The sequence below is a fragment of the Lepidochelys kempii genome, chromosome 24 (assembly GCF_965140285.1).
Source record: "Lepidochelys kempii isolate rLepKem1 chromosome 24, rLepKem1.hap1, whole genome shotgun sequence".
NCBI lineage: Eukaryota > Metazoa > Chordata > Testudines > Cheloniidae > Lepidochelys > Lepidochelys kempii.
Genome location: NC_136403.1, coordinates 7,010,463 through 7,153,426, shown reverse-complemented (window position 1 = coordinate 7,153,426; position 142,964 = coordinate 7,010,463). Strand labels below are relative to the sequence as shown.

The following is a 142,964-nucleotide window of genomic DNA, read 5'->3' as shown; positions in this document are numbered from 1 at the left end:
TGCCTTACTATCCCCGCCCTCCCCCTGGGGATCGCATGATGCTCTGCACTTAGACAGCGATTATCTCCCATTCCCTGAGCAAATATTACCTAACCCACCAGAAACAGTGAGTATCTTCCCGGTACATGGGTGGGGGAAACTGAAAGCTGGCACCTCACTAGAGCTGACTGGGGCTTTGGATGGATTCCTCCATGGCCATGCCCCTTCCCTAAGGGTGAAGTATCCTGCATGCACCCTGACTCCTGAGTCATCCCATTGAGCTCAGTGATGTAAGGAACCCGGTGAGATTCCTTGCATGAGTAAAGTTAAGCGTGGGCATAAGGGTTTGTACAATGACCTCCGTGTCAGCCGTGACTAGGGACTGAACCAGGCCCTGCCAGAGAGCTGCATGTTTTTAAATCCAAGATGGTGCAGAGATCAGAAAGCAATGAGAGCGTGTCAATATAGCAAACAGATACACTGATCCAAATCTAGACTTGCCTTTCTGCCAGATGCTTTAGTCAAATGCAAGTAACTGGGATCAATACAGGGGTAACTGGATGAAATTCTCTGGTGGGTGTTATCCAGGAGGTCATACTAGATGATCACAATGGTACCTTCTGGCCTTGGAATCTAGGAATTTTCTGAATTTAGGTCCAGTCTTGCAGGCTACACTGACACAAAACACTCACAGTCCAAGGGCACAGGACCAGAGCCTGAGATAACAGATACAAGAAAATCAGCAAGGCTGGCAGTTTTCAACCTTTTTTCATTTGCGGACCCCTAAAAAATGTCAAATGCAGGAGCAGCCCCCTTTGGAAAAGTTCAACATGGTCTGCAGGCCGCCAGGGGTCCTCGAAGGACAGACTGAAAACCACTGAACTAGGCAAAAAGAAAAGGAGGACTTGTGGCACCTGAGACTAACAAATTTATTTGAGCATAAGCTTTCGTGAGCTACAGTTCACTTCATCGGAAAGTACCCGATGAAGTGGGCTGTAGCTCACAAAAGCTCATGCTCAAATAAATTTGTTAGTCTCTAAGGTGCCACAAGTCCTCCTGTTCTTTTTGCGAATACAGACGAACACGGCTGCTACTCTGAAACCTGAACTAGGCAAAAGACCCTGCCAGGATTTTTCCAAAAGCAAAAATGCCAAAAGGCCTGTTGTGTAAGAAATCATTACTGAATACAAAGCTTTGGGGTGTGTCATCGTTAGGGCCCCAAAGCCAAACCACAATTAACAAGATGGAATCTCCTATTGACACAAGAAGATATGGCAACCACTAATGGCAGATAAACATTTTAGAGACCGTCTGAACCGGAGACTGCGAACAGAGCTGAGCTATGCTGCGTGGAGGGGGGAGATTGACATGGGGGAGTCGGGGATATTCACAGCAGGTAGTGATGGGAAAAGCTTTGTGGTGAGAGCACTGGATGGGGACTCAGGAGACCTGGATTCTTGGCTCTGCCACCAGCTGTCCATGTGGCCGTGAGCGAGTCATGTGATTGCTGTATGCCTCAGTTTCTCCTTATTAGGAAGGAAGTGTGGCATAGCGGATAGAGCATTGGGCTAGGATTCAAGAGACCTACAATCTATCCTGGCTCTGCTACTGACCTACTGGGTGACCCTGGGCAAGCCACTTCCCCTCCCCGTGCCTCAGTTTCTACCCTGTAAGCTGGGGTGATGACACTGACCTCCTTTGTAAAGCACTTTGAGATCTGCTGATGAGAAATGTCATGTAAGAGCAAAGCATTAATATTATCACCTGTAAAATCGACAGAATAACCCTGGCTTTCTCCCACCCTTTGTCTAGGTAGACTGTGAGCCCAGCAGGGCAGGGACTGTCTCTGTGTGTGTCTGTGAAGCACCCGACACAAGGGGCCCTGAGCTCAGCTACTGTAACCTTGTTAGCGTAGTGACACATGCAGGATTGATTCTCTGTTCTAGTCTCCGGGGCTCAGTCCCATCCATTCTAAAATGACCCAAGCACTGGGGCTCCCGCAGCCGGAGACCTCTCTACTCGGAAGGGTCTCCTGCTACTCAGACTGAATTTTATCCTATTGCTTCCATTTCTTACCCACACACATGCTGAGATGCCCCCCAGATGCCCTCCGGCCAAGGCCCTCATGCAGGTAACCCGTCCCTTTGGAACCGCTCATGACCACGAGGTATGAGACTTTCCTGGGGGGAGGGGAGGGGGGAGGAATTAAACCCCACTTGCTGATTCCAAAGTAATGATTCTACCGAGGTGAACAGATGCCGCAATGATGGGCACCAGACAAGAACCTAGAGAAATGGGTACGTATAGTGTACAGCTGCCTAAAGTATGCCTGGAAGCTATGGACTTAGTTACTAGTTGGTTTGGGGCAGAACACGGGCGACATGGGAACCACCATGCCAGTTCAGACCCATGGTGCATCCAGCCCTGGATCATGTCCCTGGCAGCGGCCAATAACAGCTACCACAATGCATAGGCCCAGCTGTGCCATGCTGCATACACAGAGCAGGGGGCTGCCTTCCTGACCCCAGCAGTGATCATTTTATACCCCGAAGCACAAGATTTTTTTTTTTAGTTACCCATAGTTTAGCACTTTGGGATCTGTTGGGATTGACAGGGCACTCAACTATGGACTAGCAATTACCTCTCTTCTAACTGTTACTGTAGCCAGAGTCAGGACTCCTTGGTTCTATTCCCAGGTCTGTCACTGACTCGCTGCGTGACCCTGGGAGAGTCACTTCCCTACTCCGTGCCTCAGTTTCCCCATCTGTAACATGGGGGACAATGATCCTGACTTATTTATTTGTAGCACCTAAGCACGCCAGTCATGGACCCGGGCTTCATTATTATGTTAGGAGCTGTACACAGAACCACCTGGGGAACATTCAATGCATGTTTCATAAGGCCCTGTCTCTTCCTGGGTACCTGTACAGCACCTAACGCATTGGGGCCTCCACACACCAATGATAGGAGAGCTAGCCAGGTTCCTTTGCCTTTGCCATGCCCTGCCTTTGGCTGTTGCTGGGCCGCCTTGATTTCCCTGTGCTCAGTTTGTCCAGCTGGGGGTTATTTGCACTTAGACTTTCGGGAGACTGCAACAAGCCAGCCCAGCCAGGAGAAATTTATTTAAGAAATTCCTGAGATGGGATCAGGAAGCACGGGAAGGTTGTGGAGCTGCTACCTGAGATAAGGAGCGGAGAGATACTTAGCAGGTGATAATGCAAACCGCAGAATGAGAGGGGGGAACCCAGGCCCTGGGCTGGGGCATTCAGGTCACAATTTCAATGACATGGGGGCCAGCCACGTGGGACTGTCCTTCAGTCAGGAGAGGGAGGGAGGGTGGGCTCAAGTCTTGGACTTAGGAAACCAGCATTCCATTCCCTGCTCTTACACAGACTCCCTGTCTGACCCTGGGCAAGTCACTTAGTTGCTCTGTGCCTCAGTTTCCCCACCTGTTCAATAGGGATAATAGCCCAGTGCTACCCCACAGGGGCACATGAGGATAAATCCATTAAAGACTGTGTTGTGCTCAGTGATGGGGCCAGATAAGTATCTAAGAGAGAGAGACCAGCGTGGCAAAAACAGGACTAGACGCCAAAGGCATGGAGTGGAATTTACAATAGCCCCTGAATGAGTTATGTGCCTAACTCCCCTTGACTATCAAAGGGAGTAGGGCACCAAAGCAGGGTACTTTCACAAATCTTACTAGGCTCCCACCTGCATCTTTAGGCACTTAAATAACTTTGTCAATCTCCAAGCGAGCCAAAGCACCTCAATAAACTGCTGTGTTTGCACAGGAGCTCGGCCAAACAGGGTCACAACAGGAGCAGCCAGGAAGCTGGCTGGCACGACCCGTCCCTGCCGGGGCGTTAAGCTTGTCAGCACCGGGGACTCTGGGTCACCAGCATAGCCCTTTTACCCCCCCTAAATGTCTCCTCGGGACACTTGCCTGTGAACCTCGGGTGAACCTGGCTCTTTTTCCTAGCTGCGTGCCAAGGGCTCGGCAGATCTCTTCAAACCCGCCAAAGGACGGGTTGGAAAAACCACTAAACTCTTATTTAGCCTGAGCAAACAGAGAACCCTTCTGCTTCTTACTCCGGGAGGGGATGCTGGCGGCGCGGCCCTTCCTGATCCCAGCCGGGGGGCGTTCCTTGGAGACGTACCCGCGCCAGCTCTGATCCAACTGGTCTGCTAACCACAGAGCGTTGCCGTGGTGCCGGGGGGCTCGTGCCCCATGCGCCACCCCCTCTGAGACGCCTGGCACCTGCTGCCACGGACATGCCCTCTTGTTAGCGTGGCGGCTCGCGGGTCTCCGGCTCAGCGCATTGCCTTAGCCTCTCCCACCCGCTCTGGGACCTGGACCCCTGCTCCAGATTCAAAACCTGCCCAGCTCCGGATACGGATTCCCAGGCCACTGGGATCACCAGAGAGCTGATAAAGCTTTGCTAGAAGATAGGAGTCGGTTAGCAGCGATGCGGGGCAGAATTTCCCTGGGCTTAACTTTTCAGGAGCAGCTCCTGGCGTCTGACTGGAGCTACCAAAAAGTGGGGAGCGGCCGTGCAGCGTGCGTCTCAGAAAACCTGACCCATGGGGGGCGGGGAGGGTTGTCTCGTTTTGGGGGCCCCCAAATCTTGTCACTTTTGTTGCCCCCTCTGCCTCCAGACTTGCTAAAAGGGCATCCCAGGCCGAGGGGGCCTCTGCTGACCCCTCCGCACATCCTGGTCTGGTTGGAGACAAGGCTGTCCGTCTGGTGTTGCTAGGAACATGGAAAGGGGACCAGCCTCACCAGGACCCCCATGCTCCTGCCTGGCGTGGGGCTCCCGGCCTCCCCGTGGGCCCGCAGGGTTGGCTGCCCTGGAATAACAAGCACAAGATTCCTCTGCCTTGCTCTGCACCTGAGTTTCCAGGAAGGGGACCGAGAGGCTGGTGACTAACCACAGAGCAAGTGTCCCAGCAGGGCAAACTTCCCGTCCTACATGTGCCTGGCTCTGTCCTGGAGGGACCCCGTCGCCATGGAGCAGGGGGACGCTCATCCTCCAGGGCCCAGTCAGAGCTGGCATTTCTGCTGAGGGTTGGTTTAAACTGTCTCAGGAACTGGGCTGAGACCCACCAAATGGCAACAGACATTCAATCCCTACCAGCCTGGGCTGGATTCAAACAGGAGACCTCAGCGTAGAGCCTCCCCCGCAGCCAGGCATTCGCCCCCCCATCAGACTATTATCTCTAAAGGCACGGCCAGGACTGGCTGTTCCCTAGTTTTCTGCGCTACAGTCCCTTTCGGGAAGAGTCTGTCCTAGCCAAACGCAGGCGAAAGATTGGTAACTGGGAGACACCCCCCTTCCCCGAGTCAGCAGCTCGGGAACTAAACAAGTGGACAGGAAATTGGAAGCATATGGCGTGGCTGTTAGGAACTGGGGAGTGCGGGGGATCTCTCCCTAAAGCAGAGGCGGTTACCTTAGAGATCCCACATGCCTCCTTTGCAATATGGTTATTATATCTGCCACCTTGAGCCCCATTGTGCCCAGGCCTGAGAGCTCACAGTCTGTCTAAAGAAGACAGAAAGGCTGGCAGAGGGAAACAGGGGCTCTGTGATTTACCTGAGACGAGGACCAGAATCCATGTCTCCCCACTGCCGTGCTCTAGCCCCCCAACCATGCTTGGAGAACGACTCCAGAGCGGTGTGATCTGGTTCTTCACCCAGCCAGCACCATGATCCCCACAAGAAACAAATGGAGCCGGGCAGGGTGTGAATAAAACGGCACCGAGCCGTTCCCACGTGAACCCAGGGCAAGTCTCCTGCTCCCAGCACTCACCTTGCGGAGCCGCTCTGGCCAGGCACAGCAAAGGGACGAGCAGGAACATGGGAGGCCTCATCGCGAAGAGCCTGCAAGATCAAGGTGGCTCGGGACACGTCCCTCTCAGCGCTGGTGATTTTTGTGCCTGAGGTTTCCCCGTGGAGCCTTTAATATACTGTCAGGCCAAGAGAGTTGAGTGAAGCTGAGTCATGGGCTTGACGTCAGCAGCCACGCCCTGCAGTGTACACAGCTTCCTAAATCACTAAGAAAATATCCCAAAACAGAATGAGTTTTCCGCCCGAGATAATCTTACAAGGCAACAAGCAGCCAATCTTCCCATATGGAAAGAGCAGAAGCCTAAATGACTGACGCGCTTCATCTCCCATCTCTGCGTGTGTCATGCTTAGCTCATATGTGATCCCCACTATCAAACGTGTTCCAGCACACCGGCATGCAAACTCCATGGGTGTTTGTACCACACAGCCTTGCATAACTTAGCTTGGAAGGAGTTGGGGGTTTTTTGTTTGTTTTTTACGGTAAATGTCGGTAAAGATCGATTTTGCCGCACACAGACACACCCACGTTTCCATGGATAACGATCGATAGGCAACATAAGAAAACTGCGGTTTGCGAATGTACCTGTCAAAGCTCAGCGGTTTCCATTTTTGCATTAGGCTCCTTACAAAGGGGCCAGCGGATGAACGGTAGAGACAGGTACGATGGGTGGATTTAAGGGTATTGACTTGAACCGTTTTGCCGGGGGCTGCTGGCAAGCTCTGTGAACAGTTTATAAAGCTTCCACTTTTTGAAGCGCAACACCGACTGTCGCCCCCATAAATGTCCTGCAACTGTGAAAATTTAAAGTGATCAAAACCTAAAAGAAAAGGGTTAAAAATGAATCTTGAGAGTAGCTGTTGAAATTATTAAAAAAAAACACATTTGAATTCTGCCAAGCCTCATGATCCTCATTCCTGAGACAGCGTCACCCTTTCTGTGCATTACGATACCACCTGCCAGCCCCAGTGACGGCCCCAGGACCCCATGGTGCGAGGTGCTGGACAGACACAGAACAAAACGACAGTCCCATGACCCCAAAGAGTTTACAATCTTCAACTGAGGCCTCTTCATAGAGTTCATGGCCATTAGATCATCTGGTCTGACTCCTGCACAGCAGAAGCCAGAGAGCTCCCCCAACCCACCCTGTACTGAGCCCAGTCACTCATGTTTTATCCAAACATCCCTTCCACAAAGGCACCCAAGGGTGGATTGGAATTTATAGGAAGAGGCAGGGCCTTAGGAAAGAGGAGTTAAATGAGCCCCTTGGGTTTCTGCGTTTGTTCAGTGCCTGGCACAGTAGTGGGTCCTGGGCCATGACCAAGGCTCTGACGGGGCTACCACAAGACAAATAAAGACCATCATTCCCCATTATACAGGTGGGGAAACTGAGGCACAGAGCAGTGGCAGAGCTGGGAACAGAGCCCAGGACTCCTGAATCTCAGTCCAGTGCTCTAGTCCCAAGACTTTTCCAATCACTAACTGTCTGGGACACCTGGTGGGTGGGGGGCCTTTGCTCCGCCCCCCCATTTGAGAGGGCCCCCAAACCAAGTGGAGTTGTGACCTGGTAATCTCTGTCATGGAGGGGCAGCCGAGCCAAACCTAAGTGTGGCTGTGACCCTCCCCGTGCCAGGTCATAACAGCCAGAGCAGGGAGCCAGGCCCAGTTCCCCAGGACAAGAGCTGCTGCTGCAGGGTGAGTGTGGAGCAGGTTTGCCCTGCAACCCCCCCCCCCCCCCGGCCTCCCTTCTTCTCTGTCTGCCTCCAGCTTCTCCGGTATCCTCTCTAAGTGCACAGCACGGGAATGCACGGCAGCAATCGGGTACTACAGTGCCTAGTGGATTTACAAAGTGCCCAACTCCCTTTTGATAGTCTAAGGGAGTTAGGCACCCAACTGAGGGGTGTTTGCAAATTCTGTGAGGTGTCTAAATACTTTAGTCCTCCTTTTGCCGTGATGACCGCTCTCTCTCTCAGATACTTATCTGGCCCCACTCACTGCAGTGTCAGAGCACTCAGTCTTTAATGGATTTAGCCTCACCACCCCCCGTGGGGCAGGGCTATTATCCCCATGGTTCGGGTGAGGAAACTGAGGCACGGAGCATCTAAAGGACTTGCTCAGGGTCACACATGGAGACTGTGGCAAAGCAGGGAATGACCTTCAGAGACCAGGGTTCCAAGGCTAGCACCCTAACCACTGCCCTCCCATCCCCATGCACCGGGTGCTGCGGTCCCAGCACCCTGACCAAAGTCAGTGGGAGCTAGCGGTGCTAAGCACCTCAGACAATCTGGCCCCTTTAACAGGTCTCAAACTAGCCTCTAATGTCATGGAAATCACGACCTGACTGCTCCAGGTCAGGGGCCAGATTCCCTCCTCTTCGTCTGCGGTTTGCATTATCACCTGCTAAATATCTCTGTATGCCTTATCTCAGGCAGCAGCCCCACAACCTTCCTGTGCTTCCTGCTCCCACCTCAGGAATTTCATAAATAAATTGATTCCGGCTGGGCTGGCTCCTCGCAGTCTCCCGAAAGTCTAAATGCAAATAACCCCCAGCTGGATGAAGTGAGCGCAGAGAAATCAAGGCGGCCCAGCAATAGACAAAGGCTCCAGCATTGCTGGCCTGCAGGGCATGGCGAAGGGAAAGGAATCCGGCTGCCCCTCCCATGATTCACGTTGGGAGGCCCCAATGTGCCAGGAGCTGTACATCCACCCACGAAGAGACAGGGCCTTACGAAACACACACTGAACGGTCCCCGGGTCGTTCTGTGTCTGTAACAGTGGCTAGCACAATAATAGAGCTCTGGTCCATGACTGCAGCTGTTAGACACAACGATCATCACCCTCCATGTTACAGGTGAGGAAGCTGAGGCACAGAACAGTGAAGAGACTCTTTCACAGTCACTCAGTAAGTTGGTGGCTGAGCCAGGAATAGAACCCAAGTCCCCAGTCCAAGCTCTAACCCCAAGCCTTTTCCCACCACTAACTCCTCAAAATATCCCAGACTCCTCTCTGTCAATTGCTTCTTCACACCAAGTACAGCTCAGCCTCGTTTATAATGGTTTCCCTGTTTAACAGTTGGGGGAAATTGAGACACAGAGCAGCTTGGTGACAGCAAGTAGGTGGCGGATCCAGAAGTTCAGACTTACGCTCTGTATTGCATTTTAAGGAAACCCCTGGAGTTGCCCCAGGTTCAAACCTCACCCCGCACCTATGCCCGGCTGAAGTTAGTCACAGCAGCTCTCTCACCTGAATCATGGCAGCATGATACAGTGGGCCCATTACCAGAATAGGAGCCAGGCATGCCCAGTTCTTCCTCTGCCTCCCTGCATGGGATCCAGGTGCCAGTCACTTCCCCAACTCCAGGCCTCAGTTTCCCCAGTTGCAAACCAGCGATGGTGAGGCTGACTCGCCAAACTAGACAGTTACTGTTGGGATTGTTTGCAATGCATGCAATTAAACTGATTGGCCAGCATTAATAGAATGATCATCCCTAGTTCTTACCTCAGGCTTTTCACCAGTAGATCTCAGAGCAGTTTACTCCTGTTTGCAATCAAACATAACCGGATTCTCCTTTACACTACTCTGGCAGTGCAAAGGGATCTGAAAGTGGGTATCACAGTCACACTTACTTTAATAATAATATCTAACTCTTACAACATCAGATCTCAAAGCACATTACAAAGGAGGTCAGTATCATTAGCCCCTGTGCACAGATGCGTAAACTGAGGCACACAGCAAGGAAGGGACTTGCCCAAGGTCACCGAGCAGGCCTTTGCCAGAGCTGAGAATAAAAACCAAATTGCTCTATCCTTTGGGCCGTGCTCCTGCTATAGGGATCTTTGAGATCCTTGGATGAAGGATGCTACAGGATTATTAACAGCATGTGGCGAGCGCTACAGAAAGGCCACTGTAATGCTATCCTCAGTGGTGGATAGCTCCTGTCTTTCCAAAGCAAACCTACAGCTGCCTGACAAAATGAAGTGCTCAGATGATGTGTGCTTGGTTCGAAGGTTTGTTCAGGCACGTCGGACCTGTCTGGGAGGAGAGCGAAATCTCACAGCTTGGAACTCAGCCAAGCACAGAGCAGCCACCGCAGGTTGGATTCTCGGTGCCTATCTCCTGCTGGAGTCGCGGATACCTGGGTAAAGAGGGCACAAAACGCGACCACAGGCAGAGGTGCTGGGATTTCACCCCCCACCCCTGTTCTCCGCACAGGCTGGTGGGAACGTTTGATGCGCACGCGGCACAGATGTGAATGACGCCTCCGGGAGCAGGGCAGCTGGAGTATCAGGACCTGGCAGAAGCAGCCGAAGTCTCTGGCTAGAAGATGACATAGGGGCTGATCCTGACAAACCTGAGAGCCCAGAGCGATCTTGCCTGCCTGCCCTAGCTTGTGGGACTGGGCCCGGAAAATCACGAGTGCAAGAGAGAGAAAACAAGAGACGAGGGGTGGCCCAGTGGTTACGGCACAGTTGGGACACAGAAGACTCTGCCACTCACCTGCTGGGTGACCTTAGACAAGTCACTTCCCCTCCTCCCACTTTGTCCGCCTGGCCTAATTAGATTGTGCCGGGTGCTGCACAGACAAGCCCTCACAATGGAGCCCTGAACTTAGCAAGCGCCTCTAGGTGCTCCTAAGAGCTTGTCTACACTTGACAGTTAATTCAGATTAAGGGAGGGTGTGAAATTAAAGCACAGTCATCAATCTGGATTAACCCACTGAGTGACCAAGCGCTAAAGCAGACAATCATAAAACGATGACCAATCACAACGAAATGCTTGCCTGGAAGGACCAAATGTTTCCAGTCATCACTATTCAGCTGCTTATTATCGGAGCCGATAAACCATACAGGATGTTTCCCTGTTACCATCACTGTGCACAGGGTAGAAAACCCAGACTCTGACATCAGTTACACCGGTGTAAATCCAGAGTCACTTGTGCCCCTGCACGCCGTGGCACACCCTTGGGCTGGGGGTTTACTCTGGCCCAGTGGAACCTGACTGATTTCAAAGGTTTTAAAATCTGAAGGGAGGAGTAAGGACACCCTCTGGGCTGGTCACTAACGTGCCCATGGGGGTTTATGCCGCCACATGTGATTTATTAGGTGTATTAGCATCGTGCCTCACAGCCGTGGTAGTTTGCCAATGGGAGGCCAATGGCCTAGAGGGCACAGACCATCCTCGCCCACCCCGGCACTGCAACCTTAACCCTGGCCCTGGGGGGTGGGGCAAGGCTGGCGAGTGACCCCACCCAGCACTCCCCTGGCAGCTCCCTGCTCCGGGAGTTGTGACCTGATGCCAGGGTCATGGCACCTCTCAGCTTTGGCCACTCCTCCACCACGACAGAGGGGGCAGCCGGGTCAAACCTGAGTGAACGGCCTCGAGGCCCGATGCACAGGGACGCGGCACCACCTGGCCCCGTGCACCAGGTTGCAACGTCTGGAGCAGGGAGCCAGGCCCAGCCCCGCTGGGTAGGTACCACCGCTGGCGGGAGAGCGTGGGGTTGGCTCACTCTGCAGCCCCATGCAAAAAGGTGCCGAACATACACCTATAGGCCACGAAGGGGGGCCCCACTGCCCCTCTACTCCCCTATTAGCTCCACCACTGCCTTGCATCTCAGACATGGGCCACACACGAGGCACTGTACAACCAGAACCAAAAGCCAGACAGCCCCTGCCCCACAGAGCAACACCCTGGCTCTGGCTTCCTCTCGCAAAGATCGGCTTGGAGTAGGTGGGGTTCTGTGGCTACACTTGGAGAAGGCTTCGCGGCTCCCGGGAGAGCAGCCCTATTCCATATGGCCCAGCCTTTCGCGCGGCTCAAACAGGGCCAGCCCCACTCATAGACTTTAAGGTCAGAAGGGACCATTATATTGTCTAGTCAGACCTCCTGCACAGCGCAGGCCACCGAATCTCACCCACCCACTCCTGTAACAAACCCCTGACCTATGTCTGAGCTACTGAAGTCCTCAACTCGTGGCTTAAAGACTTCAAGGTGCAGAGAATCCTCCAGCAAGTGACCCCTGCCCCACGCTGCAGAGGAAGGCGAAAACCCCCCAGGGCCTCTGCCAATCTACCCGGTGGAAAATTCCTGCCCGACCCCAAATATGGCAATCAGCTAAACCCTGCGCATGTGGGCAAGACTCACCAGCCAGACACCCAGGAAAGAATTCTCTGTAGTAACTCAGATCCCACCCCATCTAACATCTCATCACAGGCCATTGGGCATATTTACTGCTAATAGTCAAAGATCAATTAATTACCAAAATTAGGCTATCCCATCATACCACCCCCTCCATAAATTTATCAAGCTTAGTCTTGAAGCCAGGCCACTCCCCTCCTTAGATGAGCCAAACCTGAGCGGCGCAGCAACCCCAAGAGTGAATGCCACTCAGATTGGGGGCCCTTTCACACAGGGGGCTGAGGGCAAACTGCCTCCCCCAGGCAGCCCTGAATGCAGGAAATGTTGAGTGTCAACCAGAAGAGATTTTGGGGATCAAAGCAGGCCAGTCCTGCGGCCCCTGGAACCACTTGGAGGAATGCCCATAGCAGGACTTAACAGCTAGAGCCATTGGGCCTGGCTCTCAGGGCCCAGTTCTCCATCAGCCTGCACCTTGTGCAATCGGTACACCTGTGCAAAGCGCTCTCTTCCCCCCCCCCCCACTGGTGCGGGGGGATAGCAAGGTGCATGGCCCTCATGAGTCACCCATTATTTCTCCAACGGGGAGGGAAGTGGTTGACGACCATGGGAAAGTACCAGCTGGGTTTTATAATCCCATTTAACCTTCAGCCGTGAGCCAAACCGCCCCCTCAGCCTTCAAGGAGGCTACTACAGTAAAGGACAGCCCGCAGCTGGAAAAGCAGGGGGGGCGTCTCGGCTGAGTGCAGGGGGAAGGGCACAGGCTGCATTTCCAGCTCCGCCACTGGATTGGGGACCAATCACTTCCTCTTCTTTGTACCTCAGTTCCCCCCCTCACCCCAATTCTGGAGAGTGGGATATCCAACCACTCCTACCAAGCATTCCTGACCCAAGCAGGGCCCTGTAAAGAGGGTCGGGTGTTTTCAGAGGAGGTGGAGATGGGAAATGATTGGGGCAGAGCAGCAGAGAGATTTGGCTCAGACCCAGGTAGCTCAGGGGAAAAGTTATTTTCCAAATGCTCTAGAATTACAATGCAACTGCCGGGAAGGAGATGGCAGGGCTGCGGTGCCGCTCTGCCAGCTCTCCCAGCTCATGCCTTCAGGGCAAACCGTCCAGCTGGGAAACAGTGGGAATGGAGGTTTCGCCCAGCCAGCAGCCTTGGCTCCAGAAATGTTTTCCCCTCTTTCATTCCTGCAGACAGAGTCAGCCCAGCCTGGATATGCAGCAATTGCCAGAGAGGCGACCCCAGGCGAGGAAACCCGGTTCAGTTAGGGGCTGGATAGTTCCAGGGATTAGGAATAAGGGCCGGGGGCTTCCAAGCCGGGCAAGCCCAGTTACCCCTGCTGAAACTAGTTGCTCTGGGAGGACGGGAGTGGTGAAGGCACGGGGCTGGAACCCAGGAGAGCTGGGCTCAGTTCCCAGCTCTGCCCCTGACTCACCGGAGCCAGTCACTTCCTCTCTCTGGGGCTTCCTGTCCCCGCTGTACCCCAGTGACAACACTTACCTCCAGCTGGCTGCATTTGTCAGAGGCCCCGTTGGGGTGTCCATCCGTCAATGACCCCCATGGCTCTAAGCAATATAGTGTGTGGGGGGGTGCGGGGAAGTGGTCCACTAGCCTTTTTGCTGTTCCCAGCCAGGCAGGGGCCTGGTGGGCACTAAGGGGGTGCGGAGACACCCTGCTTGGAAGTGGGCTGAGGCAAAGATACCATGGGGTGGGGGTGGGGAACAGGCAGTGCCGTTACAACAAATTTTTGGCACTTGCTGCCACGTACCCAGTGACCGTGCACAGCCGGGATCAGCTTCTCCCAGGGCAGCAGAAGTGAGCAAACGCTCAGGTCCTTAAAGGAGACAAGCTTAAACGCCATATCCTCCAAAGGAGATGCAGGTCAGCTCCGGGTTCTCCATGTTTACCCTCAACTAAACCGGCTGGCACAAACCAAGAGTGATGGACTGTGCCAATCACGGACAGCAGAATAGAGTCCGGTCTGGGTAAAGCAGTTTGCAAACAGGACAGCAAAGTGGCACGGGGATTCAGTGGTCTACGGGGGAAATGGGGGCGGGCACCAGTCCAGTGTGTGGCATCCACCCCTGCTGTCTGTACAGCCACCTCCTTTCTCCACCAGCTGGGCAGTGCTGTGACTTTGGCTGGGCACTAGGCGCCGGGTGTTCCAAGCTCACTGCCCCAGCTCTGTGCCCATCTGTAAGATGGGGTGGGGGGAAATAACAGATTCATCTCACCAGATGGGCAAAGCGGGCATGTCCACACTCTGCGCTGTACCCACTCCACGGAGAGAGGCTTGCCCAGGGAACACTTTTCACCAGGGCTAAGCACTGGGATGGCATGAGCAGCACCCCTACAGCTGAGAGAGCAAGTGCAAGAGGCTGGCGGTGGGCAAGGCTTGCGTGATGACTCCGCCATACACTCCCGGGCCAGTCTCGAATGGCTTTAACACACAACCCCCCTACCTGCCCCGGACCCGGACCTGGTCGCCACCCTCCCTCCACGGGCCTCCTGCCAGAATGCGTGCAGGAGAGACTGCTCCACTGGCCTCTCGGCTCCCTGCCAGGAAGAAGCAGAGTGTGTCATGAGCAACAGCAAACAATGGGAGACGTGTGGGGCTCGAAACAGGATAGTGAGAACGTCTCAGGTGTACCCCGCACTTTTCCACCCTACAGAGCAGGGCCCAATTCAACTGTCGCTGCAAGCCAGCCCAACTCCACCGCCTTCCTTCAAAGCATCGGCAGCGATTCCCATCTTTCCATCCTCCACGGAAATGCGGCCAGCTCCGGGGAGGGACGGACAACTGTTTTTCAGCCCATTGCAGTGCTACAAGGTGGCACAGGCAGTAAAGTGAGGGGGGAGAAAGGATGGGCCAGTTCTTAGAGCACTAGCCTAAAATGTGGGAGACCCATGTTTAATTCTCTGTTCTGGAACCAATTCCTTCTCCTTGTGTGTCTTTGGACAAGTCGCTTAGTCTCTCTGTGCCTCAGTTTCCCACCTTCCCTACAAGGATAACCGCCCTGCCCTGCCTGCCAGGGGGGTTGTGAGGATAAACACATCAGTGATGGGAGCCACATGCGTGGGCACTAGAAGGCGGGTGTTCCAAGCTCCCTGCCCCAGGCCACCTTGCTCAGTTTAAGTGGCAGCATAGAATTTGGCCCGACTCTCACTGAGACTAAGGCCCCTGAACACTGCCAGAGTGGTATAAATGAAAACCAGGCCTAGAAACTAGTTGCTGACCACTCCAGGTTATTAAAAATCCCCTGGCACTCTTCATAAATCGCCCAATTCAAATGCCGCTCCTGACACTCGGCCTCCCTCCATTTTCAATCTGGGTCCTTCGCTGTCAAAGCGGGGCGCAACGTTGCTGCGTGCCGTTAGACAGCTACCCTGTTCCGCCCTAGAGGTGGTTGCATCTCAGTTTTGGAAAGCGTCCTGGCACGTCCCGGATCACAAGCTCACCAGCACCACCGTTCGTGCTACCTGTCAAGTTTCCGAGCGGTATCGAGGTGCCAACCGCAGCACGTCAGTGTCTTGTGAAAGACAATTCACCTTGAGAAACTCTGTCAAGATGCACTCCATGCAGGGGAAAGATAAGCTCAAGTTGCTCGGAGGGCTTTCAATAGAGGTTTTGATTGAGTCAGGGCAGGCCTGGCAAGTGACTCAGAAACTTATCCGATGTTCGAAGCTTTACAAAGAAGCAATTGTACACCCCCATCTAGAACATGGCACCTCAGGAGGTAGGGATAGGTTTACAGGAAACTGGCAGCAACAATGGCCAGTGTGTTGTGAAGGAGACTCACTGAGGATTTTAGCTCTGGATTTTGAAAGAGATCGAATGGGTTTTTTGTGTCCCCCCCCCCTTTTTTTCTTTTTTTTAAATCCAGTGTGTTGAAATATCTGTCAGGCCCTGTCGCAACAAACACATGCGGGGGGCCAACGCTACACTGCAGCCAGATGCCCTAGCTTGGTCTTTTAAAAAACAAAACCGCAGCTTCGCACTCTACAAGCAGGGTGGCCTGGTGGGGAGCATGGCCTTGCGGTGGGGAGCCTGGGACAAGAGGGGTTTCTCCAAGGCCAGGAGGGACCGTTGTGATTGTCTAGTCTGACCTCCTGCAGAACCCAGGCCAGAGACCTGCCCTAATTCCTGTTTGAACTAAGGCAGATCCTTTTCCAATCTCCATCGAGGCGCTGATGGAGAATCCACCACAACCCTTGGGAACTGGTTCCCAAGGTTAATTACCCTCATTTCCAGCCTGAACGTGCCTAGGATGCAGTTCCCCGTTCTGCCACGACCGCAGGCGTCCCTCTGGGCGCTTCACTTGCCCAATGGGGATAACAGAATGGCCGTGCCCCACGGCGTGGGGGCTGTGAGGATAAATCTCTTGCAGTTTGAGGTGCTCAGATACTGCATGGATGGGCACCAGAACAGACCCCAACACTGATTCTGAGCAACTGTCGATGGATCCATGAGCGGCTTGTTCCTTGCAGGCGTTCACCCGCAGCTGCTGCTAGAACGGATGCAAAACCTGCAGACACAGCTCCACGGCGACAATGATCAATCAATACCCCCCCCAAGACACCTATGCCACGGTCCCACCCATGCCCATCACAAACTGTGTCCAGTTTTGGGCCCCACGCTACAAGAAGGATGTGGATAAACTGGAGAGAGTCCAGCGAAGGGCAACAAAAATGATTAGGGGCCTGGAACACATGAGTTATGAGGAGAGGCTGAGGGAGCTGGGATTGTTTAGTCTGCAGAAGAGAAGAATGAGGGGGGATTTGATAGCTGCTTTCAACTACCTGAAAGGGGGTTCCAAAGAGGATGGCTCTGGACTGTTCTCAATGGCAGCAGATGACCGAACGAGGAGTAATGGTCTCAAGTTGCAGTGGGGGAGGTTTAGATTGGATATTAGGAAAAACTTTTTCACTAAGAGGGTGGTGAAACACTGGAATGCGTTACCTAGGGAGGTGGTAGAATCTCCTTCCTTAGAGGTTTTTAAGGTCAGGCTTGACAAAGCCCTGGCTGGGATGATTTAACTGGGAATTGGTCCTGCTTTGAGCAGGGGGTTGGACTAGATGACCTTCTGGGGTCCCTTCCAACCCTGATATTCTATGATTCTATGAACATGTGGTGTACCTCATCCAGTGCACGAAATGCCCCAACAGCAGCTATCGGGGTGAAACCAGACAATCACAGTGCTCTCAAATGAACTCACATGGAAAAATGATAAAGGACAAAAACACCCTATCACCGGTGGGTGAACAGTTGTCACAAAATGATCACCCTAAAATCCGACCTCTCAGTCCTCATCTTCAAAGGAAGCCCACACAACTCTTTCAAAAGACGAGCCTGGGAGCTTAAAAAGGTTATGCCTGAATAAATCTGTTAGTCTTTAAGGTGCCACCAGACTCCTCGTTGTCTTTGTGGATACAGACTAACACGGCTACCCCTCTGATACTTGACTCCAAAGGTTGTCTCTCCCACAAACAGGAGTTGGTCCAGTAAAGGATATTCCCCTCCTCCACCTTGTCTCCCCTGGCGCAGCAGGTTGGATATAACACCCCATGTTCCACCCCAGAACTAGCTGCATCAGTGGTTTGTGAAACGACTTAAAGATCCTGTTGGGATGGACGATGTGTTAGGATGATATTGATTTATATTATTGATATTGATTTATATATTATATCCCCAAGACCCTGGTGCCAGCTGCTGTACAAACACAACAAAGGGACAGTACCTGCCCCATGATTTCCTGAGAGGTTTCCCTTCCAAGTCCTGCCCCACCCTAACCCTGCTTAGTTCAAGAGGCCCATGTTGGCTTTTGGGAAGGCCCCATTGTTCACGAGCTCCCAGATCAGACATTATTTGGGGCGTGATTGAGCAAGGCACAGTCGCAATCGCTGAAGTGCACCATCAGCAGCCACAGACGGGGAAGGTCATCATCCTACCCCAGCAGCATTGTGCAACCATTGCTCACGCCCGTGAGCAGCTACTGAGGACAGTGGTGTAAGGAAGTATTCACCACCATGACTCAGAGTTGCACAATCCAGTTTTCCATGAGTGCAGGAGAGCTCGTTTCTCTCCCCACCCAGTAAATCCAAAGGCCCAGCTCGGCATGACCCCACATTCAAAAGGAGGGTGAGGCAGGGGGCACTGCCTACTGGTTAGCACAGAGACTGGGATTCTGTTCCCAACTTGCACAGGCTCCTGTGGTCTCATGAAATGGGCACTGTGGGCGCAAAACGCAGCCATTTAACTCTGTGCCTCGGTTTCCCCATCTGTTATTGCTCAAGCCCCCGCTGCACTAGGTGCTGCCGACGTATCTTGTGACAGAGCCCCAGCTCTGAAGGGCTTGCACGTGGCAGGGAAAGTCAGGCAAAGAGAAGAGAAGCAACTTGCCCAGCCACCCAGCAGCAAAGCTGGGAAGAGAACCCAGGTGTCCTGCCTCCCAGTTCCATAGAGCACACGAATCGCCAGGCTGGAAGAGAACTGAGGCCCCCCGACTACCAAGCGTCCTGTCTTGGGACAGGGGCCAGCGCCAGATGGGGCAGAGGCAGGGGACTCTGCTCCCCACAGCAATTCCATCCTGAGCCCATATAGTTCCAGCACCTCCCACTAGACAGCACAGCCTCCCAGGGTGAACAGGGATGCTGATACGGAGCTACCTCATGGGGACAATGGACTGTGCACGGGGCACTTGGAAATCCCCCGATGCAAAGCAGAGGCCTGCTGCACCTGCCCTCCCGGAACAGGGACCTCAGAGCTTCAGCTGCAGGGAGAGCCAGCCAGCAGCTGCTGCGCTCGCCCCCGTGGGGCACCGTTCACCAGCAGCTCAGCGGCGTGTCCAGGGTACAATCGGCGCCAGTAGCCACCACTAGAGACACACTGCCTTGACTTGATAACACATTTTAATCGGCCCAGGGGACCCGAGTCCGCGAGAGTGAGGCTGAGCGAGTGACTGGAGCCACCAGGCCGGGCCTGTACGTCCCAGGAACCATCTTCCTCCGGCCGGAGGCGGGCGGGCGGGGGGGGGTCCAGCCCCTGCTACGCTACAGCATCAGCGTGCATTTCTTCTCCCCGTCTCGCTGGCGGGGGGGGGAGGGAGGGGTGCCTCTCAGTAGCCGCCAGCCCCTAAAGCGGCTCCTGCCCTTGGTCTGTGGAGTGGATGCAGCTCTGGTAGATCGCAGGAGTGTGTAGGGTTTGCACCGATGCCATAGGGCGACGGACATCTGGAGAGCAGCTGGCGTAGCCTCCCTGTGGCACCGAACCCGTGGCAAGGGCTAGGGCTAGTCACAGACGCCTGACACCCATTGGCAAGCCCAGCCCAATCCTACGGACCAGGCCACTGGCACCTGGCTTGTCTGCTCCATCACCGACTCGGACAGGCAGCCGCTCATCGCCGCCTGCTTCCCCCGGAGAGGCGAGCCCACGACACGCCCGGTGGGGACTGGCTCAGAACAGCTCCTCGGCGTTTCTGAGCCGGGCATCCCGCAGCTCCCGCAGCCTGAGCAGCACCTCCTGCAGGTCACGCTGCCCATGCTGCCTGGAGTCACGGGTGCGGACGTTGACGGTGCGGCTGGACAGCTCCTTCCTGCCAACCACTGCAAGAGAGACATGGCGAGGCTGACTACCCCTTCCTCCCCAGCCCAGCGCACCCCGTGGGAAACTCCCCTGCATGCAAGGCTCCATGCCAGACCCTACAGTGGGTGGTGAGGGGCATCAAGGCACCCAGTAAGGCCCTCAGAAGCATCAATCTCCCCCACAGGCAGAGATCAGGGGAGGGTAGGGACCCAGTCCCCCTGTGCGTTGCTGAAGGGGGACAGGCCACCAGGTCTGCTCTGGCTCTGTTCCAGTGCCCACCAGGAAGTGAAGCAAGAGGGCTCCGGTCATCAGTCCAGGCTACGCGATAGAACGGTGCCCAGGGAGAGCCGTGCTGCAGCCTGCCCATGAGAATAAGGAATGGGGGCGGGTGCATTCAAAGGCCATCAATTGTCTCCTGTTGCCCTCACCCCGGGTCAGCAGCTGTAGCGGAGAGGCCAAGACTGACCCCCGCCCTAGGGGGGGTCCCTGCAGGGCAGGGCTGAGGTATGTGGACAGGACAGCGTGGGTGGTGGTGGGGAGACAATTGCTGCACCCCATTGGTGGCCAGAGGATCCCAAGCAGCAGGGCTGTCATGGTAGCACTTTCGGGAGCTGGGAGCCAATCCAGCCCCGGGGGAAGCAGCTGCAGTTCCCAGGCAGGGCAATAGGAGGCATCCCACTCTCCCCAGGGCTGCAGCCAGGCAGATGCACATAAAGCCACTTCTCACGGTAGGCTGAGTGAGATGCAGCGAGGTCCTTGTTGCTTTGGCCGCTGCTAATCAGCCCGTGGCAAATGGAGGAAGCGGTGAGCTGAGCCAGCGTTACCTGGAGCTCATCTCCAGACCCAGAGCAGCCGAAGTGACAAGGGAGCCCGGTGCGTTATCTCCTCCCGCCAGGTTCTGCGGAAGGCTGCAGCTGCCGAGTTCAGTGTTCCCAGGAGAAGCCTGGATTTCCTGAACTCAAGTGCAACCCGAGCCCAGGCCCTGGCAGGATGAGGTGGGACACAGAGCTGTTTTGGTTTGTTTAGACAGCAAGAGGGATGCTGAGTTCTGAGGAAGAGTCACCCCCTGTCTCCTGACACAAATCCAGGGCTGGGAAAAGTCACCCCCATCCAACTGCACAAAGGGCTTTGAAATCCTAACTGAGCCCAGACACTGAGCTCAGCCTAACTTCCCCAAAACATCTGGCTAATGGAAGGGCTGAATCACAAGCTTTTGGGACAAGAAGAGCCTGGCTGATCCTGGTCCACCACCAAGCCAGCACGGGGCCTTTTCCCACAGAGCATTTGCAAGGGCTTTTGTAACATGGCCCAGGCCACGCTGCTTTCGTCCCTGCCCTCGGGACCCTGTTCCACTGGCGACTAGCAGCATCCAAGAGCTTGCTAGGCCCTTTGCAAACCGGGGAGAGACCGCTCTGCCCTGGACAGCTTCCAGGCCAAGCCATTTTCCATCTCCTTCAGCCTCTTCTGTGGTCCCTCTCCTCTACCCCCGAGGCAGATCCTCGGTGCTAGGAGAGCCATGCACAGTCCAGAGGCAGAATTAAGCTCCCCTTTGCTCCCCTGACTCTGGGGCCGGTTGCAGGGCTTGCTCAGCCTCCCTCCAGTTGCTAACACCCTGGGGGGGTCAAAGGTGGATGAGACCCCAGCCAGAGATCCACACAGTGCATCCTAGCCATGCCCCCTCTCTTCTTGCTGCCTGGTGAATCCTCCTGAGGGCGACTCTCCACAGGCTGCACCCCCTGGCTGTGCCGTGGCAAAGCTGCCCCAACCAGACAGCTTGGGCCTGAGGAGTTTCTACCTTTCAAGCATGAGCGGAGCTGGACAGAGTTAGCCGAGTCACTACCATGGGGACAGGGGAGGCAGAGCGGTCTATTTTTAATGGGACTGCGACAGTCACAAGCAGCGCAACCGACTCTGACTAATCAAAAGGTTCCCCATTTTTCTTGGTCCTTCGGGGCTGGGACTGTGCATCTGGGTCCATGCAGAGCAAAGGCCTGGATCTTAAACACCTCCCCCGCCCCCCCGCAGATATCTGCAACCCAAGAACTACAGCCTTGATGGAGTGAAACTGACTGGAAACCAAAGGAAACCTGCCCTGTCAGCCTGTCTCGTCCCAGCTGAGTGAAGGGCAATGGGGAAACCAGCAGTATCGGGAGTGAACTAGATGGAGACGAAGATTTAAAAAGCCACCTGAGGGCTTTGGACACGCAGCTCCCATTGGTTGGGTGTTCAAACCCCTTAGACAGCTCAGACAACAACCACCTAAAGGTCCTTGGGGTTGGAGTCAAAGTGGCCTAGTGGAGAGAGCACAGGTCTTGGGGCAGCTCTACACTTAACACACTGCCCCAGCATAGCTGCGCGGCCGTAGCACTTCAGTGTAGACGCTCTAAGCAGACGGGACAGAGCTCTCCCGTCGGCGCAGCTCACCCATCTCCACGAGAGGCGGTGGCTGTGTTAACGGGAGAAGCTCCCCACTGACATAGGCTGTGTACATGGAGGGCTAAGTGGGATAACTATGTCGCTATGGAGGGTGGATTTTTCACACCCCTGAGCAATGTACTTATACCAATATAGGCCTGTAGTGCAGACCAGCCCTCAGGAGAACTGGGTTCCAGCCCAGCTCTGCCACTGGCCTGTTGGGTGAACTTGGGCAAATAACATCCCCACCCGTGCCTCAGTTTCCCCATCTGTAAAACAGGCTAATTATACGGACGCCCTTTGTAAAGCACGTTGCACGCTCTCCAGATTATAAAAGCTAGGGATTATCATTAACCGGACACCGGCTCTTAAAACTTCCCAACCTCAATCCCTCCAGACCCTCACTATCTGAATTCCCCTGCTATTCAGAGTTACAGCCCGGGATGGGGCAGTCAGGACTCCTGGGTTCTGTGTTCTATTCTCATCTCTGCCAAACTCACTATAGGAGACAAATAGGTTAGATGAGCAGGGTGCGGAGAGCTGGAACTGGGTTTCCTGCCAGTGGTTTGGCCAGCTACCGGCCACCCCAGCCTGTGCCAAGCAAAGCATGCCAGCATCCCATATTTCGCCACAACCACTTCCACACATGCTAGGAGAGAGCTCCGTGTGCCCGCAGAGAACTGGATGAGTTAACAGCAGCCGAGACTCTGACAGCCGATCACTCACAGCTGAGCAAGGAAACAGGCCCTGAGGTACTTTACAGTCACTGACCACTGAGGTCACAGTGGGTTTGGGGTTCCACTTCATCTCCCCTCCCCCATCTCTTACACTTTCCTCCCTCGGGATCTCACACTCGATGCAGGCGAGTAGCCAGAGCATAAGGCTGGAGGCCAGACACTGTTGCCTCATACCCCTGGTTCCCCTATCCTCCCTTCTGTGGTCTTGGGCAAGTCCTACCCACTCCCTGTAAGCGGCTATAGCCTCATCTTACAGGGCAGCAACGGTCTCATTCGTCTACGCAGCACATGAGTTAGAGCAGCCTCAGGGTCACGGCTTGTAGGCCCTACCGTAATACACCTAGTTCAAGGTCACTATTAGTCACTTCACCTGTGCCTGTTGGTGCCAGAGTAACAGACTGGGGCCGAAAGAGCGGAAAGGGGTCGGACGAGCAGGGAAGGGCTGGAGAATCCAGCCAGCAGGGGAAGGGCATAGACGTGTATTATAGATGTGAAGCATTCATTTAGAAATGGAAGTGATCGCACAGAGCTAACGAGGCGTGTTCCTGACACCCATGGGATGAGTGCTTCCCAAACCCGTCTCAGCACAGACTGGCCAAGAGGGTCCCGATATTTCCTCCGTATCCGGGTTCATTTTAACCTCAGCTTCTTAGGTTCCACACAATGGCAGGGAACAATAAGCCTTCAAGCGATTTACATGGGGAGAGTGGAAAGATCTGGGGTGGCAGCTGCCATGGCGACAGCAGATTTGGGAGGAAAGGCCTGTAACCAGGTGACACCGGAGAGCCAGGCACAATAACTGAGCCTAAACTATGCAGCGTGTTCACTGGCTGAAGGCAGAGCCATTCTGGCCAGCTTCCCTAAGCACCGTGTGCCATTCCACACACTGCGAGCCCCAGTTTAGCAGGAACAGCTGGAATGGAAGGGTGGCCAACACATTGGGTTGGAATTCAGGAGAGCTGGGTTCAAATCCTGGCTCTGCCATAGACACTCAAACTCTCCAGGCCTCAGTTCCCGCCTTTATAAAAATGTGAAGAATAATCCTTCCTTTATCTAGTAAGGCCATGAGCTCTTTGGGGCAGGGACTGTCTCTGGCCCTATGTGCAGCGCCCAGCATGGTGGGATCTTGATCTGAGTTCGAGCAGCCTAAGGGTTGCTCTGAGTTGGGGCCTCGCCTGCACTACCATAATACACCTAGGCCAAGGTCTGCGGTAGATCCTATAACTCACTCCCCCTGTGCTAGTTGTTGCCTCTGTGGGACTAGGGGGAAGTTGGCTTAGTAGCCTTTGCTTCTGTCCCCACTCCCCAAGGGATGTTGGGGGGGCAAGGAAAGGACCCTCAGGGGCAGAGTACAGCCTGCCCCTTTCCCCACAGCTCCCTAGGAGGGCAGGGCCGTGCACCTACAGCCCTTACAGCCTGTGCGCCAGGCCCTCCCTCTGCTCTCCAGCGAGGTCGACGTACCCAGCCGGGGGAGACGCCACGGACGAGAGAACCCAGCTAGGAGCAGTGACTCCTCTGATGGGTTCGCCACGGGGCTGATGGGAGGGGAAGGATGAGTGCGCCGCGGCCCCAGTCTCAATCTCCTCCAGCCCAGATCCTGGATGCACGAGAGTGCATTCTGGGGGAGTGCGAGTGACAGATGTTGCCATGGAGATGGCTGCACCCCCACTCCACTGCCCATGAGTGAGGGGGAACCTGCGCACGAGAGCTCCTCCACCCCACCTCAAACAGGCGGCAGTGGGAGGAGCACCCTCTGGCCCAATGGTCCCAGTTCTGCTGTTAGTAGCAGTGCATTAGCAAGAGGGCTGATGAGGGACAGAAATCATCTCCTGTAACGAGCACCTGTTGCATCAGAGAACGGGTGTTCAGGGGAAGCGTGGTCTCGTTTTCCTACGCCCCAAGCACGGCTGTCTGGTTGTGGCCGAGCGTGCCTCCAGGGACAGGTGGGACGTGGTTATTTTGGGAAGCCCTGGCTCACACCCTTGCTCTTACCCAGCTGGAAGTTGTACTGAGCCAGCTGAGCCTTCCGGATTTTCCGGTTCAGCGTGGCACTCCAGTCGGCATCGACATCCGCCGTGAACCCTGCCTGGTGGAACGTCTCGCGGACCTGAGACACAGACAGACACGCGTCAGAGATCCCAGCCACGGACAGCGCAGGCCGGGCCTATCTCTCGCCACTCACCTCACGGGCATAAACCTCTGTGTCGGGTCCGACCGGGATCACCATGACTTGGAACGGGGACAGCCACAGAGGCCTGCAAAGCGAGGGAGAGGCTGAGTTCCCTTCGCTTCGTTACACAAGAGCCCTCTCCTCCCCATCCCCTGGCATTTCAGTGCTGGGCAATCCCGCTCACCCGAGATTTGTCCGTCTTCCGGGCCAATGCAGGATGGGTCACTAATGCACCGGCAGCCCCGGCCAGCCTGTCTGCAGGGACTAAGCCCAACTCCAGTGCATCTAAGCGCACAGGCCACGAATGCTTAAGCAACTTGCCTGATGTCACATGGAGGTGGGAGCAGAACCTAGGACTCCAGCCCCCTGCTCTGTGTACAAGACCATGCTGCATCCCAGAGGGCGAGCCCTGGGCATCTGGCTACCTGGCTTCTCTTCCTGACTCCTCACTGCAGTCTCTTAACAGTAAATGCCCACCCAGAACCACGCTTCCGCCGACTGCCCCCCAGCGGGTCTTCACTGGACAGTCGTAGCAGAAGGGGACACCTGGGAAAGAACCATAGGGCGAGGGATTCCCGATGCAGGGTTACGAGCTAGCACAACTGTCCTCACCACTTCCGGCTGTAGTTCTCAGCCAGGACGGCCAGCATCCTCTCCACGGAGCCCAGCACCGCCCGGTGGATCATCACCGGCCTCTCGGACGTGCTGCCATCTTTGCTGTGGGTGAAAAGGATCATGGGAAGCGGTCAACGGGCACTGAAGGTACAGAGCGATGAGCACACCCCTTCCCCATGCTCCTGTCCAAGGGTCTGACGTGACACACAAAAGGAGAGAAGGAAGTAAGAGTTCTGGGGCTGCCCCTGCCTGCAATGTGTTTACATTTGATGGAGATACCACTCGAAGTTGCTATAGCAACAAAGTGGCTCCAGAAGCAGATGGGGAACAGTAACCTCATAAGCCACTCCTGGGGTTGTTACAGGCACGGTTCCCGTTGACGTGAGCAGGAGCTGTGCCTGTAAACACTCCAAAGGGCATGGAAATGTGAGATCACCCGCCTGCCCACCGCAGAAATGCAGCCACCTCTCGGGCGAGACCGTTGCACCACAATTTGCCAAATATCGTTTTGTCCCTCATTCGAAAGAGGAAGTGAATTAATTTCCAGCTAATGTGAAACGAAGTTCTCAGGCAGGTCTAATGCGTCAGCTTTTCTGGGACGTGGCCAGAAGACCAGGGTTAACGCTTCAGCTCTTGCAAAATGTATCAGGTGCAGTCAGATCTTCAGTTAAGGGCTCACGGTTCCTGGGGTGGGATTCTCCTAAATTCCCAATGCTGGCTGAGCTCTGCTCCTGGGGCCATCAGCAGGAATTTTGTCACTAACATCAACAGGAGTAGGGTGAGGCCAACACTGAGTGCTTATGAAAACGCCATGGCCTGATTTCCCCTCTCTGCTAACTACCCCTGACGTGTTCCCCTCATCAGCTTGGAAGGGCCTGGAATTGCAGGAAGAGAAAACCGATATTTATAGGGTGCTTTTCACGACAAGGATCCCACAGCACCGTATCCACTTGGCTTTATATACCTACGGTGCACCATACAGGGATCGCTTCATGCACCACCGAAATGTGGTCATCTCTGGGGCGGGACACGACAGCTGTTGAACAGCGCATGGCAACAGAACGTTAAGATGGGAAACAAAGACAGAATGGGGACAAAACTAGCCAGGAATAAAGTGAAGCTGGAAATGAGAGGAAGGTTTCTGACCTTCAGAGGTGGGAGGGACTGGACCAGTCTCCCACAAGAGGCAGGGACAGGGGGGACAAAGGACCTAACTAGTTGGAAGCTAGAGCTTGACCTGTTCGTGAATGGGGTGATAGGAGGGGGTTGCCTGCGACAGCAGGGGACTGGATTTAATGACCCAGAAGGTGCCTTCCAGTCCTAGGTTTCTAAGAAGAACAAAACCAGATGAAAATGCAGAGGGGATTCAGAATGTATCTTCTATGGGCAAGATTTGGCCAGGACTAGGGTTGTATCATCCACTGGTGGTTATTAAAACTCTCAGGCTGGATGTACTGAAGGGGGCTCAGGGAGACTGGGAACCCAACAAATATCTTCTCATCTCCTTTAGGCTCATGGGAAATCCAAAGCTCATTGCGTGTTTTGCTAACATTACGGCCGGTATCTTGGCTGACACACCAGGGATTGAACTGGGACCTCTGGATGTTCAGAAAGCCTTTGACAGAGTCCCTCACCAAAGGCTCTGATGCAAAGTAAGTACCCATGAGAGAAGGGGGAAGGGTTCTCTCGTGGATCAGTAAATGGTTAAAAATTAGGAAACAAAGGGCAGGAATAAAGGGCCAGTTTTTACAGTGGAGAGAAGTAAATAGTGGGGTCCCCCAGGGATCTGTACTGGGACCAATCCTATTCAACATATTCATAAATGATCTGGAAGAAGGGGTAAACAGTGAGGTGGCAACGTTTGCAGACTATACAAAAGAACTTAAAATAGGCAAGTCCAAAGCAGACTGAAGATTTACAAAGGATCTCACAAACCTGGGCGACAAAATAGCAGATGAAATTCAAATGTTGATAAATGCAAAGTAATGCACATTGGGAAACATAATCCCAACGCTACATACAAACTGATGGTGTCTAAATTAACTGTCACCACTCAAGAAAGATCTTGGAGTCATTGTGGTTAGTTTTCGGAAAATATCCACTCCATGTGCAGCAGCAGTCAAGAAAGACTGAGAATGTTCATCTTAGAAAAGAGACGACTAAGGGGGGATATGATAGAGGTCTATAAAATCATGACTGGTGTGGAGAAAGTGAATAAGGAAGTGTTATTTACTCCTTCTCCTAACACAGGAACTAGGGGTCATCAAATAAAATTAACAGGCAGCAGGTTTAAAACAAACAAAAGGAAGTATTCCTTCACACAATGCACAATCAACCTGGGGAAGTCATGGCCAGGGGATGCTGTGAAGGCCAGAAGTATATAAGAACTAGATAAGTTCCTGGAGGCTAGGTCCACCAATGGCTATTAGCCAAGATGGTCACAGATGCAACCCTAGGCTCTGGGTGTCCCTAAACCTCTGAGTGCAGGAAGCTAGGACAGGATAACAGCAGATGGATCACTCAATAATTGCCCTGTTCTTTTCATTCCTTCTGAAGCACCTGGCACTGGCTGCTGTCAGAAGACAGGACACTGGGCTGGATGGACCATTGGTCTGACCCAGTATGGCCGTTCTTATGTTCTTAAAAGCATGAGCTGCTTGAGCTGACAAACCAAGGCACCCTAGACTCGCATCCTCTAGGGATCAGGCACCGAGGGGGAGCCGTAACACACCTTCCCCACTGGGCTACATCAAGACCCCAACCCCTTCAAACGCTACCCCACCCCACGATCTTAACTGGCTAGGATGTTGGGTTTAAGCGCTTGTCTACACAACACTTAGCTTGTGGCAAACTGGGAGTATAAATCTACCTTGGGCTAGTCCGCTGTGCGCTAAGCGTCCATGCAGCCCCACTACTGTGCACGACAAGTTTCCTACTGTGCTTTGACATGCCCTGCTTGGAAAGGCGGGTAGGTCAAAGCGCACTAAAACTTTTTAGTGCACGGCGGCACCATATACACGGACGGCTAGCGAGCAGCAGGCTAGCACCGGGTAGGTTTACACACCAGCATGCTGCACACGAACTGTTTGTATAGACAAGCATCCCATAGATCTTGCTATACCTGATGTACGTCAGGTCGAACCGCATGGGCATTTGGAAGTCCAGCTGAATGGTGGCACATTGATGGTATCGGCCCAGGGCGTCCTTGATCTGAATGTCGATCTGAAACAGCACGTGGACGTGGGTGAGTCACCCATTTCCCAACAGATTCAGAGTTTTGGTTCCTCAAGGAACCTTGCATAGTGGGGACAGCACTTTAAACAGAACCCTGTCTCCATGGCGATACAACTCCGCTTATCAGTGCGGGACAAAGGTCATTACACTTTATCCCCTCCATGCTATTTATGGCTATAGCCGCAGCAATGATCGGGGAGGGGGGGGAACGGACAGACTTTCCTGACCAGCAGGGATAAGCCTAGACAAAAACCCCGGGCTACAGTCTCAGCTCCAGCTGCCGATTAAGTCCCAGGAAACACCGATCACATGGCTGACCATTTGTTAGCACACCTGTACCCTGCGACACTAGACATTCGAGAGCCATGTTTGCAAAGATTCATGGGGCCCAATCCTGCAGCTCCTTGCACATTCCATAGATAACTACTCCCGTGAGTAGACCCAGCCCAAGGGCCCAATAGATTCCTGCACAGGTGAGTTACCCGGACAGCTCACAAGTTAATCACACCAATCGCATGAGTAAAGTTACTCACATGTGTCAGTATTTTGCAGTACCAAGCCCTTAGTCATCCCTGATTAAATCCCACACAATTTGCTGATCCTTTAAAACTTTGGGTGGGAGGGGATACGCATAAACAAGATAGGGTCCAATTCCAGGCCCTCCATTAGCTTCTACTAATTTGAGCTGTTTTGTAAATTAATCAAAATTAGAGCCAGTCTGTTTTAAGACACTCGTGCAGCTTCATAAAACAATTGTGCCGAGCTAGTCCCAGTGCTTTCCATCCCCAGATCTCTGTGCCTCATAACGGAGGGCAAGGATCACCAATGCTTTCGCTCAACCACAAGCGTTGGGGTTGATGCAGGAATCACTGGGCGAGTTCTCTGGCCTGTGCTAGGCAGGAAGTCAGACTAGAGAATCAAAATGGCCCCTCCTGCTCTTCACATCCAAATCATTACTCTCGTGCTGTAAGTGGGGAAATTGAGGCAGAAAGGAGGGACATAACTCGCCCAAGAAGGCAAAGCAAGTTGGTGACAGGCTCGGGACCCAGGAGTCCTGGCTCCAACCACGGACGGTGGATCGAACAATCACTAACCTTTGGCCCATAAAATGCTCCGTCGCCTGGACTGAGCTCCCAAGGCTGCCCAAAATCATTGAGGCTTTTCTCCAGTTGCTGGAAGACAAAGGCGTCAGATCAGTAGATGCCTTTTGCCCCAGGTCACTCCTGGATACATGGTCAGTGCCAGCTAGTCACAGGGTTGATTCAATATTGAAAGTCACAGCAGGAGACAAGAAGCCACCAGCATCTACCCTGCCAACCAGCTGTGACCGCCACATGAGCAGCATCTTCTGCACGGTAAGTGGACCCTGCCTCGGTGGATGATGCTGTAGCAGACGGGTCTATTCAATGCTGCTGCACTACGAGAGGTGGCATGCGGACCCAACCACAAGGGTCTGTGCCAGGCAACTCCCCCAAGTGCTGCTCTGTGCCACAGAAAATCACTCAGACCCAACCACATCAGCCACCACGGTGCATCAGCAACCTGGGGAGGGGAAGCAAACACCACGGGCAAAGCCATTTATTACAGCAGCGCTTATGGATTCCAACTGAAATCAGGGCCCCTGCTGCGCCGGGCATAGCACAGGCCCTGGCTGAGATATGGGCCCCGTCATGCCAGATGCCTAGCCAAGCCCAGGGCCCCCACCGTGCCAGGTGCGATGCTGACCCAGAGCAAGAGAGTCTCTATTTAGAATGCAAATAGCCCAGGCAGGCAAAGGAAGTGCTGTTATCCCCATTTTACAGACAAAGGGGAAACTGAGGCACACAGAGATGACATAACTTGCCCAAGGTCACAAGGGAAAGTCAGTCGCAGAGCTGGGAATTGAGCCCAGGTCTCCTGAACCCCAGTCCAGAGTCTTAACCACAAGACTGTCCTCCTGCTTAGCACTTAGTTCAGAGCGCCAGAATGCAGGCTGGAATTTCACCAGGACACTTGGGCTCTAAAACCCCGAGCAAGGGGTGGACAGCGATTGACCCCGCTCAGCATGGGACACCCATGTCTCAGGGTGTGGGAGGTGCACAGGGCAGTGCTAAACACATGCTGCGTTCACTGGAAAGGGGGTCGTGTTTCCCACCTGCTCAGCCTGCTCCCACATGTGAGCGTCCCCCATGAACCCTTCCGGGCGCGTGGAAAGGTAGAAGCGGAAGGAGAAGCCGAAGACAGAGTACACGGCCTGCAGGAAATCCAGGCATCCGCCGATCTCGCCTTCCAGCTGGGAAAGGAACACACCACACAAGGAGCCTGGCAGGACGGGACGGGACGGAGGGCAGCGCCCATCCCCAAGGAGATGGGAGCGTGTAGGGAAGGATGGTTTGATAATTATCGCCCGCCGCCCCCCCCCCCCCCCCCTTGGGGTACCTGGCTCCACACACTCACCTGGCCCAGGGTGCAGAAGATGTGAGCGTCGTCCTGCTGGAAACGCCGCACCCGGGTCAGGCCGGTCAGGGTCCCCGAGGACTCGTTCCGGTGCAGCACCCCGAAGTCGGCCAGGCGGAGGGGCAGCTCCCGCCAGGAGCGGGGCCGGTGAGCGAACATAAGGCTGGTGGGGCAGAATGACGGAAGGAGGGAAATCAGAGCCCGCCCCAGCCCCGCTGAGAAGTGCACTGAGGACTCTAACAGGGAAGGGAGCTGCTGAACTGCCCTCGATCCAGCCCCTGCAGCTGCTTCTCTGGCAGGAGAGCCAGGACCTCAGTGGGAAGAGGGTCCCTCCCGCCCAGCAGCCAGTCAGGGGCCTCAGAGGGGAGAGAGCTGCCAGGGATACACGGGACACCACCACTGGACACCTCCGTGACAGTCTGGATGAAGAGGCCAAGGCCTACACGTGCTATGGAGACAGAGCTGCTTGAGGGGTCCCTCCTGGTGCTGCCCACACTGAACAGGGGCTCTTGGGCATCAGTGTGACTCCAAAGTGGATCTCTGGTCTAGACCCCAGGGCTAGCAGGCTGCAGATTTATTTGAAATACATGTTTTTAAGAAGTATCACCACCTCCCACTCCCATCCGAATTGCGTTATGATTTTGTGCCTGAGATTTTAACCATAGGCAACTATTTTACAGTGCTAAGCAAAAACCCAGGACAATCCCCAGTCAGCCCCGCTCTACCCAGTAGACCCTACTCCCCTCCCCGAGTTGGGAATAGAACCCAGGAGTCCTGACTCCCAGCACCCCCCCGCTCTACCCACTAGACTCCACTCCCCTTCCAGAGCTGGGAACAGTCGAACAGCCAGCCTGCAGCAGACCTTGGGTGCCTCGCTCACCAGTGACCAGGGCAGTTCATTGGCTTGAGGGCGAAGGTCTCGTTCTCGACCGGGAAGCAGAACATGTGGTCACTGTAGTGCTGCCAGTGGCCAGACAGCTCCCACAGTTTGGCATTATAGACGTTAGGGGTGACCACCTCCGAGAACCCACGTTTCCGATACTCGCTCTGCAGTGGGGGCAGAAAACACAGACCTGAGACACACTGGGCCCTTTACAGTGAGAATGCTCCTTAGCAACGACACAGGGCTTCACATCTTCCAAGCACAGCCCTCACTCACAGCCCCATCCTCCTTTCCCGGGGGAAACTAAGGTAGAGAAGTAGAAATGACTTGTCTAAGAGTCACAGAGAATGATGGTGGGAGAAGTGGGATTACAATAAATGATTACTTACTTTGGTTCTTTGGGGTGTGTGTATGTATATAGAGAAAGAGAGAGAGCGCGAGCGAGCGAGAGAGAGAGACACACAGATAGACAGACATATAAATAGACAGACACACATTCCACCCTTGGTACACATATACCCAGTCCACTCCAGTTCAGATTTGTTCAGCCAGCAGTGTCTTTTGGGGGCTGTGCCTGGAGCCCAAATGTCCTCATGGTTCCAACTGAGGACATGGGGGGAACCTCAACCACTGCTTAGGTATCCTTTGCTAATACAGAATCCATCTGAAAGCAGACTCCGTAGTAGTGGGGAAGGATCGTGGAGTACATATGGACAACACATCTCCAAGTACCACAGTTACAGTAAGGTAAGAACTGTTGCAGCTTCAATTGCTTGTGTGCACACCCCTCCCCCCCCATTTTTGTTGACTCACAGTCAGCGTCCTAGATCACAGTAGTCCACCTACGCAATGGCTGTACGGCAGCCCGAGGAAAAAGCATCGATCTTGATTCTTGCCCTATGTTGTAATGCCAGATCAGCACAAGCACAGAAGCCCAGGTAGCTGCCCTACATATCTCCAGTCCAGGAACATTTCCCAAAGAAGCACCAGACATTTTTTGTGCTCCCGGAGAGCGAGCTGTTGCACTCACTGGATAATTCATAGCACAGCGGGATACAAGCAAAGATCCAGCTAGAAAGTCTCCATGCGGAAATGGCCTGACTTTCCACCCCGTCCCCATAAGCTACGAACAACCTCGAGGATACCCTAAAAGACTCGGTTCTGTGTATGCAGGAGAAGAGCGTCCTGGGAACATCTAGGGTGTAGGAGCTTAGCCTTACCTACAACGAGTCCCCCAGGAACTTGTGGCTTCTGCTCACAGCCCCAGTCCAATGGGCTAGATTGCACAGCCTCTTGGGAACAACGTGTCGCTCACACCAGGAGCTGGTGTGTCCTGTGAGGGGATGTCTATGCACCTGTCTGTATCCCACGGGTTCCCCACTGGGGAGCAGAGTTTGCTCATAGTTTTATTGGGAGCCATGTCCCCTGCTTTTTCTTTGTGGCTAGGTAGGGGAGGAGAGGAAGGGTGGCCCAGGGGTTAGGGCACCAGCCTTGGAAATGGGAAAACTGGGGTTCAATTCCTGCTCTGCCACCAACCCCCGGTGTGACCACAGACAAGGCATTTAGCCTCTCTGTGCCTCAGTTTCCCCATCTGTACAATGGAATAATAGCACTGCCCTGCCCCACAGGGATGGATGACGATAAATACATTAACTGGTCTACAGTGCTCAGACACTACAGCGCTGGTGCTAGCCACGGACCTACGACAGACAGGCCCGATGTTTTTTTCCAGCATGTTTTTTCCAGATGGGAGCAGGGTGTGGACACCCCCTAGGAAGCCTGTGCGACTGGGACCCAGAGACAGACGCCTCCAAGATAACGTATGAACCTACCTCACTGCGAACTGGAGACCCAACCTCACCCAGCTAGGTAGGGGCAGCCATGCTCCTGGCCTAGCACAGTTCCCTGACCCGTGTGGCTCGGGCCATGCACTCCTCCCTCTCCCCAAGGAAATCCATAGCAGAGCCAGGTTAAAACACCTCTGGTCGTGCTGATCAGGGAGCCAGTGCTGGAGCGTCACATACGACGACTGTGTTGGGACCTGGTGGTGTGAGTCTGCTCCCAGAGCCTGGGCTAATGGTCACAGCTGCACTGAGGTGTTTGGGACAGGAAGATCTACAGGACATCACAAGGCGAAGGAATCACAGCACCACAGAAATGCAGGGCTGGAAGGGACCTCGCAAAGTCACCACGTCCAACCCCTGCGCCGAGGCGTGACCAAGCGAACCCCGACGCGACGGCTGCCCGTACCTTGATGAAGTCTATCAGGGTGTTGTAGATGTGAGTTCCTCTAGGCAGGAAAAAGCAGCTTCCAGGACTCAGCTCATGGAAGAAAAACAATTCCTGCTCCTGGGGAGGAAATAAGAGAATGTCCCCTGGACGCCGCTCCGAGGAGACAGTGTCTACGCACGATGACCCCCTACATGGGGGCTGGACCCAGGGTCCTAAGGGCTAAGCCCGGCAGCTGGAAACAGCAGCAGGTTCAGAAGCCTCTTCTGGGACCCATACGATGGAGACAGAGACGCGGACTTTGTTAAGGCAGGAGAGACGTGGCACGGCAACGGAAGACAACGGCTTGCCCGTGCCCAAGCTCCGAAGAGAGCTGCCTCTTGCAGGGCACCTCTCCTACCCAAGGGGCCTCCAATCAGCAGGGCAGGTACTGATGGCTCCAGACCTTCGTCTCCAACGCTTCCATGCCCTTTATCCCTTCCTTGTTCAGAACTGGGGACAGTTAAGCCAGCGGGTTGGGCTGTACAGACACAGACGTTGCTGCAACGACCCTGCCTGTGGGTGATCACGCCGGCTCCTACCTTGCCAATCCTCCGGTGGTCCCGGCTAGCTGCCTCCTCCTGGAGCTGCTCCCACTCCTCCAGCCGTACGGGGCTGGGGAAGGAGATCCCGTACACCCGCTGCAGAGACTCCAGAGTGGGGTCTCCTTTCCAGAAGGCGGAGGAGCTCTGTTGAGAAGTGGAAAAGAGAGCTAACACCACAGGAAGGCGTTGAAGGAAGAGAGGGCTGAGCTCCACACTGGCTGGGACAGGGTAATCTGGGATCAACACACCGTTCTACTGCCTACCCCTCCAACAGAAAAGCAAAAGCTTATGCTTCTCTTGGAACAGCATGGTCCAGTGGTTAGGGCTGGGAGTCAGGACTCCTGGGTTAGGCGCTATGGTGATGGGCTTGGTATAAAACACCAGGTGCCAGAATCAGGAAGAGAACCTGAAACGGACTCACTGGGCGACCTTGGATAGCTACGTCCCCGCTCTGTGCCTCGATTTCCCCACCTGTAGAACAGGGATGGTACTTACTCCTTTTCTAAAGCACTTGAAGATCCTCTGACAAAACACAGCTAGTGTTCAGTGCAAAGCAAGATCATATCAGGCATTTCATATCAAAGGGCTCCACCCTCCTGCTGGGATTTTTACAGCTGGGGGAAAACAGAGGCACTGACTACCCTAAATTCATGCAGCTTGCCCAGGGGCAGAGTGATACCCCCAGCACACCACGCTCTCTCCCACTGGTGCCAGCAGCTGAGCTTGGCTGGGGTTAGCACTGACCTTCAGGATCTTCAGCGCTCGGATCTTCCCCGTGTGCCTGATGTGGGGACCTCGGCAAAGGTCGATTAACCCCCCGCACCTGGGGAAAGGAAAGGAGATAGGGGTTCAGAGCACAGACAGAGGTCTAGGGGTGGGGTGAGAAATGCTGGGCTGGAATGAGAGAGCAGAGGGGGAAGTCAGAGGACGCCCCAAGTGGTCAGAAGGGGCCGATGACCTAGTGTGTTAGCTCCACTTGTACAGCACCTAGCGCAACGGGGTCATGGTCCGTGACTTGGGCTCTTAGGCACTCCTACAATGCAACTGGCTCACATGAAAGGCACTCGTGCGTCACCCCCATGGGTGCAGGATCAGAACCTGGGCCAACGTCTGCGAGTGGATTCACACCTACCGCTCCCACCCAGCTGTGCAATCGGGCACGAGGGCAGGATTAGGCCCTTAGCACTTCGTGCCCGTTCTGTCACACTCCCTCCCATCATAGCACCCGGACCCACAGCCCAGCCCACAGAGGCGGGGCCCAAGCCCCCGCAACACTCTCACTTTCCAGCAGTGATGGTCCCCCCCGGCCCTGCCCCCTGCCTTTCACGGGAACGCCTGTAGCAGCCAGCGGTGAGTTTTTCCCAGCCACGCAGTGGGTACCAGGAAGTCACGGTGCCACCAGGTTGAGAGAGGCACATAGATCCGGGCCTGACCACAACTCAACTTCAGAGAAGCATCAGGGCGTGGCCGTGCTTAAAGAGGGTGGAGCTGCGAAGGGTCACAGATGCAGCAGGGGAAAAGTAAGTGTTCAATGGAGCTGGGGGGCCGAGGGGCACCCGACAAGCGCCATCTCCCCTTTTCGGGGGGGTTGGAAATTGGTTTGTTAAGTTATGTTGGACAATCACTGCTGGTGGCCAAGGACGGTAGGTGAACGTGACAAAACAATCCTGGCTAGCACCACGGTGGAAATACTGCTGCAGGGCAGCTCGTTCGAAACCCACCACCGGAAATCAGTGTAAAGAGTTCCGTGCACGAAAGCCTGACTGTGACCGTCGTGTAATCAGCGGGGACACAGCATGGCCAGTTGTGTGTATGAAGTAGGATTCAGACAGACACACACTTTTTCCTGACCACTGGGGCACGGCCTGGGGGACAGGGCACTTTCGCCCCAGGGCTGCGAGTCTGGAGGAACAGGGGTCACAGATCTCGCCCTGCCCACCACTCCTGGGTGCGCCGGGGCAGTTGCACGGACTGCGGGGCCCTTGCTCACCTGTACACGGTAGCAGCCAGTGACGTCACTTTCGCCTCAATCACCTGCAGCTTAAACTTGTTGTACTGGGGAAAGGAAAAGAGGAGAGTGTAGGGCCAGCGATCACGATACAGCCCACAGATAACTAGCAGCTCATCTACTCTGAGCCGTTGCTATTCATGTTTGTTATGACAGTGCCCAAGGGCCAAACAAGAATGGGGCCCTCTCGCACCAGGCACTGTACAGAGAGACTATCAGACAGCACCTGCCCCAAAATGCTTCCAATCTAAATGCCACTTACAGAAGCCCACAATTCTAGCATGCACATCCCTCCCACCATCTCCCCCCAGCAAGCTGCTGGGCCCATCAATGCAGCCAGCACGCTCCTGAGGACAGAGACTGACTCTTCACTCACTACGTGGTGTGCCAGGCAGGCATGCGGTGCTAGACATGGGAGTTAGAGGCAGGATGGCCCAGTGGTTAGAGTGCTAGCCTGGAACTCGGGATCACTTCCTCTGCCACAGACTCCCTGGGTGACCTCAGGCAAGTCACTTGTGGCCAGATTTTAAAGGTCTTTTTGGCTCCTAACTCCGGTTGATTTCAATGGCAGTTAAGTGCCCAAATACCGTTAAAAATCTAGGCCTTAGTCTCTGTGCCTCAGTTTCCCCTCCAGTAAAATGGGGATAGCATTGCCCTGGGTAGAGAAGATGGTGAGGTGCTCAGACACTGCAGTCCCAGACAGATTAGATATACAGATAACACCAGCTCTTGAAAGAGGGCGGGGCTGGCTGGATTGAGAAGGCTGGGGAAGATGACAGACGCACCCTAAGCTGAGTGGGTGCAGGCAGTAGAAAGGCAGGTTATTAGCCCCTGGCCAGCTCATAGGGCAGCTCTGGAAACCAAGCAAGCCTCCCTGTGTACCCCAGAGGCGAAAGACCTATCCCAGGGGACTAAGGACGGCACCTTCCTGACCAGGCATTCACCAGGGCTTTGTGGAAGTATGAATCATAGAATCTCAGGGTTGGAAGGGATCTCAGCAGATCATCTAGTCCAACCCCCTGCTCAAAGCAGGACCAATCCCCAATTTTTGCCCCAGATCCCTAAATGGCCCCCTCAAGGATTGTCTAGTTCCAAGTGATAGGAGGCTCCCATCACTTCTCACAGGGGCTGCTGGGACTCCTGCAGGACCTAGTCAGTGACATTATTTGCACAACTGTTTACTTGGCCCCAGGGTTCTGTGTTACTCCCACTTCTGCCCTGAAACTGATCCTGAGGCCCTGGAGGGAGGGGGTTTCTGAGAGCAATGAAATATACAAACACATCTGTCCACCTTAAATAGCTCCAGTAGGTCCTCTCGGGACACTTCCAGCCTCTCGAAGGGATGCTTCTCTTGGACGATGGACTTGCATGCCTCCTCCAAGGCTGGGAGCTCGCTACCCAGCACGGTTCTGCAGAGAGCACGAGACATTTTTAAAGCCCCGGTTACAGAAGAATTGAGCCGGGACTGCAGATCCCGGCAGGTGGCCAGCCTGAGCGAGCGTCCTTAGCAATGCGTCTTCACCCCCATGTTTGCACCCATTCCCCATGCATTGCCAAGTCAACACTAACTGCTGCAGGAAAGGACCCAGGGACAAAGCTTGGCAAAGGCCAGACATTGGCATAACGGCCGGGGGCTCCAGGGAAGCAGAGGCAGGTGCTGCAGATGCAGCCTTGTGGTGTGGAGCATTTCATGCTAGTTTATCCCAGAATGCCACCTAGTGGAAGGGAAAACAAACAAGCCCACGTGACAACTGCAACTCAGTGTCATAGAGTTTAAGGCCAGATGGGACCATTAGATCTAGGGATGTAAATATTGTTTAAAAAAAGTACCCGTTTAAACTATTTAAACGATATTGGTTAACCGTTTAATCGTTAACCAGTTCAGCCAGCAGAAGGGGGCGCAGCACCGTCTGAAACCGGAGAAGCCTGGTTGCACGCGCGTGGTGTGTGCGTGTGAGATCCCAGGAGCCAGGGCAGAGGCAGGGGAAGAGGGGGCAGGCGGGGGGGGGGGGGGGCACATGCAGCAGGCTCTTCTGCCCGGTCTCACGCTTCCCACCCCACTTTGGTCTGCAGTGCCCAGTGCAATGAGCCCACTGTGGGCAGCAGCCGCTGCCGAGCGCAGGGAAGGCAGCAGGGATTTGGGGGCCCATCAGCAACTGGAGCAGACTCGACTAGGGCAGGAGCATCCCGGCTGCGGCTCCCCCCTGCCTGGCTGGGGATGTGCTGCCTGGCACGCGTCCCAGCAGCGACCACCACCACCACCTCCCCCAGGTACCTGCTGCCCAGAGCAGCAGCCGCTGGAGGTGGGGGCAGCCAGGCAGCACCTGATTTAGCCAATCTGTTTTAAACGTGAACTGCAATATATTAATGGTAAGACTAGTACTCGTCCGTTAACCGTTTAATACTTTCCATCTCTACTCAGATCACCTCGTCTGATCGGCCCGGCACCAGCCAGAGAACCCACCCGCACGCCCCTGAACCGAGCTCAAGCGTTTCAGTCCACAGGAGACTCAGCTGCGTCACAGGGAGAGAACAGAAGGGGCAGGTGCACCAGAGGCCCCTGCTACGGCAGGGAATGAATGAGGTGAGATCATGGGTGCTGACTTTTGGTTTTTGTCAGTGGGGGCCCCACATGGCCCTGCCCCCACTCCCCCAAGGCCCTGCCCCCACTCCCCCTCTCTCTGCTCCCCCCTCTTGGTGACTATCTAGCTCCTGCCCCCACTCCCTCACTCAAAGCAGCAGAGGAGGTTCCCCCTCCTCAGGGTAGGAAGGGTTGCCTAGTGGTTAAGGCACAGGCCCGGGGCTCAGGTGTTCTGGGTTTGATTCTCTGCTCTGCCACAGACTCCGTGCTTAGCCTCGGGAAAGTCACTTCACCTCTGGGTGCCCTAGATCCCACCTTCAAAATGGGGCTAATACTTCCCTGCCTCCTAGGCTAAATCCATTCATGGCTGTGTGGTGATAGGGGCAATGGAAGTATTCAAGTTTTGACATTCGCAGCATCCCCCGACAATGAGTTCCACAGATTGACTGTGTGTTGCATGAAGAAATACTTCCTTTTGTTTGTTTCCTATCAGCTCTAAGACACCTTAAAGTATATTTCCAGTAGATACAAATGTTATCACCTTTTTCCAATGGTAGTGTGCTTTCTTTTCCTATTAAGTTACTCAGTAATTAGAAATAAAGTCTTAAATATTGCTATCTATTTATACAGTGCATTTTATATTTCTCCAGCACAAACGAAAACACACTCCAGTTCAAGGTATTAAAGATGGAAAGATTAAAAACCAATTTAAAAATTGAACTTGCATTTACAAATGACTAAAATCCTGTTTTAGCTCTGGAAACAGTTCAGTTTTAAAATATAGAAATCCTGAGTATGTATCTACAGTGACCCAACTGGATGATTCTTAACTGTGTCTTAATGAAAATACAATATGACGCTATCCGGATGCCAACAGGCCTTCTGCTGGGATGCTCAGCTAGGCTTCCCCGGCCCCTCTTACCGGCCAGCCAGATACATGTCATAAAAGAAGCCACTTCCTGTGCTGGGCCCATGACACAGCAGGGCTCCGTAGACTCGCTCTGCTGCTGCTCCAAGGACGTGGGCGCTGGAGTGCCAGAAAACCTGGGGAGGAAAGAGACCTGGGGTCACGTGGAAGGCCTGCCGCACTCCTCATGGCTCCGGCCCATTGGGATCCCAGCTCCAGTGACGACTCAGAGCACTGGCTTAACGGAGACACCCTGCAGCCTCTCACATATGGGGTGCCTGCTTGTTCAGAGAGGGAGCCCACGTCCCTCGTTAGCTGTCTTTAGGGGGCCTGCCTGTTCCCAGGAGGCAGTGTTATCTAGTGGATAGAGCACTAGACTGCAGACTGAAGTCTCGTGGGCTCTATTCCCACCTCTACTGCTGTGTAATATTGGGAAAGTCACTTCAGTTGCTCTGTGCCTCGGCTTCCCCATCTGTAAAATTGGGAACAAGATACTGCTCACATTTGTAAAGCATTTTGAGAGCTAGGGACTATTATACTCATTATACACGCTGTTCCTTCTCCCTTTTGGCTAGCTTTAGCCACTATTTGCTTTTCCTCTCTGCCTAATTCCTTGCCCTTGTCCCTGGGCTGGCCGACTCCTGTCAACCAAAACTTGAGCGGCTAATTTTTCAGCCTTTTGCATCTGTGCTTTTGCCAGTGCAGTTTGTGCCAGTCAGATACCCAAGTGCAGGAGCCACTGGCTAGTCCAGCATCTCAATGACATGCATTGCAATTGCAGAGGATTAAGAGTGTAAGATGGTGGCCCACCTGAGCCACTGCTTCCCGCAGCTCCCACTGGTCGGGAACGGCAAACCGCAGCCACTGGGAGCTGCGAGCGGTCGAACCTGTGGACGCGGCAGGTAAACAAAGCGTCTCGCAGCCTGCCAGGAGCTTGCCCTGAACAAGCTGCAAACCAAGTTTGGGAACCACTATTTTAGAGCATAGTCAGGAGAGATGCTTTTGCAAAGGACAGTTAAAAAGAACACTGATTAAACCCCGCTTCCTTGGTGACCCCTACACTCCAGCAGGTGCATTAAAGCAGTAGTTCTCAACCAGGGGGACATGTACCCCTGGGGGTACGCAGAGGTCTTTCAGGGGCTACATCAACTCATCTTGATATTTGCCTAGTTTTACAACAGGCTACATAAAAAGCCCTAGCCAAGTCAGTACAAGCTAAAATGTCATACAATGACTTAAAGGAGGACTTGTGGCACCTTAGAGACTAACAAATTTATCTGAGCATAAGCTTTTGTGAGCTACAGCTCACTTCGTAAGTGAAGCTTATGAAAGCTGATGCTCAAATAAATTTGTGAGTCTCTAAGGTGCCACAAGTCCTCCTTTTCTTTTTGCAAATACAGACTAACACGGCTGCTACTCTGATACAATGACTTGTTTATACCACTCTATATATTATGCACTGACATGGAAGGGCAGTATTTATATTTCAATTGATTTTATTTTATAATTACATGATAATGATGAAAGTCAGCAATTTGTCAGTAACTGTGTGATGTGACACTTTTGTATTTTTCGGTCTGATTTTGGAAGCAAATAGTTTTTAGGTGAGGTGAAACTTGGGGGTACGCAAGACAAAGGAGATTCTTGAAAGGGGTACAGTAGGCTGGAAAGGTTGAGAACCATGGCACTAAAGGGACAGATTCTAGAAGCCTGGCTCCCTTTTCCTACCACCAGAGGGCTCCTTCCCCACAACTGAATGCCAACTTAGCTACTTTGTCACTAGATTTAGCGACTTTTTGGTTTCCCTAGTGAGAAAATAAGTGTCAAAGTGACCAGTGACAAATCGAGCAACTTTTACTGCCAATTACAGGGACATTCAGAGGAAGACGTCACCAACATGTATAGTCACCAGCAGCTCGACAGTGTTAATAAAATCCATTCCGTGCTCCTCTTAGTACGTTCTGCTGGACACCAAGTCAAATGTCATTACGTCTCAACTGAGTGTGTCCTCGGAAGAAATCGCATTCCAGGGCCGCTTGGGCTGAGACCACTATAATTGGCAGGCGAGGAAAAGAAGTTCGTGGAGGCTAATTCAATACGTCGCTAGGGCCAGGCGCCCTTTGGAGAGAGCAGCACATTAGCTGGGCTTGTTTTCACCCAAATATTCTTCCTCATCGCTCCGTAGTAGGTAGCACAGCCTGTGATGGAGGGTAAGATGGCTAATGAAGCGGGCAGGGCGGGCGAGGCAGGTTAGCCAGCGAGGAGAGCCGCACGGATGGAAGGTGGGGTGGGATGAGACAGGGCCATGTGTCCCAATGGGGCAGCGGGCACTGTGCCTCCAGGGAGGAAGCCCTTACTACAGGATCAAAGGTGGAGTTAGCTTGATTTTGACTCCCCTTTACTCCTTCCCCTGGCTTGGCCTGGGGTTAGCTACCCAGCTGTTCTCAGAAATTGAACTCTGAGAGCGGTGGGGGAAGGGGTCCGGCTAGTGGATTTTTGGTTTTAAATCTACTTCCTTGGCTCCCTGCAGTGCCGAGCTCAGCTCAGGCGAATGCCCTCCTCCCCCAGCTCTGAGTCCTCCCTTTCACTAACCTGTTGGCACAAATCCAGACTGGCAAGAAAGGCCGAGGCTGGGCTGAAATTCACCGACCTGGGCTGCAGTGTACAGAGCGCCCTTCCCAAAGAGCAGAGGGCCACTAGCTCACGTACAAACCTTAAGCCCTCTGCTGAATAGGCTTGGAGAGGGGCAGAGCATTTAATCAGGACCAGGTGAGGTTCTACCATTGCAGGCAGGCCCCCTTGAACGGGTGGAAATTGGACTCTCAATTAGACAAACAGCAAAGTCCATACGGCTGGGGTTTGTAAATCCTCCTCCACTTCCCCTCTGGATCAAAATGTTGTAATTAAAAACACAAAAAACCACAAACACCCAACGCACCCACCCCCAGTTGCGATATCGTGGCATAGGTTTATAAACGCAACACACATGATTAAAGGGGAAATATTCATTAGCCCCAAAGCAGAGGGTCCTTCCTACCAATCGGACACATTTGGCAGGTCATAACCCCAGCCGTGCTTAATTTGTGCAGGGGCTTGCCGGGACTAAGGGCAGCTGAGCCCTGGCACCTCTTTCATCACAAATTAAGTACTGGGCCATACCTAAACCTGCAAAATATCCTCACCCCACTGCAGCCCAGGTCAGCTTCCCCCTGCTCCCAGAGTTCAATTTCTGAGAACAGCTGGGTAGCTAACCCCAGGCCAAGCCAGGGGAAGGAGTAAAGGGGCGTCAAAATCAAGCTAACTCCACCTTTGATCCTGTAGTAAGGGCTTCCTCCCTGGAGGCACAGTGCCCGCTGCCCCATTGGGACACATGGCCCTGTCTCATCCCACCCCACCTTCCATCCGTGCGGCTCTCCTCGCTGGCTAACCTGCCTCGCCCGCCCTGCCCGCTTCATTAGCCCTCTTACCCTGCATCACAGGCTGTTCTACTTACTACAGAGCAGCGAGAAAGAACATTTGGGTGAAAACAAGCCCAGCTAATGTGCTGCTCTCTCCAAAGGGCACCTGGCTTTAGCGACATATTTAATTAGCCTCTGCGAACTTCTTTTCCTCACCGGCCACTTATAGTGATCTCAGCCCAAGCAGCCCTGCAATGCGATTTCTTCCGAGGACATGCTCGGTTGAGACGTAATGACATTGACTTGGTGTCCAACAGAACGTACTAAGAAGAGCACGGAATGGATTTTATTAACATTATTGAGCTGCTTGTGAATGATTTTGTGACTATACTCGCCTGGGCATGCGCGCGTGAGTGTGTATATTTAATTCTCTGTTGACTTCCCTGGAAATTTTGTTTAGTGACATTTTTGACTCTTTTGAGCTCTTAAACAGCTACATTTAGCGACTTTTCAAGGTCTGTCTGGTGACTTCCTGCTATGTCCCAAGGGGACAACACTGCGCCAGATATCACTCACCGCCTGCCCCTCTGGAGAATCAAAGCCCAAGAATTCCAAGGCGGCGTTGCTTTCTAGGGGGCGATCCAGGTCGTACAGAGCCCCGTTCACCCTGGCAGCCACCGCACCCTCAGCCAGGCCCCGACTGGGAAGGAGAGAGGTAACAGAACACACTTCAATATAGGACACGTGACCGGCCAGTCAGTAGCTCACGAAAGCTTATGCTCTAATAAATTTGTTAATCTCTAAGGTGCCACAAGTCCTCCTTTTCTTTTTAGTGCTGGGGAAAGGACCCTGGAGCCAGGTCTCCGGCCCAATTACAGCCCAGGGTGAATACGGGTAACTGCGCAGAGAGTTCTCCCCTGGCACCCCCTTCCCTGAGCTAGAGGGATCATGTCTCCAAGACCCATTCATACCTGGACCCTCTCTGCTTAGGCTGCCACCAAGAAGCCGGTTAGCACCAGCTCCAAGGACGGGCTCTGCAGCCTGGACACCCGCCAGCTACAGCAGGCAAACCCACTTCTAGTCGAGCCACTCCTCCTCAGCGAGGTGCTCTGCCCACGCCTAATGAGGGCTGCTGGGGCAAAGGCTCCACACTCACCCCAGCCGGGGGAAGGCCCCCCAGCTTATGGGCCACCACTCGTGCTGTGCCCCAGGCGGGCCATGGGCAGCAGCGCCTTTCACCTGGGCCCTCTGGTTTTAAAAGCACGAACCGCCTCTATAGCAGGAGCTCAAAGACCCAGCTCCGTTAGCCATCGTGTTGCAGGCTCCATGTGGGCCAGCCATCACTAGAGTGGGACAGAGCCACACGGAGCAGGTGAGAGTTACAGGAACAACGTTCGGGGTGTGGGGGGGGGTTCAAAGGAGGGAGTCAGGTGCCCAGAGCCCAGCTGAGCGTAGCCAAACCGGACCCCTAGGGGCGATGGACTCAATGCAAACCCAGGGATTTAAAGGGTTTTGAAAGCAGACAACTGTTCATAGGGAGAAAATGTGCAATGGCACCCAGTACCCGATTTGTGACGCCACGTGATACGGCGTGGTTCTTAGGGACTCTCCTTCCACCTGTTGGCCATCGGGCAGGGAGATCTGGATTGGCCCACCTGCCTTCTGCGCCCGGTCTGCACATCGCTCGTCGTAGGCAGCCTTTAGCTTCTCGTACAAACAGAGGCGCTCAGCGAGGTGGGGTAAGAGAGCGCCTGTCTGGAAAAGAGCCACAGAGGGACCGGAGGAAGTTCATAATGGGAGTGGAGTCTAGTGGATAGAGGCTGGGCATTGGAGTCAGGACTCCCGGATTCTCTCTTCCCAGCTCTGGCAAGGAAATGAGATAGAGGGGGTAGAGCTGGAGGGGACTGGGAGTCAGGACTCCTGGGCTCCTCTCCCAGCTCCTGTTGGAGGAACAATGTTTAGCGGTGAGAGCAGGGTGTGCACTGAATCACAGAACTGGAAAGGATCTCGAGAGGTCATCTGGTCCAGTCCCCTACACTCATGGCAGGACTAAATATAGTGCTTTGGGAGGGGGGTGAGACGGGACTGCAGGGCCGGGGCAGCCTGTACAGCTCCGAGCACCGTGGGCCCCCAGCTCTGCTGGAGCCTCTTGGTGCCCTTGAGATACCCACAGTCCCATAGGGGGCACCAGGCTTCTGCAATGCAGAGCACCCTCCCAAGGGGACAACACGCTCACGGTTCACTGGCCCAGGCAACCCCCCCGCGGCAAAAAGCAGCTACAAACACCCCAGCCAGCTCGGCCTAGCCCCATGGAGCTCCCTGGGGCGGGGTCACCTTCCCGGCCTGCCCCAGAGCCCAGTCCCCAGCGGGCCCTGCTAGCCCCCAAAGCCAGGCGCAGCGGAGAGAAACGGGCCCGGGCAGGGAGGTCGCACGCTGCAATGCGAAGCCGGACGGACCTTGCACCACCGGCGGCTCCAGCCGGGGCCCTTCCCGGCCAGGATCCTCCCCCAGGGCGAGAGGAGCCGCATGGCCCCCCGCGCGCTGCACGGCTGGGAGCTCGGCTCGGCCCGGCCCGCCTGGGCGTCCCCCCCCGGCCGCCGCCGCCGCCGCCGGGCTTCCTGCAGCAATAACCCCACCCCCCTCGCCCCGGCCCAATCACTTCGCCCCGGGGCTTCCCGAGCGGGCCCTCCCGCGGCGGCGGCGGCAGCGGCAGCTCCCGGGGCGGAGATGCGCCCGCGCGCCGCGCAGGCCGCTTGCGTCTGCGCCCCGGCGCAACCCCCCCTCCCCCCCCGCGCGCGCCGCAAGCCGCGCCCGCCTCCCGCTGCCGCTCTCCCGCGCCCACTCACCCGGGGAAAGGCTCCGGGTCCCAGGACTCGAGTCACGCCCCAGCTGATGCGCGCTCCGCCTCACACCCGTGGTCCCAGGGTGCCCGGGGGGGAAGGGGGGGGGGGTTGCTTTGCAATCTAGAAAGGAGACAATAGGCATGTTCATATCCATGCACTGTGCTCGGACAACCCAGTCGCTGTTCCTGGCTCCCTCTGGCGTCCTAAGAAGGTAATAAGCACTAATCAATCCCTGTACTTCCTCGTATTTGCCCCCTTTAAAATAAAAAAACAAACGGTGAAAAGGGCACAACCAACATTAAAAAAAAAAAAATACCACGTTGGAACATATATTTGGCCTAGCGTTGTTAGAACAAGAAAGATCAACCTGTGGAACTCCTTGCCAGAGGATGTTGTGAAGGCTAAGACACTAACAGGGTTCAAAAAAGAAATGGATAAATTTATGGAGGATAGGATCCATCAAGGGCTATTAGCCACGATGGGCAGGGACGGCGTCCCTAGCCTCTGTTTGCCAGAAGCTGGGAAAGGGCGACAGGGGATGGATCGCTTGATGATTCCCTGTTCTGTTCATTCCCTCTGGGGCACCTGGCACTGGCCACTGTCGGAAGACAGGACATTGGGCTAGATGGATCCTTGGTCTGACCCAATATGGCCGTTCTTATGAGATTAATTCAATAGAGGGGAAAGAGGAGAGGGAGAACCCCCTCCTTCCCAGTGTATTTATTCTTTAGAAGAAAAATCAGGGTTCAGAAACAGCCGTATGGAACACGCTACAACTGATTCTGCTACGCTCTACTTTAACACCTACTTAAAACTACAACAAAGCACAGAAAGATGCCAAGCCCCACACCATAGTGAATAACCAGACACAGAAATAAACCACCTCTCTCATTTTTCTTTAAGTAGCTCCCCTCTCAGCAGTTCTTGCGTCTTCAGTAGCTCTCTTGAGAAGACAGGACAGCACTTGTTGAGTCAGTTTCCTTGCTTGGTGGGTCTTCCACAGCAATGTAAGAGAAAGAAAAAATAAAAGGGAAAAGTGGTTATTAAATCACAAGAATGGGCAGGGAATATGGGGTAGGGGTTCCCTACCAGTACTGTCAACCCTAAGAATTCAAAAAATGTGACTGAGTTCCCCCTTTCCCCAAATCACACAATATTGTCTGATAGGAGTCATGGGATTTTCAAAAATAATATATTTGGGAATGCTTTTTATTCACCTTCAGGTTTTTGAATCTTTAGGAACCATGTTTTCAAGCGTTTCTCCACCACCATGGAGGCTAGATGCTTTTCTTTTTCTTTTCTTTTTTTTTTTTAATTCTTCTTCAAACCAAAGATGAGATTCTGACACAATCACATCCAGGGAGCTGTGACATTAAAAAAAGACACCAAATATCACAAAAAAAAAGAAAAGAAAAAAAGATAAAAATTATCAATTGGCAACACTGTAAGATCCTGGAAATTACTCATAACTATTCATTTGAAATCTAGCCAATCTAAAAGTAAGAGAGTTTCTTTAAGTTCCAAGGCTGAAATTTTCAATACTGCCAAAAGAGTTCATCCAACTGGGCACCCAAATCTTTCAGTTTTCTCCAAATTTCTCGTATAAGATTACATATCAAGTAACATCAAAAACTAACCAGGCATCTACATGGCTCTGTGGCATATTCAAGCTGACTGGCAATTTTTCCCACTGAAACTTTTTGCAACCAAAAAATGGCTTTTTGTGTGTGCGTGAAGCTTTCATTTTGTTCAAAGTTCTATGGTTTTTCAAGGGAAAAAATCAAGAGTCAGAACTCTCTTTGATTTTGAAAAATGACTGTTTTGGTTTACTAGTAAAAAAGTTCTACCCATAAAATATCATCAACAAAAAACAAGCCCCAAACCACACACACACAAAAAGCCCAAACAACCGCACGCACAATTTTTTTGGTTTGTTTCATTCAAAAAATGTTTGCGTAAAATATTTACCATTTCCCAAACAGCTCTATGGCATTACTAATAAAAGGATGAGTGAGCTTGAAGAAATTCCAGTAGCCAGTAAAAGCAAGGGGCGTTTTGGGGAGGTTTTAGCAGGGGCAGGTTCTAAGAATGAATAACATCTTCAATTCATTAACACTAGATCACCTGCTAGCCTGATCCTGCCATGAGCAACATATAGGTCTGCCCATTCTGAGCCATGGCGGGATCGGGGCCTACTTTTTATTATGTATAACTTAAAGCCTCTTTTTACTTTTGTGCAAATCTAATCAAGGCTCCAGCTGCCTCTGCCATAAATTACAAAAACAAAATCAAGTTAGACAGCTAGCCAGCAGAACACAAAAACTCTCTTCCCTCTGCAGAACTAACCTTCAGACTCCATTCTGTGCAGCAGCATGTGCAAATAGACACACCTTCCAGCATGGCCTGAAGATCAATGGACTAGGGCTATTTTGGGTCATAGATTAGGAGGTAGCATGTTCCATACCCCCTTAGACAGAACACGCTATTCCTAGCCCCTCCTCTTTTAAAGTATGGCGGATCCCCTGATTGCAGCTGTGGCAACAGGTCATCCGGAGCAGGTACTCTCCCAAGGCCCTGATTCAGCAAAGCACTTAAACGTGCTCAAAGTGAAGCAAGAACTTAAGTCCCATTGACTACAGAGTGCTTTCCTGCATTAGCGCCTCCAGGAGAAAGGTCCAAACCCCTTGGGGGCTATTTAGGTTAAAACCCAACCAGATTAGCAACATTTATTTCTAAAGATGATTTGGTGCGTCAGGCTCAAATTTCTACCTAAACTTTGTCGCACTTCAGTTAAAAGGTTCCAGTTACCAACGGCTAGTTAAGAGTTAATAGGTGTTGTCGACCTGTTACAGATGTGAGCAGTAGGCTTTATGGATGGTTTTAGGTACACCAGCAGAAGGGGCCAGCAATGGTTATAACCAAGCTACTGACCAGTTGGACTCAATAGCAAACTATAACAATTAACTATTTATTAAAATATCAGTAATTGATTAACCTTTTATAAACTATTCAGCAATTATAACATGAGACCAGCTATCCCTGGTCCTTATTTGTCCCTAGGCCTCTGAGCACTTCACAATCCTAACTTACTTCACGCCCGGGAAATGCTATGACCCCATTGTACAGAAGGGGAACTGAGGCCAAGATCTGCAAAGGTATTTAGGCTCCTAATTTCCAGGAGACTAAATACATTTGTGGATCTGGGTCAGAGACTTACAGGTAGGTCTACATAGCAAAAAAAAAAAAAAAAAGTGAGTTCTTAACTCTGGTTAAAGTAGCAGTGAAGATACAGCAACCCTGCCTTTAATTCAGGTTAACCACTCAAGTTAAAGCCCAGAGAGCAGGTGGGATTGAACTCAAATTGCTGTGTCTTCAGTGCTTTTTTAACCCAAGCTGGCTAACCTGAGTTACAGCCATACCTGGCTTTGCAGAGTAGACACACCTAGAGTGACTTGCCCAAGGTCACATGGGAAGTTTGTGATAGACCAAGGAATTGAACCCTAGTCTCCCAAATCCTAAGCTAGTGCCCTAACTACTGGACTATCATTTCTCTCTGAGCAGCTGCACATGAAGGTGTGAATGCTACCTCTGCTTCCCCTCCCTCTTCCCCACTTTGCACCTTCTCGCTACTGCTAATGCAAGAGTCTTCTTCCTTGCAGCTCCTCCATCTCACCAACTCTCTATCGCACTTCAAATATCAGCTGAAACCATCTCTACCTCCCTCTCATCTTTGTTACACATATTCGAATGCCAACTTGCTGCACTGGAGGATCCAAAATTGTATTCAACATAAGGGCCCAGGACACCCCAGTGCCCCCATCTTAGCCCAAACATCAGCCACCGTGATGTCACAGATTAACAAGATCTTCTGGAAGCTCTATCATTCAGACTCTCTGCTTTAGACAAGTTATGACATGAGCGGTAAAGATTTCATACAAAAGCACAAAGTAGCCTGTACGTGGAAAAATATAAACTTTTGGCCAACTTTTACAAGCGGGAAGCTGAAGGAACACAACCCAAAACACCAACGTTTTCTTTTGTGTATGGACTTCCAAGAGAGAGAGATTGCGCTTTTAAGTAGATGACACAGTCTCCATGCAGCTGCAGTAACACTAAAGCATAACCTGGGTTATCCTAGCATCATGGAGAATATTGAACACATTTGGTTAACAAGGGGATTTTGGCATTTCACCAAATGTCAGGGGATGAGACCCTGCTTGTGATAAAAGGGTAGTGGATAAAGGAGGGGTGGAGAGCTGAAGTTGTATTTGACCTACAGGACTTTAAACCAACCCTGTGCTGCCTCCCTCCTCCCTTGTCTTGTCACATTTAGGCCCCCAAGCCTGCAACAATCAGATCCACTAAAGTGAATCCCCATGCTCATGTGGGCACACACTGGAGTCAACAGGGCTCTGTATAGGTGCAGAGCTCTGCATTAATGGATGCGATTGCAGGATTAGGGCCTATCAAACCAATCCTACACACATTTATGGGACTACTCACGCAAGTCAATTTACACGCAGGCTTAAAAGCGTTTGCAGGACCAAGACAAGCCTAAAAGGCCAAAAGACTCAAGCAAGAGCCCAACTTTATTCATTCATCCATAGGGCCCTACCAAATTCACAGTCCATTTTGGTCAATTTCATGATCATAGGATAAATTTCATGATTTCAGCTATTTAAATCTGAAACGTCAGGGTGTTGTAATTGTAAGGGTCCTGACCCAAAAAGGAGTTGTGGGTGGGGATGGGGTGGGGGGGTCTCAAGGTGATTGTAGAGGGGGTTGCCGTACTGCAATCCTGTGCTGCTGCTGGCGGCTGCTCTGCCTTCAGAGCTGGGCAGCTGGAAAGCGGTGGCTGCAGGCCTGGAGTCCATCTCTGAATGCCGAGTTACCACCAGCAGCAGGGCAGAAGGAAGGATGGCACGGCATGGTAATTGACCCTGACTTCTGCACTGCTGCCCACAGAGCTGGGCCAACAGTCAGCAGCTGCCGTTGTCTGGCCGCCCAGCTCTGTGGCCAGCAGCGCAGAAGTAAGGGTGGCCATACCATACCGTGCCATCCTTACTTCTTCCCTGCTGCTGGCGAGGCTCTGCCTTCAGAGCTGGGCTCCCAGCCTTCAGAGCTGGGCTCCCAGCCTGCAGCCGCTGCTCTCCGGACGCCCAGCTCTGAAGTCAGCACAGCAGGGAGGGTGGCCATACCACAACCCCCCTAAAATAACCTTGTGACCCCCCTGCAACTCCCTTTTGGGTCAGGACCCCCAATTTGAGAAAGGCTGGTCTCCCCCCTATGAAATCTGTATAACATAGGGTAAAAGCACACAAAAGACCAGATTTCACCTGTGGGGGAGGGTGGGAAGACACCAGATTTCACGGTCCAGGACGTAATTTTTCATGGCCATGAATTTGGTAGGGCCCTATTCATCCAGATTTAAACATGCATTCAGAAAGAGGAACAGCTACCCTTTGCTCCTGGCACTCTCTGATACATTTTAAAAATACGATACAAAACAGACTCTTCCCGCCCCCACCCCTCACCTCTTTGACCAATAATTAACATATACTCGTTGGCATCCCACAGCTCCCATTAACCTTGTGCTCATCACCATCCTGTGCTTATAGATTTAGGAGCCCAATGTTACTTCTTTCATTCGCACTCCTGACATTTTAAGAATTTTTTTTTAATTCCTTATTCCATGGAGCGGTTACCTTCTCTCCTGCTGAGTACAGTATAATTTTTGTTCTCAAAAGTGTATTTGGAATTAAGGGCTAAAGCCTTGACAGAGCAAAACATTTCAGTATGTGTGCACATCCCATTGGTTTCAAGGCATATGCTTAAGTGCTTTAGCAGAACTTAGGCCCTGCTTCAACAATCTGTTACACTGGAGTAAATCCAGCCATGCCATAGCAATTAGTGGAGTGACTCCATTACTCTTGGGAGCAGAATCCAGCTCTAAGTCTGAACCTACATTCTGCAACTGATTTTATTATTTGATATTTCACTGTGATAGCACCTAAGACGCTAGACACCATACAAACAACAGAACAAAAGAGGGGGTTTCATTGTTTGGGTCAGTTCACAGTCTTTGATTCACCTGTTTTGATACCATGCAACTTAAAAAAAAAAAATTAATTTAGGCATCTAAACTTCCATTGATTTCGGTGAGATTTAAGTGTTTAGGAACCTAATGTTTTGGAAAAGGACAGACATTGACAGTGTTAGAGACTGAAATTCGAGTACAGAGTGATCACCACAAAAAAGTTGGCCTGGGTGTTAATGGTAGATAAGTCAATGTGCACGTACAGTCAAAAAAGCTAACAAGCTGGTAGGATGTATAAGAAATGGGATGAATAATACAGAGCTATTATAATGTTATATATAAATCATGTGCTCTCATCCACATGCTGTGGCCACCCCATCTCACAAGGATACTGCAGAATTAGAGCGGGTTCAGAGAAGAGTAATGAGTATGACCCAAGGGTATGGAAAAGCTCTCCTATGAAGAGACTGAAAAGACGATGATTGTAACCTTGGAAAGGGAATGAATGAGAAGCAACAGATTAAAAGTATATAAATACTGAATGGTCTAGAGGAGATTGATTGTGTTCCCTGTCTCGTAACACAAGAGCAAGGGGACAGCCAAAGAAATTAAAAAATGAGAAATTCAAAGCTGATAAAAATGTTTTTTTTTCAGAAGGTGTAACTGGACTGCAGAATTCGCCTCCACAGGATGTCAATGAGGCCAAGAACTTAAGATTCAAACAGGGACTGGACATTTATACAGCTAGCAAGAACGTCCAGAATTATCGATGACAAGAGTTTTTGGAAGGGATATAAAAACTCATGTCTCACGGTTTAAACCAACCTAAGTCTTTAGAGATCAGGCTGAGACCTTCATGGGGCAGGGAGAAGGGAGGCAAGAGATTATCCTAGACAGGATACTGGACAAAACAGGCCTCAGGTCTGACCTAGTCTGGCACTTCTTAAGGGAGTGGTATGCTCCCACTATGAATGCCTCTCAGCCCTATCCCAGATGACTCTTCTTGAGGGCAGAGCAGAGTTCAATCTCCATGGCCTATTCTATCCTTAGTGGCTCTGCTAAAACTGCCAATTAAGTGTCAACAATGAAGAGTTGAGGTGTTTTTGGATGGGGGTGGGGAGTGTTTGGCAACGGAGACATTTGCTGGGGACCAGACACACAGCGATTCTGGTCACACAGGCAAACAGCCCACCATCAGATCATGCCATTTCCCAGTCACTAGTGACTGGAGTTGGTATTACTGTGATTGGATGGTAGCTTGTGTTTCAGCTAGACATCTTAATTCAGTGACTTCCCTTCTCCACACACCCACTTTGTCACCCACAGGAAAATGCAACTTGTTTCTTCTCTCGTACACCAAAGCTTCACAAAGGTGAGTTAGCACTTGGACAGACACTAAGCATTTCTTGCATTTTGTTCCCTCGCACTTGGCAGAAGTATTTGTTTAAAAAGAAAGAAAAAAACAGTCCCCCCGCAGGAATAACATTTTCTAGATTACCAAATCCCATGTAAAATTCACCTATTGCCTTGACAAGCGAGACAGATTGTTCCAGTGGCTACGGTATTGCACAGGGACTGAACAGAGGTGTTCATCTCCGGTTTAGTGTGTGATTTTAGGCAAGTCACTTCCCCGCTCTATGCCTCTTTCTCCTCCCATCCTTTGCCTTTCTTATTTAGTTTGTACAGCATCTAGCACACTGAGGCCTTGACCTAGATTAGAGTCTCTATGCATTATGGTAACACCACTACTAAGATACAGCCAGGGTCTATCACTTGATGCACCATGGTTGGTCAATCTGTTCCTCTAATGAGCCCAAACCTCAAGAACTATGGGCAGGATCTTTAGAAGCATCCAGCACTGGCCTAACTTTGCTCCCATTGACTTCAATGGGTCAGAGCCAGGTCAGGGGTGGGTGCTTTGAAGAAATCCCACCTTCAGTATTTTCCATTAAAAAACAACTCTCCTTGCTTATTCGTATTAGTGCTTTGGTGCCTGTTACCTGTTAAGTCAACAGCAGAAAGAAGGGAGCTGCCATTTAATTACCATGAGGCTGAAGATATAAATGTGGTGGAAGAGCATGCTCTGGGGCTAGATGAAGACGGGAATGAAAGACAACTATAACTAAAAGCTGTTTTATTCAGCTATGGGTGTTACAAGAGCTACTTATGCTGTGGAGAAACAAGAGGAGTTGCTTATTCTCCTCACTTTGATGGGAATGATAGCAGCCAAACAGAGGCACTATTGTTCCATACGTCAAGCCCTACCGGCGAGATGCTAACTACCCTAAAACTCCAATTAAAAGTAGGAGGGCCTCAACATCTTACAGGATCTTCTAACTTCAGGCCCACAAGCAAAAGGTTGCGAGTTGTTGGTTTATTATAGAAGTTACACATCATCTCTTTAAATCAAGATTGGATGCTTTTCCAAACAATCAGCTGTCGCTCAACCATAAGAGTACTTGGCCTGTGTGACACAGGAGTTCCAACTGGATGATCCTAGTGACCCTAGTTTCTGGCTTACAAAAAAAAAAACACCCACCCTATGATTCTATGAAGGGTATGAACCTTTGCAACTCCCCAGCAAGAGACTACGGAGGAGTGATAAGAATTGGCCACCCGCTGCAAGTGCTATTAGCTGCCAGATTGGAGGGCCAGGGTTGTCCCAGTTCTTGCCCAGAGAGCTTAATATATAAAGGTACTTGAACAGCTGATATCAGATAAACTTGGACCAAGAAACAAATCCAGTACAGCAGAGCAGGAAGGGGGAGGAGAGAGGCATCAAAGTGACCACCAGGCCCCATCAATGCTGCAAAATGCAATCATCTTGGGATGTGCTACTCCAGCAGGGTTGATTGAAATAGATTCATTTTGCACCTAGGCCAGTCTTTAAAAATGGGACTTTCGACACTTCTGAAAATTTTACCCAAGGTCTAAAGCTTCTATAATACAAGATGCTGCTCCCCTAGGCAAGCGAATGTTAGCTGTGCAAACTGGAGGGGAAAGAGAAATGAACGATTTAAGGCTAGGCGTCTAAGAGAATTAGGTGCCAAACATTAGTTTCTAATGCAATTTGGGCATCTAACTCCCTTGGGCTCCTTTGCAAATCCCAGCCTTAAACCCATGCTGTCACATTGGAAGCCCTGACACCAAAGTCCTGTCCCTGCTAGCACTTTTAAAATGTCTTAGAAGTTTACCACGGTTGAAGTGGGAAGTGTGATTTTAACTCAAATAGAAACCTCAGCCAAGCCTGGCCGGTGGGGGGGGGGGGGGGGGAAGGAAGAGGGAGGGATGGCAGCACTTGAACAAACCACTGGTCAACATGACTGGCTTGTCAACTAGTAGCACAATGAAAACTAAACCAATTTAGGGCTTTAGTGGGTACAGGCCTTGGTACCCAAATGCAATCAGGTCTGCAAAGGTAAGACCCTGCTGAATTACAGTTTGCAAATGTTTGAATTATTTACTTTAAGATAAACCCAAATAAGCTAGTAATTCCTGCCAGCCTCTGTGGAGCAGAAACCAAGATTTTCAGGAGAGTCCCTGCCCATTTGGGGAGCGCAGCCTGGGCTGTTAACAATGGCTGACAGGGGAAAGGAGGGTTGAGGCAAAGAAGTGGCATTCTCCATACACTGTGGCAGCACAATGGCCGTTTCTCAAGGGGATGGCTTTGCATCAGTGGCTGGGCTTGGCACTGACTACCAGGTCTGGTTTCTTGTCCTATGGCCTCTGAACTGAAGGAGCAAATTACATGTCGCTGTACAGCAGCCTCTGTCGGCTGATTTCAAAGTGGCTCCATCAGCTTCCAAACTAAGCGCTGCACAACTCCACCTGAGCCAGGGGCCCCTTTGCTTTGGACATTAGGTTGCTAGAGTTTTGCCATTCAGGAAACTCCTAACCTCCAATAATTTAGCAGGAGGGATACACCACACCTGTGCCATGTTCCATCCCCAAAGCTCAGCTAGCTACACCACTAATTCTCAGCACATTCTTACAAGGGTGAGAGACAGGGCAGTCGCCTCCCTATCACATCATATCTTGGGACATGCCAAGGTCACCTCAAAAGGGCAAGCTCCCTCAATGTATTGCAGCTCAGCAGTCTACGCAGGAAGGGTGGGGTTTTTTCAAATCACTTAAACGCTTTTTAATCCCATCTGAACACAGCAAAGATACCAAGTGTCCAGCCCATGGGACAAATGCATTCCCAGCACAGCCTGGGGCTGCCCTTGTCTTCAATATGGTGGCTCAGTACATGGTCTTGACACACGAATGAAAGTAGAGAATTGTGCATGACCAGCAATCCCCAGGGGTTGCACTGATGTAAAGCGGGAGGAGGCTGGACGTACCTGCATCACGTTCAGCAAATTAAGAGAGCAGCTCTCAAGCTCCTGCCAAGTTGCTAAAACAGCCCCTAGGCTGGCATATGTTTGGATGCCCTGGCATAGGCTAAGCAGCACCTCACTGCATGAGCAGACTGAAATGCAGCTGAAAATAAAATCTCTATTTTGCAAGTCTGCAGTGGGGGGTGGCCGTGTCGGTGGAAAATGGCATTACTTCTGATGCTAACTTGCCAAGCTACGCATAAATAAGCTGAATGGAAGCCTGCAGAAGAAAATCTTTCAGAAGGTTTAAAAATGTAAGCAGTTAGTTGATTAAAATGGAATTAAACAAGGACGGGAGAATTTTGTAGCACTTCTACCCTGGGCTTCGTTATTGCCCGCAACACACAGCAGCCCACACTCAACCAAAATGCAAGGAACACCAACTGCAATTCAAGCAATTTTCAAATACCCTGCCCAGTTTTATCCATGCTGGGAAGTTCTTTTTACCCTGTGCACATTCAGAGTGCTGGGCTGAGCCTAAGGGATCATATCCCCTTGGAAGACTCTGACGCTGCATTAGCTTCTAGAATGTGAGAGCGCTTAATGTGAAAACAATCTGCATCCGACACACTCGACACATAGGCCTCCAGTTATAGATTCTACAGGTCTGCCTGCATCAGTGATAAGTAACAGTACAGAAGAGGAATGCAGCTCTGCTCTGAAAAGTAACTAAGTGGGCATATTTATGGAACAGGTCTGCCCACCCCCCATATTCAGCACTATGCATAATCTTAGTGACCTCGCAAAGCGCAAACAGCTTTTGGAGCGAGCTGCTGGATTCTTATTTATAAGCTCATGTAGCAACTGCAAGTGAGAAGTTAACAATTCAGGACAAGACTTTTCCACTTGTGCCCCCCCCCCCCAGAATTTGGCCATTCATGGTTCTGACGCAGCAGTCCAGCAGAAACCAGCCTGACCTTCAGATCCAAGATGAAGTTTTCAGGGCTGCCCTTTAAAAGCTCCACATCCTTCACTTGAAAATGAGAAAGATCTTTTAAGTCACTGAAGTGCAATATGGAATCCTACCAAAGTCAGTTTGAGGTAGGTCAGAGTAGAGGGAAGATAAATAGAAAATATTTGCATGGCAGGACCCATCTGAAGAGCAGGGAGAGAGATTCAGGAACACCCACTGAGCTAGGGAGGAACCAAAGCCCCTCATGTTAGAGGAGGGTAGCAAGTGACCTGGTCTATATTAGTATATCCATAGGGTGACCTTTTCTGAAAACCTTGGAAAAGACTTTGTGAAATCCTCTCAAGATGAGAAATGGTATCAAAAGCAATGAGATGAAAAGGAGGGAGGGGAAATGGTCACTGTAGACGGACAAGGAGAGTAACTGCCCTTGGTTGGATGCTAAAGGGTGAGTGGATGCAACATCACAAAAAAATGACAAATTATACACTCACTAAGGCTGGCGGGTACAGAGTGCTGAGCAGGATCTGACATTTTTAATCTGACCAAGTTTTGCACGACACCTGAGCTAACGAGAGGAACTTTTACAGTTCAGACACATAGGGGGATTTAAGTTGTTAAGAGTCTACTACTTTAGATATTGAAAAAGCTATAAATAGGCTTACTGAATTCAGCAGTATTCTGCCTCAGTCACAAAAACCTTGAAAGACTTCCACATGCAAGACCGCACTAAATACAATAACCAGCATGTTTCCAAAACTAGGGGTGAGTATTCATTAGATTCACAGACACTGGATTAGAAGGGGCCTCTTGGCTTATTTTTGTATCGATTCCTAGAGGTCCATAACTTCCACGTTTAATAGTGCCTTGCTCTTGAGACGTTTGATAACCTTCCCTGAAGAGTTATTCTACTATCTAAATGATCTTTACAAAATGACATGTGGACATAAGTTCAGCTACAAAAATTGTAGCTTGGAAAATAAAATAGGTTTTTCTATTCTAGAAACAATTTCAAATAAGAATTCCTTGTTTATGTACGACTTTGAAGCACCTAGGAGCCAAATTACTACTACATTCTACTATTGTACCAGAATGCAGAATTTAGCAGGCTCTTATTGTCCATAGTAAGTGAAATGCAAAAGGTAGCCAATTAGCATAAATGGCAAAAAGTAAATTCAATTTAAAATTCTTTCCATTTTGATAATCTAGGTTAGGCCAGCTAAAGCAATTTGTTAAAAATTAATGACCATGCACCTCTGAAGTTATTAAAAATGATACTCTTTAAATTGCTTCACATAATTGCATCTTGTGCTATGCAGATACAGACTGAAAGTGAGGTTCTAGCAGTAATCACGGAGACCAGCTTCTCTCAAGGCTGTGTAGCCAGCTATTTCTATCCCCCAGCCAACAAAAAAGGACAGGAAGCCAAGACAACCCTGAAAATCAACATCATCACCCTTCAAAATTACATGGCAGAACAGAAGAGTATGTACAGAGGCCAGAAACCAGTAAACTGGTGCAAAGATCTTACTCTTTTGAAAGGAAACCACACCAAGTAAAGTACACTTTATTAATATGCAATACAAAAATAAATGGGGGCAGGGGAAGTGTTGTCTCAGCCCACAGGTATTGGTAGAATATTCCATTTTCTGTATTTTGCTCTGCAAGTTAACAGTAATTTCAGATTTGCCTCCAAACACCGCCTCTCTGTAAAATTAAAAGAAACAGAACCATCTTCCAACAGTTTTAAATTTCTTTCAGTCTTCAAAATGGTCACGGAACCTGAGCTGCAGGCAGATTCTTCCTTGTGTGTGTTTGTGTTTTTTTTTTGTTTTTTTTTAAAGAGTTTAAAAAAAAAAAGGGTTAGGCCACACTAACCCTAAACTTGTAATTCAGCAAAGATGAAACAAAGCCTGGCTGTTGTTCTATACTGCAAAAAACTGATGTTCTCTCTTCAGCCCAATATTGTGGTCATTTTCACGGATCAGGCAATCTTACACCCCCTGTACACTTAAATAGAGGTTCCAGTTAAAAAAGAATATCAAAACATTAGAACTAGTTATTTTATTAAATGTATTAATACACATTTCAAAATGATCTGCAGTTTTATTGTCGCTTCCTCTAATGCACGTTGCTTTCTCCACACGGAACACTTGAGAATATAAATCCAACATATCCAATTAATCATAACAGGCACACAAAAAAAGCAGCCAGTATTTACAGCAGTTTTGAAACAACAGCACTGCAGCTTATTTTTGAATAATTAATTTCAGGATATGATCATTTATTCTGCACGTTTTTTAAAAAAATTACCATTATTCACATTATCTAAACAGGTTTCTCACACCTGAACAATGTTTTTACAGGTAAAGAGTCTCTAAATGTATTTAGATCACAAAGTCAGCCACAGCCGTAGACCGGCCTCTCTGATATACAACGCACACCATAGCATATCTGGAATTTTTCCAAAGAGGCAGGTATGCGTACTGTATATCTGAGGGGACCGTAGAAATCTAAATGGTGCATATTCGTAAATCTGGTGACAAGAACAGCTGTATTACACTAGCAGAAGTCTAGAACAGGGATACATTTTAAATGTTTATAACCTCTAGTAAAAGTTAATTCTACTGATTGCCGTTAAGCTGTACCAGTGCAATGTTTGGGTTGTCCTCTCTGTTTCTAGAACAGCTGGAGTGCACACTGAAGGCTGTCTGCAATTTGATTTTCTTCTTTATGAAGTTATGTCCTTCATGAGACACACTGTTTCATGCTTTATTTAAAAAATACATGTTTATTTCTTTTTCTTATAAGGTGAAATACAAAAGTTCAAGAACGGTGGGGAGTTTAAATCACAGACACAGGAAAAAACGCCTTCATGTCCAGAAATAAGTTGTGTGGTTTCTACATATGTACATGTGTCTTCAGTTACTGTAGACAGTTTGTTTAAAGTAACAAGCACAGAATAAAATGAAAAACCTCAAACAAAAAACATGGAGCTTTCACCATTAAAAGTTTTTTTTTTTTTACAATAAGTTTTTGTGTCTTTTTTTTTTTTTTTTAATCAGTCATTTTACTTTTCAAGTTACCCAAAAAGCCACCTCCAAGAGCAAGGAAGCTACTCGCCAGGCATGTCAGATGGCATGGAGAGCAGTTCTTAGATGGTGTCACCATCTGATTTTAATAATTCCTTACTTCGAAATCACCACTTTAAGCAAGAGCAGCAGAAACAATTCACATTCTTTTATTCTAGAGGGAATTTTTTTTTCTAGTCAATATTGGTTCCATTCTTACATCAGAACCTCCTGCGTTTTTTCAACCCCTGGGTTTCCTCCAAAAAAACATCCTTAAGCTATGACTTCTCTGAAACTGTCCCTTCAAGCCAGGATAGATATTAAAGCAATGGGATTGTGTAGTTTAGGTTACTGAAAGCTTCATTTAAAATGTTCCAGTAGAGCAAAGAAGTTGGGCTAAGCTATGCATCATTTCCAATATACATCAAAAGCTGTGAAATTTTTTCAGTTTTCGTGTTGGACATTAACATTAGATATTAAAATATATCCATGTCTTACAAGTCCTAAAATTTAAGAGCTGTATGGCTAGACTTTGGGCATACAAGGAAATGAATGCTAAGCTAAGCATTCTTCCATCTTGGGTTGTTTTGTAGGTGAGCACGTTTATTCTCACTAATAAGAAATATGATCAGACATTCTGAGTGCTGGTGTATAGGGAACTGAGTTATATCATCTTACTTCATATCATAGGATAAGCAAATTCTCACATCTTATTACGTAGTTTTCTTGCTTTATATCTTTACTGCCTTGTTTTTTCCTTCTGAACATTTTGCTTAACTTACACGAGCTACCCTCACAGTAGTACTTTGGTGTGTTATCCATTCAATAATCATATTGGAGGTTCACTGAAAGGAGCTGTGGTGTCCAAAGAGAACAGAACTCAGAAGGAACAGAAAAGGAATAAATACTGTTTAAATTTAACCCAAAAGTTTAAACACTCAGTGTTTGCATGAATTACACATGCAGTTACTTTTTCAGGAATTCTGTTTAACTGAAACAGTCCACACAACAAGGTGCACCATTCCATGATGCTGCCTAAATACAGCCCCCCTACAGACCAGCAGCAGCGACGTCTGCTGCTGACTGCAAAATGAAGTGGAACGCACGTTTTTGTTCTAAGATTAGAAAACAGAGAAGGTTTCTACGCATTGGCACTATAACATCATTCTTTCTGTAAACCCAGGCCAATTCAATAAAATACACCCATACAACCTTCCGATTCGCTTACTTGCGTATGCAAATATAATTATACATATTATATATATTAAATAAAACACACAGCCCAAGCACAAACAAATGCTCTGCCATTTTCTCGTTTTGTAGTTATTTTTATAGATATTTTCCCATACCTTTATCAAACACTAGTATGTTGTATTCTACTCACTTAAAAAAAAATCAAAGTAATTCCAACTCCACACAAAGTCCTCTATGCACATGGCAGCAGAAGTGAGTTTATGAAAATATGTGGGAAGAGAGTTTAGGTACTGTTTTCACATTGCTGCATGCAGTTTCTCTCTCATCTTACATGGAACTATGTGCTTCAAACAAAGCACACGGAAAGGTGTGATTACAAAAAGTGAAGAATACATGTAAGTCAACGATGCTCCCAGCAAAAAAGTAAATATCGTTTACTAGACCTGCCCTAGCTCTGTGATATAAGACAAGAAAGAAAAAATACGATGCAGCTTGTACATGCGAATGCAGGCGTGTTTCAAATATACATTGTATACATTAAATGTGTATGTGTAAGCAGATTTGAGTTTTACCGCTAGCTACCTCCCTGCATCCACTTATTTCAAATGCATTACTTGATTTATATTCAGCAAAATATAACCCTCTTAGCATGTTGAGGAAGGAAGCCAAGTTAGAGATAGGAAGTGCACATACTTTAGAGACTGTTTTCTGAAACCCAACTTGGGAGAAAAGTTCAAGACCCTCAGTGGCAAAGCTGTCAACTGTGAAAAGCAGAGGCTTTTTCCTTTTGCATTTTGAGAAAGGCAGAAAAAGCAAAGAGAAGGGCTGAAAAACTGACCATGTTAGTTGCCTACCCTCTCCCTATTCCTGTCAGCAAGATGGAAAACAGCAAGCAGCAAGATGTTCCAAGGCTTCATAGCAAGGGACCGACTAAGCAGATATCAGTGAAAAAAGTGACTGATTAACCTAACAAAAGGCACAAGGAAGGGTTAATATTTCTATTGCCACAGGGAAGGCTTTGAAAGCTTGGACCCTTTATCTTCCTTAATCAACAGTAGCAACAGAGTTCCTTCCCCCATCTCTATTTTTTGACATGGGTTCGGAGGACTCAAGAAGCAAAACAATTTGGTAATCAGCTAAAAATAACATCCCAACATCGCACATTCAATCATTTTTTACGACTAGAAGTTTTATTTCAACGGCAATACTCTTCGGAAAATTCTTATTTTTTGTTAAAACATTTTGCTAGATTTATGCCAACTGGGTGGCTTAAAAAAATAAACAACCAAAAAAAGTATCAGAACATATTTAATTTAGAAAAATGTTATGGGGCTCTTTAAGGAAAAACAAACGTGAAAGCGCTACTTCCACTGCTCTCTAGAATATCCAAAATACCTTCACTTACAGAGATGCATGTCTGTTTCAGTACCTGGGAGGAAAGAAAGGGCGTTTTGGTGCAAAGAATGGAGGGCCCCTTCCAAAAGGTGGCCGAGGCCTTTTTAAGCTCTGAAATGGTTCTCTGTTTATGAAAGGTTCCCTAGGCCTAAAGTCTGGTCGTGGGTTCCTAATCATCATTCCACTCCGGTTTACATTGTCTCTATGAGATGGGCCAATGGGAGGAACACTATGGGATGGCCCAAGCTGATCTCTCGAAAGGGAAGGTAGGCCTATGTTTTCTCGAACCCGACCAAGGGGTGGACCACTGTGGTCTCGCTGAGGTGGGGCCACATGGTCCCTTGGTCCTGAATGCACATTAAAATGCTCTTTTATAGTTCCTTGATGAATAGTACCATGATCCTTGGAAAACGTGACACCACCATGTTCCACGGTCAGGGGAGGGGCAGGAAATGGAATGCCACTGTGTTCCCCAGAAGGTGGTGGCGGGGTAGGGAATGGAACGCCACCATGTTCCACAGAGTGAGGTGGAGGGGGAGGAGTAGGAAATGGAACCCCGCTATGTTCCACAGAAGGAGGAGGAGGGGCAGCATGAGGCAATGAGAGTGGAGAGGATTTTTCTTTTGAAAAAGGATTAGTGTGATCCACTGATGACATGTGTGGAGGAACTGAGTGATCCCTAGGAAACAGGCTTCCATGATCCTTGGGCGGAGCAGATGGGGGCCCAGCAGGTGTACCAACTTGTTCCCTCTGAAAAGGAGTTCCATGCTCTATGGGAGGAGGTGGTATGTGACGCTCAAAGGCAGTGCTGAAATTATTTGTTCTGAAATTGTTTACACTCTCCTGAAATTGTGGCACGTGTTCTTTGTACTGTGTTTGAAAGCTGGCAATTCCACTGCCAGTACCCATGGTGGGCAGCTCAGTAGCACTTGAGGGCCCATTATCAAAAGCACTACCTGTATTACTTAGCTCAAACCAGCCTACTCTAGTTGCCTCTCGCCCGTGTCCTCTATTTCCTTTCCCAAGAACTCTGATAGATTCTACTGTCTGAATTGGTTCTCCTGACATTCCCCTATTGGATGCATTATGGTAACCCAGAGTTTCTATGGGGGCTCCTTTTTCTTCAGTGCTATCAGGCAAGTCTAAACAAGATGACGACACCCTAGTTTCTATACGATAGTGTTCCTCTTGCTGCTGCTGCTGCTCTCCTGTCGAAGTTCCAGCTTGGCTGAGACTAGACAGGCTAACCCCCTCATGTGAGCTACCTTTAGGAACCTGGCTAAAATGCTTTTCCTCAGAAGGCTTGCGAGATGCATTTTTAAGCATGTTCTTAAACTCAATTGTTGAAGTGGCAGAAATGGAAGAACCTAAAGATTTCTCCACACTGGATGTGGGTGGTCTACCAGCAGGATTTGAAAGAGTGTTTTGAGGAGAAAAGATTGATCTGTGAGGAAGTGAATGGGGAGAGTCTGGATACTGTTTCTGTGCCAGGCCAGAATGTATCACAGATTTTGATAAATTATTATGATTGGAGTCTGGTGTGAAAAACACATCATTCTTACTGGGTGAAGGGGAACCATCGGATCCAGAGTCATTTGCTCGTAGGCTGTAACTTCCATACATTCCAGAAGACGATGACAGCGGATCACAGCTCTCATTCTGATCAAGAATAGACCTCATAGACTGAGGAAAAGACGACTTCACACTAAACTCTTGTGCTCTTTGACCGTAACTAGAGAGAACTTGCTGATACTCTGCAGTGTCGGAAAGCTTACTAGCTTTCAAAATGGATTTTGAAGGCTTCTTCTCCAGGTTCATGATGGCAGATGGTGGTGGCCCAGAATATTCAAAGTCACGATAATCTTCATCTTCTTGAAAAGATGTGTCTGGGTAAAACTTCTCCTGAGGAGAATCCATTAAAGAAGAAGGTATTTCCATATCAGACGATTGCTTGTACATGCTGGCTGGAGAATCCCTGCCAAGACCGAAAGACCTATAGGCAGGCACAGAATTAGACAGTTCTTGGGAATATCCATCATCTCTGCTCTGAGGAGGGGACCTTGTGCTACTGGGAGTAGAAGATCCAGGGCTTATAATCTTTGATAATAAAGACATAGTGTCAACATTGCTTGATGTTGGTTTATCCATCATCTCATCTTGGGTTGGCGTTCCACTTCGTTCATCACGGACTGGCGTTCCATCCACATTGTCCATAGAGGTGCTAGTAGGACCACGCTGAAAGTCAGATGAATGGCTTTCTGATGTGATGTTGGACCCTAAACTGCTTAAAATTGGAATATTCAAGTTTAGACCACTGAAACCAGGGTTTCCCTTTAAAAAATTGTGTATCTTCATTTCCAGGCTTGGAGAGGTGGGTTCTGACTCCAGCTTTGTTTTTGAAATCTCAGAGGACTGACTCAATGGGGTTTCTGTTGGTAAAAGGGAAGGACTGGTAGGATGGGTACTGGCAAATCCAAGGGAATTTGTTGGTGGTTTAAAACTAGAACTTGAAAGCCCTGGGCTATGTCCAACAGGAGCCTTGTTAACCGAAGTTGAAGAAACCTCAGCAGTAGAAGAATTTGGAGAATAACCAATATTTTTGGACATAAAAGACTGAGTATTGGAAGGAACATTCCTCCCTTTCACGCAAGAAACAGTTGTATTGGCTGGTGATGCTGAAGTGCTCTGAGTTGCCGTTTCACTTGATTGAGCTGTATTTCCAGCAACGCTTTGAAGTAAGGATGACAAACCTGGAGAAAAAACAAACCAAAAAAACCATTTTAATTAGATATTTTAAGAGGCAGAGTAACCTACAACCATTTCAACAGAAAACTCGTGGTAAGCCATAATCATGATTGGTTTTGTAGGCAGAGAAGCTACAAACAAATTTTTGAAACTGACATCTGAGCCAACAAAATGGTTAGACTTTGCCATCTCTACATACTATTGAATACTAATTACTTTGCATTCCCATAGTGCTTTTGATCTCAAATTGTTTTACCAATATAAATTATAACACACATCTAAACCACAATCGGTATTATGTCCATGTTACAGCTAGTTAAGCAGAAATATGGAAGTGATGTTCTTAACCAAGATCATACGAGCAAGTAGCAGAGGGAACCCCCCTCCCAGAATCCTAGAGTCCTCCGCTTCACCGAACCCCATCCCAGAGCTAGGAATAGAATCTAAGTGGCACTCACTCATGGGTCCCCTGCTCTGCTACATTTTTTCCATGCACCATAAGATTTTAGCAAACACATGCAATATAATTACTTGGCTAACTGGAAAGTCAGGGTGAAGTCCAGCAATTAAACATATTAACACTATTTGCTTACTGTGCAACAACAACAACAAGATTTAGTCATAAAAGTTGCAACTAATAAAGCAAATATAAAATGTCCCAGGACGGTATCCAACACCATCAGATTTTAAAAAGGTTTTTAAAAGATTAAACACACAGGAAAACACTTCCCAAATCTGTTGCAAAATTGACTTGCCCATACCAAATACACTACCTTGCAAAATGTAACTTAAATTTGGAAAAAGTGTTACATAATATAAGCTAATTTCCTCACGGATAAACTCATTTCAGGAGCACACAGTGGGATGCTTTAGTATTGATGCTGCCATCCAAATACAGATGCTAACTATTTATACTGTGCAAAAGGAGTGAATTTTAAATACTTACCTTGCAATGCTGGTGCAGTCTGGGTCTGAGTTTTGGAGAGAACTGATAAAATGCTTTCAGGAGTTATTTCAACTTTGGAAAGAATATTTGCTAACGGATTTGGAGGACCAGATGGAGTCCCCACAATAGGAGTCTTCAGGCCACTAGTAAGAGTCGTGGGGCTCGTTGGGGTTCCTGGGGAAGGTCTTGATGCAGGACTGACCCCTGGGGTGAAAACATTTGCTGCTCAGAAACACAAAATGCTACTTTCCAAGAGCAATGAAAAAACAGTCAATAAATACACTGCTCATACATACTGCTTTGTTAAGGTAGGGTTTTCTGGCTAAAAATTTCAACAATTACTAATACCAGTAGAGTTGAAGTAAGGTGCTAGTGTAGGCAAGGCTCCTGAGGCAACCAGCATTTAACATGACACTGTTAATGTCAGCAGCTGTGGAAACCTTGTCTACAACTAGTATGGCCGCCTTCACTACTGCAGTGTTAAAAACAGTAGAAACCCTAGCACAGACACACCCTAAGATCACTATGGTGCATAGACGTGGGTAGCACCATGTCCTACTTTGAAACGCTACACTACAGATCGCCTTAAACCATTTAAAAGGAAGCATGTTTAAAACTGATTTTGAGAGTGTGTTTAGTTCCAATATGTCACAGCTCTCCTGAAGTACAGACTGAATTACAATTCAATGTTTTAGTTCTAAAATGTTACAGAAGCAAAAGAAGATCTGACCAACAAAGTTATTGCTTGTACAACGCAGAATTCTGTCTCTGCTGAACAGCACCACTCAGTCACAACCTGCAATTTAGACACCCACCTGTATTCTTCATAACAGAAGTTAAGCTGCTAAGAATGGAGCTGATCTTTGCTAGGTCAACGTTGGCAAGGTTTGGCAGACCAAGTGCCGGTGATGGAGGGACAGGCGCTGTGCTCACTGTCTTGGGAGTTGGAGGAGTCTGAGCAGGAGTTGTTACCGCTGGTGTAGCAACAACCACTGTGGAGGATGTTGCTTTTGGGACACTTTCAGTCTTTGCAGGTGCTGAAGAAGGAACAACCTGTTTCTCCTTCCTCTCCTCCACTAATTCAAATATAGAGAAAAAACATGGAATGTTCAATCTGCCTCACAGAATTCTTTTGGCCTAAGAGCTGCAGGCTTCTCAATGTGTTCCAGGTTTAAAAAATACTAATGTAAAGACTCAGAGGAAAAGCAATTGTTCATGCTCTTTACTGAACTGTTAGGGTGTGTAAGGACAGCCTCATGAAGAGAGCTTTTTTTATGCTTGTTTTTTAAGTTAGGAATATCTGGGTCTGAATTCCCTGGTTTTTGCTGGAGGACTGGCATAGTACCAGAGCTGCAGTATTCCCAGAACAAGGAAAGTTTCTCAACATCCTCTTGATTCTAAATGAGGTCTGGAAAAACTGTTTTGCCTAAAAAGTTTTGTGGATAGTATAAAACTATTAGCCCATTTTACTGCTACTTCCACAGAACATACCAATAATTTTAGAGGCATCATCTTCCACATCAGACAGTTCCATGTCCTCCACATCCCGATTATCTGCCACAGGTTCCGGAGATACAGACTTCTCGCTTTCCACTGCTGGAGACTGGATGTCATCCTCTTCCCCCATTCCCTGGAAAGGGGACTCAGAACCAGTTGGAGATGGAGCATCCATACTTGGAGAAGGGACAGGAGACTCTTCTGGATCAGGAAGAGTTGCTTTCAATTGATCTAATTTTTTCTTTAGATTGCTCACTCTATTGGCAAATGTTTTATAAGCCTAACACACACAAAAAAATGATATTTAGCTTAGTGTCCTTTGTAAAGAAGGAAAAATAACACACCTTTGAACCATTTCTATAGTATTAATAGCAGCATATTCAACTCCCCAATCATCTCTGCCCCTGCATTAAGTATTTCGCTTTTCAGTATGGCTTGTAGAGCAAAAACCTCAGAAGGGTTATTCACGTGACTACTTTTTCCATTTAGTTAATGCTTTTGTTGGAAGAATCTTTTCAAATCCATAAACTATCACATTTGATACAATGCTTCAAGAAATGAGGAAAACCTTCAGTACCCAAAGGTCACTCTCAGATCTAGATTACCAACAAAGGTGTTCAGCTTCTCGAAGTTAACTTTACACTCAGCATAACAAATGAATCTTTTCTTTTTTCACATGCAGAGAATTTGCAAAACATATGAGAAAAATGGTAGGTCAAATTATGAGCTCCTATCAATCTTAACAGCATCTAATTATCTTATTAGTTGACCTCCATCATCTCTGCTCTCCTTTTAAACAATCTGTGTTATAATCTCACACAATTTCTACTTCATTCATTAGTACACTGAGATTTTATCACTCATTTTTCTAGTAAAGAGTTTAACAAATGCAGATAAACCTCAATTATCAGTTTGAATTCTGCATTATGTCCTCTTATTAGTAATGCTGTACCAATAAGATATTTGCTATTGGGGAAAACTTTGCACTTACATTTGCTACCACCTTGACTTCCTTATATTGTGCTTCATAAAAGATACCAGCATTCTCAAGCACTTCAATTAGTGAGGGGCCATTTTTCACCTGCTTGTCTAAACCATTTACAAATTCTTCTAACTTTGAACTCGCTTCTTCAAATTCTTTGGAGAACTTTTTTCCTCCTGTTTTGTCTGAAAGAGATAATATTAATGACAAATTACATTATGCACATTACCTCCCCTGGAATACACAGAGCTCTTCTCTCACTCACTCACACACACTCACACAGAATAATTAATATTCAGTAAGTTGGTACGTGCACCTCATAGTTTTTAGCAGATAACTAGTGTAATAATTGGTAATTAAGTCATGTAAAGGCAAGGCAACTAGCAGTCTGTATTCTTTGGTTTTCAAGCCAATGATTAGTAATAACATCTAACGTGGATTTAAAAAAAAAACACAAAACAAAACCACATTCTACATGCATGTGGGGCCACTAGAGTTAGCCTTTTGAAATTCTACTCTTCCAATCATCTGGGGTCAGTAGTTTTGATCTGTTTAGAGGGGCAAGAAAACATTATTCAGTTTTCTTTCACCATTACATTGGTAGAACTATGTTTATGGGCTGCTACATTTTTATGACAATTTTGATAGGCTGCAGTAACTGGATACCAGCTACTTTTAAAGCAATTCAATTTTACAATGAAATTTCCTATTCATTTGGGCAATGAAACTAAATTTGTTTACTCCCTTGTAACGTTATTTCCAATCAAGTTTACACAGCTTCCTAAATCTTAAATTATTGTAGCTTTATTCAAGAACTAAGCAGCTAATTATTAAATCTGTAATGTTAAGTTATGGACTACTGAACACATTAAGAAATCCATGCATTCTGAAACACATACTCTGTACTGAGGAAAACCCTGTAACAAACAAATCCTGGCCATCTACAGTTTGTACTTTGTACTTGCTAGCAGCTGTTGTACATATAGGGACAGATTTACAAAGGTATTAGGTGTCTAAAGCTGCAGATGGGCATTTTTGAAAATCTCACTAGGTGCTTATCTGCAACTTTGGACATTTAAATAAATACCTTTGTAAATCTGGCCCATAACTCTTATCTCCATGCAGGTTATGTACTAAACTGATGAAGTGTTCCATCCCCTTCTCCTAGCCAGACTACAAAGGATGGCAGCCTACTTTGGGTATCTTCAGTTACTCCTTTAGCTCAAGCAGTAGAGATGTGCTTTTGGTGCTCAAGCTCCCAGGTTCAATCTCACAGTTTAAGTTACTACATCTTGAGGACAAGTGCTCTGAAGTTCTGTACTTCAGACCGTTAAGGGCACGATGTGCATTTTTAAGTTATTTGAAAAATAAAAACATTCAATACATGCATTGGACGAACTACATTTTTAATTAAAAACAACTGTAGAAGGATTACAAGATCTACTACACATGAAAACAGGATATTGGGAGACTATGTACATTAGGACGCAGTTGATGTGCTCATGACTGAAAACAGACACATTTCTGTCCTGTGACTTATGAAATACTAAAGTGACAGCTAAAAAATTTGCGGTATCAATACTGCTGTAATGTACTGGATCACTAAAGTAGAATACCACAGTACTGCATTTTTTAAATAAAAGGAGCTGATACCTCTGAAAATGGGTTAATTGTGCTTTGACATCACTTAGCATTCTACAATCTGAAATTCATTAGAGAATAAGCAGAAATCTAACCTGTGATGTAAAAGAGCCCATGAATTACTAAAACTACGGATACGTTTTTGTTTCCTTTGATAATATGACTGCCAGAATACACAACTTGTACCTTTTAAGCATTTAAGTGTTTCAGTGCTGCATACATCCACCCTCATGGTGGAAAGCTGCTTCTCTTTCAGTTCTATCTGGTCTTCTGAACGCTTATATAACAACAATTCATCAACAAGCGATTGTGGCTGAAAAACAAGAACAGCATCCTCATCACATTCTGCAGAAGAGAAGCCCTAACTTTGCAACGATAACATTATGGACCTGTTTTTAAGTAACAGAAATAAATATTCCATTGAAAAGCTGTCTCTGTATCAAAGCAGATGTTTTTTTACTATTCTGGAATAAACTAACTCAGAGAAACATATGGTTTAAATTCATAACAAATGGAAATGAAATGAACATGGGGGTGATCAGAACTCTATGTCTCGTAAACAGGAGAAAGATTTGCCGGCAGAGGTATGTCAGTTAGGAGTGTGGGGAAAAAAATTACACCGTCAACTGACAGAGCTGTACAATCAAAAGCCTTAGTGCAAATCCAGTTATACTGGCAAAAAATCCATTTGCCAGTGTAGCTAATTCCATTCATGGAACTGTTCTAAGCTATAGCAGCAAAATAACGTTTGCAGTATAAGCTGCATCTCCACTACAGGGGCTGCAAGTATAAATCTACCAGTAAATACTTAAGTGTATAGACAAGGCCCTAGTAAGTGTTCCTATATTTAAACATACATTAAAACAATAGGCAATCATATAATCAAACACATTGGCTACAAAAGCGACAGCAGTTCACTCCTCGCAAGAAGGCAAACTGCTTTCTTGCAGCAGATAACTCTAAATGGTGTGAAAGAATTAACTGCCTTTACTAACTACCTCCAATCCCTAGCTCTATTTCCATGCCCTGTTTTTAAATAGCACCAGCATACACGATGCTTTACAGAACAGGCTGCAGCTCTGCAGAGTTTGCAGCCTCAGGGCATTGTGGGCACTATACAATAATGAACAAATCAACTTCAACACAAGCCCCAGTGACTCTTGGCTATAAACAAACTAGTCATGTAACTACAGTCCAAGGACAGAGGTTAATGCAAAAGATGTTTTCACTGGTTAAACTTACTCTGAATTCAGCAACAATCTTCGACTTTAGAGCAACTTTTGGATTTGTGGATGCTGTTGGTACACAAACGTGTAAAGAAATTAAGATATCAATTACAAGGATTAAGTAGAACAAACACTCAATACTGCCTGCAATCAAAATTCAGAAGAGACTGTTCTCTTTCAAAAACCTTTTAAACACACTTCTATGCAAAACATACACAGGATGCCATTTCATTATATTTCCCCCTCCACACAGATGTCACTCAGAGTTCTATCTGCCTTTCAGACACGTTAGAAAGCAGAGCGCTATGATTCAGAAGCCAACAAGTTAGACTGTGGAGTTCCTGTATTATATATGCACTACATAAACAGTTACTGTGAAAGCCTTTTCCAGTTCTATTGTACATAAATGTTCTTGTAATGGTTCATTCACTAATCTTGAGTGCTAGTTTATAATTCTCTGAAGAGTTCCTGAACTCTAGACATAGAAAACTGACCCTCTGAGTTTAGTATTTCCTTGGGATGACAGATCACTTACTCCTTTACTTGAACTAACCAATCTCCCTCCTAAAGATTTCCCTGCCCTTACAATTATGTTCTAATATCTCACTTTGCGATTGAGAATCTGAGGAGAAAAAATATGGAATCACATTTCATGAGCTCTAAATCCATTTGTTATTAAAAAATAGCAAAGAAATGTGCAATAAGATGATTAAATAAGAAATGCTAACTCCCTTGTCCACTTTTGTTCTAGAAAATGATTTTCTATACATATTTTGTGGCCGAATTCTTTCTGGTAATCCAAGATTCCAACCCTCCTGCCCTCTTTTATTGTCCTCCTAGTCCCAATAGTCTTAGCATTCACACAGAGTGGCATGTATCAAGTTTTACATCTAATGTTCCATCATCTTGCTTTCTTGCCAACTCAAGGATTTTCCGTATTACAGTTATTGCAAGGTTAGAGACTGATATATTAGAAATGTGGTTCCAGCTAGCAAGCTGTACTCCTGATAGTTTTGAACGATGATTCATTAACTGCACTGCCTCACTGTAAGTATTCCATTTATCCTATAATCTAGTTTGCTGTTGAAGATGTATTCCTGAACTTGAAGGGAATGTCCACCATGTTTCACTGTTGCCAATGTACATGGTTATCATGTCTGTCTTCTCTTCATCTCTGAATATTCTAAAGCCAGTTTTCAAGAAGTTCCACCAGATCTTTTCTCTACTGTTCATAACTTTTGCTCTTTTAAAATTTTATTCACATTTCATTCCTTAAAAAGTGATTTTCTAGCAGCAACTCCTTGGTGTTTTACACATGTCAGTAAGGAACTTCACAAGCCTGGAAGACACAGGCTTGCTCATACTTTAGGCCAGGTACTTTGCCAGTTTTGCACTAGTCTTTCTTCTGTTCCTCAAGAAGGCATTTTTAATATTAGTTCAGGTAGTTCACATTGTTTCCTTACTTTGAGATTTCTTCCACGGCTTATTCGGTTGTTTGTTCAGATTTTCTTTCAGCTGCTTCTGTGTTTTGAAAGTGGTACCTGGAAAACATTTCATTTTTTGCAGTCTGGCATTATGGGATTCCTTTAAAGGTCTCTGGTTTTGGTGTCATATGGTTGCATGGTAAAAGATTAACAGAAATTTGTTTTAAAATCCACAAACCAACTTCCCTAGATGAGCTGTTGAATGCCCAAGACAAACTAAGTTTACTCAGGAATACAGCAACTTCTATGACAGACATTCTACTTTTAAAGCAAGTTTCTGTTCACCTTTAAAAGAACAGAGGATTCAGCAATCACAGAGATTGACACAATTTTCTCTTTAAACTTTTAGACAATGACTTATTTATGTCTGGCCCAAAAAAAGCAAATAGGAAAACACAACACATTTCAGGAGAAATAGTAAGGTATGTTGTTTGGTAGTTTAAATGAGCAATTACTTACCCGATGTCTATATTAAAAAAACATGCATCCAACTGAAAAGTTTCTTGCAAAACAGTGTAATAAGAAATATTTATTAAATCAACTTTAGAAGTGAGCTGAATTTTTTTTTAAATTACGAAAGCTGTATGAGATTCCAAATCATTAACAGAATACATAGATTTCACTTTTATAGATTTGTAATGTTCAACTGAAAGTCTTTTCATTCACCAAGAAGCAAGTACAGTGTTTTGTATTTCTCAAGTAACAATTACTGACCCACAATCACATAAAGCCACATCTAAACCAGCAACAGAAAAGCAGTTTTCACTGTCAATAACGTAATCAGGGAAAACAAAATCATGCACTCATCTCCTTCACACTCAGAAAGAACAGATTTTCCATTATTTAGTTTTAATGTGCATGTTGCTTTCAGTTAATATTTGGAATCTCGGGATTTTTTTAAAATATATTTACATGAGTGTCTGAGGACTTTTTAACTATTCCGTACTCTAGTTAGTGTTTCCATATTTTTTTTCAAATATGGTAGATGTTTTACTGATAACATTCAACCTTATTACTATAATCTACAGAGAGAAAATGGAAGAGATTATTTTTACTATTATTATTCCCAGATGGAATTTTAGTATCAACTGAAGTTTTAGATGTAAAGTCGGAATGTCCCAAAACCTCAAGGTAAAGGGGTAGAGCCAAGGACACAAATTCCATACAGTTAACAACTAGCTTCTGTGTAGGCATGATGCTCAGAACTCCTTTAGGATGAAGAGTCACCTTAAACATAATATACATTTTCTATCAACTAGTACAACTGCAATTTACACTATAGCTAAAAATTAAAGGATTTAGTATTGGCTTTATTTAAATGGAAGGATTGTCCAACAAATAATTATCACAAAGCTCATTCATATTAACCTACTAGCTTTCCTTTTTATTAATTCCTGAAAATGCAGAAAGAGCAATGAATGCATTTAAACAGTGATTAATGAATGTTTTATTTTATTGACTTCAAACTATTTAACGACTACAAGTACATACTAAATTAGCTTATATGTTAAGAAAGGCAAAAGATAAAGACTTACTTAAAGCTTCTTTTAGTGCCACAATGGTTTCTTCAGGGTATACATTTCTGTCTTCCCAGATTTTAAAGATTCTTTCTATAGATTTAGAAACTGATGGATCCCTGAAAAGAAGGGCATACAATATTAGTGTATTTTAACACTATAAATTTCCATTATTCTGCAATGGAAAACTATATGCTAGAAGTGTAATCCCAGTGCTAAAGAAAAGCGAATTTCTAAAAGATCTTTGAGATATGTCAGTCTGTCTGTAGGTAAGCCCCAATTCAACAAGATACCTAAGCACACAGGTAACTTTACACATGAGTAGTCCCATTTAAGTCAAAGGAGCTATTCTTATGCTTAAAATTATGCATGTGCTGAACTTGGGTTAGAGAGGTTAGCACACAGAAAACTAGCAATTCTATCCTGAACACGATAAGGTATTGTCCACATGGGAAAACTGCCTGATATAACTATTATGGAATAGTTCCCCATGAGGACACACTAATCTGGAATAAAAGTGACTTTTATAGAATAATGAATTACTCTGCTCACAAAATAGAGTAAAAATTCCAGAACAAAATCACTTTTAATCCAAAAATAGTGTCCACGTGGGACTTATTCCAGAATAGTTAAATTACGTCAGAATAGTAATTCTGGAATAGCTATACCAGTCAATTCCCTCCATGTAGGCACGGTCTGGTACCATTATTCTCTAGAGCAGTGCTACTCAAAGTGCTGGTCCGCGAGCCATCAGCTGCCAGTCTGTGTGCACATTGGAAAAAACAATTGCCGGTCCCCCACATCAGATAGCTTGAGAAGCACTGCTCTAGAGAACTTTAGTCTCAGATCACATATCCTCCTTTCTGTGCCCCTAAGAACCAGTCAGTTTTGGAGATTTTGCAGTTCCACCATCAGGAACACTGATGTAGGTGCGTAGACATTTTATCCACAATCTCACAAGATCAATTCTTTCTCAAGCCAATTGTCTTATCTTGGTAACTTGATTAAAGGGTAAATTGATAGGAAAGTGAAATAACCTACCTACCCACAAATAACTACTCTCAAAGTATACAGATACCACACCTGAGTTAAACTCACACAATTCTCACTATTTAAGTTGTCTCATGGTATCTCTTGTACATGTAGCACGATCAGATCAGTCTGGGCAAAAATACAGTCAAATGTAAAATTACTTTTTGATTCAATGTATTTTGTAATACACATTGTAAGAAAACCCTACGATGCAAACTGAAACAAACAAAAATAAAAGAATGTGAAATAGACAATTACAAGATTTTAGGGAGCCTTTAGTGTTCCTTAAAACTGACACCTTCCCATTTCTCATAAATGTAAAGGCCATCTTTTAAGATTCAGGTTCAAATTCTGTCAAAAGCATGCCAGGGGCACCTGTTACTTCAATAAAAGCCCCATTTAAGTATCCAAGGGCTGAAGTGGATACTTAATCCAGATCTTGAAAAATCTACTCCCTCACGGTAAGTGGAAACCTTTCCCAGCTGAGTACCACCAACTTCTGCAGAACAGCACTCTCTCTTTAAGTTTTGTGGCCCTTACAGTTGAAAAGACAACTTTCCAAATGTGAACAAAATATTAATCTAAATCAGCAGACAGACACCTCCAAGGCCTCCCCAAATTGCAAGCAGACTGACATTAACTGTTTCACAGAGGCTTTCCAAAACTCTGTGGGCCACAGTGAAATTGTCAAGTATTGGCTAAATTTCTTTCTGCTGCTGTTTGTGGGAGTTTAGAGAAGCTGCGTAAATATATGTAGGCACTGGACCTGTTAACTAGGGAGAAGGAACTAAAATACAGAGGCTGGTCAGGGACAGATTAACAAAGATTCACACCAACACACTTGCAAAAGCTAGAGGAGTTCTGGGGGGAAGCGGGAGAAGACCACAAGAAGAAATGCATCTTCTCTTTTCCAGCAGCAAGAGAGCTCGGAGGGGGAGGCGTCAAATTTCAGATACCTTATTAGTCAGAGGTCACAGAAATAATCTAAGCAGTCTCCTCTTTGGAGGGAGAGGGGATTGGCTTGGTTTTCCACCTGGGATGCTGGGGCCCTTCAGTTTAACCATCTGGCTATTGTATTTGGTAAATTTTTCTAGGAGACGGGCATGGATGGTTGAGATCAATGGGATAAATTTTAGTAGTAGTATTTCGAACACCCTGGGGGAGAAAAGGGACAGAAAAAATATAGGGAGGGAGTTAAAGAATAACTACTTCGGCAAAGAGAAAGATATAAAGGGGTGGTGGAGAAAGACAGAAAACAGACCCTTTAAATAACTGAAGAAAGGCTACACCAGTATGTATTATAAGATGGAAAGAGTAGAGTGAAGCTCGGAAGGGAACAAAGGGAACGCAAAAACAGGTAGAGTAAATTACATTTTTAGAAATGTACTATATAAACTAATATGTTACAATTAAATACAGCACACAAACACAGCACATAGCTGTTATGTTCCCTTCAATGACAGTAGAGATGGCTTGGAGGCCTAGGTATTTTTCTCTAAGGCTAGTAGGCTAAGTCTTTTGGCTAAAGTACTGAGTAATTTTTTTTAAGCCTTAAACTTAAAAGTTGCCCTCTCAGTGACCAAACTGAGATAGCAGGAAGGTGGTCAATGCTGACAGAATTTGCACTTTGAAGAAAAGCACCTGCGATTATCTTAATTTTATTGAATACCTGACTGAAAATATACAGGAGGCATTTTAATCAGGTTCTGAAAGACAAAAAGAAGAACTTCACTTTTTTCTCAGATTCATGAACAATGATTTCTTTAAATTATGTTCAGCTTTCTAGAGAATTCAGTTTTTAGCAGCGAGAACGCTTCAGACAAAACTTATGAGAGATGGCTTAATATATTGACTCTGCTTCTTCAACAATGACATTGTGACAGATTCCACATTGTTATCAAGAACTATCAGTTGACTCAATGTGATCTGGCTTAACCTGGCCAAGAATCCAATGTTAACATTTAACAAAAATAAAGTCACAGATTTGTCAAGGCCATAAGAAGTTTAGGAGGTCTGGGCCCTCCTCTGTGAGCACAGGAGGGACAAGAATTGGGAGCTTGAAGCCATGTGAAAGGAATAAATTGCTCTCACAAACAATACTGAGATTTATTTTCTGCAAATTCTCTACACCAGAGAGAAAAATAGGAATTAACTTTAAATGTTAATGGCTTCTCAAGATCCATCCTGAAGCTGTGGTGCGGGCTGGGACTAGACAGCACTCTCTAGGGCTATATACAGACAAACTTGAAACAACACACCCAGAAATAAAAATCCCTCCCCACCCGCCACAATTCCTTGAATCAATACAAAAATGCAGGGATAAACAAAGAGTTCCATAAACAACATGGGGAAAAGAAAAACAAGTAGTAGCACCTAGTCATCAGTCATTAGCCACTACAGGGAGTACTATTCCTTTCAAAGTAGCCTTAATTAAAGATCATGTACACAGGCTTCAATGACAAAACAGTAAGAAACCTCAAGTGGCAGCATACGAACCTAGGGCCTGCTCAGCACCTACGTAAAAGCAATTACCCTAGAGAATTTGAGAGATGAGAATAATAAACTGCCTAATTGGAAATACAAACTAATATCAAAGGAACCTTAGAGGCACTTCGCACCACAGCATCTCTCAAAGCTCACTGTAAGTCAGTTAAATCCTACACTCATTACAGAAGTCAACCCACCTCATATTTTAAGATACTCTGTCAGGCAAAACTCTGGCAAAAGGAGTAGCATGGGACACAGTCTATTCAACTGATAACTGGTATATCTAACTCAACAGGAGTAAAAGTTAACCTACCGCATCTGATGAAGTGAGCTGTAGCTCACGAAAGCTTATGCTCATATAAACTGGTTAGTCTCTAAGGTGTCACAAGTACTCCTTTTCTTTTTGCGAATACAGACTAACATGGCTGCTATTCTGAAACCTACCGCCCTTGGACATTGTAACTCAGGGTATTGTCTACACTACGAAATTAGGTCGAATTTATAGAAGTCGATTTTTAGGAAGCAATTTTATACAGTCGATTGTGTGTGTCCCACTAAGAGCATTAAGTCGGAGGAGTGCGTCCACAGTACCGTGGCTAGCGTAGACTTTCGCAACATTGCACTGTGGGTAGCTATCCCACAGTTCCTGCAGTCTCCACTGCCCATTAGAATTCTGGGCTGAGCTGATGGGGCAAAAACATTGTCACGGGTGGTTTTAGGTACATGTCGTCAGTCACCTCTCCCTCCATGAAAACAATGACAGACAATCGTTTTGCGCCTTTTTTCCGTGAAGATGCCATACTGCTGTCAGCAGACGGTGCAGTAAGACTGCTAACCGTCGTCATCCACTGCTTCCGCTGCAACTCTGCTCTCCTGCAGATGACATACCACGGCAAGCATGGAGCCCGCTCAGCTCACCACTGCTGTTGTGAACATTGTAAACACCTTGCGCATTATCCTGCAGTACGTGCAGAACCTGCAAAAGCAGACGAGGAGGCGATGACAGTGAGATGACGATAGCGATGAGGACATGGACACAGACTTCTCTCAAAGCACAGGTCCTGGCAATTTGGACATCATGGTGGTAATGGGGAAGCTTCCTGCCATGGAATGCAGATTCTGGGTCCAGGAAACAAGCACAGACTGGTGGGACCGCATAGTGTTGAGGGTCTGGGATGATTCCCGGTGGCTGCGAAACTTCTGCATGCGTAAGGGCACTTTTATGGAACTTTGTGACTTGCTTTCCCCTGCCCTGAAGGGTAAGAATACCAAGATGAGAGCAGCCCTCACAGTTGAGAAGCGAGTGGCAAGGGGTACTTTTCAATGGTGCTGCAAGCACTGATGGATCACAAGGGACGTTTCACCGACATCAATGTGGGATAGCCGGGAAGGGTGCATGACGCTCGCATCGTCAGGAACTCTGGTCTGTTTGAACAGCTGCAGGAAGGAACTTACTTCCCAGACCAGAAAATTACCGTTGGAGATGTTGAAATGCCTACAATTATCCTTGGGGATCCAGCCTACCCCTTAATGCCATGGCTCATGAAGCCATACACAGGCACCCTGGACAGTAGTAAGGAACAGTTCAGCTATAAGCTGAGCAAGTGCAGAATGGTGGTAGAATGTGCATTTGGATGTTTAAAAGCATGCTGGTGCAGTTTACTGACTAGGTTAGACCTCTGCAAAACCAATATTCTCATTGCTATTGCTGCTTGCTGTGTGCTTCACAATATCTGAGAGAGTAAGGGGGAGATGTTTATGGCGGGGTGGGAGGTGGAGGCAAATCGCCTGGCGACCGATTACGCACAGCCAGACACCAGGACAATTAGAAGAGCACAGCTGGGCGCCCTGAGCATCAGAGAAGCTTTGAAAACCAGTTTCATGACTGGCCAGGCTATGGTGTGACAGTTCTGTTTGTTTCTCCTTGATGAAAACCCGCCCCCTTGGTTGACTCACTTCCCTGTAAGCCAACCGACTTCCCCTCTTCAATCACTGCTTTCAGAGGCAATAAAGTCATTATTGTTTCAAAATCATGCATTCTTTATTAATTTATCACACAAATAGGGGGGAAACTTCCAAGGTAGCCTGGGAGGAGTGGGTGAGGAGGGAAGCACCGGGTGGGGTGGTGGATGAAGGGTGGAGGGAAGGACAAGGCCACACTACAGTTCAAAACTTACTGAATGCTAGCCTTCTGTTGCTTGGGCAATCCTCTGAGGTGGAGTGGCTGGGTGCCTGTAGCCTCTCCCCCCGCGTTCTTGGGCATCTGGGTGGAGGAGGATATGGAACTTGGGGAGGAGGGCAGGCAGTTATACAGGGGCTGCAGTGGCAGTCTATGCTCCTGCTGCCTTTCCTGCAGCTCCACCAGACACCTGAGCACGTCAGTTTGCTCCCCCATTAGGCTCAGCATTGCATCCTGCCTCCTCTCAGCATGCTCCTCCCTCCTCTCATCATGTTCATTTAACGCTTTCCTGGACTCTACCATTGTTTGCCTCCATGCATTCTGCTGTGCTCTTTCAGTGCAGGATGACTGCATGAGCTCTGAGAACATGTCATTGCGAGTGCATTTTTTTCACCTTCTAATCTGCGCTAGCCACTGGGACAGAGATGATAGGGGGAGCGTAGAAACATTTACAGCTGCGGGAGGAAAAAAGGGAAAGTAGTATTTAAAAAGATACATTTTAGAGAAGAAAGGGAAGACTATTTCACTCTAAATCAAGTGATTCACATTACATAGCACATGTGCTTCACCCCCCCATATCCCATCCACATGGCTAGTATCAGGGAAGATCCCTCTCAGCGAAACGCAAACAGCTCAGCATGAATGGGCCTCCCCACACCGCATGGCAAAGGCTTTTAGAGTACTTCCAAGAGAGCTTCATGGAGATATCCCTGGAGGGTTTCCGCTCCATCCCCAGACACGTTAACAGACTTTTCCAGTAGCTATGCTGGCCGCAAATAAACCCCAAGTCTTCAGGGCAAATTAATCATGAAACATGCTTACTTTTAAGCCCTGTATTATATTTACAAAGGTACACTCACCAGAGGTGCCTTCTCCGGCTTCATGGTCCGGCAGCCCGCCTTGGGAGGGTATTGGCTCCAGGGTGATGAACAGTTCCTGGCTGCCAGGGAGAAGGGATTCTCCGCTTGCCTGCTGTGCGCTATGCTCCTCCTCCTCATCCACAAAATCCTCATCCCTGTTGCGTGAGACTCCCCACTTGCAGGTGTCCACGGACAGTGGTGGAGTAGTGGTAGGGGGCCCCCCTAGAATTGCATGCAGCTCTTCATAGAAGCGGCATATATGGGGCTCTGACCCAGAGTGACCGTTTGCATCCTTTGTTTTTTGGTTGGCTTGCCTCAGCTCCTTAACTTTCACGCGGCACTGCTGTGTGTTCCTGTTGTAGCCTCTGTCCATCATGCCCTTGGAGATTTTGGCAAACAGATTGGCATTTCATCTTTTGGAACGGAGTTCTGCCTGCACGGATTCTTCTCCCCATACAGCGATCAGATCCAGTACCTCCCATTTGGTCCATGCTGGAGCTCTTTTGAGATTCTGTGACTCCATGGTCACCGTGTGCTGAATGATCAGCTTGCCACGCTGGTCAAACAGGAAATGAAATTCAAACGTTCCCGTGGCTTTTCCTGTCTACCTGGCCAGTGCATCTGAGTTGAGAGTGCTGTCCAGAGCAGTCACAATGGAGCACTCTGGGATAGCTCCCGGACGCCAACACCGTCGAACTGTGTCCATGCTACCACAAATTCGACCCAGCGAGGTCGATTTTAGTGCTAAACCCCTCACCAGGGAGGAGTACAGAAATTGATTTTAAGAGCCCTTTAAGTTGACAAAACAGGCTTGGTTGTGTGGACGGGTGCAGGGTTAAATCTACCTAACGCTCCTAAATTCAACCTAAACTCATAGTGTAGACCAGGGCTTAGTGATAGTGGGTAGTTTCTCAGGAAATGGGATGATGCATTTTCAATGTCTTTTGATGGGTATTAAACTGACAGGGAGAAGCTGGTTGGAAACAGACTCAGTTTGAGAAAGATAGTGCCGGTTTACATTTTAAGAGGTTATGATGGGATTATGCTGGGGGTCTTTGAAGTCTAAAGAAATCTTTGTAGAGTGATATGTTGAATCTCATCACTCATCAAACCTAGAAAGGCAAAAAATTGCATTCTTACAAATACAAGAGTTGGAGGAAAGGTCTGCAAGAGTATGTCAACACAGCAAAGAAAAACCTGTGGCTGGCCTGTGCCAGCAAACTCAGGCTTCGGCTCCAGCCTGAGCCAGAACTCTACACACCAGTAAAACAGCCCTACAGCTCAAATCAGCTGGCATAGGCCAGCCACAAGTTTTCCTTTGCTGTGTAGACATCCCCAAGGGTACATCTACATTGCAGTAAAAAAGACACAGCATGAAGTCTTAGAGCACACATCAACTGACTCAAGCCCACGGGACACAGCAGTGTAGACGTTCAGGCTCAGGCTGTATCCTGGACTGAGGCTCTCCCCCATTATAGGGTCTGAGAGCCCAGGCTCCAGCCCAAGAATCTACACTGCAATTTTTTGAGCAGCAACCTGAGTCCCACAAGTTTGAGTCAGCTGACTCAGGTCAGCTGCAGGTCTTTTACTGCAGTATAGACATACCCCAAGATAGGTAAATTAAGGAGCGGACAAACCAAGTTACCCTGACATACAGCACTGGGAGAGGATGGAAGTAGTGAAGAGTGAATTCATTTCCCTAATTTAGATACTGCCTTTATAGATGGTTTTATGGGTTTCCCCCCCATCTTTTATTAATATCCATATATGTTCTCCCTCATTTTCTTATGTAATTAAGTGTTTCTGCAAGTTCAATATTTTCCTTAATGTTGATGTATATGAATATTTTTGTTAGTTTCAACTTCCCCTTGTGGCCAGCTACATTCAACTATAAGAGAATGAGTAGCCCAACTATGATCTGTCCCCAAACTCACGCTGCGTTTAACCATTAGCCATCTGATAGTTTCCACTCTACCCGGAAGACACACAATATAGCTTATGGTGCTACTATTTTTATAACCACCCTCTTTAAGAACTACTTTGTTATGTGTAAATTCTGCAACTGACATGTCTGTTACAAGCAGGTCAAAAAGGTGCTACACTTAACTGAGTACAAGATGATTTGAAGGATAAATAGGGTTAAGCTGGCACCATCTGGCGAAGTGCCAATTTTAAATTTATGCTATGCTATCAATAAATACTACCTATATTACTAAAAGTGTTTAATACAGACATTTTATGATGCAGAAGTTAGACAGCATCTATTTTATTGCATTTTCATTTCTCTTTCATTCCTCTTCTACTATACAACATACGTTAAAGCTGTAAAATTTGACTTTTTGAAGTTAAACACTGCATTATTGAAATATGAAATTAGTTTACTATTTCTGATCATAGGAAACTAACATTCAGAGCCAACAGAGTTGTAGGAACAGCATAAATGAAAGGGACATTAATAAACTATGCCACTGCTACAATGATCAGAACCCCCTACAGGACACCTTTCAAGATCCATGGATCCTACACATGCCCCAATAACAACTATGTGGGTGTGACCAGACATTCATTACGCTCTCGAATGAACTCACACAGGAAGACGATAAAAGACAAAAACACTATCACTTTTCACAAAGCAACTACTCTATATCTGATCATCCTCATCCACAAAGGAAACTTGCACACTTCAAAAGGTTTCAGAGTAATAGCCGTGTTAGTCTGTATTCGCAAAAAGAAAAGGAGTACTTGTGGCACCTTAGAGACTAACCAATTTATTTGAGCATGAGCTTTCGTGAGCTACAGCTCACCTCATCGGATGCATGCCGTGGAAACTGCAGCAGACTTTATATATACACAGAGAATATGAAAAAATACCTCCTCCCACCCCATTGCCCAGCTGGACAATGGGGTGGGAGGAGGTATTTTTTCATATTCTCTGTGTATATATAAAGTCTGCTGCAGTTTCCACGGCATGCATCCGATGAGGTGAGCTGTAGCTCACGAAAGCTCATGCTCAAATAAATTGGTTAGTCTCTAAGGTGCCACAAGTACTCCTACACTTCAAAAGATGAGCCTGGGAGCTTAAATTCATTACTCTGTAACAATCTTTTTTCATCCTGACTGTGCGTGTTAATGGGCCTATGGGGTTTTAACAGGCCTCTACTTTGAATTGTCCCTTACAATGTGCTAACTTTTATGTTAAACAATCTGCTCCACCGTGTGTTTTCCTGTGACACTGGGAGTACCTTTCCCAGACCTGAAGAGTTCGGTGCAACTCGAAAGCTTGTCTCTCCCACCAATAGAAGCTGGTGCAGTAAAAGATATCACCTCACCCACCGTGTCCCAGTGAAGCTCTGCGTCTATAAAACTTGTGTCCTATTGGAAGGAAACATCATTTCTGACAATTCTATACTGCCACGAAGACAGGTACATCTGTCTGTTGAAAGTTTTACTCATTCAATTGCCTGGAGTGAATAACGTTTTTAACAGACGATTAAAATATAACTAATTATTATCATGGTATAGGTGGGAGAGTAAAGTTTGTGCCTGGGCTGGTAAATACGTACATTTTCATCATAAGAAAGAACCATAAATATTAAAATTACGTGCCCAAAAAAACATTGTTTATACAGAATTAAAGTAACCCACTGGTGCCTCATATCCTTCCAAAATATGGGAAGTTGGTAAACTTAACCCTCTAAAATCCAGAAAATATAAAGTTAAGGTACATACTAATCCTGCAACACAATCTTAACTGCCCCAGAGAGCAGGCAATAACCACTGGGAATGCTTCATTAAGTGATGAAAAGGTTATCCAATTACCAATGGAAGTGATGGATTCTCCATCTCTTGATGTCTTCAGATCAAGACTGGATAGCTTACTGGAAGATGCTTTCATCTATTACAAGCCATTAGGCTCAATACAGGAGTAACTAGATGAAATTCTCCAGCCTGTGTTACGCAGGAGGTCAGATTAGATCACATAATGGCTCCTTTTGGACTTTTTTTATCTATGAATATACAAAAAAACCCGCAGTATGAGGAAGGACTAAGAGAACATGCAATTATTTGTTTTCCACAGATTTGAATTCCAGCATTTATATGCACGCACTCCAGCTGCACCCACTTTATTAGGTGTAGCTGTACTGAACAGTGGGGGTTAGCTGAAGCAGTTTGGCAGAGCTGTGGCTGCAACATGGAGAGTTGCATGTTACCTTGAGAGAATAAGTGTGCCTCATTTCTGCACATAATTTTGTAGGCTGTGTCTTTAGCACTGCACAAGAGTGTCTTCTTGCCATGGGATTGTCACCAGTCTGGTGGCAGACATGACAGTGGTCTGCGTGGCTAAATGACGGACAAACGAAGGAGATGTCTCAGAAGGAATCCTTAAGGCAAGGGTGAAGGGGTAGTAACATTTAGTAAGTCTGAAGTGGAATAGGTTCAGCGTTTAAGTGCAGGCCCGATGCAGGGCCTCCTGTTTGCTATGCCTGACCTAACTCAAGATTTGTCTTAGCAAAGAGAAGCTGTAATACTGTCATAGAGTGCTCATTTGCTCTGTCTCCAAAGCATTAGGTAGCATCTGTGAGTGCAGAATGTTAGTACTCCTGTTACTGGGATTCTGGGACACTGCTCAGAGATGGCTTGAGTTAAGGTTTGGTCTACACCTATAACTTAGGTCGACCTAGCTACATTGTTCAGGGGTGTGAAAAAAATCGCACACACCCGAGACACATAATTAAGATGACTTAAGCTCTGGTATAGACACTGCTAGATTTACGGAAGAATTCTTCCATTGATCTAGCTACCACCTCTTGGGGGGTGGATTAACTAGAATCATGGAAAAACCCCTTCTGTAGCAAGTGTCTCCACTACGGCGCTGCTGCACCAGTGCAGCATCTGTACTGTAGACATACCCTAAATTAGGCTGCATTATAAGGGACGGAGAATACCTTAACTTTATACTTCCTGATTTTCAGAGGTTTAAATTTAGCCAATTTCCACATTCGGGAAGGACATGAGGCACCTTTTATATTTCCTTGGGTTTTGTTTTTTAATAATATCTCTGTTCCCGACCCCCTCCCCATGTACAACAGCCCACCTCTCCCCATCCACTGCCTCTGGCTCCTTGGTAACTATTACTCCATTGACAGAATGCACTGGCTGCCTGTCAGTCCCTTTATTGCCCCTGCATTGTCTCCCGTCTCTGTCTATCCAGCACTGCCTGGTTCTCCCTGCTTAGCCCTTCTCCTCACAGAGAGGCAGGTGTTAGCAAGGGACCCACAGGCCAAGGAGAGGAGATGCAGGAACAGTGTAGTGGCTAGCATGTAGTATGTGGGGACACTTTTTGAAGCGGGGGGAAGACAGAAAGAGATCTGGATGTGGGAATTTGTGAGGGACAAAGATGAAACCTCCCCAGCACAGCTCTGATTCCTTCTTTTTCACACATTCTTTCAAGTACTATTCCAACACACACAACTCCCCCCCGCACACACACACAATCCCTCATTGTTCTGATCTTCCATATTCCTTCCAAATTGTTCTGACTCCCCCCACCACTGCTCCAACATTCCCATCATCACAACTACAAGCTCTGATGACCTCCACACCCTGCTGCTCTGAACCCTCTCCCTCAAACACACAACTTTCAGCTCCCCAGCACCAGCTCCACCATCTTCCTTGTCACTCCATGCCCCTGTGTAAGCATGGAGGAGTTGCAGAAGGTGGTGTGGCTGTGAGGAGTAAGAGTATAATCTAGGGGCAGGAAAACGAAGATGCAGAGTCCTCATGCCAAATCTGGGACAAGGGTATCAAGCACAGGCTCGGCACATCCGTCTGCAGCACAGAAGCAACAGAGACATTTGAAGTGGCCCATTCATCTCAGTGAGTTGTCCTCAGATGACTGGGAACACCCCATGGAGGTGAGAATACAGCTTGAAACAATAGCTCAGAGAAGTGAGAATTATCCCATTCATCTCAGTGGATGTTCTTATCCCCTCTCCCTTGTACATGTAGTATCCAGGCTCTCACACAGGGGGCAGGAAGAGCGCTTAAGAGCTTGCCAAGAGAGGCAGGGCTCTGGATAAATTGACTCTCACATAAGGCAGGGTCCCCCAATCCCAGATCCACGCACAGGGAGGCAAGGACCCCCCTCCCCAGATCCCAGCTTACCTTGGGGCAGGGAGATAGGCTCAGACCTCCCCAGGAAGCAGGACCTTCCTGAGATCCTTACTCACGCAAATGGGGGGGCCTACCCTCCCGAGGGCTGGGGGTCCCTGCTGCCCCATCCCCCACTTTTGTTTGAGGCACATCCCTCTCCAGCCCCCTGCCACAGAGAGATAGGGCTTTGAATCTCCCACCAAGATTCAAACCAGCCTGGGGGGCAGGGTAGCTTCAAACGGGATGGGGAAAATGTGGGGCTGACAGTCCCCTGACTTCTGCAGTGACACACCCCCATGTTGCCCCTCTCTCAGCCCCCCCACTCCCATTTATCCTCCTCCCCTTGCCACAGCTCCAAATGTCCCATCTTCATCCCCTAGTTCCCCCCCATCCTCTCCTTGCACACACAATCCCCACACCCCTTGCACTGCTCTAACCCCCTGGTAGTCTACAACAGACTACCTGGAAACCCTTTTTCTTCAACAGTCCCCTAACCTTGCTAAACATACTCATTTCACTCTTTTAGGCATGTGCTGACCTGGGGTATCTAACTTAACCCTGAATAACTGTTTCAATATTTCTAAGGGATAGTGGGAGCCATGCACAAGCTGATATAAATCCTGAGCAACTGAGATCAGTTTGGAGGAGATTAGAGCCATAGTGTGCACCAAAGGTGTGCATGCACACAAAAAAAAATGTTTGAACGAGATGATTTTGTAAAATGCTATTTTGGGGGGTGGGGGTGGTATCTTGGAAACCCCTTGCTTGAATTACCTCAAAATTACCACTAACACTAACAAACACACTCCTGAGGCAGAACAAATTTAAAGACAATTCAAGTCAGCATATGGCTTTTAGAACATTTAGGACAGTCCGTCTAAGTAGAAAGCTATTGCTCTGCTATAATATTAAAAAAGTGGATTAAAAAACACATTCCCCAAAGTGAATGCACCACAAATATATCCTCAAAAGCTTTGTCATGTTTTTTAAACCGTAGCATTTGAGTTTGTAACATAACTGAAAGGCACTTTGGAGAAAAGATAGTCTTGTGGTTATGGCACAGAGGTCAATTTCTATTCTTGCCTCTACAACAGACATCTGGTATGATCTTGGCATTCAAGTCACTTAAGCTCACTTTACTTCTTTCCACATGTGTAAAAATGAGGACAGCATTTCTTTGCTTCTTCACAGAGATAGAGTATCATTAAATAAAACACTAATGAAAAGATGCAGTTAAAAGCAAGATGGAAACTCTCCAATAAAAGTTAAAACAACTCCCTGCCGCCTCTCTCTTTCTCTCACACAGCATTCCACACTAAATGGTTGCTTTGTCTCGGAGCAGATAAGCAGCCGGCTGTCAGAAACGGAGCTTTCAAACGGCGTATCTGCATTCCTACAGCGAGTTCAAAACAATGAGAAGAGTGGCTATTTGACTTAAGGGGATTATGGGACGTTTCCGGAGGCTGATCAGAGTGCAGTAATGTAACACCTTGTCCACACTGGCGCCGTGGCACTCCAGCAGAGGGCGCAGCAAACGTTATTCCACTCGCTGAGGCAGAGTATCAGCAGCGCTGTAGCCGCGGAGTCAGAGCGCTCTACGTGCCTTGCCAGTGTGGACAGGGAGTGAGCTAGTGTTCCTGGGGCTCCTTTATTGCGCTGTAACTCACAAGCGTAGCCAAGCCTTTAGTCTTGAGGAAAGAAGACCGGAGGCAGGAGACTGGGGGAGACACACACCACATGATAATAATTGTCAAATATGTTAAGAGCTGTTATGAAGAGGATAGTGATCAATTGTTCCCCATGTCCACTGATGGTAAGACAAGCAGCAATGCACTTCATCTCCAGCAAGGAAGATTTAGAAAAAATCTTTCCAACTGTAAGGATAGTTAAATACTGGAATAGGGAGGTTATGGATAGAGCCCTGCACGGATACAAAATTTGTATCCGCATCCAATCTGCAAAAATGGTCCATGGATATAAAGTGGATAACCACAGACTTGCAGGGATCTAGTTTTGGAATTGCCCGCACTGAAGGTTTTTCAGAACAGATTAAGCAAACATCTGTCACTGATGGTCTAGGTATCCATGATCCTGTTTCAACATGAGGGGATAGACTAGATTGACCTCTTGAGGTCCCTTCCAGGCCTACATTTCTATGAAAGACTTTTAAACCCTTAAGAACACTAAGTACAGCAGCATATATAAGTTAAGATAAAAAATGTGAAAATTAGGTGAAGAGCAGGATGAAAGCACAGAAATCAAGGAGACAGAAGGCAAAATAAGAGAAAGTGTTGTAATTAATGACTTTAGCAAAACAAATCCTCTCAGTCTTCCTTCACAACATTTTTAGTTTTTTTTTTGAAAGCACGGTCTTTGAAACAGAGAAGGAAGCATAAAAAAGTAACCTTGACAGACAAATCAAAGCCCTCAAATTATACCTTATTTACATAGTGCATACAGAATATTAGGTGCTTTACAGATAATTTCTTCATGTTTCACTTCACCATGTTTCCAGTCAGACACTTCATATCATTAAAAAAAGTTTCATACAGTTTAAGAACTTCCATAAAGCCTAATATACACTCCCTTCTATTCCCATCCCACATCAAGATCCTCAATTGGCATAGCTGTGTTTATGTCCCCTCCAGCAGATGATTTTTTTAATCAATAAAAACAATGTTCTAATGCAAGAGATTCTGTTTTTTGCAAAATGTGAATGCACCGATGTGTGCATTAATAATCTTAAAAAATGGGACAATTTATTGAGTAAATAAGAAAACACCTTTGAAATATTTCTAACACTTCTATATAGCTTGATCTGTTAGGGCAATCACAAGTAAATTCACATTTTTCAGCTATTAATCCACAAACAAACAAAACATATCACTTACTTAACTAATGCAGCTGCTTCAGGAAGCACTTCTGCAAATGTATCCCGAAATACAATTGCGTTTTTTCTTTTACAGTTCTGTATGACATCATTGGCCAGGTAAAATAGATTCAATCGATGAGGAAAAGCAGCTAAAGACAAAATAAAAAAAATTCAGTTTTACTGCAAAGCAAAGAGTACCATTAGCATTTCTGATGAAGTGCTATAAATGTGTGATGATTTTTTTCAGCAGTATTTCTATTAATGGTACAACGGTAACAAGACAGGACTAGGAGTTAAAACAGGGGACTGGGAGTCAGGATACCCAAATTCTATGCATCGCTCTGACAAAGATTTGCTGTGTGATTTTGGGAATCACTTCACTGCCTCCATTTCCCTCATCTGAAAATTAGGTACAATACTAATTTAGCTCAGGTATGTTGTGAAACTTCATTTTGGGAACTGGTTCAAAATCCTTGCATGAAAGGTGCAACTAAGTGAAAGCATTCTCCCTACAAGTACAAAGTCTCTAGTCTAAAGTTGGCTATATACGGAACCTAAATAAACAGCGAAGGGTCACTGACTTCTTCTAACTTTTGTAATTTTTACTCAGATCATGGGACCATATGACCAAAAGACTACTGATATCAAAGGGTGGTAAAAGGTCAAAATAAATACTATATGGTGATCTTAGATGGAGAAAAGGCCAATTTGGCCCAGAAAATCTGCATAGTATGCAGCCTTTACAGTTTTTGAAGAAGCACTGTAGTTTGCAGTGTTTTTGGCTGCCCTGTTATGAAAAATATTTTACAGAAATTTCATTAAGTAATTAAGAAGCCTGCTATATCTAAAAAATAATCACTCATATAGGGTCTCTTTGGCTGGGCAGCTAGCCTATAGCCACACTGAGTGCAGTGACTGGAACAACAATATTACCAAAGAAAGTAACAAATAATTGACAGATTTTAACCTGAAGAGTAATTGGATTACACTGGCATGTGGGAAGCAGTTACTAAATAGGAGCATTGTCGATTTGGAAAGCTTGTTTATCTGAAAGTTTTGCACCCAAAATAGCTACAAACACCACCTACAATTAGTTAATAGTTAACAAAATTTAGTTTTTCCTCATTTTTCAATTTGCTCACTTTGTGCTTAAGAGTGCTTCGTGTATAATCAGTTTACTTGCTTTCCCTTGTATAGCAGGTTCTCCCTTGAAGAAAAGATCCTTATAACCAACAACAGAAAGCAGTGAAAAGTCATAAAAATATTAAAGGATTTTTTCAGTTATCAGTATATATTTGAAGAGGGCTTTAACAGATATGGGATTTTAAAATGGAATTTTTGAATTGATTCAAGCTGACACACTACAGTACCAATTATTAGTACAGAGAAGTATAACCTAATCTAATTTTGAGCTTTATACTGCAGCCCATCACCACAGAATGTGAGAACGTACCACATATTTAACGCCAGAGTTATTGCGTGAGATCCACATTTACCATCATCTACCGCCCTAACCCCACTCACTTTTTCAACCTCTTTCTTTCCCAGAGGCTTCCAGAATCTCCCCACCTTCCTTTCCCATTCACTCCCTTTGCAAAAGTCACACAACAAAGCACTTCTCTGGTTGTGGAGGGATGGATATGGCACCCTCTGGAAACTATTTATACTGCACCTTCATTCAACTCAGGGTAGTTACAATGAAGTGAGCTGTAGCTCAAGAAAGCTTATGCTCAAATAAATTTGTTAGTCTCTAAGGTGCCACAAGTACAGTACTCCTTTTCTTTTTGTGGATACAGACTAACACAGCTGCTACTCTGAAACCTAGCAAAGACAAGCTCAGCCTTATCAAAGAAGTAAAGTGTACTGCTTCCCTGCTCCTCCTCACAAAGAGCAAGCTGATAAGACCCAAGCAGGCCAGTCCTCTGCTGCTTTCCTTCTGTGTGCCTAGTCCATTTACTACCTCCTCACTTTCCTCCCTCTTCCCCAAAGAATATATACGCATTGCTGCTTGTGCACGAAGCACTTTCCCAGCAACAGAACTGCAGTGATACACAGGCCTCGATCCTGCTGCTCCTCTTGGGCCATGGGAAGAGCATGGTGTTGAGACAGAACAGGTGTAAATCTTCTGCTACTTATGAAAAGTTGATGAAAGGCAAAATGACTGTGCCTTTACTGTATCTATATAAAGCTCTTTCCCTACAGTCCGGCCAAGCAATACAGTTCCAACTAGGTCTGCCCTAATTTCACTATGCTCCTACCAGCACCACTGAGGGAAGGACCGTTCATCAGAGCAGTAGCACAGGTGCTACCCTCTCCTGCAGGAAAAACAAACATTTTCCAGAGGGAAGTGGCATATACCCCATTAAAAGCCACTGAACCACCACGACAGCAGTCTCAAGAAACCTTTCCTCACATTGTTGATGCTTTTCCAACAAGGTATCATATATAACGGCACTCTGTTAACATGCAAACAGAATGTTGTGTTTTTTTAAATTCCACAGTTGTAAACTTCTTTCAGACTATTGTTCTGAGCATGATTTTTCATATAACCATAACTCCACTAAACCCATTTTAGCAAAATTACTGCTATTGCAAATGTGAACTAAATTCAGGAGGCACATCAAAAGAGCTGCATAATGACACTTCTACAATGCATTTCTTTAGCAGAGGCAGAACGGTTCATATAGTGTTCAGTTAAAACATTTCTATCATCATAACGGGGAAAGGTATGAGAAGGAAAAAGGTTGCCCATAATTTTGTAACTTCAGTTATAAAGCATATGCAAAGAGGCCTATCCTGTATTGTGCTTTAACCAAAGAAGAGCCCTAGATTTCTCACATCAACACTTAGATATTATGGTTATTAGCAATACAGAAAATACTAAGATAAATCTCCTGATACATGAAATGTCTCTTCTGCCCCGCACTCCCCTGGCTGTTGTGTTGTTCCCTGCTGTGTCACTCTTTTTGGGCTATGCAAGAAGTGCTAGATGCAGCTTATTTTATTTTGCTGCACTGCAACTGGCCTGAACAAGTCATGACCCAGTAGCTAAATATTTTAACTTTCAAAAGTAAGAGTGTTAGGAGAAATATATAGATTTTCATTTGATGGCATTGTTCGAGGAGATATAACTCACTGTTTACTGCATTGCTCTCATTCCATACCATGTAAACAGTCAAATAATAACAAAAGAAGTTTATGGGAAGCAGCTCAGGACACCTCCTGCTTGAACAGATGACCAAAGAGTCTCCCTTGGAGCCATGTCATCTATTTTCTGATTTTGCTAGCTGTAACAGCAGAACCTCAGAATTACAAATACCTCAGCAATGGAGGCTGTTCGTCACTCTGAAATGTTCGTAATTCTGAACATTGTTGTTTTCAAAAGTTTACAACTGAACATTGACTTAATACAGCTTTGAAACTTTACTATGCAGAAGAAAAATACTGTTTCCCTTTATTTTTAGTAGACTATGTTTAACACAGTATTGTACTGTATTTGCTTTTTTGTGTGTCTCTGCTGCTGCCTGATTGCGTATTTCCGGTTCCAAATGAGGTGTGTGGTTGACTGATCAGTTCGTAACTCGGATGTTCATAACTCGGAGGTTCTACTGTACCTCTAATCTACCTATGGTGAATTCAGAGGTATTCACTTACAGTGTCTCTTTAACATGTTGGACAACATGATCTAGACCAGGCAACAGGCCTCTATGGATATGACTACTCTGTAATAGAAATACTTGCCACTTGCCCATGTCAGCTGGCTTGGGCTCCAGGACTATAAAATTGTTGTGTAGATGCTCAGGCTGGAGCCTGAGCTCTTGTACGCCATGAGGGGGAAGGATCCCTGAGACTGAACATCTCCACCTCAATTTTACAACCCCGCAGCCCAAGTCAGCTGACATGAGTCAGCTGTGGCTGTTAAACTGCAGTGTAGATATACCCTATAGAGCCTAGGGCCTTGTCTACATGGGGAAGTTTTATCAGTCAACACTATACTGGCATAACCACCCCTCCCCCCCCCCCCCACACACAAGGACACGTTTATTCAGGCAAAAGTCTGGCCTTTTTCATTTTAGATTACACTCCTTCCCAAACAAGCACCTAAATGAAAATGGCACTCTTGTACTAGAAAAAATTATGCATCCGATGAAGTGAGCTGTAGCTCACGAAAGCTTATGCTCAAATAAATTTGTTACTCTAAGGTGCCACAAGTACTCCTTTTCTTTTTAGAGAGAATATGTTGCAGCCAGTTGAGAAATGCAATCACGCACATGTTACAAATTTAAACATGCAGTGGCCAAGTTTCTTATATATTTGCTGCCTCTCATTTATTGAAACACCACTGGCCACACCCTATATTTCTCCCAAGGAATGAAGTTAAGGATGCTTAATGCAAACACTTGTGGGATGTCACTGAACCTCTGGAAAAGAGATGTAGTCAAATGAAACAATTACCTCTCTGCTTGCCTGCATGGAAATATCTAGAGAGGGGATCTACCTATTGCTATCAAGGGATATGCTGTGTTTGGTGACAAGATGATGGCGTCAGTGAAGGGAAAATATAGTGAGAAGTCTTATGATTTGTCAAAATGAGCTCCTCCCCCGGTTAAAGACAGTTTGTACAAAGTCAGAAAAAAACTCAATTAATTTCACAAGTCTGTGTCTGATGACTGGCAAGCTGCAGCACATGGCAACATCACAGTTGCTCTACTAGAATCAGAGTGTAAGGTGAGAAGGGACCACCAGATCATCCAGACTTCCTGAATATCACTTGCCACTGACCACCACCCGACCACCCCCACATACCAAGCCAAGACCTAGAATTAGACCAAAACAGAACTGCCCTTAGGAGACTAAGCTATTGTGTGCCACAGGCTGAGAGCAAAAGGGACTGAGGTGAACCAATGCCCGAGGACCCTGCAATGGCAGGAGTTGATTAATAGAGATATAGACAGATGATCTTGAAGAATGATGTGTGCCCCATGATGCACAGGACAAGGAAAAAACCCAAGGTCACTGCCAATCTGAGTTGAGGGAAAATTCCTTTCCAACCTTGGTTTAGAAGAGTAAGTTATAGGTGCGCAAAGTGTTAGCTATAATCTCTAACATCCTATTATGGCATGGGCCCTGACTAACTAGCAGACTATGTCTCTTCCTATGAGCCCCAGTATGATAAACTGGGGTATGCTGGTGTTAAATTATGAACTCAATCATGTGTTGTAACCACCGTTTTTTTTCCAGGGGCGACACTGTATTGCAACCTCCACTTTGGATTAGTGCATCCATTTTGTAGTAGGGGTTTGATATTTAGTTGAATTACTACGTGAGAGAAGCACAGAGCAAACTAGGGTCAACAGCTCTCATCCGTCCACTACTAGCCTGTTCACAAAAACAGTCAAGTCTCTACACAGAAGTCTAGTCTGGGGAAGGGGCTGGAGTTCTTGAGCCTGGGCACATTCCCTAGAGGAGTCAGAAACTATATTTAAGGGCTAATGGTCTGTGAGGACAGACCATCCATGACCTCATGCCAGACGGCCAGGGAAAGGAGAGGGAAGTCAGGAAGGTCTCCCTAGCCCAGCAGTTCTCAAACTGTGGGTCACGACCCCATAGTGGATCGTGACCCCATTTTAATGGAGTTGCCAGGGCTGGTGTTAGACTTGCTGGGGCCGAAACCTGAACCCCACTAGCCGGGGCTGAAGCCCAAGGGCTTCGGCTTCAGCCCCAGGCGGTGGGTCTCAGGCTTTGGCTTCAGCCTCGGGCAGTGGCCTGAAGCTCTGGGGCTTCAGTTTGATTCAGGCAGGCTCAGGCTCCGCCCCCTCTCCTGGAGTCGTGTAGTAATTTTTGTTGTCAGGAGGAGGTCACAGTGCAATGAAGTCTGAGAACCCCTGAGCTTATGGACACTGAACCCAGAACTCGCAGGAGGGTGAGATGAGACACAAGAGGCCACATTCAGGACTGTGATATTTTCCAAAGATCTGCACCTCTCCAGTGCTGTTTAACACTAAAGTACCTGTGACTAAAAAATTCCTTTGCTAAGCCTGTATTCCTTGCTTGCCTGCCACACGGTTGCTGAAGGGATTAATTTAGAAGATCAGAGCACCCACAGTAACAGGAAACTCTAAAGGATCATATACAAGTAACTGGGGGACCAAGAGGGATGGGGGTCTAAGGAGGCCAGATTGTAGAGTCCCACTGCACAAGAAGGGTGTCAGACATGGGGACTGCACCTGGAAGTGTGCCTGAGAGACCCAGAGCTAGGAACAGTGACCAGTTATCACCCAGAGCCAGAAGGCTTAAAAGCTCATGGTATCCAGCAACTGAGTCGAATCAGAACAGACTGATGTCCATCCACAGAGGAGGAACTGGGTCAGGCTGTGACACACCAACGGCTGAGGAGCTTACGTGACTAGATTTGAATTTTGGAGGACCAAAGGCAGGTGTTTTCCTGAGAGAGGATGGTCTTGGACTCTGGAATTTTTGCCTCTTACCAGTCTACCAAAACTCAAAGCCAGGACTTCTCCTTGAGGAGAGGGAAGGGGTAGTTTTTTCTTTATCATCAGTTCTGGTAGTGACCTATTCCTATTATATTAGCTGTTGTAGGCAGTAGTTGAACCTATGCTTTTAATCCACTCTGTGAATGTGCCCATGCCATACAATGGGCACACTTACAAATCCCAACATAACCACTAATTCTTACAGTGGTCAAGTCTACAATTTCATCTCTATACCTTTTGTCTTCAGAAGCAAAAATTAAAAATAAAGTTATGACAACATGTTTTCAGCACTTAGCCATAAATTATCAAATGAAAAAAAGCTATGGGACGAGTTAGTCAAAGCTAGTTTAACGCTGTTGGCACTACCTGTGGTGAACTTATTTTAAAGGGGTGTGTGTGTGTGAGATCACTAGTCGCAAAGAATTTGCATCAAGTGCGGGAATGTGTGCAATGATTACTTATTAATGTGTTTTCTGAAGCATTAAGTCACGTCTGCTTCAAGACACTGACTATACATAGTCATTTAGGAAGACATCCACTGGAGAGCTAACTTCAAGACCTGAACATTTTACTAGACTCTAACAGGCCAGTGCCCAGTAGATAAAAAAAATTACACCTCCCAACTCAAGCTGTGTCCAAGAAGTCCCAAAGTAGTGATCTAAGCTGCTATTGCCCACTCAGCTCTAGTCTTTTGTATTAGCTTTGGCTAGCAGATGACAGGGGGAGTGCTATGTTCAGTACACAATCAGGAGAAAGTCTCTTCTTCCCATTCCTGTCATTTTTGGCTGTTGAGGATGAGGGAGAGAAAAGACAAGGGTGAATGTGTGTGTTGGGGGACAAGATGCGTGCGCACAAATGCAGCTTCTTTGCCCTCTCTTTCTCTATCCTGTTCTACATAGTTTTTCTGATGCTTTTCCTCTCCATTTGTGAGCTGTGTCAGTGAAGTGAAATGGATTATAATCTTGTAAATTTCCCTATGCTGCTCCTCTTACAGAAGCCACAGACACTGGCCTTTTGCTTCTGATGCTTCTGCAATCTCTTAGGAGAGGGAAAAGGCTCTTTATTCTTCATTCCCAGCCCCTCCCAAATAGCAGTAGAGGTTCATATAAGACTCTCTTCTACTGCAACACATTGCAAATCCCCAAGTATAAGACCAGAAGCAGCCTTTCTAATGGGATGGTGAGGTTAGATAAATTTATCTTCCTCCTTCTCCAAGAGCAACCCAGCAGCAAAAGAATACAGCCCACCGTCTCTACTACTCCTGCCCACAGGAGGGTCCCAGCAGGAGTAGCAAAGTGAAATTTACAAGGCTCACTTTACAGTTCCCAGAGGGAAGTCTTTTCACTCATTACTGAATAGCAGAAAAGTATGTTTTTCAAGTATTTATGGACAATTATTGTTGCTATTATTTAACGCAGAGATTTCTTGCCATTTTCATTATGCTGTGTTAACTGTGGTTAACAGTTATGAAACAGGACACTCAAGTAGTTTAGGCCCCAAATTTATGTTTAATAGAAAACCCAATATGAAAAAAGTTAAGATTTGTTATTTAATAATAAAAACAATTCTTAGCTCTTTAGTGCTTTTCATCCATATATCTTAACATGTTTTTACAACGATCAGTATCTTTCTCTTCATTTTACAGGTGAGGAAACTGAGGCAGAGAGGAAATGACTTGCACAAGGTCATTCAACAGGCCAGTGGCAGATCTGGGAATAGTGTTCCATCCACCAGGCCACTGCCTCCCACAAAAGATATTCTGAATTTAAACCTTCCTCTACAGTGCCGTAAAAAACAGCAGAATTGGGCTTAAAACATGACTGATATCTAAGATGAGTCAATTACAAAAAAAATTTAAAACAAGCAGCCAAAATTGTGAAGAGCAGGTCAAACTTTAAAATTCAGTTGTATTAATCTACTAGACAACTATTCTGCCAAATTAAGAGGGTTTACCATAATGCTATTAAAAATTCTGTACAACTTTGTTAAATCCATCCATTGTCACTGGAAGCATTTTTGTCACAGTTGTATTGTCTACATAGACTGCCAGAAATCTTCCATACAATATCAAAAAGTCAGACCTCAAGAAAATTATAATAATTTAAGGATTTATTTTAAATAATTTGTTTTGGTATTGTCAGGGCCCCTGTTATAAATATAAAGGGAAGGGTAAACACCTTTAAAATCCCTCCTGGCCAGAGGAAAAACCCTTTCACCTGTAAAGGGTTAAGAAGCTAGGATAACCTCGCTGGTACCTGACCACAGTGACCAATGAGGAGACAAGATACTTTCAAAGCTGGAGGGGGGGAGAAACAAAGGGTCTGGGTCTGGCTGTGTGATGCTTTTACAGGGGACAGAACAGGAATGGAGTCTTAGAACTTAGTAAGTAATCTAGCTAGGTATCCGTTAGATTCTGTCTGTTTAAATGGCTGAGAAAATAAGCTGTGCTGTATGGAATGGATATTCCTGTTTTTGTGTCTTTTTGTTACTTACGGTTTTGCCTAGAGGGATTCTCTATGTTTTGAATCTAATTACCCGGTAAGGTTTTTACCATCCTGATTTTACAGAGGTGATTCTTTTTTAATTTTTCTTCTATTAAAATTCTTCTTTTAAGAAACTGAATGCTTTTTTCATCGTTCTTAAGATCCAAGGGTTTGGGTCTGTGGTCAACGATGCAAATTGGTGAGGATTTTTATCGAACCTTCCCCAGAAAAAAGGGGTAAGATTTGGGAGGATTTTGGGGGGAAAGACATTTCCAAACGAACTCTTTCCTAATAATAAAAATACTGGTGTTAGACGTTTGGTGGTGGCAGCGAAAGTCCAAGGGCAAAGGCTAAAATAGTTTGTATCTTAGGGAAGTTTTAACCTAAACTGGTAAAAGTAAGCTTAGGAGGTTTTCATGCAGGTCCCCACATCTGTACCCTAGCGTTCAGAGTGGGGAAGGAACCTTGACAGCCCCTTTAAATCAAGTTTTAGGCTTCTTTAAATCAACCATCCTATAGATTTCTTCAAGTGGCAAATAAAGTCAGTTAGTTCTAACAGCTAAATTCAATTAATTATGCCACAATCCAGCACTTGAAACCTCACAGCAGTTTTCATGATGTTGAACTTTAACACATGCACCAAGGCAGAAATAAGATTTATTTTTTTCAGTTAGGGTCAATTGGTTCTTCTAACCCTTCCAAATTACAAACTACAAAAAAAGTATGTTCAAATAAATCAGAGTTGATAAGGCTATATCTTTAGTTATACACAAGTCTTAATATGCAGCGTTTTAGTGATTAAAAACTACATCAAAATAAGAACACATGCTGCACACTGGTTTTATGAAACAGTCATATGCAAAAAGAGAAGCAAATTTCAATCATACCATTGTGTTATGCAACTGGTAAGCGGGGAATACATACAGTTAACATACTGGGAGGTACCTGAATAAATTCTTATTATACATCAATGAATGAAGAGACCTTTTATTCAATCATGATGTCTCAAAAAATTGTAAAGGAGACATCAGTGCTTCTCATGAAACAGTAAACTGTATTATTGATCTCACACTGCCTATGGCCAAATGTTTTTCAAATTCTTCTTCAATTGCACCTCCTGTACTTTTTTTTTTTTAAAGTGATGTTATATTGCTTGATGGACTAACATGTCTCAAGTTAATAAATGCATGGTTTACTGACCTGAAAAGCAGTTATATTTAAGTTGTGACTAAATACTAAGCACATTGAATAAATTAGATACTCCTGTCAGAAAGTCTTTTATAATATAAAGAAAAGGAGTACTTGTGGCACCTTAGAGACTAACCAATTTATTTGAGCATAAGCTTTCGTGAGCTACAGCTCACTTCATCGGATGCATGAAGTGAGCTGTAGCTCACGAAAGCTTATGCTCAAATAAATTGGTTAGTCTCTAAGGTGCCACAAGTACTCCTTTTCTTTTTGCGAATACAAACTAACACGGCTGCTACTCTGAAACCTTTTATAACATAGATTCACAGTAGTAAGTTTTGGAGAAAAAGTGATTCACAGCATTAAATACCTTATACTTCTATAAAGCAAATATTGTCTGTTTTATTGAAACTTTCGGTTTTCACATAAGCAAGCAGTCATTGTCCTTATGATTTTATTACTAGAACAGAAAACTGGTGAAGAGGTGATTCAATCATGTGCTGACAGATATCTAAATGTCAGCGCTAATTTTGTATTAAAAGAGGAATGGTTCCATTCAAATAGCATCACATCTTTTGTATAAGAATTAGATAGTACCTTATCTGTTAAGAGACTTAAAGTAGAGAAATGTAGAGGGAAAAAAAATCTGCCAGGATTTTATAACACATACATACTATATGATATAAACAGAGGAAGAAAACTTTGGAATTAAAGAAAATAATTCAAATATCAAAACAAAAATCAATAAATGTTCTGTTTCAAGCAGTATCCAGAGAATGGTAGAAACAATTAGATGAGAACCTAGCCAAGGGTGTAAGACTGATTATATGATGGTGGGTGTAAGTGGGGAGATTTCTTCCTGACCACAGTTTCCAACCTGAAGCATGAAAATCAATGATCTTTTTAAAAGTGCTGCTAATGTCACTACAGATGATATTCTAATTCATAGAAAAATTTCTAATTCTCTTATTCATATATTTAATGAATTTGTAAACCATAAAAAATACTGTATAAGGCAAGTATCATTTCAGAAATACCACCTATAACACTGATCAATTTAATTTTTGTACAATGCTTCCTTTAACAGTGTCACCCTACTAAGAGATGTAAACACCAGTTCAATATAAATACAAGCAGTAGAGGCCTGCAGTGGGACTGGGATTTGCTGTCTTAATTGCAGGATAACTATTCAACAAAAAAATGCAGGAGCGAATGGGAATTGTGAGGTGGGATTAAAAAATTGTCCCAGACAGGGCTCTAACAAGAAGAACCCCATTTATTCAATCTAACTGGGACTCAGGCCAGCAGCCAGCTCCCCTCCCTCCCCCGCCCCACTCCCACCTGCCAGTGGCCCCTGCCGATTAACTCCTCCCCTTCCCTCCCAGCGCCTCCTGAACACTACAGAACAGCTGTTTTGCAGCATGCAGGAGGTACTAGGGGGGAGGGCGCAGAGGGGGACAGGGTGCACTCAGGGTAGGAAGCGGAAAGAGGTGGGGCGGGGGTGGACCAGGGAGGGGAAGAGGCGGGGAGGGAGTGGGGCCTTGGTGGAAGGGGTAGAGTGGAGGTGGGGCCTGGGACTGAGCAGAGGTTGAGCACCCCCCTGGGAAAATTAGAAGCCGCATCTGTGACTCAGGCCAGATCGGATAACCAAAAATTCGGATAACCCAGAGAATGGGAAAGTGCGAGGCTGCAATGCCATCTAGAGGGCACAGGAGAGATCACCCTCTTTCGGACCTGTGTGCGCTGGTTGTTTGGTTAATAAGGAGAACTAGTTAAAGGAGGGTCGGACAACTGGATTCTACTGTACCTTCATTTTAATCTTATAAAAACTCTATTAAGAATTCTGAGATAAATCCACACTGTTATCTTATTAATTCTACCTTTTGCAAGAGGCTCTCCGAAAATAATAGCTATTAGATATTTTTACAGGCTTTTAGAGTAAAAATACATTTAAGAGCTGCAGAAAATAAAAGCAAATCAAATTTTCTTAATTACTACCAGCTATTATTTGTATTATCATGGACCATTCCTATTCATGGACCAGAACTCCTTTGTGCTAGGTGTTGTAAAAATGGAACAAAAAGACAGTCCATGCCCCAAACTGCTCACAACCTAAGGGCAGGTCTACACTACGGGGTTAAGTCGACCTAAGTTATGCAATTCCAGCTATGTGAATAACATAGCTGAAGTCGACGTAGCTTAGGTCAACTTACTGTGGTGTCCACACCGCACTGGGTCGACAGGAGAGTTTCTTTAATCTTCTCATTCTGGTGGAGTATCGGAGTTGATGGGAGCGTGCTCTGTGGTCGATTTAGCGGGTCTAGTGAAGACCCGCTAAATCGACCCCCAGTGGATCGATCACCGCATCAATCCTTGGTAAGTGTAGACATACCCTAAGTATGAGGCAACAAACAATAGGTGGATGCAGAGACAGGTAAGAGAGTACGAGGAAACAATGAGACATAAATTGGCTCAGCATGATATGCAGTGGACTCAGTACAACAGCCAGCTAACTATTGTCAAGTTTTTGTAGGGATGATAGAAAAGGAGAGTTTTTAAAGTGGAATCTGAAGGAGAATAATTAGTTTTGTGGTGTTTATGGGGAGTTCCTCTCAAGCATGAGGGGCAGCATGGAAGAAAGCATGAAGGTATCTGAAAATGTATCAAGTGGGTGATGGAAGCTGCATCATTAGGGCCTTAGAAATTCATGGACCATTTTGGTCAATTTCGTGGTCATAAGATTTAAAAAATAATACATTTCAGATACTTAAATCTGAAGTTTAACGGTATTGTAACCGTTGGGGACCTGACCCAAAATGGGGTAAGTGCAAGGGGGTGTGTGTCACAAAGCTATTGTGGGGGTGGTAGTGATACCACCACCCTTACATCTGTGCTGCTGCTTTCAGAGCTCGGCAGCTGGTGGGCAGCTGCTGGCTGGGTGCCCAGCTCTGAAGGCAGTACCACCGCCAACAGCAGCACAGAAGTAAGGGTGGCAGTAACGTAAGAATGGCCACACTGGGTCAGATCAAAGGTCCATTTAGCCGAGTATCCTGTCTTCTGACAGTGACCAGTGCCAGGTGCTTCAAAGGGAATGAACAGAACAGGTAATCATCAATACCATAGCATGCCACCCTCACTTCTATGCTGTTGCTGGTGGTGGTGCTGCCTTCAGAGCTGGGCTCCCAGCCAGCAGCCACTGTTCTCCAGCTGCTCAACTCGGTGAAATCTGGTCTCCCCTACAATAGCCAGTTTTCACAGTTCATGACGTATTTTTCATGTCCAATTTGGTAGGGCCCTATGCATCCTGGGCTGATGGAAGGCAGGAAATCAATGTCTCGATGGTGCATAAGTAAGAATATGATTTAGTCGCAGAGGTCATGGAAGTCACGGATTCTGTGACTTTACTGCATTTTCATGACTTCTTCGGCTTCAGCTACCAGTGACAGGAGATGTGCGCCCCAGCCCCTGTAGTGCGGCTCAGGCTGTCAGTCCCCACACAGTGGGGCTTCAGCTGTCATTCCTTCCCTCCCCCCACACTCCCAGTTATTTTTAGTACAAGTCACAGACAGGTCACAGGCTACCATTAATTTTTGTTTATTGCCTGCAACCTGTCCATGGCTTACTAAAAATAACCATGACAAAATCTTAACTTAAGCTTAAGAGATAATAGGTAGGGATAGGCCATGAAGCTCCTTCAAAGTGAAAGTAAAAAGCTTGTTTGATGTGATAGAGAAGGGGGAGCCAGAGGAGGGATGCAAAGAGAGGGATGACATAGTCTAAGAAAATGATCTTTGTGACAACATTCTGAACAGATATGAGTGGGGCAAAACTGCATTTGTCGAGGACAGAGAGAAGGATGTTGCAGTAATCAAGATGCAAGAGGACAGCCTGGACAAGAGTTTTAGAAGTGAATGAACAAGAAAGGCCCTATGTGGAAAATTAAATATAGCCTAAATGGGAGGATTTAGAGAGAGATCTGAGTCAAAGATGATGCCCAGGTTAGAGGCCTGAATGACAAGCAGGATGGTGGTGTTGTCCACAGTGAATGGGACTGGAGTTAACAGGGAGGTTTATGGGGGAGGGGATTAAGAGCTCTGTTTTATCCATGTTGAGACGGAGCTGATGGCTAGACATTCACAAGTAGATGTCAGAAAGACCGAGATTTTAGTTTGGATAGAAGACAGGTCTGGAGTAGAGAGGTAGATCTGTGAGTCCTTAGCAGAGAAACGGTAGCTGAATTTTCTTTGCAGGTGAGATTACCCAGAGGTAAGGTATAGAGGAAGAAGGGGCTCAAGGACAGAGATCTGTGGAAACTACACAGAAATGTGCGGGTGATGAAGAGGATGATGCAAAGGACACATTGAAGGAGCAATTAGAGAGCAGAACCAGGAGAGGATATGGTCATGGAAGCCATGACAGGACAGGATATAAAGAAAAGCATGATCAATGGTGTCAAAGGCAGATGACAGATTGAGGATGAGGATGGAGTACTGGTTCTGAGCTTTAGAAAAGGTCATTAGAGGTTTTGACAAAAGCAGTTTCTTAAGAGTTAATATTTTGATTCTTACATGGTACCATTAAAAAAGACAACTTAACTACTTGTCACACTACCAAAACAAAAGAAAATTATGAACTACTCTATTTTGCTCTGCCCAGCAATCCCAGCCCTAGAAGACTCACTTCTCACTATGATATACATTTGAGTTCACATATCTGAAAATAAAGTTTAATTACAACCTTTGACAATAATAAACAGTATAACATTTTAGTAAGTCAGACAACTGTACTGTTGAAAATTTAAACAATGAAGTGTTTTTTATGCTGATTAAAAGGCAAAGAAAATAGTTTAATTTTATATTTGAACCCTCATGCTAGCTGAGTTGCAAATGCCCACTCCCACAAAATATCCCCTTTACTTGCAGACTGCTCCAAAACCTTAATTTTCATTGACCTTTGTTGCAAGATACATCTCAGTTTATTCCAAATGACAAGCAAGTCTTGCTTTTGAGACTTTCAGACTGCTAGGAAGAATTGATGTATGATTTTAAAATGCAAAAGTTATGCTAACTGAAGCAGTGTGTAATAGTTACTCGCCATAATCTCTGCATCTAGATAAATATCTGCAATTCAAGCCCTAATAACTGTACCTCACAAGTATCAAAATTCATAACAATTTACAATCTATTCTGCCAATTAATTCACAGCATTCCTCAGCCTGCTCAGATTAGAATAAGTGATGCAAGTGAAGGACATAGTTCCTGAATGAGGAATCAATCCTGTTTTCCTTCTGTAGAGAGCTCTCAAATACAATCAAAGTAAACAGGGAAAAAAGAAAAGGAGTACTTGTGGCACCTTAGAGACTAACCAATTTATTTGAGCATAAGCTTTCGTGAGCTACAGCTCACTTCTAATCAACCCTTAAAATGGAGAATGAACTATTTCAAACATTTTTAAGCATAACATAAAAAGTTATAATGCCACTTTAATGTTACCTCCTTACGCCTGCAAAACTTGCTTTAGCTCATACTGAGACAGTACGAGATTTGAATGTTTTAAGGACATATGAAAGAGCAATTCCAGCAAAGATGATCAAACCATGTTTAGACTAGTGAAAAAGATTAATCTCTCCACTGTCAAGTCCACAATACAACTACGGCCAGTGCTCTCTAGATTTGATTTTAATATCCAATACTCTTTCTCCTACCCACATCTAAAGAGACTTCTATTTTGGGAGTGGGGGAAGAAGCCTGTGGCTAGCCCCCAAAAATGAGAGCTGATGTTCCGGGAGGTTAATTTACATCCTTATTTTTTTCTTGGAATTGTATACTAAAATCTTTCAGATGCAAGTATTAATAAGTACAGACCCGAGACTCTGGAGAGGACTCCTTAGTTACTGGTTAACATTGTAAGGAACATACACAGCAATGATAATGCCATATGATAAAACTGAGAGATTAGAATGGCTTGCCTAGAAGTTACATGCTCCAAAAATTTCTTCTCTGGATAATTATGCCTCAGAGATCTTTAACTTCAATAAGTTTACTAAAGCAGGAAGAAGACTAGCTATCAATTATTAAATATACGTTTGAAACCTGTGGTACAAGAAGGTAGTTGTTTCCCCTTCATCCTCTCAATACACTCCCTCTCTCCCTACCCCAAACATTCTGTTGCCTCCCACTACAGTTTTTGGACTTTTGTGAAGTTGTGTTAGAACGTCTATTACTGTAAAGGTTATACACTCACATCCACTTCAAACTGAACATTTCCGCTTGTGAATCAAATACCAAACATACAAGAATTCTAAGCAACGCAACAGATTTCCCAGACTTGTCCTGAACTATAAACGAAGATCTCAACCAATTTAGAAATTCACAGTAAATCATGGGTTCCCAAATGATCACTATAAATTCATACGCAAGATCTTTTAAATTCTGAAACAGATCTATTTTAAAGAGGTACAATGTTAGAGGCACCATGCATTTCTATTATTTCTTATTAACACCACAAATCATCAATCAATAAATGAAAGAAATGGCATTTTTCAAGCTAAGAAAACCAACGCATTTTGCAAACATCTCTGATTGTACCAGGTATATACAGACCGATAGTTCTGTTTATAGACTCCAAAGTATTTAAAACACAATAAAGGAACCATCTGGGTAGGAGTGGGGGTGGCTTAAATAACTAGGGGAAGCCACTGAGAACCTGATGCATAGTGAGGGAATATAAACAAGATGCAGATTAATGAGTCTGTAGGGTGGGAATCACAGGGTAAGTGACACAGGAACAAAGATATGTCAATAACTGCGGGGGGGGGGGGAAGGAGGAGAGATTCATATCAGGAGATATGTCTGGATTAACAGGGTTTGGAAAATGGGGAGAAGGGACTAGACATGGAAGGCAAGTGAAAGGAAGAAAGGGATTATTTCCCCAGAGTCCCTCACAGCCCCTAATGCCTCCATCCTAACCTCACTCTCCCAATTCAGAGTTCGAATCTTGACCTCCTGCATAACACAGACCAGAGAACTTCCCCAAAATAATTCTCAGAGCATGCTTTTTAGGAAAACACCCAATCTCGATTTAAAAACGGCTAGCAAGGGAGAATCCATCATGAGCCTGGCGAACCTGTTTCAATGGTTGGATGGGGAGTCATTACATTTGCCTCCCCCCCCCCTCCAATGAAAAATTATGGGGTTGTGGTGCCTACTTTCCTAGATGCCCCGCCCCCCACATCTCCCTCCTGGTGCCCTCTTCGTTCACCCAGGGGCAGATAATGAGGCCGCGGTTCCTTTTTCTCAAGAGCCCCCCCCCCAATCTCCACCTCCCGCCATGGTCCCCCCCCCCCCCCGCACTCACATCTCCTCAGCCACTTCATCCAGTGATACACGATGGTGCTGTGGTGCCTCTTGTTCTCCAGGCACCAGGACGACAGGCCCTGGATGGACTCCATGGTGTTGGTGACCGACTGGAACTTCCTGTCCAGCGATGCCTCCAGGGCCCCCGCCGAGGAGGACGACGACGAGGAGGCCTTGCTGCTGCCTCCGCCGCCGGCCGCCATCTTCCTCCCCTGGTCGCACAAGCAGCAGCGCCGCTACCCTCCGCCGCGGCCGGGAAGCGCGTGCACCGCTCAGCCGCCCTCCCCTCCCCCCTCGCCCGGGGGGGGAGCGTGCCTCCTGTGCGCGCGCCCGGGCAGAGATGGGCTGGGCTGGCCGCCGCACGGGTATGCTATATTTAACCGGGGCCGCTTCCAAAGAAGGATGCATGTAACGATGCACCCCTTTTGCGCCTTTGTGCTAGGGCTTCGCAGTCCGGCTACGGTCGTGCAACGCGGGAATGCGAGCAGGGCACCCGCGCAGCCCCTGCGTGCTGGGGTTTCCCAATCGCCCCAGGGTGCACACCGCAATGAGCCTCTGCCCTGGGCGCTGGGGTCCCTACGCCGCCTCCATGCCGCGACGTTCAGCCCTAGCCTCCAGCCCCCTTCGCCGGCACGCAATCCCCGCGCGCAACCCGCCCGACGCCGCGCGCGCGAGGGTCTCGGCCCCCACCCCGCAACCGCATGCAATGCAACAGCGAGCAAAGCAAACACGCCCCCCCCTCCAGCAAATGGAGCGGCTCTATCCCCGCCCCCTAGAGCGGGCACAACGCCCAGAGGTGAAACCCCCTCACGCTGAACTGGGCCCGGCCTGTCCGGGGCCGGAGGCGCGACAGGCCGCTACACGCCTCCTCTCTGGGGCACCCAGGGGTCGCTCTGCCACAGCCCACCGCCCGGCCTCTCTCACGGGCACGCGCCCCCCCCCAGTCCCGAGACCCACGGGCCGGGCCGGGCCGGGCGCGCACTCGCGCGAAACGGTGGGAGCGTCGCGCGGCCGCCACTGGTCGCGGGAGCGCGCGACTCACGCTCCCTCCCGGGGTACGCGCCGCAACCCCGCCCCCCTCGCTCCCTGCGGGGCTTTTAACGGACCCCTTCCCCTGAAGGGCCCCTCCTGTGCTCGTTGAGCCGCTAACCGGTTAGGCAGCTGCCAGGGGCTGGTTATTCTCCATCCCCAACACAGCTCGGAGCCCGCCCATCGGCCGCCATTTTGTACTAGGTTTCTCAAAGTTAGCCTCAGAACCACAGCCACCTAGTACGCATGCGCCAACCCTCTCGGGACGCTGCCAACTACGCACGCGCCGAGCGCCTCCAGGCGCAAGATGTTCACGACGCACGCGCCACACAGTGGTGGCGCACATGCCAAACTTCTCGTCAGCGTCGCGGAGCATACTGGGCATGCGCAAACGTGACCGCGCAAACACCCCATCCCTCTCAATCGATTGTGCGCAAGCCTGAGGAAATCACGTTCCTGCGCATGCGGGCCGCTCTCTCTAAAACAAGCGCCGGGCGTGCGCCGTGAAGCGAGGCACTCTTTCCTATCACTGCGCATGTGCGAAGTGTAGGGGGCTAGACCTGAGGCGGGAAGGGAGCGCGAATGATTGACCGAGGCCTTCCCCCGCCCCTGGGGAAAGGGTCAACGGTGTCTCCCCCCCCCACCTTGACCATGCTCCCAGCATCCTTTGTGCTCCTCCCCCCCACCTTGCCCATGCTCCCAGCATCCTTTGTGCTCCTCCCCCCCACCCACATGCCTGATGCTGCCAACAGTTGTTACACTTCTTTCCCCGCACCTGCCATTAACCACACGCCTGGCATCCTTTGCATTTCCTTGCACCATGGCCACGGTCCCAGCATCCATGGTGCTTTCCTCCCCTCTTCATGTTTTTTCTCCCAGCAGCCTTTACAGATGGCCACAGGCCCAAGTTGTGGAAGAACGCTTATGCTCTCTGTTTCTCCCCACCACCTTTTTGGCCTGCAAACCTAGCACCCTCCCCTCTTCTGCCCAAGAGAGCAGCATCAAAAACACAACTAGCCCAGCTCATTCAGCACAGGCACCATTTTGCAAAGGCACCCCACATCAATGGTAGAACCTGCAGCAGGTGGTTTGTAGAAGAGAGCAACAGGCTGTTTTACTGAGCAGAGCCTGCCACAGAAGAGATTTAAAAAAAAAAAGGATAAACGTAGAGAAACAAATTACCACTTTTAAAGGAGTAATTACCTAAACTTGTAAAAAAAAGTTTTTTTAAATCAAGCTCTTACAAGAGATAAACCCTCTCAATTGCTTCTTTACAGTACATTTTAAAACAAACCAACAATTAACAGACAATACCAATTTACAACCAAAGTAACAAAGCCTTACCTGAAGGAGAAAAGTATTCTAATACTGTATTGTCCTCAGCCAAAATAAGAAAAACCAAGCAGCACAAATAGTTAATTAAATATTAAGATTTTGTTATTAAATTAAGATGGCTCAAGAAACAATATCTGGTTTTTAAAAAATGTGAATAAGATTGTCTCTTTACAATGAAGAGGCATATTTTAAAGCTCTCTGTAACAAGATGTGGTACTTCACACCAGCTTCTGCAGAAGGCAGGCTGATGGAAGAGAAGTGGTTCCTGAGCTTTAGCTCACAGGGGGGAAGATGATTTTCGGGAAGTTACAGGAAGCTGTCTCTTTACCACCAGCCATCCTAGTTCCCATCATACAATATTTTGCTCCTGTGGTAGACACATCATAAGCTCGTGTCTTGGATCCAGTTCCTCATATAATTGAGCAAAACCAGTTTATTCTGAGACTTGTCAGTACACAATTAAAGAAAATCTAGAATTAGATGTTAATACAATCTTGAGTCTTTCCTACATTCAGGACACAATATACAAAGTCCCTTTCATTGTTTAGAATGAGTTACAGCAGGAAGTAGTGTCAACATCAGAGCATAAATAGTTGAGAGTATAAACCGAAGCACTGTTGTGCCAAAGAGACAAAAATGACTAATCCTACTAGAAACCTGAAGCGCAACTATGCAGGCCATCCTGATTAGCAACAAACTATTATGGCATTTCTACCCCAGCCCCCAGACACTAGGTGAGCTACTTATTCCTCCCTTGAAGTCCTATTTCTGAGAATGTATTCAAAAGTTTGACTCCAGCTACGGAATGAAGCAATAGGACCAGATTAAAACAGAGATCCTGCATTCACAGAAACACTGTGCTTAATTCTCCATTGTCCTGCACTTTGCACAGTCATTCCCAGCACTATGAAATGAGTGTAAAAGGCTACCACACTGATCTGATAGCATTTGACCTCCACTTTGCACTGATGTAGTTGTCTGCACAAGATGAAAGGACAGGATCAGATCTAGTGTTCCAACCTTGACAGATATTCTATATTTCCCGTTATGCATCAACCTGTTAACCTAATTAGGGATGAATGAAAACAAAAATGTGCTTATGGGAACCCTTTCCCACTTCATTAAAAAAAAAAAGACACTGGACAGCTGCTATTTACTTTTCATCTCTGCAGCAGCTGGGATAAGCATCCAACTGAAATAAATGGGATGACACCAAGACATTTCCATGAATTTAAAAGCAGGTTCAAAGCTTGTCATACAGTGAAGGAAGTTACCTGCACGAAATACAAGACAAGCCAGCTCTGGCTGTAGAAGCTCATGCTAATGGTAATTGAAGAAACCCACTCACCAACGTATTTTCCTTCTAAGGACCAATCTAACAGACAGTAACTGCCTCAGTAAGCACAGTACAACGTGCACTACAGCTAAAAGTGTTGAGCATATTTACTGCTGCAATTTACAATGCTGCACAGGATATTACAAGAATTCCACTTTTCCCTAAATATTAAAGTTCAAGCTTCACGATGCTGCCTCTTCATTCTTGTCTGCTCCTCTCTCCAAACATCAGCCCTCAACTGCTGCTACTCACACCAGCTTCACAACAAAACAATCTGACCCTTCCTCCACTTTGCTTCTTATGCATGGAATATTCTCCCTGAACTCATCTGTAGGGCCAGTCCATTTTCCTCATCAAGTACTTCAAGATCCGCCAATTAATGATGGCTAGCTGAGCTGGCATCTTTTGTTTATAATTAGAGAACTGCAAGAGTCTATAAAAACATGTATTTGGTTGTATCCCTCTCCCCATAAGCTCTCTTACTTCTCTTAGATTTTACAGTTGAGAGCAAGGACCATCTTCCCTCCATGTTTGTTGCAGAGTGGGCCCTTGATTTTAAGGCTGTCAAACAATCCTTCCAAATATACCCAGGCTATGGTATAAGACTGATGCAAGAGTCAAGTACAGAAGAACATGGTTTGCAGTGAGTAACAGCAGGCTAATTGAAACTCCCATGTAAAGAAACACATCTTTGACTTTCTTTTAAAAAAGTTTATTATGTAAATATAGGATGTGGGCTAAGTCCCCATCTCCTACTCTGCTTTACAAATTCCAATGCTCCATACTGCATCCTCAGACCATTTGGGGCTGCTCCCAGACTGCCTCCCTGCCCACCAAAGGAGCAAGCTTTGATTGTGTGCACCATATAGTTTGTCCAATGTCAGACTTCATCTATGGAACAGCTGACAAAGCAAGGAGGTGTTTGTACCTCCACTTGAGACAGCCGTATGTGAAAGACTAAAGAGACTACTGAAAACAATTTTCTCTGTCCCTCCCACCTCCTCAAAACTAAATTCTCTGGCGGATACCACTTTCCAGTGGTTTTGCACCACAATTTCCAAGAGTTGGGTTTATCTAGAAAACAGTGTAGCTGTGATTGTTTTTTTAAAAATATTTCTTTAATCATATGCAACGTACTGTGGGGATTTGAGGGGAGGAAGGGAGTTCTGTCCAAGTTTTCAGCCAGGTATTGTTCTCAAATTAACAATGGGAACGCTGGGGGCAGCAGCACCCTCAGTCTGTGGATTCCAACACGGACTCGCTCAGAGCCAGGTCCCAGTAGTGCTCAGCTCCATGTTTTTTAAAATGCTCCCGTGCCATGTTTTCAGTGGGGCACTGCTTAAATTTCATTTCACCAAAGCTGCGATCCTTCGCTGTACCCTGAAATAAGACAGAGAGTAGGAGTTTTCTGATGCGTCTTGCTAACAGGAAAAACAACCAAGCAAATGCAACCACAATTACAAGAGGAATCAAGAATAAACCTCTTTTTCAATTCTAAAGTAATTTCTCAGGTTTCTAAACAAATGTTCAGAGAGGAACTATGATTTGTATAATTAAATTAGTGCTATTTTTATTTGTGCAGAGGTGAAAGGTTGTAGAGAAACATGCTTAAATAATGGCAATTTCCACTGTCATTTAGTAATGTTTTCTTTTAAATGAACTGCCAGGAAAAGACTTTCCTTTGATACAGTCCGCAACAAACTGAAGTGTTTAAGAGCACTTCAGTGGCTTTAATTGAAGTTACATGTTTTATTCCAGTCTGTGTCTATCTTTGTCTGGCATAGCCAGTGTCTTTTATCATGCCATACAGGATAATCTCCAAAGACTGTGGAGATGCCAATATTTTTATATAGCATCTCAAAGGATGTGATCATGAAAACTGAAGGGTGCGGGCCCCAACCTCAAGTCACTTGGAACACAAGGGAGCTATATAGCCACAGTACTTCGGGCCAGGACACCTTTTGAAAGCTGCCAACTTGGTTCCTGTCACTAGTTAGCCATAGAAAGCATTGACTGCTTTCTCCTCCACAAGGGCTGAGTATGCTACCTCCCTCCACCAGAGTAAGAGTCTGAAACCCAGCTCTCCTGCATTGCAAAAAGCAGGCAATAAGTTAGTCCTGGAAGCTTCCTTTGAACAGTGATTAGATATTTGAATGGGATCATGCATCCTCTGCATTTCCCAGCATTATACCCTTCCAAATGCAAAAATACTTCTGTGTGGACTAGACAGAGAGTCACCACACTGTTTTCTCCATCTGAATGAGGTTTAAAAAGATAAACCACGCACATTTCATAAAAACATAAGAATGGCCATACTGGGTCAGACCAAAAGTCCATCCAGCCCAGTATCCTGTCTACCAACAATGGCTAATGCCAGATGCCCCAGAGGAAGTGAACCTAACAGGTACTGATCAAGTGATCTCTCTCCTGCCATCCATCTCCACCCTCTGACAAAGGCTAGGGACACCATTCCTTACTCATCCCGGCTAATAGCCATTAATGGACTTAACCTCCATGAATTTATCCAGTTCTCTTTTAAACCCTGTTATAGTCCTAGCCTTCACAACCTCCTCAGACAAGGAGTTCCACAGGTTGACTGTGCGCTGAGTGAAGAAGAACTTCCTTTTATTTGTTTTTAACCTGCTGCCCATTAATTTCATTTGGTGGCCCCTAGTTCTTGTATTATGGGAACAAGTAAATAACTTCTCCTTATTCACTTTCTCTACACTCTACACTTTCTCTAATCTCTTTCATGATTTTATATACCTCTATCATATCCCTCCTTAGTCTCCTCTTTTCCAAGCTGAAAAGTCCTAACTTCTTTAATCTCTCCTCATATGGGACCTGTTCCAAACCCCTAATCATTTTAGTTGCCCTTTTCTAATGCCAGTATATCTTTTTTGAGATGAGGGGACCACATCTGTACATAGTACTCAAGATGTGGGCATACCATGGATTTATATAAGGGCGATAAGATATTCTTTATCCCTTTTTTAATGATTCCTAACATCCCGTTTGCATTTTTGACTTCCGCTGCACACTGTGTGGACGTCTTCAGGGAACTATCCACGATGACTCCAAGATCTTTTTCCTGATTAGTTGTAGCTAAATTAGCCCCCATCATATTGTATGTATAGTTGGGGTTATTTTTTTTCCAATGTGCATTACTTTACACTTATCCACATTAAATTTCATTTGCCATTTTGTTGCCCAATCACTTAGTTTTGTGAGACCTTTCTGAAGTTCTTCACAGTCTGCTTTGGTCTTGACTATCTTGAGCAGTTTAGTATCATCTGCAAACTTTGCCACCTCACTGTTTACCTGTTTCTCCAGATCATTTATGAATAAGCTGGACAGGATGGTCCTAGGATTGACCCTTGGGGAATACCACTAGTTACCCCTCTCCATTCTGAAAATTTACCATTTACTCCTACCCTTTGTTCCCTGTCTTTTAACCAGTTCTCAATCCATGAAAGGATCTTCCCTCTTATCCCATGACAACTTAATTTATGTAGGAGCCTTTGGCGAGGGACTTTGTCAAAGGCTTTCTGGAAATCGAAGTACACTATGTCCACTGGATCCCCCTTGTCCACATGTTTGTTGACCCCCTCAAAGAACTCTAATAGATTAGTAAAACACGATCTCCCTTTACAGAAACCATGTTGACTTTTGCGCAACAATTTATGTTCTTCTATGTGTCTTACAATTTTATTCTTTACTACAGTTTCAACTAATTTGCCTGGCACTGACATTAGACTTATCAGTCTGTAATTGCCAGCATCACCTCTAGAGCCCTTCTTAAATATTGGCGTTACATTAGCTATCTTCCAGTCATTGGGTACAGTAGCTGATTTAAAGACAGGTTACAAACCATAGTTAATAGTTCCGCAATTTCACATTTGAGTTCTTTCAGAACTCTTGGGTGAATGCCATCTGGTCCTGGTGACTTTTTACTGTTAAGTTTCTCAATTAATTCCAAAACCTCCTCTAGTGATGCTTCAATCTGTGACAATTCCTCAGATTTGTCACCTACAAAAGATAGCTCAGGTTTGGGAATCTCCCTAATATCCTCAGCTGTGAGGACTGAAGCAAAGAATTCATTTAGTTTCTCCGCTATGACTTTATCGTCTTTAAGTGCTCCTTTTGTATCTCGATCATCCATGGGCCCCACTGGTTGTTTAGCAGGCTTTCTGCTTCTGATATACTTAAACATTTTGTTATTACCTTTTGAGTTTTTGGCTAACTGTTCTTCATATTGAAACCCATAGCCAAGCTACTTCAATCAAAACAAAAATCAAGTGCCATCAAGTTGGTAGTGAAATGCTTTATGCATAGCGATTTGCAAACAGAAGTGTGCAGCAAGTAACAAGGCTTTATAGCTTGCACACATGTTTTAATATCAGCAGTAATGAAAAGCCAAGTGACCCAGAAATTAAGCACTAGAGCCTAAGGCCCAAAATGCTCCTTTAAATCAAGATCCTAACTTACCTCCCAAACCAGAGAGCATTTGTTTGTCTTTTTAACAGACTCCTCATCAGATTCATCATCATCTTTAGAAAAAAAAAGCAGATTTTAGACCTACAGCCAATAAGGAATTCCAGGCAGTCACTAAGAAAGCACCAGCATTAAAAATACAAGTCTTCCCCACCCCAAATCTCTAAGCCAGGGTCCCCAACGCAGCGCCAGCAGGCGCAATGGCGCCCACTGGGGCAGTTGTGTGCACCCGCAGGACACCGCGCCACCAAAGTGGCGCCGCCAAGCGCAGCCGCCGGAGAACCGCCCACCAAAATGCCACCGAGAAGCATTACCGTTTCTGGGCAGCATTTCGGCGGCAACGCTTCTTTCCGCTGCCGCTTCTCGGCGGCATTTCGGCAGCAGGGTGTCTGGCGCCCGCCAGTCTTCAGGGACTAGGAATGTGCTATTCCCACAGAAAGGTTGGGGACCACTGCTCTAAGCAGTGGCAGTCCTGACCATGCTTCTATTCTCATTCCACTCAAATAACTTCTCCCACCTAAATCCAAACTACATTTCTGCATTTAGACTAAGACTTTTACATTTCCCTCATTTTGGGCATGCACACAAATGTTTGCTGATTTCCCTTCACCTTTTCTAATTGTGTTTAGGGGGGAGTCCTCCATAGCTATTAATAGTTATGTTATACCTGACTTCATAATCTGACATTTTAAGCACAAAATCGAATTCAAATACCGTGGAAGATCTAACTTACTTGCACAGAAGGTTCAGCAGTGAGTACATCCCTCTATCACATTTTTATTCCCATTTCAGGCTCCATCATGTGCCTAGAGCAGTGATACTCAGATCTCTGGTTCAGGAGCCAAATTAGCAACCAACATTACCTAAGAGAGCCACAGTAGTAGCTGACTAGAGTACTATGTACTCGTATTTAAACAGTATGACAGGGAAATAAGTTTTTATATATATAAATTATTCCCAGAGCAAATATAATAACTAACTTAATTGATAACTTAACTGGTTAATAACACAGTAAAAGCATCCTGATTGGTTAATAATTAAATCACTGTTTTAATATCATGTGCTGCAAAGAGCCGCAGGACACATATTAAAGAGCCACTTGTGGCTCCTGATCTTCAGTCTGAGTATCACTGGCCCAGAGCAACAGTTACAGCCACTGACTGGTCTCTCACATTACACAATTACGAAATATCTATTACAGTAGTACTCCGGGGTCATCCAGTCAGGATCAGCTCCCCATATTGGGCTGAGCACGCATAAAGCACATATGAAGGCACAGGGCTTGCCCTGGAGAATTGACCCATTTAAGAAAACTGTTGGCCGATGGCATTACACAGACACCACATTTATAGCGAAGTTGTTCCCAGCACTATGTGTGTATCAGTATTATCCAGGGTTATGTGATTTGGGCTCTGGGCTCCCACTTCCTGTCTCAGGGATACATACCTGTACTGGGTTCTAGAGGACCACCCAGAGTGCCTCACAGAATTATAACATACACCTCAGAGTGCCTCACAGAATTATGGCATACACCTCCCTGGGAGTACTCACCTCCCCAGTCTGCCAGGACTGGATGTCATTCAGCAGTACACACACTATCCCATACTGGAGTCTGTTTTTTTCAAACCTCGAGTCTTGCAAACGCAAAGCCAGCTCAAGCTTTATTGTGCATTAGAAAACATACAGCTGAATATGAGAGGCAGTCTGGAAAACTGGTGTAAACAATAGCAAGGAGCATAAGCCATCACTGAAGTTCTTGGCTTTTTATCATCTAAATCACAGTCCCAGTATTGGTTTGCTTTAGTAGCATTACAGAGATCTTCAAATGTACAACTCAAACGATCAGATCTATTATGTTCTGCAGAAGGATTTGCATAGTAATGGCTTCTCTTCCAGGTTGCAACAAAATGACCCTATTGCCATTTCCTAGTCACATTTCATACAGATCCATGTGGGTCTATGCTTACCATCTCCCTTTGTGTTTGATGTCTGCTCGTCCCACTTGATTCGATGGAGCATAAGACGTTTGAATTTCTTCTGTGCTTTTGGGCCTGGAGAGAGAGAGAGGATGATAGTAATTTTCACTCAGTTCTTGCTCACCGACAACTTCAATTTAAGAGTCCTAAGAGTCACATTCTGCCTCCAAAAAGCAGTGAAAGCTAATGACACCTGAAACCATGGAGGAAAAACTAAACACTCAAACACACACACAGTTCCAGCTAAAAGCCATGGGTGAAGAGAATACTGTAGATCAATGACAAAGGAGTACAGTCTCTAACTTAAGCACAGGGCTTGGAGACAGGAACTCTCAGTGGCCTTTGGCAAGTCACTTCACCTCTGTGCCATCTGTTTCCCTTGCTGTAAAATGGGGATAGTATCTCACAAAATGTGCTGAGAGAATGTTTGTAAAGCACCATGAAAGTTGGAAGCATTGTAGCACTCACCCAGGGCTGGCAGAGTCTTTCCTGAGAAGCTGCCACTGTCAACGCATTGTGACTTCAAATCTAGCAGATTTAATAATGCTTAAATATATAAGCTACAGTTTAAATATTTAGAGGATTATTTAAAATACTTAAGTAGCTAACATACTTGACTACACAAGGGCTGGTGCGGAGTAAAGCTAAGAAGAATATTAAGTATAGCAGCTTAATATCTTCCTTTACTTCCATAATTCCCAGTAATTGGCAATTTAAATATTTGGGTATCTTGGTTAGAAACAAACTTTTGAACGTCTAATGTTCTAACCAGAAAGTGCACCCCCCGAGCCTTACCTCCTTCTACTACCACCACATTGACGTCTTTGTGTAAAACCACCACTCCTGTTAAGTACAGCTGCCCAGCATTTGCTTCAATTTTGAATTTTTTTGCTGGGTTGCCCAGATTTCTGACTCTGAGGATAGAAAAGCAAAGGTTTATCTATTCGAAAAAGGAACTACAGAACTACGAACAATGGACAACAGAGAAAGAGGGTTCCTTCACTCTCCTCCAATTCCATCCAGTACTTACTCTCACTTCAATCTCTCCAGTACTGTCGGGGTATAAGAAAAACCCTATGTTCAACAGGGTTTTATTCAGTGTGGAGCAGGGACTGTATCTACCTTTTTACAGCTCCTAACACAATACATTATTACATATATTACATTATAATAGAAGCTTTCATCTGACTTTTGAATGGTGTTTTATCAGATGTCAGGACTCCTGGGTCCTATTGCCAGCTTTGCTTGTGACACTGGACATTCAATATCCCAGTGTCTCAGGTTCAGTGTCATTAGGTTTAAAATTCATAAAGTGCTTTGTGATCCTTGGATGGAAAGCGCTACAGAAGCACTGAAGTATTAAAGAGACTTTCTACATTCACTCATCCTGCATGAGCATTCAGGGTGAAGAATGGAGTTATCTTTCCATTTATTTACTTTTGAGAAAGTGTTTCTCTCTCTACCATAAAATAATTTGAACAGCCTTCAGTGTTTCTAATGGAGTTCAGGGAGCCAGAGGACAATAGCCTTGCATTAAAGGAACACTCCATATTAGCACACATTTATAGACAGGTGTTTGTCATCTGTATTTATAAAAAGTCACATGGGAAAAACATCTATTGAGTCAAAGCACCTCTAAGGTCTGTGGGAGAAGGCACTCACCTGTACACAGATATATGCACTCCCTGTGAAATATCTTCTTTAAGTTTTTTAACCTTCTTTGCTTTTCTCTGTTCCGCTGTTAGTTTTCGTGCAGCATTTGCCTCTTCATGAGCTCTGGGTGGGAGGAAAGAGACAACAGGTAAGCAGAAATGCAGCTTGTTGGAGGTCTGTTCAGAAAACTGGAAGGGGAGTGAGCCTTGTAGACCCAAAGTTAGGAACACTGAACCAGACTCTGCCCAGACCCGGCTGGCTTAGAAGCACGTGAGTGGGTCCAACCCGCTAGATCACAAGAGACTGGTTTCCATCCAGAGGGAAACTGGACCAGGTTGTAACAAGTATGAACAGTGGTACTGCAAGCTTCCTGCAACATCACCCTCCAATTTGCCTTCAATGCCTCTAGTGATGAGGGATCAATCCATTTAGACCTTAGCCTCTGCTGAAAGAGAGCAATTAATGCCAGCTGTAATGGTGGAAATTTGTGGTGTGAACTGGATCAGCACCCACCAACTAATTTTAAATAGGTCACTAAAGCATCATCAGATGGTACAAACTTTCCGTCAGTACTGCTAGAGGATGCACCTGATCTAGTGGTGATGATGCATAAAGCCCTGTATCATTACCACTGCCTGAAAAAATCCAGCCATCTGGTTATTTGTAGTTTGAGACTACACATATGAACTTTTAATTCAGGTACTTTGCTTTAGATTAATTTCTTGAAGAGCCTACTCAGTTCATCTTTATTACAGTGAAACCTTTGCATTTCCCAGATGACTTCCCTTGAGGATGAATGTGTACACACACCACCTAACACTACTGTGGTAATGCTGCTGTCTGGAACAGTCAACTGCTTAGTATTAAACCTGAAAGTGCTCAGTGTAAGTGACTGAATGTAGTGAGCTCAGGAGGACCATGTCTCAAAGTCATTACTACACAAGCAGTTGTTGGAGGGTCTGTGAAGCGAGTCGGTCTCAGTCCAGTTCCCAGCAGATAGCTGTAAAGCCACCACTGCAATTGGGCCTCTTGTTGACAGCTTCAGGACAAGGGTCCAAGAACGGATGGGTCATGAACACTCAACTCTTCTAGCTCTCAGAGGAGAGCCTTTCAAGACAAAGCTGAAATAGGTTGTAGGGTCATCATCTGAGTAAAATTTGTAATTCTTTCTTCCTTTGCTGCATCTGTTCTGTGCTTCAGTAGAGGACTTTAGTCTCTAGGGCTGTCAGCACACCACCACCACCAAATCTACTTTAAAATAAAGCTCTCTTGTTTTAGGACATGCAACCTACTTCTGTCTCTTTGCCATCTGTGCTCTAACGTGAGCTTCCACTTTTGTCGGGTCCTGAACAGCTTCTGTCCCCAGTACTCGCATCAGGTTAGAAATTCTTACTGCAAGGGAAATAGAGAGAGGAACATTGTAAAGGGACCTATCAAGTACCAACTTGTCGTAATTTGTGTCAAAACTCAAAAGGCATCTGTTACTTCCTATAAGTATAGGAGTGGAGATGCAGCAAGAGCTTAAAAATGAGAAGATCTTCAGCATAGATGTTTTACTTTAAATAAAACCGAGTGCAAAGATTGTAAGAGTGAAACAACATTGGGGAAACCATCTGAAAGAAAGGTACAAGTTAATTTCTAGGTGAGACCAGATCTCCTCTCTAAGGCTTGCTTCAAAAGGCTCCCCAACATTATTTAAAAACAGCCTTCCGTAGCATCTTTTGTCAGGCTCAGAACGCTTTACAGAATTACTAGCTATGAACAGACATCACTTGCCTCTGAAATGGAGGTATTTCCAGGTGCAGTGTGGCAACTGCCTGACAAGACACAGCAACAATGCATGAAATTTAGTAAAGGTGGTTCCTCCGTATGAACATTCCATGTAGTGTGTTCATTCATTGTGCCTCATTCTGCCTCTGTGCAACCCTAATGAAGTCAGTAGGGCTGGATGGGGTGTAAGTCACCCCAGAATGCTGCCCTATGCACATGGGGCTTGAAGCAGGAATTACTGAGTGAAATTCTATGGCCTGTGTTATGCCGGTCACACCAGATGATCATAACAGCCCTTTTTGGACTTAATTCTATTAATATAGATGCACGAATGTAAATTCATGAACAGAGTAGATCTATACGATTTCTCACACACAGCTCCTTTGTCTGCTGCAATTTACCAAAACAGTGGTTTTACCTAGCCAATGTGTCACCATTTGGAGGCAGTGCCTGTTTTAATGCAGCATTTTACGTACAGCCTGTTCTCCACAAGGTAGTCACCCACCTTTTGGTTCAGGAGGCGGCATTAGGCCCAGCCTGACTTTCTCCTGCAGTTCCTTCTGTGCTTCTCTCCGCGTCTGGCGTCGTAACTTCTTCTGCTCTTTTTTAGTCAGATAAACGCCCAGAGTCACTGGTGTGTCACTGTCCACTAGGAAGGCAAATCAAAGAACAGTCACTTTACATTTACCAGTTCCCCAAGGGCAGGACCAAATACTGTTTACAATCATTACTGGGGAAAGGGAAGGGAAATAGCTGCAGTCTAGGAGTTATAACCAATTCCTGACGCTTAAGGCTAAGGCAGCCAAACACCACCATTTTTGTCCTCCAGTCTGCTTGTAACCTACAAAACCCCTCTTTCTGAGCATGTACATATGCCTCTCAGCTATCCCATATTAGATCATGGTTTCTCTCTGCTACTATCTGTGATCCTTGAGTTACTCCAGATTGTTTATATCAATGCTGAACCAGAAAACAGAGGTTACAATGCTGTTTATGTTAAACAGATTAACCACTAATCCTCTAAACCTTTCTTTACTATCCTACGTCCCTTGTCTAGGTCTGCGTTACCATGTGGATCACAGGAGGAATTTGGGGTACATCGACACTGCAACTAAACACCTGTGACTGGTCGGCATCAGATGAGTTGGGCTCACGGGGCTCGGGCTGTTTAATTGTGGCACACACGTTTAGGCGTGGGCCCAGCCTACACCCCAAACGTCTATACAGCAATTAGACAGCCCTGCAGCCCAAGCCTGACTCAGCTGACAAAAGTGTTTAGTTGCTGTGTAGACACCCATAATGTCCAAGTAGCAGTAGCCATCCCCTCTAATACCTGGGAATCTACCAGTTTCCAATGTCTAGTTGGTTACTATGCTTTTCAATGTGATCTCCTCCACTCTTTTTTAGACTCACCTTCCTAGTCTTAGCTGTCTTGCTACCCTAGCAGAGCTCTACATTCTATCTTAGCATGATTTCTTTCATGAGGAGAAATGAAGTCAGTGGTATTACAAACGGGGAGGGTCTTAGTCTGGTTCAGAGCTCATGCTGCCAGTGGTTTGGAGCACTTGACGGGTCTTGCTACAAAACCACCTATGTTAATCAAGACTACAAAGAGGCCTTGAACTAGACTGCTACATGATAGTACCTGGTGGGCTTAGCTGTGCTGGGTGTTCCACAAGGTTTGTGATCCCAAAGTAGTCGTCTCTTTTAGAGTAGACTCCAGCTGTACTAAAGAGGAGAGAATTTGTGTATCACTATCAAGTCATCTTAGGGCTTGGTTCCCGCACTTTCTTCTATGTTCCACAAGCCACAGCATTTGGCGAACAAAGCAATTTCTTCCCCCCGCCCCCCAACCTCCACAGTGCTAACTATTAAACTTACGCAAGTTGCTGACAGGTACTCTAAAGCCAAGTACTCCTTTTCTTTTTGCGAATACAGACTAACACGGCTGTTACTCTGAAATCTAACAAACTGCTGTATCAATTGCACACAGGAATTGTTTCCTCAGTCACTGGAATAAACCAGCTCTGGAATGGAATACAGCAGCTGTTTGGCACCACACCGCACACTGGAGCAGGGAGCGAACACAAAATACAACTGAACCTCCCACAGGGTATTCAGGGGGGCAGAATGCAGTTCCCCAAGCGGATGCACTTGCTTCTGTAAAAGATGCAGCAAAGGCTTAGGGCCTGATTTTCAGAAGCGCTGGGCACTTCAGCTACCAGCAGTTCCTAACAAATTTCAATGGAACCAGGGGTTGGGTCAGCAATTCTCAAAAGCCAGGCCATTAGTTTCTTCTCTACAATAAAATTATCAAAGCCAAGCAGGTAATAGCTTACAGGTCAAAGCCATTAGGGATGATATACGAATCCCACCACTCTATCTCAGGGATCTCCCCTTCTTTCAGCTCCTTCTTGGGAGTAATAAGAGCTAGTTTGGTAGAGGTGTGGATCCCAGTCTTTCTGGCAGCTTGAGAGATCTCGGCCTGCAACTTTTCTAGTTGAGCCTGAGGACAAGAGGAGAGAGATGGGACAAGCAGGTCACTTACATGGGCACATGCAGAAACAGTGCAGCCTTTAAAAAGCAAAGCACACGGGGTATATTATTTTACAAGCTGATCAGAGCACGTCACAGAGGAAGCAGAGAATGGAGCCTGGGACTAGTGGGTGGTTTTGTAGAGGTTTGTGGGTGTTACACCTGCCCCATGCAAGGATTACTACACAACCCTAACGAACGATTGTTCTCCTAGTTGATACTTTAAAACTGGGCTGGGAAACGTACTGGGAAATGTCTTAGCAATAATACTACCTAGCTCTTATATAGCACTTTTCATCTGTAGATCTCAAAGGGCTTCACTATTTCTTTGGGGAATCTCCTCCATGGTGTAACAGACCTCAGTATCAGAAAGGGTCTTCCCAATATCCAGCCTAAATCAGCTCTTCATTCCAAGAGTCCTCGTTATACCTCACAACTGCAGTAAATAGTTACTGCTACATAAACCTATGTCAGGGATCAGCAACCTTTGGCATGCGGCCTGCCAGGGTAAGCTCCCTGGAGGGCCGGGCTGGTTTGTTTACCTGCCGTGTCCGCAGGTTCGGCCGATCGTGGCTCCCACTGGCTGCGGTTCACCGTTCCAGGCCAATGGGGCTGCAGGAAGTGGCGCAGGCTTCCCGCAGCCCCCATTGACCTGTGGCGGCGAGCCGTAATCGCCTGAACCTGCGGTTGCGGCAGGTAAACAAACCGGCCCGGCCGGCCTTGGGGCTTACCCTGGCGGGCCATGTGCCAAAGGTTGCCGATCCCTGATCTATATTTTTGCGCATGGTTAAAATTTAGGCAAGTTCTCTCCCTTTAAGTTCTTCCAGCCCCCAAATCATTTGCTTCTATTGAAAGTAGGTCAGAAAGTGTATTTTTCCCATAGAAAATTTCAGCTTTTCATAAAAGTGTTGTCAACAAAAAGACAAAAATGTATGCAGAAAGACACTTTCCACAAAAACTGAAAACCAATTTTCCATTGAAAAACAGTTTTGATGGAAAATTTTCAACCATCTGTAGTGGAATTCTTTCTTGTCTTGAAGCCTCCATCGTTCTCGAATGGGACACAAGAGTTCAGTTCCCATGCCACTCTCTGCTTCTAGTGCTGTTCATTAAGACCAGCACTCAGGAATCTAGACAATACCTTTGTTCGTAACCTCTGTGCAATTTTTTCAAATTTGCCTTTGTCATGGAACTTAAAGGTGCGTTTCTGACGTTGGGATGAGGCTATGGAGACCCGAGGGTCAAAGTAAGTGTTGGATTCCATGTCTTCAGAAGGTTTCTCTTTGAGCTGCTGTTTAAACTGCTCCCTCTTCACAGCCCTGATGTTCGCTTTTAGGGTTGGCATACGGTGAGTCAGTTCAATCTCTTTACCAGTTGCATCAACAGTTCGGCCTTGTTCGTCCAGGATCAATGGGGTAGGCTTTGTCTGGTCCTTTAGCTCTACTTTCCTGATGCAAGAAACATTTTGTTAAAATGCAGTCATGTAGCATTAAACTCAGAGGAAATATAGAGGGTACTGTGACCACCACCAAATAGGTCTTGGTGGTTTTCTCTAAGCCTTTTTAGTCAATATCATATATAGGAAACAGATGTGAAGCTATTTTAGTGCAACAGTAATCAAAAAGTAGATGCCAGTATTATGATCCATAGAGCCTAGAGCAACTTCGACTATTATAAGTTTTAACGAAGCATCAGCACCAAGGTTTCCACATTCTGATCACTCAGAACATCAATAATCTAAATGCTTCCTTCTTCTTGATACTTCGGGGAACAGAGGTGAGTTTCACACCATGAATGATATGGGTGTGCTTACACTAGGGGCCCAATTTGCATTTACATCAAGATCTCCTTACACTTCTTTGGCAGCGTAAAGGGGGTCCTAAAGTGGGTGTAAATGTTATACAATTAAAATGTTGTGCTGCCAGAATGGCATTGTGTCAGCCCTGAGGCATAGCACCCGGTAAGATTTCCCACTGTTGCTATCATTTGTTTAGCTACATTGATGCAAGCACCACTACAGTTAAGGTGATGGAGAGTGATCTTGCATTCTAACCATTGTGCAATCTAGACTGAGCAGGTCCAGATCACCTGGCGGTTAGATAACCAGGGGCTTATCTACCCTATCTTCCCACCGCTGCAACTACTGATACTGAACCCACACTGGCAGTGGTGAAAAATTTTAGAAAACCCTTTATGTAGACAAGGCCACAAGGACTTGATGTAGTTTAGACTACTCTTAGTTGACCCTGAAATGGACTAAACATTCAAAGGACAACTACAGTGTTACAGTAGGAGGTGGACAACAGCAGACAGACAACATCCAGAAGGGCAATGCCTGTCAAGCATCACTCTCTGGTGCGTCTATCATTGACACAGAGCCGCCAATTATCCAGTTTATGAATCCAAGTCAATACACAAATTTTGGTGGAAAGGCAATGATGAAGGCTGACAGTATGCACGCCTAGCATTTGTCTTGTTCCCATAGGAAGTTACTAGGGTTACAGTGTACTTGGCAAGTTGATTGTACTCACGGAGGTGCAATTCCCATTGCATGCAGGTTGGCCAACCCCACCATGTTGGCATTGCCAATGAGCCCAGGTTTCAAGGCCAGCTGAGCCTGGATTCGGGCTTGCAGCTCAGCAGCTTTCCTGGCTTTCTCAATAGCATCATTCATAAACGTGGCTGCCTGTGAAGGCTGGATGGTATTGCCGATGGGGAGACGTTCTGGCTGGGATGAAGAGGGAGTTTTTGGCTGTGGAGAGAAATACACTGTTAGATACGTGTCAGAACAATCACACAAGTCACTGTTTGAGGAGAAAGACAGTGCATCCATTTGAATCCTGTGGCAAAGGATCTCCCCTTTTGCTTTCCAGGCTGTACCTGGGGTGCAGGAGGACTGATGAAACTCAGTTGCTTTTTCCTCTCCTCAATCTGACGTGTTGCTGCCTCCATCATCTGTTTGATCTGCAGAAATAAAAGTTGGAAAGTTAGGTTTCTTCCTCCTCTTCGTAAGAAGGGCTAAAGCATTCTTCAGAGGCTCTTCACATAGCGGCAAATGAGTGCAAACCCAGCTACCAACCGGGACAATTCTAACCAACAACCTCTAATTTAGCAGCAGCAACCCTGGGTAGTCAGTGCCCACTGCCATGACCTGTTCCTTCCTATTCAGCTCACCCTACAGAAAAGGAGCCTTGTTTCCTTGTTTCATTTGTGAAGAGGGTCTTCCCCTCTCTTTCTCACTGTTCTCTTGGCTGAATTCAAGTGTGACCAAGTGTTTTGTTTGTTCCAAAAAAAGTGAAAGGACTTGCAAAATGATTTCCTGACCTGTTCTTAATCAATTCAGTCTGCTCACTGGCACCGCAAACTGTAAGAACTGAATTTCCCTTTCCTGGTGGAAATCACTGTTTCAAGATGATATACAGGAGACTCATTAATTCTAGAACACCTCCTCCACTAAATTCAGTGACATTAATCCTTTAAGATTAAGCCATTTACTGGTAAATTACTTCATGTGTCTGAACTGTTTAGTCAGTTTAATTTAGACTAAGAGCTTTAGTCCAAGCACGTTTTCTGAATCTGCCAAACTCCATGTACATTTATGGTACTGTGTAACTAAAAAAATAATGAAATGTGCCAGATCATACAGATGGTATTCAGCTAATGAACTGTTTATACTACATAACTGCAAGTGAACACATTTCAGTGCAAGTCAACACTTCTTCAAACAAATGAAGGATACTGCATATCAAATGTATTTTCTCCACTTATTCGCAGTATAGTTTAGTTGTATTCATTAACATTTCACAGTATTTTTGCAAATGTAGATTCTGTGTGAGTAGCAAGTTTTAGCAACACAAGGCATCAACATTGCACTCTCTCTGCCACTCAGTTTTCCAGAAATGACAAAGAGGACCATTAGGCTTGTGAATTAGGAACTTCTATTGAAATTGGCCAATACTAGCAGCAAACTCTGAAAAGGACACAGTGGAAAGCACTTGCCATTAGTTTTCAAAAGAAGGACGCTAGACCCTGACATTCAAATTTCTAATCATGATATGAAGTATAAGATAAGAAAAGTTTCAGCTATTCCCTCACACTGAAACTAAATATTAAGATGTTAAGATCCAAGATCTCAGTTTCTTGGGAAGTGGCAGAGGAGAGCAGCCTGAGAAGACAAACCTGTAGCTTGGTCAGCATTCCAGGACTCTCTGAAGGTGGTCCTGGGATAACCTCCGGCTCCTCCTCTACCTCCTCAAAACGTGGAATACGCCGCTTCTTAACACCGGAAGACTCCTTGGAGATCTCAGTCTCATCACCAAACACATCCTAACAGAATGGGAACAAGACGAGATAGCTTATGATCAATGATATAACAAAGCTACTTGAGGCTACTGATGAAGACAAGCAACCAGCACTTGAGTCCAGCAATTTAGAATTCGGAAAACATTTTGGTCAAGCAGTCACAGCAAGGGGCTTCAATCCAGAACTCCTACGTTGGATTCTCAGCCCTGCCATTTACCCACTGTGGGATGAGGCACAAATTCAATCTGTCTCATTTTCTCACCTGTACAATGGTAAGTGAGATCCATCTAAATGGGTGGTGGTGATATGTAGGTTAACTAATGTTTGCAAAGCACCCAGATCCTTGTGTGAAAGGCACTACCATCTTTTTGCATGATGTAAAGAGTTCCTAGGTCCATCATTCTTCCCAGTAAGCCTGTGTGTTCTCTCACACACCTATCCACGGACAAAGGTCTGATCTACACACAAACTGAACTGATTTAACTAAATTGGTTTCTAAATCTCAAACTGATTTAAGAGTCACTACAAAAAGTAATTTTCCCTCTGCTCATACTCGCACCTTGTCAACTATTTGAAATGGGCAACCCTGATTGCACTGGCCTTGTTAGCACTACAAAAGTAATTTTCCCTCCCTTGGTATTCACCCCTTCTTGTCAACTGTTGAGAACAGGCCACTTCCACCTTGATTGAATTGGCTCCTTAGCATTGACCCGCCACTTGGTAAGGCAACTCCCATCTTTTCATGTGCTAGGATATATATTCTGCTTACTATCAGAGAGGTAGCCATGTTAGTCTGGATCTGTAAAAGCAGCGAAGAGTCCTGTAGCACCTTATAGACTAACAGATATATTGGAGCATAAGCTTTCATGGGTGAATACCCACTTCTTCAGATGCTCCAATACGTCTGTTAGTCTATAAGGTGCCAGAGGACTCTTTGCTGATTCTGCTTACTGTATTTTTCACTCCATGCATCTATGAAGTGGGTTTTAGCCCACGAAATCTTATGCGCAACTAAATGTGTTAGTCTCTAAGGTGCCACAAGGACTCCTCATTGTTTTTGCTTACACAGACTAACACAGCTACCACTCTGAAACCTGATTTAAGAGAGTGTCTACAAGGAGATTGCACTGATTTAGTTAAATACGTGCCATTTGTGTGAGTAAACAAGCCCTTAATCTACCATACAACAGGCATACTGCATTATAAGTGAATGTTATTTGAAAAGAAGATATACACACCGGTTGTAAGCGTTAGTTGAAATCCCCTCTTCACTATTATGGTTCATATTCTACAAGGACACTTCCTCAGCCAGACACAGGTACTTCTTGGAATACCTACAAGTTCAAGAGAAAGGACTTGCCCATAGTATAAAGTGTGTAGACCATTACGTTTTAGTTCCTGAAACTTCCCAAGCAGTGATCTACCCCATGAAATGGTAGAAGGGAGAGAGGAGAAAGAGAGGGCCAGACAGAATGCTGAAAGACAGCTAACATGGGTAGTATCTAATGTTTTTATCATCCCTCTGTCCACCACTACAATTCTAATTCTGTGAGCATATGTAAAAGCAGAGCTAATATTTTCAAGGAAAAAGCCAGAAAGGAAAAGTTACCCTAGTTATACCACCTTGGGCTGCAATCCAGCAGACCTCCTGCTAAGCAGGGTCGGGGAGATCAGTGTCTGGATGTGACACTTCTAAGGAAGTTAACTTCAGGAAGAGCAGCTGGTGATTCAGTAGATGACACTTTTCCTTAAAAAGAAAAGGAGTACTTGTGGCACCTTAGAGACTAACAAATTTATTTGAGCATAAGCTTTCGTGAGCTACAGCTTACTTCATCGGATGCATTCAGTGGAATGACTCTTTTCCTTGAGTCAGAGGCCCACCACAGTGTGTTTGGGCATGCTCTGCTATTGGGAGGGCTGAATTTCAGATTAGATACAAAACTGAGGGCTTGGAACACTTTTGGTCATTCAAGATCCCAGAGCACTTTTCACTAGAGATGGGGCAATAGCCCCAGTGACCAGTCCAAATCCCAGCTTGGGTATCTAACCTACCTCCGTAAGATTCCCCATAGAGTTTCAACAGAGTGTAACGGTCTTCCCTTCCTGTCCTATAACGTTGTACGGTGTTGCCATTTGATGCTAAGTAGCTTCCACATCATGCGAGAATGGGCATTCCGGGTGACTAAAGCACTGTCTTATAAATGATTTGTAACTGTGAAAAGCTTTGGGATCCATTTGCATCAGAAGTGCTACAGAAGTATAAAATAATCATCACTTGTAAAGTGCAGACTGCAATCCATCTGCCAAAGGATTTATCTGCAGAACCATCTGCTTTAAAATGACATGTCAAGTGGCTGCATGGCATAGTTCAGATATTCCAGTTTCTTCTGTCTCCCCAATATACCAGAGGTAAGAGACTTGAGATCTGGCTGGGACAAAATATGATGGCTTACTGCCTTTCAATCTGAGGACAGTTTGGTGGCTTATGTGAAATGAATTAGTCAATTTCAGTCTAACTCCTAATTAAATGTGCCCACAGCACAAAGTTGACACCACATTACACTAGCTGGCTCCCTTCTTGATAGTCTCAGTAGAGGTGCCAATGACTGAGAGCACATCGACACTTAAGGCACTGCACCGCTTTAATGAAAACGCTCTACACCGACAGGAGAGTGCTCTCCTGTCAGCATAGTTAAGCCACCTCCCTGAGAGGAGATAGCTATGTTGGTGGGAGAAGCTCTCCTTCCGACATAGCACTGTCCACCAGGGGGTTAGGTTGGCATAACTACGTTGCTTGGGGTGTGGATTTTTCACACCCCAGAACAAAAATTATATCAATATAGGTCTGTAGTGTAGACCAGACCTGAGCTATGGAAGATTGAACTTCGCCCCTCTCTCCCCTGGGAGGGGTGGGGCTCACTCCAGATCAGACTAAGGCACATTGGCAGGGATGATTGCACTGCTGCCACCTAGGCTGTACCTATTCTGGGGATAAAGACCTCTTCTTTGTGCATGACTGTTTAATCAGTGAATGTAACTGGAACCTGGAAGAGGAAAGGTAAGTAGACCCTTCTCTAGCACATTTTAAAGCCTCAGCCAGGCAGAGGAGAAAAGTAACAGTTTCAGACAGAAAATATTGAGAAGGGTAGGTAGTCCCTCTCCTCCTACAAAGCACTTTCCCACAGACACCTGGAAAGGCACAGCTGAGAGCCCTGTAAGGGAATATACTAGGTAACTGACGAATCAGGAACTGATACAATGCAAAACTTCAAAAAGAGAAATATAAAATGCCATAAAATAGGAACCTCAGGAAAAAAGTGAAAGGAAACTTACTTTAAGACCAGGGAACAGCTTGTCGAGTAGCCATTTTTAAACTCTGTATGCAAATGATGACAAAAATTGTAATTCCAGGGTCAAAAGCAAAATCTTCAAGATAGTGAGAAGTAAAAGACAGCTGCGGATGCATGAGACTTTCCACCATCCCAGTCAAATGTTAGATGGGAAAACCACCAGAACACTAGAAAATCCTTGCTGTATTTCAGGACCTTGAACTTTGGTGGGGAAATGAGGTTGCCAGAAGGTGCATATTGTGGGTTCCAGATGAGCTTCAGTGCATGAACAGAAAGTGAAAATCCACAAGGTAACCCACCAACATTCATTCACTGACAATTGTGAAATCATCAGTTTAGATTTTACGATGACACGTCTGAGCAAGGAAGAGCAATGGAAAGTTACTACAAGCTGTGCCCGACTAACCCAGACTCCTAACCTCTAGTTAATGAAGACTCAACAGTATGGCAAAAATTCAAGTGGGGGATAAAGGTGTATGAAAAACAGCACAGAGCCACAAATCCTGCTATTTAAGCTGTTCTGTTTCATTAAACCACTAGGGGATTGTTAAAGAAACCAGATGCTCAGGCTTCCAAGCCAGGAAAAGTATTTTGGTCCCTCATGGCACCTCAGAAGAGAGTAAAAAGAACTGAAATGTAAAGGCTCACACACTTCATTGTAGAGAAGGGTCTTTTCTCTTGAACTTTAAGCATTATAAGATGTGCCTTTCTGGAAGAGGAGAATGTGGTAAAGTAACAGCACTACATTCATGGCCTTTATCGAACAATATAACAGTCAGTCCTTAGCTTACCTTCAATTCTCTCTTTCGGTTCCGGTCACTGTTGGATTTTGAGTGCCTGGAGCTTCGTCCCTCCTCTACAGCTTCAAAGAGCTTGTCGACAAACCGCAGAGTGGAATCATCAAGAAAGGGCTTCAGATGGTCTGGCAAGGAAGAGAAATTTATGCGACTAGACAGTGAACATTTTTGGAGACAGGAATACGTGGATAAAAATTATAGTTCAGCCTGTAAATTCACAGGCTGCCATTCCTCCTGAAATCTAGAATACATGACCTATGGGTTTTGAGATTCCATGCAAGTCTCTTTTTAAGGTAGTCTCTAACACTGACTACAGCAAATGTCTTCAGTTTCTTTAACAATGGAGCCTTTCAGCTGCATTTCCTGTCTTGTCAGTTTCTGTAACACCCTTTAAGTGTTTTGGAAGCATCTTAAGACAATGCCATCTTCTGCCATGAGGAAAAGGGGAGTACAAGAAAATCTGTCCAAAGTAAGCTTCTATTACTACATACAGCCTGTGAAGTAAGTCTGAAAATATTAAGTACATAAAAATTGGCTCTGAGCTAAGAATTAGCAAGGACATTCTCAGCTCAAAAGGGATTTCACACATCCATGAAAAGGGGGTCCATCTAATGGAAACACTGTCACAACCTTAATTAGTGATGAAGAAACAATTTGCCACATACAGTTCAGCACCACTAGTCACGTGAAGAAGTGCCCAAGAATAAGGAAGATAAATTCAAATCTGACTTAAAGACCATTTCAAATGCAGTGCAGATCTTCCAGTTTCATTTGAAAAGCTCACAGCTACTCACAGGAACAAATACTCTCATTTATTTAAGATACAAATTCAAAAGCCTCACTTGGTTGCCTTCTAGACCAAGACAAAGTGCCTATATTGTTAGTTTCATTTTCCTGAGTGATGCTTCTATTCCTTTCCCAGCTTTGCTACTGTTTAGCTCGAAGGCATGGTACGATACAGTTTATATGAAATACTTCGCAGAAAAATGGATTGTATTGCTAAACAGAAATCCTGAGAGATTCAACAGGTTGTCACTTTTAGCACCTATTTCATACACCTCCCTCTCTTTTTGTCAAGGATCTTTACTACTCCAAAATACACAGCAATGGATGTGTTGTGAGTGTCATAATGAAAAGCCGAGGACATACCGGCTGCTTTCTTTTTGTCCATTCCCTTCCCAACACAGTTCAATGCTGCAGTGACCACAGTGGGTTCTGAAAAACCCAGGACCCGCTTCACTGTCTTCTCGATCCATGGCTTCAGCTCATCCAATTCCCGTTTAGAGAGTGACATCTTCACTGGTAGGCTGACTTCAATTATTTGAATTTTACCTATAAGAAAAACAAAGAGTGGAAAAAGCATCTCTTAGAAGAGAGACTGGAGCAGCCAAATCACCATTATATTGATGGCCATTATATTTTTCTTTTTTTAGTGTGAATTTAGAGCTGGAAGGTACAAAGCATTTTTTTTAATGTATTTCTTCCTAGAGACCCAACCAATGTTGGGATGCCATTGTTCTAAGTGCTGTATAAGACAAGAAATAGTCCCTGCCCTCAAGACCTTACAATCTAACTAGACAAGACAAAGGAAGTATTAGATCCTTATTAGAGATAATCTCTGTGTGTTAGTTCCCTAAGCGACTTTCTCAAAGTTACACAGGAAATCGATGGCAGAGCCAGGAACGGAATCGAGATCTCCTGACTCCTAGTCCAGTGCCACGATAACAAGGCCAACCTTGCTCTTGTGACAGGTTTCAGAGTAACAGCCATGTTAGTCTGTATTCGCAAAAAGAAAAGGAGTACTTGTGGCACCTTAGAGACTAACCAATTTATTTGAGCATAAGCTTTCGTGAGCTACAGCTGTAGCTCACGAAAGCTTATGCTCAAATAAATTGGTTAGTCTCTAAAGTGCCACAAGTACTCCTTTTCTTCCTCTTGTTGAGGCTCTTGGAGACTATGCAGTGTTGGGCTGTGGATGGGCCCAGGATACTAGAGAGACAAGGTGAGAGAGGAACTGTCGTATTTATCCACAGGGCAGGTAACAGGTACCAGCAACACAGTTTCCAACTCCTACAGACTTACAGCCTCATAAATGCCCCCAGGACAGAGGGGGGGAGTTCTGTCTTTGTGGCCCATTCAATCTTTGGCTTGTGCTAATAAGGGAGCCAATTAGTGACAATCAGGGTGGTAGATTTGTGATGTGAACCCTTGTCCATTAGTCACTAGACTGAGACCTATCCAAACTTATTTCACATACACCACTCGCACTCAATACATTAGAATAGTTTTTACAATATTTTGAGAGGGGAACAAGTCCATTTTCAGCAATGTGGATGAAATACATTTTTGATAAACACTGAAAATTCTAATATACACTAGTTAGTGCTTAGTACCTTCACTTGAAGATCTCAAATCATGTTACAGACATTAAGCCTCACAACATCTACACAAGGTAAGCACGTGCAGCCTTCTAAACTAGAGGAAATTAAGGGTGACTTGGCTAAGCTCACACAAAAAGGGACATCTTCCAGGTCTCCTGACTCACAACCTCACTATAGATTCAGACTTTAAGGCCAGAAGGGACCATCATGATCAACTAGTGTGACCTCATGCACATTGCAGGCAGCAGAACTTCACCCACCCACTCCTGCAAAAAGCCCCACAACCTCTGGCTGAGTTACTTAAGTCCTCAACTCTTGATTTAAAGACTTCAAGTTAGAGAAAATCCTCCATATACTCTAGCTCTAGCATTCTATAGCTACATTTCAGTTATAGCTGCTTGTTGAGTAAGGCACATTTCGGATGATGACTGTTAAATGTTAACATTTGATACTCATGATCATTAGTTCAGCTAGGTTAAGAGCCATTATTACATTTCACAAAAAACATGTTGCCATATTAGTATCCTCATTTCTATATTGTAAAAACAGGCTAATATGGCTATAAGAATGAGTTACGCCTTGGTAGATTTTACCTTCATTTATGTAATTCAATAAGACCTAATAGAATACTCAACCTCAGGCAGGTTAGCATGATATTTCAGTATCTGAAGAGCGAATAGTATACATGAGCATTCTCATTATGTACTACCTACAGAATGAGAACACTATCTTTCAGCCATGTAAGTATTCTATATACAGTTAAACCTTGCATATAAGGCCAAATGTGTGCATTAAAATGTCTAAGAAAGTTGCCAGCCAAAATATAATAGACGATTTCTACCAGGTGGTCCAATAGTGAAACTGCACAACACATGTATCTCTCATTAAGGTTTACACACACTAACCTTCTTCACTATGTTATTCCTCAGTAAATGGATAATCTGGAATTGATGTTCTCACAAAGCTGTTGTCAAGCAACTGTGGCTCCTTCAGATAAGCGACATATTTAGCTTCATTCTGTAAAACACGTATGCCTAAAATTAAGTAAAAGTTCTAATTATAATTAGTTTCCAAAGCTACAGTGATATGTACAATGCCTCCTTTCAATTGAAACCCTCTTGCTCACAGCATTGCCCCAATAAGACAACTACTTTAAAGGTCTGAGCACTGCCTACGTTAAGGCTAGAAATCTAGATACCTTGAATCAGACAAATTTAGCTGTAACAGGATAAGAGTTCGCATACATCCGTGGAAAATTTTACCAAATTCTGCAAATGAAAATTGTGTACACAGGAAGATTGGGTTGTGCCCCCACCTCCTTCCCAATTACTTCTTTCTGAGAAGCAACCTAGCACAAATGTAGCATGTTTATGGGCAGACAATTCTAATCTTATTATAAAACTCATTTGCTCTAGCAAAGATTAAAACCCTCATGGATACCTTTTTTTGTTGCTGCTGCTGTTCCCTTTTATTTGTTTTAATAAAAATGTTTATTTATCCAGAATGGAAATAAATGTGCCAATTCCCTCCCCACCATTACGTGTGTACCTTTGAATAATCAGCAAAGGAGGCAGTGTAGTCTAGTGGTTAGAGGCGAAATGGGAGGCAGGAGTCCTGAGTATTATGCATGGTTAACAGTGTGTTGTGTGAACAAGAACTTCCTTATATTTTACATCTGCTGCCTCTCAGTTTTACTGGATGATCCCTTGATCTTGTGTACTCAAAGTACTATTATCCCCCTAAAAAGTCACTGGTGTTACATGAAGTATCCAGAAGACCCAAGTTTAGAAACAAACCTAATACACACCATTAAAGAGAATGCTTTTTGCTTATGATGCATAGAGAACAGGAGACATAAAGGGAAAAAATTCCTCTTGACAAAACCATCACTGTGGCAGATTAATGGTATTGCCCCTCCAAGTCAAACTCTTTAAAAAGAAAAAAAAAGTCACTCCATGTCTCACTTCTAGGTGAGATGTTAGAGAAAAATAACTGCGCTTAAATAGCACATTCTCTCCAAAGCACCGCACTGATTTTTGTCACCATACTCCTGTGAGACAAGTAATACTAATTTTCTAAATGACACAGAAGAGTTCAGTGACTTGTCTCAAGTCAAACAGTAAATCAGTAGCAAAGCTGAGATCAGAACCTAGGAGCCCACCACACAGTTGCCTGCCCTAGTACCCAACTCACACACTTCTTGTGCGAAAAAGGTGCAAACACTAAAAAATAGGAGTATGCAACAGAAATAAAGAGTGCAAATCTATGAGTGCTCCCTGATCTGGGCCAAAATGATAAAGGCAGCATTTCTAGAGGAGTTTGAGATTGTTAGTTTTGAGGTAGATGCACAAAAATCAAGTCTGCTCAGAGACTCTGGAGATTCCCAGAATCATTCACTGAGATGTTTTAACTTAAAACGTTGGGCTAATAACTCACTTGTGCTTTATCAGTTTCATTCAGAACCACAGAGCGAAAAGGGTACATGGTGATGAGACACGGGTACCAGTGACAGGTCCAAGACAGCACACACAGCTGAGTACCACACACCCAGGGCACCAGAGCGTGTGTTGCTCACCCTCCTGCTCAAGGGAGTCCTTTAGGGCAGGGAAGATGTCTGGGGTATAACAGATAGTAGAAAAGAAGAGGAAGTGCACAGATTGAGGAGGAAGGTCCCTGTCAAAGCCTCAGAAGTATGAGGGGCCGGCTGTGGGCTCCCCCCTTCCCCAGCGCATGGGGATAGCCGGCCAGTAAATGGGGGTCCCTATCACAGCCTCACGGAGGCTGCCTCAGGAGTATGAGGAACAGGCTAAGGGCTTCCGCATTCCCCAGAGCCTGGGGGGGGGCAGCTGGGGGGCTCCCCCCTTCCCCAAGGCCGCGGGGGGCGGCAGGCCAGTAAATGGGGGCCCCTATCACCGCCTGAGGCGTATGAGGGGCAGACTAAGGGCTCCCCCCTTCCCCAGGGGGGCTGGCTGGGGGGAGCTCCCCTCCCTTGGTCAGCGCCTCGCGCGCACACATGAGGCCTACGCCGGCCTAGCTCAGGCCTCGAGCCCCGGATCCCGCGCCCCCAGCCCAGGCTCCGCGGCCTGCCCATCCCCAGCTCCCGCGCGCCGCGCCGCGCCTCGCCTCGCCTCGCCTCACCTCAGCGCCGCCCGGCCCGGCCCGGCCCGGCTCCAGCCCGAAACTTCCGCTCCCCGCCGCGGCGGCCTAGAGAAGACTCGCTGCGACTGACGGAGACGGAACGTTAGGGCGGAAGCGGAAACGGCCCGCGTGAAGCCGCGTCGCAGGGGGCGGGGAAATTAGGCACCAGCACGTGACGCAGGAGCCCAGCGCCTCAATGGGGGGGGTGGTCACGTGACGGAGGAGCGGCACCCTGAGGCCTTTTCACGTGACGGAGAAGAGGCCAACGCGTCTGGGTCGGGTCGGGTCGGGTCACGTCACGTGACCGGGGGGGGGGGAGAGAGAGAAAAGCCCAGCACCTCCCCGTTCCACGCGAGGGGCTGCTGCAGGGCGAGTGGAAAGGGAGATTTGGGGCCTGGGACAAGTGATCCAGGGCGGCTGGGGTCCTGGCCCCACCACCTACAGAGGGCAGGGACTCTAGAGGGGCTGGGGTCATGGCCCCGCCACCCACAGGGGCCTATTTCAGGAGCTGGAGGGCAGGGGATCCAGAGGGGCTGGGGTCATGGCCCCGCCACCCACAGGGGCCAATTTCAGGAGCTGGAGGGCAGGGGATCCAGAGGGGCTGGGGTCATGGCCCTGCCACCCACAAGGGCCTATTTCAGGAGCTGGAGGGCAGGGGATCCAGAGGGCTCAGGTGCTGGTACCCAGCTTTTGCAAGGGCTAAGGTGAATAGCAAAGTGGGGTTGGGGTGAGTTCCTGGTCCCCAGCTGACCCGAGGCCCAGGAGGAGCATAGGAGAGAGGGCCAACGGCTTGGCAGAAGCCTGCCCTCATAGCACCCATGATATATGGGCAATGGTAAAATCATGCCAACGTGTGTCATGCTGTCAAATTACCTTCTTGTTCCTCCCATGGTCTTGGCCATGCCGGTCTGCAAGCAGCAGCAGCTGAGTATATCATTGCACCATGCCAGAAAGCCAATACAATGCACTGTACAGCTGACACCTGCAGTTACCACATTGCAACGCTATGGCAGAGTTTCATTATGGTGGCTCATGAGGTCACCCAGGCATGTCATGGCTTGATGCCATCACATCTGGGTGAACTCCATTCATATAATTTTTAGAACCATTCATCTGCCTAAATCTAGCATTTAATGGAGAGTATGGTGCTAAGGAAAAAAACACGAGACAGGCAGCCAATCCTTGTTCTACCAAGACCTCGCATGCAGTGATGCTTGTTGTAATTCACTGTAGAACTTGAGCTGACCCCAGCATGAGTAATGCAAGCATGTCAACAGGGAATTGCTTCACAAAGAAGATAGCCAGCTTTTGAACTATCATCATAAATTTCCTATCTTAGCCCAGCTGGTCTTTGGAGGTTTCCCATCCCAGTACTAATCCTGTGACATACACCCTAATTTGTGAGAACAGAGTTTTGAAACAGAATAGCCGCAGGTATCCCTAATATCATAATCAGAGGCATCCAGTAACCAGTCTGCTGCGCAACGCAATATCAGTGGCAGGATATTACAAGATCCACTTCCAAGTATACCCAATGATAAGGCAAATAGCTTCAGGAGATAAATGCTTCCACCTTATTTGTTCCCGAATCATTTATTATTAGGAGCATCTCCTCATGCTCTGTTCTAAGTGCTGAAGGACTTCTCTTTTCTGTCCACTTGGTTACTTGAGTCTGTGGAAATAATCAACCCTCTAACATTATTATACCAGCAAAAGTTTATAGTGTACACCCATCCAAACTCACCCCTTTTATAAAGGTTCTCACACTGCTCTCCACAAAGGACTTGCTAGTCACAAGGGATTGACGTCTCATTTCTAGCTGTCTAGATATTAAAAGATATCTAAAAATACACTAAATACTTTCCATACTGAAAGAGGTTGAGGACCTCTTAGATGGGATCTTAGAAACAAACCTTTTGTTTTTCCCCCCCCCAAGTGCTAAATTTTATTTTATTTTTCCATTGGGGGCAGCCAGTATTATGTAGTCCAACTATACAAATCACTTTTGTGGACTCTGGCACACAACAAAGGGTATTACAAGACACTACATGTGTGTAAGATTGTCAGAAAAAGTATAATTATGTGAAAAACAGGATTGATCATATTCAGGAAAACATTTACAGAAGCAGGGAAAGGAGGGTCTGAAAATTATATCTGCAAGCTTAACTTTGACATTTCCTGACATGATTGCTTAAGAGGAACCTTAAAAAAACTGGAGAAAATTAAATGGATACTCCATTAAAAAAAAATAAGTTAAAACACTACAGAAGCAGCTGTACTCTCCCAGGACTCTGAGGACTTGTTTTATTTTATACTCTTATTTTGTCAGTGTAAAGAAGCCCGGAAGTGGGTGGAAATATGTTTACATTCATTTTAAGGCCCCTTTTCACTACCAGAGTTGAATAATGGGACCACAGTATAAATGAGGATAAGGCTCTGAACCTCTACTGTCTTAAAAATAATCTGCAAATGATGTATACGAATTCCATAATCCACACCCTTTACTGCCAACCAACGGAGAGTAAAATAAAGGGAGGGAGAATGAAAATACTTGCAGCAGCATCTTTATTCTGGAATAAATCAGACCTAACTCAGGTTTTTCCCTGTTTTCACAAGCACTGCCAAGTAGGAGATTATAATTAGAGCCCGGCACGGATACAAAATTTGAATCCCCATCCACCCGGGATCTGCAAAAATGGTCCACGGATATCTGCATTCACGGATGCGGATCTCTGCGGATATCGGCAGATTTGCAGGGCTCTAATTATAATGAGCAGCAAGCACTATTTAAAGGAATTGTTCATAAAAGGGAAAGCCAATTCTAAACTCTGAATTAATATAGTTTCCTTATGTTTGTGTCACCCAAGAATAGCAGGACAACATGCTAAAATGGTCACTTTATTAACAGATAGAAAGACAACATGGCAACTGCTCAGAAACAGAGATTCTATGGTATGATGTCCTTCAGTCCTGCCCTGGTGAAGAAGGGAGATCAGTCTCCATGACCCATTCAGTCATTGGCCTCTTGGCTGAAACTAGCCATGAGGCGATCAGATCTGACAGCAGTATGTTTTGGGTTTTTTTTTTTTTTTTAAAACAGAAGTCACTGGGCTGTTTCCCCAGCTATTGTAATTCTTTGACCTAACAGCCTAGCCAGGGGTCCTGTCGATTCTTCCTCATTAGAAATGCAATCTTCCTGGCCATCTCTGTGTTATAAATCCGCCGGCACATCTCGTAGGTCTCCCGCTGCCTCTTGCGGCATGGTTTCTCATAGTACCGGCGCCGCTTGGCATCCTCAATGATCCCATCCACTGTCAGAATTCTGAGGAAATTAATGAAGTGTCATATTTTGCATTTCCCGAGGGCCTTACAGTTGAGCATAATAAAGAGCTTTACATACATTCGTTAAGTCTAAAGCACAGTGAAGTCAGTTGTCCACACAGTAAATCAGAGGAATAGAATCTAGAAGTCCTATCTCTCAGCCCCCTGCTCTCACCATCAATCCACACTCCCTCCCAGTCAATGGCACCAACAGGTGACTTCAGCACAATTGGCATAATTTATTAAGCAGCAAAAATAATGAACCCTCTCAACTGCCTCCCATGACAAATGCTATCCCGTTTTGCAGATTCAAATTTGTCCACAAAACTGTTTATTTCTAGAAATTAACATCAGAAATGTCAAATAAAAAAAGGGGGTGATTTCAGCTAGAGAAATGGGCCCCACGCAATTTTCAAATCTTCTGTATTAATCAGTATTTCCTGGGCTTCATTTTGGGGTCTGTGTCGTACATTGTGCCTATGAGCACATTGAGAACTGTAAGGAGGAAAATAAAATCCCTTTAAAACTTTGTTATTAAACTATCTGGTAGCTGTAATAAAAAATCATGGAATAATGGGACTATGGCAGCTACCTCCACTGTTAGATTTTATAGTCTCTCTCCTCTTTAGGCTGCAGGCTCATACATGTGCTATTCAGCAGAGGGCAGTAGTGCAGAGAGATTAGAGAAGGCCACATATAGTCTGAACCAGACATTGCTGCAGGCAATAGGAAGACTCCCATTGAGTTGGATCAGGCCTCCCCAGGGCATCCCCACAGAGATGAGGAACCTTTTATCCACAACATGACACATTCTGTAAGAGAACAGACTCTGCT

General features: G+C 46.4%; 5 protein-coding genes across 14 annotated transcripts in view; all 5 read right to left on the bottom strand.

Moving 5' to 3' along the window:
* ECM1 (extracellular matrix protein 1) overlaps positions 1-5,936 on the bottom strand; it is a 17,088-nt gene extending 11,152 nt beyond the window's left edge. The window contains exon 1 of the mRNA XM_073322583.1: positions 5,790-5,936. Coding sequence (XP_073178684.1) covers positions 5,790-5,850 — 61 coding nt within the window. The 5' untranslated portion in view covers positions 5,851-5,936. The remainder of the gene's footprint in view (positions 1-5,789) is intronic.
* Positions 5,937-18,855: 12,919 nt separating this feature from the next.
* On the bottom strand, positions 18,856-46,743 carry TARS2 (threonyl-tRNA synthetase 2, mitochondrial). 2 transcript variants are annotated; one of them, XM_073323260.2, is made up of 18 exons: positions 46,590-46,743; positions 45,308-45,494; positions 44,320-44,443; positions 40,361-40,482; positions 38,149-38,266; positions 36,840-36,904; positions 35,594-35,672; positions 34,847-34,993; positions 34,287-34,385; positions 32,034-32,200; positions 31,154-31,316; positions 30,852-30,989; positions 29,812-29,889; positions 28,605-28,705; positions 25,481-25,585; positions 24,881-24,953; positions 24,691-24,805; positions 18,856-19,566 (listed from the first exon to the last, which is right to left on the bottom strand). In XM_073323260.2, the coding sequence occupies exons 1-18, from the start codon at positions 46,738-46,740 to the stop codon at positions 19,418-19,420; spliced, it is 2,181 nt and encodes a 726-aa protein (XP_073179361.2). In that variant the 5' UTR covers positions 46,741-46,743; the 3' UTR covers positions 18,856-19,417. The 2 variants fall into 2 exon arrangements, with proteins under 2 accessions (XP_073179361.2, XP_073179362.2); XM_073323261.2 differs by lacking the exons at positions 18,856-19,566; positions 24,691-24,805; positions 24,881-24,953; ... (1 more) ...; positions 28,605-28,705; positions 29,812-29,889 and adding an exon at positions 29,929-30,259.
* Positions 46,744-59,463: 12,720 nt separating this feature from the next.
* On the bottom strand, positions 59,464-109,402 carry RPRD2 (regulation of nuclear pre-mRNA domain containing 2). 3 transcript variants are annotated; one of them, XM_073323257.2, is made up of 11 exons: positions 108,715-109,402; positions 91,213-91,342; positions 75,629-75,729; positions 74,073-74,150; positions 72,626-72,678; positions 71,570-71,696; positions 69,752-69,927; positions 68,755-69,040; positions 68,079-68,339; positions 67,264-67,467; positions 59,464-66,322 (listed from the first exon to the last, which is right to left on the bottom strand). In XM_073323257.2, the coding sequence occupies exons 1-11, from the start codon at positions 108,914-108,916 to the stop codon at positions 63,600-63,602; spliced, it is 4,341 nt and encodes a 1,446-aa protein (XP_073179358.1). In that variant the 5' UTR covers positions 108,917-109,402; the 3' UTR covers positions 59,464-63,599. The 3 variants fall into 3 exon arrangements, with proteins under 3 accessions (XP_073179358.1, XP_073179359.1, XP_073179360.1); XM_073323258.2 differs by lacking the exon at positions 67,264-67,467; XM_073323259.2 differs by lacking the exon at positions 59,464-66,322 and having other exon boundaries at positions 67,321-67,505; positions 108,715-109,400.
* A 1,223-nt stretch (positions 109,403-110,625) lies between these two features.
* Positions 110,626-138,946, bottom strand: PRPF3 (pre-mRNA processing factor 3). 5 transcript variants are annotated; one of them, XM_073323406.1, is made up of 18 exons: positions 138,810-138,946; positions 138,108-138,285; positions 136,577-136,705; positions 134,440-134,622; positions 133,285-133,415; positions 129,021-129,167; positions 127,722-127,805; positions 127,373-127,593; positions 125,983-126,289; positions 124,646-124,812; positions 123,952-124,034; positions 122,812-122,955; positions 121,829-121,928; positions 120,546-120,659; positions 119,679-119,797; positions 118,875-118,958; positions 116,902-116,963; positions 110,626-113,793 (listed from the first exon to the last, which is right to left on the bottom strand). In XM_073323406.1, exons 4-18 carry the CDS (start codon positions 134,582-134,584, stop codon positions 113,647-113,649), a joined length of 2,055 nt encoding a protein of 684 aa, XP_073179507.1. In that variant the 5' UTR covers positions 134,585-134,622; positions 136,577-136,705; positions 138,108-138,285; positions 138,810-138,946; the 3' UTR covers positions 110,626-113,646. The 5 variants fall into 5 exon arrangements, with proteins under 5 accessions (XP_073179507.1, XP_073179509.1, XP_073179506.1 ...); XM_073323408.1 differs by having other exon boundaries at positions 136,577-136,688; XM_073323405.1 differs by lacking the exon at positions 138,108-138,285.
* Positions 138,947-141,694: 2,748 nt separating this feature from the next.
* Positions 141,695-142,964, bottom strand: part of MRPS21 (mitochondrial ribosomal protein S21) — a 17,443-nt gene continuing 16,173 nt past the window's right edge. For all 3 annotated transcript variants that reach the window (XM_073323011.1, XM_073323009.1, XM_073323010.2), the window contains exon 3: positions 141,695-142,131. In XM_073323011.1, coding sequence (XP_073179112.1) covers positions 141,951-142,131 — 181 coding nt within the window. In that variant the 3' untranslated portion in view covers positions 141,695-141,950. The remainder of the gene's footprint in view (positions 142,132-142,964) is intronic.

Bases quoted from the DNA above. Each gene is read 5' to 3' on its own strand.
- RPRD2 (XM_073323257.2), bottom strand. From the start codon at position 108,916: ATGGCGGCCGGCGGCGGAGGCAGCAGCAAGGCCTCCTCGTCGTCGTCC. The intron at 75,730-91,212 runs GTAAGTGATATG...CCTTCTTTTCAG, and splicing joins GAAGCAGCTGCATTAGTTAA to GGATCCATCAGTTTCTAAAT. The intron at 69,928-71,569 runs GTACAAGTTGTG...TATCTCTTTCAG, and splicing joins AACACTTAAATGCTTAAAAG to ACAAAACAGGAGGAAAAAAG.
- TARS2 (XM_073323260.2), bottom strand. From the start codon at position 46,740: ATGGATATGAACATGCCTATTGTCTCCTTTCTAGATTGCAAAGCAACC. The intron at 38,267-40,360 runs GTAAGAGGGGCC...TGCTCTCTGCAG, and splicing joins GACATGTATCTGGCTGGCCG to AACCGTGCTGGGTAGCGAGC. The intron at 32,201-34,286 runs GTACGGGCAGCC...CCCCCACTGCAG, and splicing joins CCCTGATAGACTTCATCAAG to AGCGAGTATCGGAAACGTGG.
- PRPF3 (XM_073323406.1), bottom strand. From the start codon at position 134,584: ATGTCACTCTCTAAACGGGAATTGGATGAGCTGAAGCCATGGATCGAG. The intron at 118,959-119,678 runs GTAAGGCTCGGG...CTCTCTCTCCAG, and splicing joins TGTGGTGGTAGTAGAAGGAG to GCCCAAAAGCACAGAAGAAA. The intron at 113,794-116,901 runs GTAAGTTAGGAT...GTCTTATTTCAG, and splicing joins AATGCTCTCTGGTTTGGGAG to GGTACAGCGAAGGATCGCAG.